This window comes from Perognathus longimembris, chromosome 2, assembly GCF_023159225.1.
Source record: "Perognathus longimembris pacificus isolate PPM17 chromosome 2, ASM2315922v1, whole genome shotgun sequence".
Lineage (NCBI taxonomy): Eukaryota > Metazoa > Chordata > Mammalia > Rodentia > Heteromyidae > Perognathus > Perognathus longimembris.
This window is the reverse complement of record NC_063162.1, coordinates 79,936,232-80,080,410: the sequence shown is the minus strand read 5'-3', so window position 1 is coordinate 80,080,410 and position 144,179 is coordinate 79,936,232.

The window sequence follows — 144,179 nt, the reverse complement described above, 5'->3', positions numbered from 1 at the left end:
TCTTTCTCTGACACACCATAGAATCAGGCACTGGCAGTCCAGGTCGTCTAAGGTCCTGTCAGCAGGCCAGGATACAGATGTGGTCTTTTATCTCCTAATTAGAGGAAGTAGGTAATGCTCCAATTAACTTGGTGAGGCAAGGTGCCAATTCAATGAGTTGTTCCTTCACCCACCAGCATCGGTGAGTTCAATGAAGATAGCTCTGTGTATTGGGGCAATTCAGTATTTGACTTTGTCTTTACTCTGTGTGTAGGTATTGGGAGAGGCTCAACCTCCCTTCCAAACTTGGGGAGCAGAGTGTGAACATGATGACAGAATCTGCATATGTGTAGCCTAGGCCATGTGGAAGATCTGGGCCTACTATTCTGGGTCCATGCACTAATGAGGCAAAATGAGAGGACCAGAGGGAAAACTAGATGTTTATCTGTCTCCTTCTTGCTCCTTTTGCCCAGGACATGTTAGAATCCAAGATTCAATCTAACCTTAAAACAACAAAATGACCCCTGAATAACATTTTTTTTGTGGAAACAAAGAACCTGAACTTACTCAATACATGCAGTGGAGTGTTAGAAGTAGGTTACCTCCTTTAAACATGACAGCATGAATCAGAAGAGAGCTAAACTTCCTCATACTCACCCACAATGCAACAGTGCATTGTTATAGAGAATGTGACAGTGTAAATTAGCATTTCCATAGCTAGGTGATAGAACCAGAAATTAGAAGGAAAGTAAATTATGAACGATGTCTCTTTATTATTACTATACCTGGATATGATTCTATTGTTACTACAAAATAAAAATATAAGAAAACATTTATATATTGTGTTTACTCCATTGAAAGTGATTCATTATGTAATGACAGGATTATGAAATTATCAAGACAATTAAGATAACATTTTTAATTAAATGTTGCTGCTAGTAGTAGAATCAGGACAGAACTTATTTTCATATATATTGTCTGTTGCACAAGTAACACATTTTTGCCTTAAGCTTAGGTAAATATTGTGCCTGAGTTTATTTTTCACCAGTACAGTATAATTGTTGTATTCTGTACAAAATTATTCAGGATATTTTTAAGTATCCCAAAATAAAGTGAATTGTCTAAGGAAAACACACAAAACCCACTGAAATCAAAGAGATCAGTAGAGGGTTGAGGTGAAATGAAAAGATTTCATATGAAGAACTTTTCAGGGGATCCAACTGACTCAACACATTCACTGGGCTGTTGTTGACTTAAATTGAAGAGATTTTAATGCCTCAACAAATTGTATGCAAAAATTATAAATACTTCTATGTAAAATACGGGGTTCTTTTAAAATATTTTAGTGAATATGTATCTTTATTATTTAGCAGTACTAAGGATTGAACTCAGGGCCTCATGCTTGTTAAACAAATACTCAACTACTTGAGTCACTACTTTTTTTTTAACCATCAGTTGCTTTTGCTTTCCAGATAAATTCTTCTAGTATTGCACACCTCAGAAGAGACAATGGTAACTGTGCAACCACTATGCCCAGCCCTTGAAGAAAAACATTTACAAACATTTTATAAAGAATATTGTGCAAAAATATATGGGAGAGAAATATCTTAAAGATCAACATAAGCTCAATGTAGGATGGATAAGGATTGGGTATAGGATTCAAAGCTAGTGCTACTTGGTACTTTAGAACTTTGCTGTCAAGACCAAGGCTAGACTGCCATCTACCATTGAAAGATTTCCAATTTCTTCCATGCTAAAATGTTCACATAATCCAATTAAGTTGTTAACTATGTAATTTTTTGGAACATATCTTAGGTCATACAGCCTGTGTGATGTGGTTTTCATATGACAGGGTAGGAGTGGGGGTTACCATGATTCTTTCCAACCCTGAAATCACTAAATACAATCAGAGCCAAAATATGATATGAGTGGACAGTTGGCTAATTCCAATGTGAAACTATTTGTTGATACACTGATATTTAAAGAATCATATACACTATGATAAATTTAGAATATACAAAGTATTTCCTGACCTGGTAATATCACCTTAAAAATCTATTATATTTTACCCTGTAAGTATATATCTTTATGAAATGAAGTACTGATAAGATTGCATAGATGATAGGTTAAAATCAGTTAGAATCACTCTACTAATCCAGGTTTATTTATTGACAAAATTAGTTACCATTTCTAAGCCTTATATTCTACATTGGAACAATAGATATAGGAATAGATATAAATCTTTAAAACAAATTTTCATTTTGAATAGTATAAATCTGGAATTTCATGGTGAATCATTATTCTTCACTATATCTATGTCTATATATTTATATATCTATATTTATGGATATTTTATTAGAAAAATGATTCATGTACACCTCATGTACAAAACATGACTCTGTCCTTTCATGTCTATCATCACAATCTTGCACAAAATCCAATAGACATAATTAGATACTCTGTCTTATTTTCACTGGAACCATATTTTTCTTTGGAAGACAATAGTCCTTCCATGCAATCCATAGAATAGTATTTAACCATAGATGTAGTATTAGAATGCACTGGCTTTATTTATTTTTTATTAATTTATTTATTGTCAAAGTGATATACAGAGAAATTGCAGTTACATATGTAGGCAGTGAGTACATTTCTTGTCAAACTTGTTACCTCCTCCCTCATTTTTTTCCCACCTTCACCTTTCCCTAATTATCACTCCCTAAGTTGTACTGTAGGTTTGCAGTATATTGTCTTGTAACTATTGCTGTTACATTGGTTTGCCTTTTCATTTTGCTTTTCCTCTTTGATATTCCCCTTCCCTTCTCTAATTCTTATAAATATATATACAATAGCCAGGGTACAAAAATCAGTTACAGTGACATCAGTGGTAAAAACCATGGGGAATAAAAACAAAAGAAAAAGGCATAATTTCATGTGGTATGTTGAAAATTATAACAATGATAAACCAGTTTTTTTCCATAACTTGGAGTTAATTTCGATTATCATTACCTTATGTGTTCATATGTACTAACTATTGAGCTATTGTGATCTTCTGATAAGACTATCCTAGCCATGTACTAATTATTACCAGTGAGAGAAACCATAGTGTGTTTCTTTGAGTCTGGATCACATCAATTAATATGATTTTGTCCATGTCTTTCCATTTCCATACTAATGGGGCGATGCCATTCTTTCTGACAGAGGCATGGAATTCCATTGTGTATATGTATCACATTTCCTTGATGCATTCATCTACTGAGGGGCATCTAGGTTAGTTCCATATTTTAGTGATGGCAAGTTGTACTGTGATGAACATAGTTGTGCTGGAAGCTTTAGTATGGTCTTGCTTGTAATCCTTTAGGTAAATGTCCAAAAGTGGGGTTGTTGGGTCATAAGAGAGCTGGATGTTTAGCCTTTTGAGCAACTTCTACCCTGCTTTCCAGGGTGGTTGAACAAATTTACACTCCCACCACAAATGTAGTAGGATCCCCTTTTGGCCCCATCTCTGACTGGTTTTATTTTGAAATATTAGTGTTGTTGCTATTTTTAGGAATATTCTTTTCCTTAGACAGCTCAGGACATTTCAGTTAAGTGGAATAGATGAGATTACATTATATATTAATACATGAAATATATGTATATATACATCTAATACATAATACATGATATATATATATATACTGTTATGTACTGTTGGTTTGCAGTATATTGTCTTGTAACTATTGCTGTCACATTGGCTTGCCTTTTCATTTTCCTTTTCCTCTTTGATGTTCCCTTTCCCTTCTCTAGTTCTTATAAATATATATACAATAGCCATGGTACAAAAATCAGCTACAGTAACATCAGTGGTAAAAACCATGGGGAAGAACAACAAAAGAAAAAGGCATATATATATATATATATATATATATATATATATATATATATACTGCAGAGATGTTGTCAAGACAAAACATATGATTTTTCTCAGTTTGGCACAAATTCAAAAGGAGGACATTCAGACATTTAAAAAAATAAATATATTAAGCTGGGTGCTGGTGGTGCATGTGTATAATACCAGCTACTCAGGAAGCTGCAATCAAAGGATCACAGTTCAAAGCCAGCACATCTCCAATTAACCACCAGAAAACTAGAAATCATAGAGCACTGTCCTTGAGAAAAAGAGCTGAGGGACAGTTTCAACACCAATTTCAAGTCCACAAACCAAAAAGAAAAAGAGTACGAAAGAGAAAAAGAAAGGAAAGAAAGAAAGAAAGAAAGAAAGAAGGAAAGAAAGAAAGAAAGAAAGAAAGAAAGAAAGAAAGAAAGAAAGAAAGAAAGAAAGAAAGAAAGAAAGAAAGAAAGAGGGCTGGGGATATAGCCTAGTGGCAAGAGTGCCTGCCTCGGATACACGAGGCCCTAGGTTCGATTCCCCAGCACCACATATACAGAAAAAACGGCCAGAAGCGGCTCTGTAGCTCACGTGGCAGAGTGCTAACCTTGAGTGGGAAGAAGCCAGGGACAGTGCTCAGGCCCTGAGTCCAAGGCCCAGGACTGGCCAAAAAAAAAAAAAAAAAAAAAAAGGAAGGAAGGAAGTTGAAGGAACGAGGGATGGAAGGGAGGAAGGAAGGAAGGAAGGAAGGAAGGAAGGAAGGAAGGAAGGAAGGAAGGAAGGAAGGAAGGAAGGAAGGAATTTGTTTAGACAGTTATTATAAAGATTCAGTTCTTATGATGATCAAATCTAGAAATTCCCAAGCACTTCTGGATGAGAAGCCAAGCTATGGAGCCAGGAGATCAACAGAAGAGGTCCATTTTGAATCCAGAGATCTCAAATCAGAGGAGTCAATTGTAGAATTCCAGGATGAGGGTCATGTGGGTTATTGTAAATTGGCCACTTATGTATTAGTTTTATCATGACAGTGACAGAATATTTGACATAAAAGACTTCATGGGAGGAGGGAATGGTTTGAGCTCACAGTTTCAAAGATTGTCAGGCCATCATGGCAGGAAACATGTGTCAGGGAAGAATAATTCATCTTTTGGCAGACTGGAAACAGAAAAGGAACAGGGCTGAATTCAGGGCATCATCATTACAGACACACTTGAAGACACATTTCATCCATATGGGCTTTATTTTTTGAAATACTCACCATCTCCCTAAACAGTGCCAAAGGTGAGGACCAGAAATTCAGTGCAGGTGCCTATGAGTTCTATTTCATATTCAGACCAAATAGGAACAATATTTCAGTTTAAATCAAAGGCAAAAATAAGCAGATACCCCAATCTAAAAACCTCCAGGTAGAAAATATTCATTCCTATTAGATAAGGGTCAGCTCAGCTTTTGCTCCAGTCATACATTCAAATGATTTAAAAAAAAAGCACACCCACACCTTGGTGTCAGAAAACTTTGTATTTCATATTTCTATTTAAATATTACTCTCATAAGAGTGCTCCTATAAAGAGACTCAGAAGGGGCTAGGAATGAGACTTAGTGGTAGAATGCTTGCCTAACATGTTTGAAGCCCTAGGTTCAATTCCTCAGCACCACATAAACAGAAAAGGCCACAAGTAGTGCTGTGGCTCAAGTGGTAGAGTGTAGAGTGCTATCCTTGAGCAAAAAGAAGTCAGGGACAGTGCTCAGGCCCTGAGTCCAAGCACCAGACCTGGCAATTTTTGTTTTAAAAGAGACCAATAATAATGCTTAAACAATGATCCAGATACCTTGTGACCCACTCAAATTTACACAAAAAAGTTCACCATCACAGACACTTATCCTCCAACTCAAAGTTCAAATGATGGATTTGTTGATTTCCTTCTTAAATTATTATCCTTTAATAATTGTACAAATTTTCATTTCAACACATCAGTTTGTAAGATGCATCTTGACCAGTGTCACCCCATTTGTCATTCTCTCCCTTCTCTCCTAATCCCACCCACCCTCTCAAGTAAACTAATTGCATTTTTACATATACATATTGAATATTACGACCATATTCACCCATTTAAATAGTTTCTTCCCTGCAGATAAATAGCAATTTATTACTTATCCACAATTTCTTCAGGTTCATTTTGATTGCTATAGGCAGTCCTTCTCAAAGTTTAGGTTGTTTGCTTTAAAATCCTGACATGCTGCTCTCTTCAGAGGCAAGTCTGAGGTTTACTATAATTCAGAAGAGCAGGAATTTAAAAGGTCTTGGGAATGCATCACTTCTTTTTGTACCTCCTCCTTACCACAGTCATTCCTTAATGACAAACTTGGGTGAGAGAAATGAAATCCCAGCTCTCCTTTGGTGTCTTGTGCCACATTTAGAGTGGAACTGATGTTTCATTATTCTGCAGTGGCTACAGGTTCCAATAGAGCCTTTGATAGGAATTGCATGATGCTTGGCTTTTTTACCTTCACTGAATACTCTCTCCAGCTTTCCTGTGTGCACCACCTCCTCTTAATACCTAGGACATTACTTCTGGCATGAAGGACTAGTGGCCTGTTAATTTGATGATACCTTTAAAGAGAGCACAAAGTTAGGTTCTTCTGATGTGAATATTATAAAGATCCCTAAGCCTAAAATAAGTTCATGTATGTAGAGTTCTTCTTTTCCTTCCCTTCCTTCCCTTCCTTCCCTTCCTTCCTTCCTTCCTTCCTTCCTTCCTTCCTTCCTTTCTCTTTCTCTTTCTCTTTCTTCTTTCTTTCTTTCTTTCTTTCTTTCTTTCTTTCTTTCTTTCTTTCTTTCTTTCTTTCTTTCTTTCTTTCTTTCTTTCTTTCTTTCTTTCTTTCTTTCTTTCTTTCTGTGTAGCCCTGGAGCTCAAACTCTTTACCTGGGCATTGTCTCTGAGTTTTTGTACTTAAAGTTAGTACTTTACCTACTTGAGCCACAACATCACTTGCAGCTTTTTGTGGGCAATGGAATTAAGAGTCTCACAGACTTTCCTGTTCGAGCTGATTTAAAACTGTGTTCCTTAGGCGTGAGCAACTTGGTGCCCAGTTTAAGTAGATTTTTTTTCAGTCCATTGGGGCAGATACTTACACTGCTTGGAAAAATCTCTTATTACTTAAAATATTCCTGCAAGCCAATCGATACCTTAAACTCTTCATATTAAAATTAGTTTCTTTTTGTATTTTCCTTAGAGTCAGTTGAGGTAAAGAAGACATTATTTTTTGCAATTAATTACAATTTTCATTTTTCTCCTACTTAAGACAATTCTTCAGCCTTTGGATACTTGAATACTTACTCTTTTCAAAAGTGCATGGGTACCAGCTACCCTAGAGTACTTAGCAGATGCAGGAGACACCTGATACTCCCCAAACAGACCAAAGCACTGACTGCCAAACTGAGTTCACTTCTCTGACTCCATTCTTTCCTGGAGCATTGAGTGCACACAGCGAATGGTATGCTGAGTCCTATTTAAAATGACTGTGTCCTAAATGTCACAGAGTTCTTTCTGCTTCACTCCACCCCAATTGCTACACTGACAGACACCTAAATTGACTCAGTGACCATGTGAAAAAGTAGCTGAGAACGTAGAAAGGCTTAAGAGGTAAAAAGGACATTAAAATTAACAGTTTTATACCTCATTTTACAATTTGTATTAGGCCACAGAAATAAGTCATTGATGGAATTAGATGTCTTACATTATTCGTTCCTAGAAAATCACAGAAAAGACTATTTTGTTTTTTTAAAGTGCTTAGCCACAGGTTGCATATAAACTAGGAGATGTGTTTTCATGTGAGCCTTTATTGACTTCCAGTTCTCTAGGATTATATATAAGATTATTTTAGGCAGGCTATTCCTCGAAGGATAACATATACAAGCAAGACTCTATGATAAATCTGACATCTGTGGCTCTTGCCTCTAATCTTACCTTCTCAGGAAACTGGGATCTGGAGGATCACAGTTCAAAACCATGCCAGACAGTATAGTATATTAAAGTGTATCTCCAAAGTAACCAGAAAGATGTCAACCTAAAGGTATAGCTAACATGGTAGAGTATCAGCCAAGCAAGCTTGTAGTTTTGCAATCAAGCAATGGTATCAGAAAAAAATGTATACACAAACTAAAAAGCATGAAGGAATAAAAATATATCAACCATACTGTGCGCTTAAATAGATTGCATTAGTTTGATTCAAATTGAATGCATGTATGTAGAGGAAAATGAGCTCTTTATTCTCTGACATACTAAATGGAATTTTAAAGGTAGAGATCAGAGAATTGTTATCAAGGAAAACAACATTGAGTCAAACTGAAATTTCCTTTAACAAAATTCCCTGGAATGTACAGTGGTCTAAATGAAAATCTCCTGAAAGTAACAACAAAACTAAAAACAAACAAAAAAAACAAACAAAACAAAAATGACCCAAGATAGTCTTTAGGAAGGCTTTAAGGGCTTTACTATTAGCAGAATGCAAATCATAGGATGACTATGGCTGTCTCCAACTGTAATAGTAGCTACTCAGGAGAGAGATATAGGAAGAGTCTCTGATTCATGCCTGGCAAGTGTCACATCAGACCCTACCTAAAAAAAAAAAAAAAAAAAAAAAAAAAGCTCTGAGGAACACACATGGTGCACTTTCCTAGCAAGGATGAATTTAATCTTTGGTACTTCCAAAGAGGAAGGAAAATGAAGAGGAAAAACAAAAAAGAAGGTAAGTTGTGAGTGAACATGTGTTGGGCTCTGGCTATACCTTTAAGAGGCAGTCCCGAGAGGCCTGCCGCTTGTTCCTGCCCTGGGGCTGCTTGGCTGTTAGCCACTTCTACCTGCTTCCGGGTCCAGAACCAAAAGAGATAGCAAACCAGCCCGCCTTCCACCTCGGCACCTGTGGATATCATAATGTGCACAGTGGGCCACACTCCAGCTTTCCGCCGTTGGGACAGGGCGGGATATGCACGAGGGTGAAAGGGGTCCCAACAAACATGGTTCTCATTATTGCTTTTGTGGATTGCCAGCTCAGACTACGAAATGAGATGCATGCAGGAAGGAAACAGCATGGTCACATTGGGACTCAGGTGTGCACACACATGCTCTGAGAACCTAAAGTGTGTTTAATATAACATATTTGGTTTTGAACATAATGTCCCAGGAAATCTCAAAGGCATAAAATACTTTTAGACTAGAAATTTCTTCTGCTTAGCCCTGAAGATGTAGGAACAATGGAAACTCATGCTTCTCATGAGTAGTGGGAAGGAGGAGGTCCACTCTGGCCGGGATATAGGGAGTAAGAGCAGTGAATGAGAGGAGCTCCCTACAGCAAGAGGATGGCTTCTCTCAAAATGGCTGCCTAAAGAAAACAGAGCAAAAAAAAAAAAAAAATGCAGTACATCAATGATTTCTGTAGAAACGCTTCACAGTGTATTGCTAAAATAAATACAAGCAATGGTGGGTAGATTTTTATAAATATTTAAGTTAAAACCCTCTCTTTCCCTCACATATATAATTAGCAAATTGTATACAAAGGCCAATCTTATAGTTCCTTCTGAAAAATAATCTAAATACTGATTATATTATTAAATTTTCTTTCTCAAAAGATTTCGCCATTCAGTCACAACTCAACCCTCCTACAAGCCCTTCTGGTATGTAAAGGTGAGGTGATTTTATCACAAAAATCAGGTCAGTGGAAAGAGAGTGCTTAGAAGTGCCTTATGGTCATTGTATGATTATTGAAGGAGTAATATTCTTCCATCTTCTCCTTGGAGAAAAAAACAGGACCAAAACGTTGATTACTGCTTTGTTTTTGAGCACAGACAGCACCATATTTTTTAGTAACTCACCCCCTACTGTGTGTCCATAATAAGTAAATTAAATCCAATCTTCAGTAAATATTATATTTTTAAGTATGAGGGAGAGATATGACATTAGCTCATTAAAGGAAAAGGTAAGTCATTGTTTACTATGGTTTGATTTTGTCTATTGCTGAGTGTGAGAATTTCCTGGATCTTGGTTGTACTTCCCATCATTTAAGAGTCTTTCAAATTTAGCTACTATATTTTACTCTATTTTCTTCTCTTCTCACTTATTCTTTTAGTTCAAATTATTCTGTATCAGTTACTTCTGTGGTGTGCCAATTCCTCTTCCTGAATTCCTTCCTATATCTAATTCTTACATAAAGAGGAGATTTTTAACCAGTTTAAATATATAAGTGAGGTATGTAATATTGATAATTATCTAATGTATTTTACTTCCTGTCATAGTGTTATAAAAACACATTGTTAATCTGATCATCAATTTTCTACATAATTTTATCCTGACCACTGTAAGCTTCCCCTGGTTTTTGTCTCAATATGAAACTGCAGGTTGTAACCAACACTGATCATTACTCAGCTTCAATATTAAGCCATACTAGCATATCACAAATATCAGCTCATAAAGTTTTGAAAGTGGCTTTTCTATTTGATTGACATATGATGAGAAATATTACGAAGGATAATGAAGTGATTCACTTCATACACATATTATATTGATACCTACTTTCCTCTATAAGAATTAAAGATCCACAAAGAGAAGCATTCCAGGGCTGGGGATATAGCCTAGTGGCAAGAGTGCCTGCCTCGGATACACGAGGCCCTAGGTTCGATTCCCCAGCACCACATATACAGAAAACGGCCAGAAGCGGCGCTGTGGCTCAAGTGGCGGAGTGCTAGCCTTGAGCCGGGAAGAAGCCAGGGACAGTGCTCAGGCCCTGAGTCCAAGGACCAGGACTGGCCAAAAAAAAAAAAAAAAAAAGAGAGAGAAGCATTCTAGTTATTCTGCTCAAAATTTTATTTATAACATCTTGTTGGTGAAAATGGAGCTCTGAGGTAGAGGATTGCCCTGAACCTGTTGTATTTGAGTATTAGCACTGATTTTAAAAAATAAGCAAATATAATATCTTCTAGTATTTTAAAACATTTCTAAATTAACCAACACATGACTAAAAGTTAAATGGAAAGCTTGCATTGAAAAAGATAACCCTTAGATTATGCTAAGCACAGCTTCAAAAAAGTTGGATAATGAAATGGAGTTGTTCATAGATGTGATCAATTGCCTTTATGGTTAACTGAAGGTATTTTGCATGATAGAAATATGATGGCACGTTCAGAATTTTTTGAGAGTACTAAAGTGATCAGAGTTTCGTTTAGACTATTAAAATTGTTTCTTCTTACTGTTTTATTTTATTTTTCAGCAAAGCCAAAGTATAGTATTGAAATACTATACGTATCTCAACATGTATTGGTACATACCAAATTGGAAAGGGTAAAATGTTAATTCAGTTTCCAATAAGACCTCATTACTCAAAAATGGCTATAAAGTTATCATTCTGTATATATAAATCTTGTAAAAAGAAACCAAGTAAAAATACATAATTATGTATCCTACTAGTAGTTAGATTAGGAAAAGCAATTTGAGTTTGCAGCTGATAGAATTTTCTATAAGGAATTTTCTTGTAATAAGGAGAGTAAAATCCTGTACATGGATGGGGTTAGAATAGATGAAGAAGGAGAGGATGATGATAATTGGATTAAAAAGCAATGTGAGCAAAAATGGACCTACTGAATTGAAACATCTTTGTACAACTACTCAATGATAATATTAAAAGAAAATTATAGACAGCTGCACCACAAATACACACGTGCACATGTGCATGCGCACCCACCCCCCCTCCTCAATCATTACCAATCATTACCAATCACATGCAGATAAAGTTCAATTTTTCCTAGTGGAAAGTTTGCAAGTTAATAATTGTCTCTATTTTATGAGAAAAAGTAATTATTATTTATTTGGGGGCTTCAAAATCTGTGACCAGGCAATCGTTCAACTTTGGAGACATAAAAAAAAAAGTACAACGCAGTTCTTACTGTAGTCAAGGCTCTGAGATTCCATGATGTGATGTCACTCCTTTTCCTTTTCCCCCATATTTTAATCAGGATTTTTTAGTTGTACCAGGGGATTTCATTTTGTTAGGCCCATTTATGCATATATTTATACCTTGATCAGACTCAACTCCTGTCACACTCCCTGATCACCATTCCCCTTTCCCAAAGTAGTTTCATCATCTTCATTACAATTCTTTAAATATTATTGAAATTTATTTACCAGAGATAGAAATCAAGCCATAAGATTTCAAATGAACTGGTTTTCTAAGAAAAAATTAAACATGAGCCATTAGATTCGATTAGTCCCAGATGAGGGCTTAGTTATGCAATCATATGTCTTCATCTCACTGAACATGTCATATTATAATATACCACTAGAACCCTATATAAAATATAGGACTCTAGATAGAAGAGTTAAAATTCCAGAAGAGAAACAAAGTGAGAAAATTGAAGGCTTTTATTTAGAAAACAATGAAACAACAAGTGGGGATGAAAGAATCTTTCACTTCAGAAAGGTGAACAAACTCATGTTGATCAGCAGGTCTTTGAAGTGCTCCCTGCTTGGTGGAATCTGGGAGCCAGAACCAGCTTTGCCACCTGACAGCATCTCCCAGCTCCTGTGTAGAAGGGCTGCCAGCAGCCATCCAAATTCCATCTCACAGCTATTAGCAAGCAATCAGGAACATGATTAGATCTCCACAGAGAGCCAAGTTGGGACTTTAGATGTTTGTCAAATACTGACTCCTGTGAAATAGAACTGTTCTCTGGATACTTTTATCAGGCCAGTTCCATACCCTTGACATTGTCCTCAACTAGGTCCTCTTACATTACAGATAATGGTTCCAAAAGATTATGGACAGATTGATTTTAAAAATTAAAACAATGGATGAGGAAGTAATTGGCTGTGTTTACATGTATTAGTTGTTTGTTTTGTTTTGTTTCTCACTATAATGAATATATCTGGAAAAATAACAAGAGGAAGATTTATTTTGGCTCGTGATTACAAAAAGACCATGTTTGCTTGGCCCCTCACATTTGGACAGAATATCAGGGTGGCAGAGCTTGTGGTGGAGGAGGTTCTGCACCAAATGGAGAACAGGAATCTGAGGCAAAGGAAGGAATCAGGGACCAGGCATAATCTTCGACATTATGTCCCCATTATGTTCATTTCTTCCAGGTAAGTCTCACCATCTAAAGTTTCATCTAATTTCCAGACAAGCACTATGGACTGGCAACCAAGTAATACATGAACCCATACAGGAACCATCTCATATTCAAACCATAACAATATTTGTAGAAAAAAAGCATAGTAGAAACTTTTCATTTGTAAAAACAATTGGCCACAGAATTTCCAATGTACTTAATATATGTATATAATATTAACAAGAATAATAATGACTTATTTATTAAGAGTTTGTGGTGATAAGAATGCAGTGTATCCTCTGGCCATGAGAAATTAGCTCACTGATTTTACACTGGTCAAGAAGGAAATCTAATTTCTCTTAATCAAATAAGTATAATGTTAGGGATGTTAATTTCATGGATTTTACACAGGAGGATGTTTTAGTTTTAGAAACCAAGTGTGAAAGGTAACTCGTATCTTATTCCTGACTTTCATTTATAGTATTTCATTGAAATTCATCCCTCCTGCTTCAAGTTTTCCCATGCCAAGAGAAACCTCCCTTGGTGCTTTCTTCATAATTTGAACCAGAAGTGATATGGTCAGAGTAGGGTCAAGATGGTCATTCCTGACATTTGTTTTTACAATTCTAGAACACAAAGCACAAATTTCTATGCTTCATTTATGACATAGCTAGGGAGTACACTCCCTGAGGAATTTTAAGGAATTTATTAAACATATATGGAATCTCAGAAGACTGTAAGGAAAGTTATAAAATCTATATTTATCTGCCAGGTGCCAATGGCCCATGCCTGTAATTCTACCTATTCAAGAGGCTGAGATCTGAGGATCACAGTTCATAGTAGCCCAGACAGGAAAGTTTGTGAGACTCTTATCTCCAATGACTACTCAGAAAAAGCTCGAAGTGGTGCTGTGTCTCAAATGGTAGAGTGCTAGCCTTCAGCTAAGAAGCTCAGGACAGCACTCAGACCCAGATTTCAAGCCTCAGGACAGGGAAAAACAAAAACCAACCAACAAACAAAATAAAACTATTATCAACTGCTTTCAATTCCTCTTTGTGTGATGAATCCACCTTGCCATCTTTGTAATTATTTTAGATCTATGTGATAAATCTTACTGGGTTGTATAAGTCTTCATTCTTTTTCAACTGTAGGAGCAGAAACTATCCTATTATCTCTAAACAAGACTTTGCTACTCTTCTGGATGTTTGTAACTGGTAGAATCTTCTAGCTCAATCCTGGTAAGAAATGGAAATATAACAATTGGAGATGTGAGAAAAAATGTCATTTTTGCCTCCTCAATTTTATCTTTGGAAACCGGACAACTCACCTAGTAGGGCTATTTCTATGCCCTTTCTTTATTTTTTCTTTTTTAAAAAGTTTTTATTATAAAACTGATGTACAGAGAGGTTACAGTTTCATATGTTAGGCATTGGATACATTTCTTGTACTGTTTGTTACCATGTCCCTCATACCCCCCTCCCCCTCCCCCCCCCGAGGTGATCAGTTGACTTACACCATATAGTTTTGCAAGTATTGATTTGTTGTTTCTCTTATTTTACCCTTTGTCTCTCAATTTTGGTATTCCCTTTCAATTTCCTAATTCTAATACCAGTATACACGGTTTCCAATATACTCAGATAAGATTACAGAGATAGTGTAGATACAATCACAAGAAGGTGATACAAGAACATCATCAACAGTATAAACTACAGATACACATGGGATGTTGAAAGTAGTTACAACTGTGATATAACAATCATTTCCATAAAATGGAGTTCATTTCACTTAGCATCATCTTATGTGATCATAAGGGTATAGCTATTGGTCTATGCCCTCTTTATTCACATCATGTTTTATTCACAACATGAACTTTCATTCACATCAGGTAAAATACACTATGTTGTATAGACTTACCCCAGCATAAAATACCTGCTTCTACCTTCCCATATATTTGTGCTTTTCACAAGCCTAACTACTCATTTTCCCTGTAGACAAGATCTGAAGGGTATGAGAGGCAAAGAAAGTGTTGATGTATATGTTTTAGAAAATAGGAAATTTCCGGGTTTTTTTTTCATTTTTGTTATTACTATCACTTTTAACCCATATCAACTTAGAAATTCCTAAAATAATTAGGATATCTTTTTCCCTTCCTTCCTTTGTTTTTCCCTTCCTTTCTTTCTTAATAAGGTAACATAATTGAATGAGAACTTATTGTATCCTTGGCTTGGATCTAATATTACTTCATAGTTATGATTGAAATTTTGAAAGTAGCCCATAAGGTATTTACTTTTATTATTGAAAGACCAAGAGTTTAAACAATTTGCCCAAGGTTATGTACTTAGTATTATATTTTTAACTCTCAAATACAGTAAGAACTTCAAAGTGCAGTTTTAACTCACCACCTTTAGGCTATTTTAATATTAAAAGAGTGCTTTGAACTCCTTTTATCTAGAAAAACATAGATGTTTTTAATAAGCCTCCTCAACATATAATTTTTAACTTATTTATCTCTCCATTAGAAGAAAAAGTTCATAGGTATTCAGTGTATGCACTGGATCCATCTTATGCATGCTTAATTCTTAGTATTAAAATAGTGCCTCTTTTATAGTAGGGCCTTTATATTGCATAGAGAAGGAAAAAAATGAGAAAAAAGAATTCTCCTTCAAGCAGATGTCTATGTGGCAGATTATCATTGATCATGTTCAAGTCTGTATTGGAACCTGACTCATTAGAGATTGGAAAAATACTAAAATATATATAAACATCCATTCAATTATATGTATATATACATATATATATACCTAGATAAATGCACAAATATAATTTATTGTATTTCTTTTTCCTCCAAAATACATAACATTTCAATGTTTGCTTGTGAATACTGGTACTGTTTTCTAGTTTCTAAAGATATATTTAAGTTTCTTCTAAAACTATTTTTTGGTTTGATGCTTTTTTTTTTTTTTTTTTTTTTTTTTTTGGCCAGTCATGGGGCTTGGACTCTGGGCCTGAGCAATGTCCCTGGCTTCTTTTTGCTCAAGGCTAGCACTCTGCCACTTGAGCCACAGCGCCGTTTCTGGCCGTTTTCTGTATATGTGGTGCTGGGGAATCGAACCCAGGGCCTCATGTATATGAGGCAGGCACTCTTGCCACTAGGCCATATCCCCAGTCCCTGGTTTGATGCTTTTTTGGTTATTTTCATTTTACCTTACATAAAGCTTCTCTCTGGTCAAATATTTAATTCAAAACAATCAAAATCACCTTAAAATAGACTCAGAACATCAGGATTTCAGATTGTTTTTGAAGTGGATTAAGACAGGATGCACTGTGGCTAGCTGATGAGAGGGAGAGAGGAAGCACTCCTAAGGATGGATAGTCCATACGAGCAGGTTATGTTGACCTACAGAATAAAATCAAAGAGAAGAAAGTGGAACCAAGCCTCATAAATCTAGGGTGAGTATAGTCTAGATAAAAGAGAAAACAAAAGAAAGAAGAAATGAAAAAATAAAAGTAAAGAAGGAGGAAGAAAAGAATAAAGAAAGAAAAGGAGAGAAAGGAGGGAAGGAAGGAAGGAAGGAAGAAAGGAAGAAAGGAAGGAAGGAAGGAAGGAGCTAGAGAAGGAAGCTAGGAAGGAAGAAAGAAGCTAGAGAAGGAAGCTAGGAAGGAAGGAAGAATGGAAGGAAGGAAGGAAGGAAGGAAGGAAAGAAGGAAGGAAGGAAGAAGGGAAGGAAGGAGGGAGGGAGGGAGGGAGGGAAGGAAGGAAGGAATGGACAGTAACTTGGAAAGAAAAAAGTTTCACAAGTGATCTATTCAAAGTGAACAAAATTGGATGGCAGAGGGAGGAGGCAACAATAATTAAAGAAACAAAAAACAGACTCAGAAAACACAATTAACACTGTGGCCAACATAGAGTAGATTTGCAGGTTTTTTGTTGTTGTTGTTTTTGCTAAGTATCAAGTAGTTTATCAATTCCCCGATATAATTACATTAACAGGATACAGCTGTTCTCAATCACCCTCAGAATATTCCCTTATAAAACTATTTGCCATGTTCTCGGGTATACTTTCTTTTTTTAAAAAAAATAAAAATTTATTGCCAAACTGAGAGAATACAGTTTCATACATTACCGGCATTGGATACATTTCTTGTACTGTTTGTTACCTCCTCCCTCATTCCCTCCTCCCCCCACACCATTTCCCTTTCCCCGCATGAGTTCTTCAGTTGATTTACACCAAACACTTTTTCAAGTATTGCTTTTATAGTCATTTGTCTTTTTACCCTGTTTCTCTCGATTTTGGTATTCCCTTTCAGTTTCCTAGTTCTAATACCAGTATGCACGGTTTCCAAAGTACTCAGATAAGATACAGACATAGTGCAAGTACAACCACAAGAAGGGGATACAAGATGATCATCAATAATAGAAGCTACGGTTTCACATTGCATGTTGAAAGTAATTACAACAGTGATATAACAGTCATTTCTATAACATGGAGTTCATTTTATTTAGCATCATTTTATGTGTTCATAAGGGTATAGCTATTGGGCCCTTGTGATCCTCTGCTGTGACTAGCCTAAACCTGTGCTAATTATTCCCTATGAGGGAGACCATAGAGTCCATGTTTCTTTGGGTCTGGCTCACTTCATTTAGTATAATTTTTTCCAAGTCCTTCCATTTCCTTACGAATGGGGCAATGCCATTCTTTCTGATGGAGACTTAAAAAGCGACTTCTCTGATGAGGAAATGAGAATGGCCAAGAGACATATGAAAAAGTGCTCTACATCACTGGCTATAAAAGAAATGCAAGTCAAAACAACATTGAGATTCCATCTCACCCCAGTAAGAATGTTCTATATCAAGAAAACTAACAATAACAAATGTTTGGATGGATGTGGCCAAAAGGGAACCCTACTTCATTGTTGGTGGGAATGTAAACTGGTTCAGCCACTCTGGCAAGCAGTGTGGAGATTCCTCATAAGGCTAAACATAGAGCTTCCCTATGAGCCAGCAGCCCCACTTTTGGGCATCTACCCAAGAAACCACAAACAAGAACATGCTAAAGATACCAGCACAACAATGTTCATCACAGCACAATATGGCATATCTAGAATATGGAACCAACCCAATGCCCCTCAGTAGACGAATGGATCAGGAAAATGTGGTACATATACACAATGGGATTTTATGCCTCTATTAGATTTGCAGTTTTACCAGACTAGAATCCTGGAGACCTTAGAGAATAAGGCAAATTCTATTTACTCCTTAGCTCAGTGATAGAAAAGACTGGCCCTTAGTTGAAGTAGTGCTAGAACTGATCCTAAAGAACAAAATCCTTTATGAGTTTTTGTCTCTGGAAAAATAGAGCAAGATTTATTTACTTACCCTTGGAATGTTCACCAAGGCAGCTCTCCTAGCTGTCAAAGAAGGTCTGAGTCAGAGACATGGAGGGTAGAACCATCTCATGGAGGAGATTTGAAGCCATTTCCTATGTAAACAAAGATCTAAGAGCATTTTTAAGAGGGAGGATCTCCTGGAGTGACATGGTATGCCACCCAGTACAACACACTTGAAGGACCCATAATTTACGTCCGATCAGTACAAGGCTTAGGTCTGCCCTCTCCAATCGTGGACATAATAACCACAGCCTACAGAACACATTGTGGTCACTAGTTAGGCTGCGTGAAGGAAAACAGAAGAGGCCAAATGCAACCAACAAATTATTGCTCTTAGGACAATGATTATAAAAGTGGGCTGAGGAAGCAAAGCCCATCAGCTCGACTGTGCTGTGCCCATGATATCACCACACTTCCAAGAACTAAAAATTTGTCCTTTATGTGTTATTTTGTTTTCTCTTTATTTTAGTTTTATCTCATTTTTTAAATTCTTAACTTTGATAGGATATTCTCATGCAATCTTTAAAACATACTGGTACATTTAAATATTTGCATACAAAAAAAATTCCTATGTTTATATAATTTCTATCTGTACTTTTCATATTTTGTAACTCTACATGACACCTGATTTTTTTTAAAATCTCTTTTGCATTTTTTCCATTGTTTTGGTTTTTTTAACTATATGCTTATTTAATTAATTTTATTATTTATTATACTATTTTTGTTTGTATTTTTATTTTATTTATTTGTTTATTTTATTTTATTTTTTTGCCATTCCTGGGGCTTGGACTCAGGGCATGAGCACTGTCCTTTGCTTTTTCATGCTCAAGGCTAGCATTCTAGTTCTTGAGCCACAATGCCACTTCTGGCTTTGTCTGTTTATGTGCTGCTGAGGATTTGAACCCAGGGCTTCATGCATGCTAGGTAAGCGCTCTACCACTAAGCCACATTCCCAGCCTTGTTTGTCTTTGAGAAAAGCTATCCCCATAGGATCTAGTTTGGGCTAATATGTGTGAGTTCCTGGCTTCAGTATCCTTAGTACACAGGCATTACCAACTATGCCCAAATTACAAAAATTAACTTTCAATCATCTTTTTTTTCTTCCCCAACTGTTTTGTCCTTCTTTTAATTTTTATTCATTGTCTATAGCTTTGATCAGTCTTCATAATCTCTCTTAACTTTCTTCTTTCTTTCTTCTCTCCTCAAAATTCTTTTTAATTTTGCCTTGGCTAGTTATTTCTGGGGTTTCGTTTATTTATTTTTTCTTCTTCACCCTTTCCTACTTCAAATTTAGCTGGGTCGTAGCTATTACCTTTGTCATTAAACTTTAAATTTTTCCATCATTCCTTCTATTTTTGTCTCTATGTTTCTTTTACTATTTCCTGCTATTATTTCTTCCATTTGCATTCCACTTCAGTCTCTATTATTAAATATTTTATAGGTTTGTGTAATTGTATTTCTGGTCCCTTATTCTACTATGTTTATTCAGTATAACTTATTGATTTTTTTTAATCAGTTATACCATACAGGTATATATCTAATGGAATTATTTCTTTAGCTTGTATACTCTTCTGTGAGTAGTTCTGTGGAAGTCCTAAGCATACCAATTGAACATGAATCTACTGAAATACACATCCAATCTAATGGTGAAAAAATGCTCATCAACCTTGTTCCTACCCTCCTCTCTGATTGTGGTGAATACCACATAGACTCAAATCCACTGACAAGAAACATGGCCTTAGATGAGTAAATTTCAATAAAATACACAGGAATTATGGAGTGAAGGGGGGCAAAGCAGCATAGCCCCTGGGTTTCCTATCTACACAAAGAACTTTAGCCTACATAACCAGGGTTGTGGACACACACATTATTTTCACTTGGTGAAGCCCCGAATTATCATTCATTGTCATTCATTGACTCATTGATTCATTCATTGATTCATTGTCAGTGATTAATTGTCATTGATTCCCTTCATGAATCAAAAAATTGGTCCTCTTTCATATCTACAGGTCGATTCAGGCTCCATGGAAGGACAAGATCCTCTAACAGTGAGAAAAAGCCAACCAGAAAGAGGGAAAATTTTGTCTGTACTTGATATTTCATTGTCTTTCACAATGAGGGGAGAAAAAAACAGTAGTCTCAGTTTGTAAAATGCTGGGATTGCTTAGCCAGTTCCCAACTGGTATAAGCTATTTCCTGACAATAAATACTTTGAGATACAAAAATAAAAAAATCAAATGCTGGGATTACAAGTGTTTACTATCACACAGGGCTTTAATTTGGAGGTATTTGTATTTATTATTGTTGTCATTATGAAAAGTGCTCAGGTGAAACTAAGAATCTAAATAATCTAGGAGTATGAAACAATTGTCATAGAAGCAGTGCAATATATTTTTGTCTTACTGACTAGGGTATAAATCCTCAAAGCCTAGAATATTATAAATGGTTAGACTTTTCCTTTCTTGTCTAGAAGCAATGTCCTTAACTGAGTTGACCCCAAACACTAACAAACATGCACACTTGAAACAAGTTATACCACTCTTATGATGATACTTGGTTTCAATTGCTATCCTGTACCCTGATTTTATCTTCTTCCTGAATTCATTTTTCCTCTTTCTTCAAATTCTTTCAGTGAACAGTCATTTAATTTTAATACTATAAAATGAATACACCATTTATTTCTGTTACAAATGTTTCTGGTATCCTATTCATGATTATATTTTTCCTGGTTCTTTATGTTCTTGGTGATTGAGAAAGACTATAAAGTAATATATTCTAGCTCTTCTTTTAATGTTACAAAGTTTATTTCTATAATTTCCAGTCTCACTCACATATACACATGCATATACACATCACACAAACACAAACTATATTCAAGCATTTATCATTTTGTGAATTTTTGTTTCAATTTTGAAAAGATGATTTTTTTCTCATAATTCCCTATTTACTTAACTGCACCCACTAAATACTATAAAGGTATATATTCAGGTAGAAAATTAAAAGAATATCTCAAATTTTCTCTTGCAATTTCCTGTGGAGGTCTAAACATTGTGTGACATTGAAGGTCACACAAGCATAAAATATAGCCAGACTTCACCAAGTATCTCTTCCTTTTATTAATGTAAAATTGTTCATAAAGTTAACCCTGCAATTATTTCCATATCTTGAGTTTATGAAGGGTAAGGTCTTATAATAAAAATAATTGTCACAACAGAAAAGGTAGTCCATGCTATTCTTAGTAAGATGTCCCAAGTTTTCCTTAATGAAATGACCTTTACAATATGACAATCAATACATGTATTTTTAGCTTTCTGAAAACTTCAAATGAACTGAGAATAGTCATCTCATCTTTCACAGAAGCAAGCTCCATAAAATAAATTAATGATGTTCAAAGACTACAACCTACTATTTTCATAAAAATTTTTTTGTGGTAACATTTATCAGAGTTTTTATTAAACATCACTGGTTGGACTACATATTCTTAATTGAGAAAAACATATTTTTACTGAAATTAAATTTGCTCTTGGGACTGGTTCTTGTGGAAATCAACCTTATCTAGGACATTATAAAAAAGTGTGACTTTTCTATTCTTACCTGAAGCAAAGCCTTTAAATGAGTTAAGTGCATTAGTCTTATTTTTAGTATGTGGGGTGGATTTGCAGTGAGGTTTAGAATCCCCAAATTTGCATGAAAAACAACCTGTTTTGCACCTGCATGTTTCCCAAGAGTAATTTAATGTTACAATTTCTGACAAGATAATTCCATCTTCACTGCAGTTGGCTGACTTTGCAGTAGGCTGCTGGGGGGAAAATAAACATGAACATACATTGGTGTAGAAAATATATTTAAGAAAAGTAACCACATAAACCAGTAAAATCCTAAATTGTAAAAGAATGGCGAAAGTATACAGGCTTTATATCATAGTACATTCTACATGTATACAGATGGCTTAACAGTTTTGGTAATGAAAAAAAGGTGACTTACTATAGAAGGAATATTTGAGGGAGTTAGGTATCCTTGGTTCTGTAAACAGAATGATAAATGATGGATCTAATGCACGGCTGAAATCATATGGACCTTCAGGGCATTTCTTCTTCCCACCATGCCGTAGGTTCATTGTTGTACGAGAATTCCATCAGGAGATATGGAGCAGCAACATTTTGAATCAGAAGTCTTTATTAGAAAACCAGTAATTGTGAGTGGACACATTCCCCCCCCCCCCCAAAAAAAAATGCACTTACTCCCACTAGGATACTGAGGCATGAGGGTAGTAAAAAAAAAAAAAAAGAGCAGAAAAACAATATCAACAAACCAAATCAACTCTAATTGAGAGTTGAAGAGGGATGCCATGGAGAGATGAGAGTCGGGAAACAGGAGGCCCAGCACAATGGTGGCAGGGCAGTAGGGCCTAAATAAGGTGGTCAAGGGGCAGGGCCACAGGAAGTCGGAGAGTTCATGGTAGAGGTCCAGCAGGTCCAATAACCTATCCCCCAGGTCCGAGAACCATCGGTGTCTAGGAGTTTAGGTCTATGCGCTGGGGGTCATGGTGAGAAAGTGTCATTTCACCTCTACAGTGTTTGTAAAGTTGTCATCAATCACCAAGATGCCAAGACAGCACTACTTAAAGCCAGTATCCATACTTCACCTTCTCAAATATTTTTTCTATATAATTCCTTGGGCTTCTGCTCAACCAATGAAAAGAGCCTACCAGTATATATACATGCCATTATCTCAAAGAAAACTCCATTGGATTCTGACCTTTGGGGCCCTTCTCCAAGAAGTCCTTGTCATTGTTTTCCTTTCTCTGCTTTCCTTTCACTTTTAAGTCGTCTTTCTCTGTCTGTGTTAAACACTTACCTCCCCTTTAATTTTTTAATGGGTGGAGAAAATGATTCTGTACCCCTATGGCATTCTGTTCTGTAGCTTGCACCTGCTTTTAGGACAAACGTAAAGTGTGACATTATTTGTCCTGGGAACACCAAGGAAAAGTGAGATACATGAGGAATTTCTTGTCTCAACCAAGCTGAAGAATAATTGAGTTTAAATATCAGCCATCAAGTCACAGATTTACAGAGAAATATGCTGACTAACTTTCCCTTTCCTCATATTCTTTTTCACAATTTGTAAGTGCATTTTATTTTTCTCTTGTGTACTTTTACAAGAAAGAAGGAAAGAAAGAAGAAAGGAAGAGAAAGAAAGAGAAAGAAAGAAAGAAAGAAAGAAAGAAAGAAAGAAAGAAAGAAAGAAAGAAAGAAAGAAAGAGAAAAAAAAGAGAAAGAAAAGGAAAGAATTTCTAGACTATGTAGGAAAGCCTAGAAAGCTCTCAAACACTTTTCTCAAAATTGAATTCACATTTTGTTTCTTCAAAGGAGATGGCCATAGTTAGCCTAAATGAGCACTACAGTGATTTTGCAATGGCTCAGAATTCACTTTTATTTTCCACTTTCACAGAATGAGGTGTGACTCATTGCATCTCAGTATCTTCTTTGTGAGTGCTTCACAATATCCTTCAGTATGGTAAGTGTCATAAAATAAATGGCCAATTAGTGAACAATTTCAAAATGTCTTTAACTATCAAAATTGTTTATACTATGCCATAACTTGCAGGACTAAAATGGACACAAATCAACTAAGCTTCACAAGATGAAAAAAAAATAGCATCTTCAAATGAATAAATCATATTCTATAAATTTTTAATAAGCATGTCAACTCGCTCTGTTTCATTGTCTTCAATTCAGTGTCACTTAAAGATTCATATGTGTGAAAATTAAAAATTAATTCAATAACCTAGGGGCAGCCTTAGAGAATAATTTTCTAAGATTAGAGAAGCTGAATATATTTTTGTCCCTCCAAAATACAAAATTACATGACATTTCATCTCTTAAAAAGTGGGCTATTTGTTTAGAAATAGGTAATTTCTTTTTTTTTCTTTTTTTTAAAAATTTTTATTATCAAACTGAAGTACAGAGAGGTTACAGTTTCATACGTTAGGCATTGGATACATTTCTTGTACTGTTTGTTACCTTGTCCCTCATATCCCCCTCCCCTCTCCCGCTTTCCCTTACCCCCCCTGATGTGTTCAGTTCACTTACACCAAACAGTTTTGCAAGTATTACTTTTGTAATTGTTTGTCTTTTTTTACCCTGTGTCTCTCAATTTTAGTATTCCCTTTCAATTTCCTAGTTACAATACCAGTATACACGGTTTCCAATATACTCAGATAAGATTACAGAGATAGTGTAGGTACAACCACAAGAAGGTGATACAAGAACACCATCAATAATAGAAGCTACAGATACACATGGGAATTTGAAAGTAGTTACAACTGTGATATAACAACTGTCTCCATAACATGGAGTTCATTTCACTTAGCATCATCTTATGTGTTCATAAGGGTATAGCTATTGGGCCTTGTGATGCTCTGCTATGACTTGCCTAAACCTGTACTAGTTATTCCCAATAAGGGAGACCAAAGAGTCCATGTTTCTTTGGGTCTGACTCACTTCACTTAGTATAATTTGGGTAAATATTTCAAAATATCAACCATGCTAGAAATTACAGGAATACAAACTTTGATATGACTCTTTTTTTTGCATCAAACTCAATCATAACTTATGTCCTCTTTTCAGCTTAACTACCAGGTGCAATATTTCACATTACTCTACACATCTAATTATTATTATTATTATTACTATATTAATCCCTAAGACCTAAAAGCCTTCAGAAGGACGACTTTAAAGAAAAATGGATATACAGAAATTCATATGGAATAATAAAAGACCTAGAATAGCAAAAAACAATCCTAAGCAGAAAGAACAGTGCTGGAGGAATTACAATACCAAAGTTCAAGCTGTATTATAAAGCTATAGTAATAAAAACAGCTTGGTATTGGCACCGGAACAGGCCTGAAGACCAATGGAACAGAATTGATGACCCAGAAATGAACCCACAGAACTACGCCTACTTAATCTTTGATAAAGGGGCTAAAACAATAGTTTGGAAGAAAGATAGCCTCTTTAACAAATTGTACTGCAAAAACTGGCTCAACACATGCAACAAACTAAAACTAGATCCTAATATATCACCCTGCACCAAAATCGATTCCAAATGGATTAAAGACCTTGAAATCAAAACAGACACCCTGAAAACACTAAAGGAAGAAGTAGGAGAAACACTTGGGCTCCTTGGCACAGGACGGAACTTCCTTAACAAAGACCCAGAAAAGCTACAAATCAAAGAAAGGTTGGACAAATGGGACTGCATCAAACTGCAGAGCTTCTGCATGGCAAAGGACATAGCTTGCAAGATAAACAGAAAGCCCACAGACTGGGAGAAGATCTTTACTGGCCATTCAACGGACAAAGGCCTCATATCTAAAATATATGCAGAACTAAAAAAATTACCTTCCTCCAAAACAAAACCGCAAAGAACTAATAGCCTGTTAATCAAGTGGGCTAAAGACCTACAAAAAGACTTCTCTGATGAGGAAATGAGAATGGCCAAGAGACATATGAAAAAGTGCTCTACATCACTGGCCATAAAAGAAATGCAAATCAAAACAACATTGAGATTCCATCTCACCCCAGTAAGAATGTCATATATCAAGAAAACTAACAATAACAGTTGTTGGAGGTGATGTGGCCAAAAGGGAACCCTACTTCATTGTTGGTGGGAATGTAAACTGATTCAGCCACTCTGGAAAGCAGTATGGAGATTCCTCAGAAGGCTAAATGTAGAACTCCCCTATGACCCAGCAACCCCACTTTTGGGTATTTATCCAAAAAACCACAAACAAAATCACAGTAAAGCCCCCAGCACAACAATGTTCATTGCAGCACAATTTGTCATAGTGAGAATCTGGAACCAACCCAGATGCCCCTCCGTAAACGAATGGATCAGGAAAATGTGGTACATATACACAATGGAATTTTATGCCTCTATCAGAAAGAATGACATTGCCCCATTTGTAAGGAAATGGAAGGACTTGGAAAAAATTATACTAAGTCAAGTGAGCCAGACCCAAAGACACATGGACTCTATGGTCTCCCTTATTGGGATTAATTAGTACAGGTTTAGGCAAGTCACAGCAGAGCATCACAAGGCCCAATAGCTATACCCTTATGATCACATAAGATGATGCTAAGTGAAATGAACTCCATTTTATGGAAATGATTGTTATATCACAGTTGTAACTACTTTCAACATCCCATGTGTATCTGTAGTTTCTACTATTGATGATGTTCTTGTATCACCTTCTTGTGATTGTATCTACACTATCTATGTAATCTTATCTGAGTATACTGGAAACCGTGTATACTGGTATTAGAATTAGGAAATTGAAAGAGAATACCAAAATTGAGAGACAAAGGGTAAAATAAGAGAAACAACAACAAAAGCAATACTTGCAAAACTGGTGTAAGTGAACTGAACACCTCAGGGGGGGAAAGGGGGAGGGGGGGTATGAGGGACAAGGTAACAAACAGTACAAGAAATGTATCCAATGCCTAACATATGAAACTGTAACCTCTCTGTACATCAGTTTTATAATATATAAAAAAGAAAAATGGATATAAAATAAGACTAAATGGATTAGAATTAGAAATTCTAGTTTACTTCATAGAATATTATTTTATATGATCATACACAGCTCTTTAGCCTTTGTCAACCACTCCTATATGTCCTCCTTTTTCCTCTGTGTGTAAATGTCTAGAGTACTATATAACTTACGATGTCCAAGTGTGTGTACATATGCTTGTATGTATATTCAGTGTGTTCACTCATAGGTGCATTCTAGTTATTACAAATGAGTGAAATCATGAAGCCTATGTTTCATTGGCTTACTTCACTTAACATAATTTTTTTCCAAGTCTTTCCCTTTCCTTGCAAACAGTACCATTTCATTTTTTTCTGATGGATTTAAGTTACATGAAAAATATGAACTATGGTGAGATTGATTGGAATGTAGTGTAAACACCTGTGGAGATGTAGCAATGAAATCGCCCCTATAAAATTAATGTAAGCTAATAAAATTTAGAAGGAGGAATTACGAAACAGATTCATTACAAAAAGGATGATCATAAATCAGCCAAACCTCAACCCAACAATTATCTAGTTGGCCCTAATATAAGACTCTTCAGAAGTGAAAGGGAGAGGTAGAAGATAAATGACAGATGTGAAGACAGAATAATCTCAGAGACAGTCTGTGTGGGAGAAAGTCCCAGACAGTGCTGACTGGTAAGAATGGCAAAAAAGATATCACCTAGGAAGTGCTGCTGAACTTCAGAAGCTGAAATTGATAACTTGTACCCTGGATTCTTCAGAGAGAAATGCATCCCACTTTGACTTCAGTCCAGAGAGATCCATGTCAGACTTTAGACCTCAAAACCTTATTCTTTTTTTTCAAATAGAGCAAGTTTTCAAAAAAATGTTGATGCTCCGTGTAGTAGAAGCAAATCAACTTCTTGTTGATTAAGACATCCTGTATAATTCCCCAAAGGAAAGAATGCATGACTTCTCTATGCCGTCCTATGTGAGTGCTGTGTTAGAATTCACACTGCTGAGGAATGGTGATACATTGCTAAAAATGGGGAATGAGACTGTTCCATAATGATCTGTCATGGATTGAACATAGACAGATGTTAGATGTATATTGATGATAGATATAGTCATGGAAAAAATGTCTTGCTTAATGAAAGGTGTGCATTACTTTGAAGTGTACGCTAAATTTGTGAATAAACTTAAAGAAATGGAAAAAAAAAGTCACTTTTATTCCAGTGTAACAGACCATTCATAATAACCAAACATTAAACAAATTATTAGTGCTAATGAACCCAATATACGATTTCACATTAACATTGTGACAATATAAACTTTCCATCAAAACATTCACATTTATATTTACACATTAAGATATACTAGCCCATGTCCCAATGTGTTGACACTAGATAAGATTGTGACTAATAAATTGGGAATTCTAAAAATGGGTGTTTATGACTGAGAAGATAGTTCATCAAACACCACACACCTCCTTGCTGTTATTTGAGGTGTATTTGTTTTTGAGAAATTAATTCAGAAAACAAGGCAGAGATTTTGAGAATACTGTTATATGTGTGAATCCATCAGTACCCACTTCTTTTCCCAATTGAACCTCTTCTTTTCAAGAAATATCATTTGCATGATAAGTAAACGAGTCACTTCATCTACATAGTGAGCATCTAGATGATTTCCTGTTCAAATAATACTGGGTCAGGATATGTGTGACCCCACATAAAGAATTCTTCAGCTTAGATCCTCATCACTGATAGCAATATGTAAACAAAATAGTACTTTTGAGATTATTTCATGTGACTAACAATATACTGAAAATATTTAGGACATGTATAAACTCAGAAGCTCATTTATTTATTTTTCATGACACACTTGAAAGAAGCTAAAGAAATTCTAGGCAAGTGCTGATAATCACATTTTGGAGTATATTGTTGACTTCTAAAAATACTGTTTCCACATACTGCTTTGGTTTAATCTAGATTCATTTCATTACCTTGAATAGGGAGTTTGCATTATAAGAAAGTGGAACAGAACAAAGAAAACCACTTGACAACAAGTCCAGCATGTCAAGTTAAGATGAGAAGTTATACAAGTTTCTTAATATTTGTAATTTACAATATGTTCACCAGAGACACAGCAAATTCAGTACAATTAGAGAGATGGGGTGCATTCATATTTATTTATTTATTAAATATTTATTTATTCATGTTTTAGACAATCATTCATTGATGTATATGTTAGAACCTATCTTAACTTCTCTGATGTAGAGTTTTTTAATTCATTGATTATTTAGTTAGTTAGTGTCAATACAGCGGTTTGAATTCAGGGCCTTATGATCTCCCTTGGATTTTTCACTAAAATCTTGGTTCTCTACTGCATCAGCAATATCTCCACTTCCAGATTTTATTGAATAGATATAAAAGCCTTGTGGACATTTTTCTACCCTGGCTGGCTTTGAGCCTCAATACTCAGATTTCATCCTCCTAAGTAGCTATAATTTCAGACCTAAGGCCCCCGTGCTTGGGAAGCCCCTCTCTCCCAAGTTGCTATCAATTCAACAACTGCAGTTCTAACCACAGAGATGATCCTACTTGCCTTTTGCCTCCCCAGTAATATGCCAGGAAGTAGGCCATGCATATGAAGCCCAGGGGTTCATTTCTAAAGAACTTAAAGCATTCACAAAAAGATTGCTTTTCCAATACAATGTTTCAAAAAGCCAGGTACTTGCAAAATATTAGTATTCAGAACAGAAATCCATTCACATGTGCATCTAGGTTTTTAAAAATTTTATTGTCAAATTGATGTATAGAGAGGTTACAGTTTCATACATTAGGCCTTGGGTACATTTCTTGTACTGTTTGTTACCTCCTCCCTCATTTCCCCCTCCCTCTCACCCTTTCCCTTTTCCCCCATGAGTAGTTCAGTTGGTTTACACCTAATGGTTTTTCAAGTATTGCTTTGGAGTCATTTATCTTTTTATCCTCTGTCTCTTGATTTTGATATTTCCTTTCACTTCCCTAGTTCTAATACCAGTATATACAGTATCCAGTGTATTCAGATGAGATACAGTGATAGCGTGAGTACAACCACAGGAAGGGATACAAGAGTATCATCAACAATAGAAGCTATGGTTTCACATGGCATGTTGAAAGTAATTACAACAGTGATATAACAGTCATTTCTATAACATGGAGTTCATTTCACTTAGCATCATCTTATGCATTCATAGGGGCTCTTGTGATCCTCTGCTGTGACTAGCCTAAACCTGTGCTAATTATTCTCTATGAGGGAAACCATAGAGTCCATGTTTCTTTGGGTCTGGCTCACTTTGTATAATTTTTTCCAAGTTCTTCCATTTCCTTACGAATGAGGCAATGTCATTCTTTCTGATAGAGGCATAAAATTCCATTGTGTATATGTAGCACATTTTCCTGATCCATTTGTCTACTGAGGGGCATCTGGGTTGGTTCCATCAAACTGCAGAGCTGCTGCAGGGCAAAGAACACAGCTCACAAGATAAACAGAAAGCCCACCAATTGGGAAAAGATCTTTACCGGCCATACAATGGACAAAGGCCTCATATCTAAAATATATGTAGAGCTAAAAAAATAATAAATTCCTCCAAAACAAAACCGCAAAGAACCAACAGCTCCCTCAACAAGTGGGCTAAAGACTAACAAAGAGACTCTCTGATGAGGAAATGAGAATGGCCAAGAGACATATGAAAAAGTGCTCTAAGTCACTGGCCATAAAAGAAATGCCAATCAAAACAACTTTGAGATTCCACCTTATCCCAGTAAGAATGTCCTATATCAAGAAAACTAAGAATAATAAGTGTTTGGAGGGATGTGGCCAAAAGGGAACCCTACTTCATTGTTGGTGGGAATGTAAACTGGTTTAGCCCCTCTGGCAAGAGGTATGGAGATTCCTCAGAAGGCTAAACATAGAGCTCCCCAATGACCCAGCAGCCCCACTTTTGGGCATCTACCCAAAAGACCACAAACAAGAACACACTAAAGCCACCAGCACAACAATGATCATCGCAGCACAATTTGTCATAGCAACAATATGGAACCAACCCAGATGCATCTAGCTTTTAAAATATCTTACCATTAATAAGAAGCACTCACCAGGAAGGAAACACTGACTCTTTTCTTAGAAACAGGTTGTTTAAGCTCCTCCTGGAAAATGAAAGAGTAAAGGGTTTTTCACAGTGGACAGAAGTTTTAAAGTTTAAATCACCTCATAAAAGGAGATCAACTTCTTCAAGAAAAAAAACAAAAAACACTTCGGTAAATGCAATAGAACAAATTTCCACCCGAAATTTTATGATGCAAGAAAATTATTCTTGATCATCAATGGAATCATAATGTGGGATCATCTAGCAAGCAGTCCATATACTGCATGGTTAGAATGAAATTGAGAAATTCACTCATCTGACTTGAAACTGTGTGACCTTTAGTTAAGAATTAAGTTAGTACTTGAATTAATATACATTTGTCTAAGCTTACTTTGCACCTATTATATTCAAAATGGCAAGAATCAGCAATCAGATTTTCTAGAGGAGCATAATTTATTCATGTATCAAAAGCCAGTTCAGAGTGCAATTCCCTGGTAAGCTCTTTTTACCTAGGCAAAAAAAAAGGAAATTTAACCAATTAAATTTATAATACTTTGGGTAATAATTTTAATGTAATTTTTATATCTTACAACAGTTTATTTTATAATCCTCATAAATATTCAGACACCCTTGCTCCTAAATGCAGATTTTTCTGTCTGCTCTTTTAAAGTGTAAACTCTGTAATGCAGCCATTCCATTTTCTCACAAATTCCCCAGTAAATATTATATTAAGCTTATCTTATCTATAATTTTCAACATGAAAAATTCAACAAATGAATACAATTTATTTAATAAAGCACACATTGTCTTGAACAATATTGTGATCAAACCCAGGCCAGAAGACAAACACACAGAGAATGGGAAGAAGCCATACAGGATGAAGAGGACCACATCCACAGGGAAATAATATAGGTAGAAAATATATGACAGATAGACAGATAGATAGATGATAATTGGATAAATAGATGATAGACTGATAGATAGATGAAAGTTAAAATATATGCAATTTATTCATAGTTATTTCATAATTAGTTAAATTTTTTGGTTAACCATGATCACTCATCACATTTTTCATATATATGTATATATAAATACACATACAAATACAGACATACACATGTACACATATATAGATACATATGTATATATAGATATATATGTACATACAGATATATGTATAAATAGATATAGATAGATAGATATAGATGTAGGCAGATAATCTTTAAGTACTTGTATAGTCAAATTGCCTTTAAGCAAAGCACTGTATGAATAAAATGCAACTTGATCAATGTCACTTCTTTCAACATTCTTGCTCATCTCACCAGACTTACACCTTCCCTCACTTTTCTGTATGTTATGTATTGATTTTTTTAATTTAAATTTATTGTCAAGGAGACATACAGAGAGGTTATAGTTACAAACATAAGGCAGTGAGTTGGTTTCTTGTCAAACTTGTTACCTCCTCCCTCATTTTTCTCCCACTTTCCCCCTTCCCCAATTCTCTCACCCTCGCCCTGAGTTGTACAGTTGGTTTACAGTTTATTGTCTTGTGAGTATCACTGTCTCATTGGTTCACATTTTATCCTTTGTCTCACCATTTTAATGTTTCCCCTTCCCTTCCCTAATTCATATAAATGTATATACAATACCCAGGCTACCAAAATTAATTACAGTTATGCTCCTCCTTAAGCTTGAACTCCTGGAAGAAAAACTGCTCTTTTTTGTGCTCCAGACTAATGATCTACTACTTAAACCACAGTACCACTTCCGGTTTTATATTTTTAGTGCTTAATTGGAAGTCAGAGTCTCATGGACTTACCTGCCTAGGCTGGATTCTACCCAAGATCCTTACATCTTATCCTCCTAAATACCTCCACACCACTAGTGTAAAAAATGAAATGTTAATTACATGTGAGTAGACCACAATGAGAGAAGCAAAGACAAATCCTATTACCTTTGACAATAAATGTCAAGGGCTTCTCTAAGAGTTTGTAAACAAATTAGTTACTCTTACAGAATACACAACAAAAAATAAATGCCAATATATGAAAAGACGCTGCAAATATATACAATTTATAACTTTAAGAAAAAATAGCATTTGAACATATTTTAAACATACTCAGATGTTGTCAACAGAAAAAACAAGAAATTTTAAAAATGATTATGAAGAAATAGGAAGCATTTCTCGATAAATGTGTATAGAAAAAGCAACAGGCAGTGCTGGGGATATAGCCTAGTGGCAAGAGTGCCTGCCTCGGATACACGAGGCCCTAGGTTCGATTCCCCAGCACCACATATACAGAAAACGGCCAGAAGCGGCGCTGTGGCTCAAGTGGCAGAGTGCTAGCCTTGAGCAGGAAGAAGCCAGGGGCAGTGCTCAGGCCCTGAGTCCAAGGCCCAAGACTGGCCAAAAAAAAAAAAAAAGAAAAAGCAACAGGCAGAGAAAGCTGGGAATACCAGTGTAATGACTTTTACATTTCTTGCATTGTTCAAATTTCTAGTTGGCAATTTAACACATGTAGAACATGAACAAATTATCTAATTTCTTTGCTTTCTATCAAATAGAGGGAAAAAAGTTGTCAAATCACCCATTTATTTTGAGAAATGCATGAAATAACTCATAAAATAAGAAAAAATGTATATATAATTCATGTATGACACATTTACATACATATGCATATATACATATATACACACATATATCCAAGGCTATGTATGCACACACACACACACACACACACACACATATATATACATTTCTCTACATGTTGGTGTGTGTATGTGATATAGGGGTATTTGTATATGTATGTATGTGTAAATGTCCATTTGTGTGTGTGTGTTTGCGTGTGTGTGCAACAGCAATATAGTCAAGTCATTACAATGCTTATAGCTTGATGTTGGGATTTGAATATTTTCCTAGCCAAATATTTCAAACTTTCCATTTACTGTTTCTACATAATTACTGTTTTTTAAGCTTTTTCAGAAAATGCTCAAACATCAAAGATCTATTCTTTTCATTTTTTAATTGTTTTCCTTATGGTGATTATTATAAGAATTAAAGGAAGTTAGCATTAAACACAAACTCTGCAGAAAAGAGTATTTAAAATTTTACTTTAATTTATTCCATGGTTGAGGAAAATCAGTAGACTTAAACAGAACTTGTACCTTACTTGAGTTTTCAGAAGAGAGTATTTTTTTCTCTCCTTTGCTTTTAGAGTTTGTAAAGGATGTGGCAGCCCACCCCTCTCCATTGTTCCCTGTTACATTTCAGAACTATTCATTCTTTGCATACTCTTGAATGCTCAAATGTCTGCAAAGCAAGCACATAATTTTTCCATTAACTTCTTTTTAAGAGACCTCCAAGCTCTGTATGGGCTCTGCCTGCCTTTGTCTACTTTCTGTATCCCACCACATGTGAGTAGAAACAAAGAATCTGACCCAATTTCAACACCAACCAAACCCATGGGACTAAAGCAATACATTCATTGGAAGCAGTGGGAACAATGTGATTCCATTGCCAAAAAATGTAGAGCATTTCAGACAAGAACTTGTGCTTAAGCAAGAACATGTATTCGTGGCTTATGTGACAGATCTCTCAAACACACAAAGTTGGGTGTATGGCTTTTCAAAGGGAAAAATGATAGATTTAATGATATTTAAAAATTAAAACCATGCTGTTGATTTTTTTGTGTCAGTAGTGAGACTTGAACTCTGGGCCTGGATGCTGTCCCTGAGCTCTTCAGCTCATGGATAGCACTCTACCACTTGAGCCACAGTGCCACTTTCGGTCTTCTGGTGGTTAACTGCAGATAAGAGTCTCACATATTTTCCTGCCTGTACTGGCTTTGAACCGAGATTCTCAGATCTCAGCTTCCTGAGTAGCTACGATTACAGGCATGAGCCATCAGAACCCAGCTTGCTGTTCACTTTTGATTGCATTAAATGCCAGCAAATGTTAAAGCAGATTAAAAACAAAGGTTATACAATGTGTTTTGCTTAAAATAATGTGCAGATGGGCACTAAGATATAACACCTGTATTTATAGTAACTCAGAAAACTGGAATCTGAGAATCCCTCTTTGAAGCCAGCCTAGTCAGACCCCCAAGTCCCTGCCAGTTGTTTCCAATTAACCAGCAAAAGCCTGAAGTGGAGCTGTGGCTCAACTGATCAGAGCTCCATCCTTGAGTGAAAAAGCCAAACAAAATTGAGATTTCCTATGTTCAAGCTCCAATACTGACACATTGAGGATACATGCATGTGCAAGCACACACACACAAACACACACACAAATACAATTCCATTTACACAAAAGCTACACAGATAATGTATTAGAGAAGCCAGGAACTGTACCATGGCCATATAAAACAAAAGTAAGAGGATGTCTCATTATGACTAAACTCTCCACCTATCTCTAGAAAATGGGGTTTACTCTAAACAGGTATGCATCTACCACCATAGAATAACTTGAAATACTAATGAATAGTTGGACAATTAAAGCACAATTTAAAGCCTTTGCAGCCATATGAGCTGACAGAATATGAAAAAAATCCATATGAATTTTAAACATCTGAACCATTTTGAACATGACAACTTGATTTTATTGGTAAATGTATACAACAAGATGCACACAGTGAATTAGGGAAATTGGACACTTTCCATATTTTAGATAAAAAGTCAGATTTGTACTAAATGGTAAGCATTAAAGTCATGCACCATGTATTTCTAACTACCATAGAATTAAAATATAAATCATTGTCAAAAAGCAGATAATAGTTTTTCAAATGTATGCAAAATAATCCACACACTTCTCAACAACTCTGTCAATTGGGATATTACAAATGATAGGTTAGAACTTCGCTGAATAGCAATGAAAAATAACAAATTAAGTTTTGTGAAATTCATTTGTTGTATTGCTTTGAGGAAAATATTGTGTTAAGGGTAAATATTAAATCAAAAATGGGCTGAAAATCAATAATTTAGATTCTGTCTTGAAAAGTTAATAAAAGAACAACAAATTAAGCTTGAAGGATATAGAAACACATGAAAAATAAAACTTCCGCCTCAAAAAAATTAAATCAATAAATAGGAGAGGTTAAATAATGGAAAAGAATCTACAAAATATTTCTCTTTGAGATGATGAATCAAAGTCAAAACTAGCAATGGCAAAGGGTATGAAAAATAAGATACTAAAAACTAATCTCTGGAAAGATGAGATCACTGCTATTATTAAATAATGGATGATGGCATGACACTGTGAATAAATGTATGCTAATTTAAATCAAAATCTACAAATAAGTTGAAAAACATAACATACCAAAATTGGACAATTACAAAAGCCCAAAGAATTTGAATAACTAGTGGATAGACATCAACACAACTTAAGTCCCGAAATATATCTTTGGTGAGTACTTCTACACATATATGAAAGTACTAATAATAATCATATTCAGTTTTTCCAGAGGTTAGAAGCAATATGGAAAAGAAATACATTCTAATGCCCTCACGCAATTCTGACATATAAGGAAAGATGAAAGAGACATCATAAGAAAGGAAAATTGCAAAACAAAGCAAAACAAAGGGTTAGCATATTTAGTTAATCAACTTATAAAAGTAAAATTCACTATGAGTTCATTATTGAATGAATGGATTCACCAATGAATATTAAGATGCCATAGGGAATTCAAGAACACAATAACATATAAAATTCCACATGATTCAACATTTTTAACAAATAGGAGAATCACTCATTTCAATCAATATGTATACTAAATATTTGAATTTTTATTGTGAAAATAATTCTCAGCAAACTATTAATAAAAGAAAGCTGCTTAAATCTGTTAAGTGCCATTTATATAATTTTCTATAGCTAAAATGGCATTAAATATTGAAATAATAAACATTTTTACCTCTGAATTTATGAATAGCAAAGGCTGTCTACCACCTACATATTTGCGACTACTCATGAACATAGAGGCAATCCATTAGAGCAGGGAAAAAGTACAAAATTCAATGCATTGTATTAACATAGGGGATTTTTTAAAAACAAGCAATACTATTGTGCACGTAGAAATTCACATTTTGATATGAAAATTCGTAACCAGTATATGTAACAAGGGAATTTTATAATTTTTTATATTGAGTTATCATCCTAAAAAATAGTTTAACATTATACTAGCATCAAATAATTGAAAAGTAATATACTAAAAATATTTATAAAATACAAAAAGACAAGTAATAGAGAATTAATTTGATTTACAGTATCTCTACAATGCAAAATACAAAACACCAAAATATTAAAGAAGAAAACTCATGAAAAATTATGCAATAAAAACTTAATAGTGAAATGAAATATGCCCTCAATTGTATCTATGGGTTCAAAGTCATTCCTAGTTAATCCCACTGTATAATGTATGAAAATCAATGAACTGATTTATTTAATAATAAAAAAATAGAAATAGCCTATATTAATAAACACAATTTCAAAGCAAAAACTATAGCCTAAAGTCTAATTCCCAGGCATTAACACCTATGGTAAAAATAAATAACTAATGAAGTTTGATATTAGCACAAAAATCAACACAATGACCTGTGAAATATAATAAAGACTAAAGAAATATACTCACCATCCTTTACCCACTCAGTTCATGCAAAATATCTGTCCTATATTTCAGTTAATAGTTTTTCCAACAAATGGTGCTAAATCATCTAAACTCCATTATAAAAAGAATATACCGTGACCTTATTTTAAACATACCAAATAATTAATTTGAGACAAAACTCTAACTTCTAAAAGAAACTAAAGAAAATAAAAGACTTTGATTTTCAATAGGATATACTCCTAAAAAAGATAAAATTAACAAAAATTTCTGAGCTATATGTTGGGGATGGCTATGCCTGTAAGAGGGGACGGCTCACTCTAGCCTGTCCCACCTCCTTCCAGCTTCAACTGGAAGAGAAGCCCGGCCAGCCCCCGCCTCTCAGAGGCTAGCATGTGTGTCAGGATGGCACCTGCTGAGCCAGAGGGGGAGCCTTTTGGTCTCCGCCTCTGCGGGAAGTTCAATGATATCACCATGATCGACAGCTCATTAGCCAATCGCTGGTGCCTAGCTAGGCACTCCAAGTCCCTCCCCTTCCCATCGTCACTGCTGGTATAAATGTATTTGCACTTCCCCTTATTAAACGGAAATCCAAGGAGCTTTCCCTGAAGCAGCCCACGTGTCTCGCGCTTTTGTTCTTAGTGAGTCAAAAGGGTTTGTGGCTTTCACATAACCCTCGTTCTGGCCTTGCTACCTGCTGGTCAGGCAGCTCGTGCTTGAGGGCAAAAGGGGTTACACTGGAGATAGAGACAGCCTGACAGCTATGGACTCTGTACAATTAAAATTAAGAACTTCTTCAATAAAATAACATTAAGAAGAAAATATGCAATTGATATATTGATTTAATGCTTATAACATATACCTGACAATAGATGATACATATACCTCATAATGCAGAGAACTTCGACAAATAAAAAATGTAAATATACACGGACCAGTTTATAAGAGAAAACAGTTAAAAAAAAACTGAATAGCAAATTTACAATGAGGATACAAAATGACAAATTAACCAATGATAATTTGCTCATCATCAGTTGGTATTTGAAAGATGCAAATTAAGAAAAGTGAAATACCATGACTTGTCTGCTGAGGTAACCAAAATTAAAAACAGCAAGCACATCAAACGCTTAGTGTGGATGTAGACTCTTTCTGCATTAAAGACATGTTCATAGGATCTTTACTTACCATAACCCCAAAAGGGAAACAACTAAAGCATCTATAAACTACAAATGGGTATGTAAATCACAGGATATTCATTCATAGAAAGTAAATAAAACTTGGTGAAACAAAATGTGCTAATTTATTCAGTAGCTCTTAGTTAGAATACTATGTATGCACCATCTGTATCTATTTACCTATTATCTCTTGTCTATCATCTTTCCATGATATGTACTTAAAAGTTTATATTAAAATGCATACAAATTAATGTATGTACATCTCTATATACATAATCCTTCATCTGAAGTGATCCGAAAGATAAAAAGGAGAAAATTGTGTCTTAGATACAGTATTAATTTTATGATGTGAAGGTCATTATGGTTTAGAATACAAATCCAGTACAAATTATTTCTGTTAATTTGTTTCCACTATCCAATCATCAACAGTTACTTTGAGAAAAATCAATATTTAACACAAAATTGATTTTGAAGCACAACAGTCTTACAGAATTATTTACTTACTTCCACCTGTAATTTTCATTATCGATATTTAAGAATCAACCCCTTGAGGAAAACAAAACCTAATTATTAGATGTAGGCTTTTTTTTAAACCCAAGGCTTGTATTCAATCATGTAAGCCACCACTCTGTTTCTGACATTTTGGTGATGATTGAGGATCATAGTTTCATGAACATTTCTTCCAGCCTTGGCTCCAAACTGCGTTTCTCATATCTAAGCCTTCTGAGTAGCTAGGAACACATGCATGGACCACAAGTACTCGCCTAAGCAATTTCTTTTAGGAAGGGATTTTATGCACTATGTCAACAATTGCAAACATTACAAAACTACTAGTAGTCAAATATCCACCACAGAAAAATTGAAGGTTAAAATATAATGAAACATTCATAACAATCACAGGCCTTCTATATGTCGAACAGATTGTGGTGCAATGCAGATGTTTTCTTGACATGCCTTATTTGTGATGAAATGTCATTAAAGCAGAAAACACTGAAGCTCTCTAATTACCTTTAAATATTACTCTTAAATGAATCATCCAAATGAGTGATGAAATTAATAGACAGATTCTACTGAATTTCAAGAGCTATAGCTATACTAATTCAGTTTGTGTCTAAGTCTCCACTTGTTGGTGATAAACCAGAGAACTTACTAAATCTGTCTTATGCTCATCTTTTAATCTCTAATTTTACAAAAGAGCAGATGAACCCAGAAATATTGCAGCATATTTCCTGAGACAAACGTGTGTATCTGTGTCTGTGTGTATCAGTGTGTATCTGTCTCCCTATAGAAACTAGATTAAAATGATTAGATTTTTAGAACGTAATCTGTAGACAATATATGGCTCCCATCCACTTCAAGTGCATTCACGATTCAGGGTGGTTTTCTATAGTTTCTACAATCCTTCAGGTCATACATTATAGCAAATAATTGATTCCTTCACATTTGTAATTTAGCAAAAACATATTTTCCTTCTAATGAATATCCCTGTTTTTCTTAAAGCAGATAGCAAGAGAGGGAAAGAACAACTCTAAGATTTCTTAAGGCATATCACAAAAGAAGGAAGGAAACTTTTTGTGAAAACAGAATACACAGAATCAGTCACAAACATGCTATCTATGTATTCAGTGCTATATGAGATGAGCATGGGGAATCCTACCCAGAGATCACAAAAGTGTACATATACATTGCTTTTCTATATCTATCTTTAATTGCAATCACAAAAAAGCAAGGAAATAAATGTATTTATGTTGGAAATTTCATTGCAATTGACCTTCAATTGGTTTAATTAATAAAACTCAAATATTAACTTTTCTTTTTTTTAAAACAATTTTCATTAAGGAATATATGTATATGTAAATCACTGCATCCTCCTTCTGAAGGAAGATGTACACAGGAAGCCTAATTTAACCAGAAACAGTTGCTTGATTTATTTTTTGGAAAAGAGGCAACACTTCTGAAACACTCTCAGTATTCCCTTAAGTTAGCTGAGCCCCAAATAAGTTCTCCTTGTAAATGCACAAAAGAAGAGCATCAATATCTTTAGATTGCCAAAGAAAAATATCTGCGTCAAATGATTTAAAAACCAAGTAGCCTGTGGAGATGTGACCTAAGAGATGAAGTATTGGCATTTTTTTTTTCCTGGGGCTTGGACTCAGGGCCTGAGCACTGTCCCTGGCTTCTTTTTGCTCAAGGCTAGCACTCTGCCACTTGAGCCACAGCGCCACTTCTGGCCATTTTCTGTATATGTGGTGCTGGGGAATTGAACCCAGGGCCTCATGTATATGAGGCAAGCAGCCACTAGGCCATATCCCCAGCCCTGGTATTGGCATTTTTAAAAGCTGGTTAATGCAAGGATAAATCCAAACTCTTCCACAGCTTTTCTCTTTTCCTACATGACAGAATGAATGCTGTCCTGTGATGCTGTTTGGGAATACATAATAAAATTCCTATCACAATACATAAAGCAGGTTTAGAATTCAAAATATGTTCAAAATAGCTATCCCCTTATCCTGGAAAGATTAAGTTCATTGTTCTAATAAATGTCAGGTATTGGTTAAAACGGTTACAATTCAAGGCTTTTGCTTTAAAGCACAGATACACTGTTCCATGAGCTTGAAGACCTGCATAAAATGAAATGTATTGTGGCTTCACAGTGAAAACTTGCAATTCAAGTTAAGGGATACTCTGAAAGTTACATTTTTGAGGTCCCAATATAATTAGCAGGCTTGTGATGTATCATTCAATCTAAATTATCCCACAATGAGAACATCCTTGAAGTGTTTTCATTAACTTTGTTAATGACGCTGACCCTAGATTTCTACAGAAAATGCAGTACTAATGAACAGCAACTTCAACCTCACCTCGCAAACATAGTTGCAGAAATTGTTAGAGTCTAATTTCAGAGGAAGACTCTAAATAACCTCTTTGACTACAAATATTTTAGAACCTATACCATTCCCTCCATACAATCTATTAGGATCTTTCTGAACTATCTTGAAATCATGATCAATCCAATGTAACAAATATTATGCTCACATTGGTTTAGATTTATGTAGAGCTTCTATCTTCATAAATACATAGAAGATACTACTTCAATACAATAGTACATAGATAATGAAGGTTATCAATGTTTCTTTTCTTCGTTGTTTCTTTAAACATAGCTTGGGAAAATAATAAAATTTCATTAGCCTGAAAAATATGTTCCTTAGTGATTTAATGAGAAAAAATTCTCATCTTTCCTGAACACAGTATAAATAATAAATTTGATATTTTTATGAAGAAAGCTTTCAGACTATAGTATTCTAAATAAAAGTTGGTAATTAGTTGGTAGATATTTAAAAAACTTCATTTGATGTCCATAGAATCCAAAACCAGGTTTAATTAATGAGATTTGTCATTCAGAAAATTGAAACAATTTCATCACATTGCACTATTTAAAACTCAGACCCCATCTCTACTGCACATATCAAATATAAACTTCCACATGATATTCTTGGTGTATAAATACATGAATTTATCAATTATTTTACCAATTACTCCTTACTAGGCCTAAAAAATAATCCATTTGGGAGCATTTCTCCTATAGCTCATAAGATTTTAATTTTAATTTTCTTAAGAGGAGTGGTTGACAATTTAATGTAGCAAATGCAAATAAACAAACATAACTTTTCTCCTTTTGGAAAACATGTTTATTATTCCAATTTCTGAGTTCATCAATTAGCTACTGTATTCCTAAAGAAAGTTCTGCTAAAATTCCAGGGTCTGAAGAAGTCTTTGAATCTGAACTGAAAAGAAACTCTCCACAAGCCATTGATCTGTAAATATAAAGGCAAAAGAGGCAGAGAGGGAACGCAGAGAGATCTCTATGCGATGGAGGCCCAGAGTGATGACAAAGACCTCCATGAAGCTGACCATGCAGAGCTGAAGGCTTCTGGAGAGAAATGCTTATACAGTTGCTTAGGACAGAGAGGATTATATCACTCACCCCCAGCTATTCCCAAACTAATCTCTCAAGCACCAAGTTTGAGTAACAGGCTTTCACTTTGCTCCATAGTATAGGGTAGGGAGAGAGGGCCCAATCCAGCAGTTACATCATTCAACACCAAGATAAAGGTGCTGGGAACCAATAGCTCACACTTGAAATCCTAGCTACTAGGGGTGGTGGGGGGTCAGATCAGAGAATCATGGTGTGAAGCCAAGGTGAACAGAAAAGTCTGTGGAAGTCCAGCACCAATTAGCCATGAAAAGTGGGTCAAGAAGCCTGGATCAAGTGGCAGAGTATCAGCTATAAGAAAAACAGCCCAGCAAGAAACCAGTGTTGGTAGCTTATCACTGTAATTCATAGGAGGCTGAGGATCATGTTTACAAACCAGGAGACTTATCTCTAATTAATTAGGAAAAAAAAGGCAGAAATGGAGCAGTGGCTTGAGTGTTAGAGCACTAGTATCCAGTAAAAGTTCAGTGCGAGTGCCCAAGCCCCAGGACCTGCACAAAAAGGAAAAGAAGAAAAAAATGAAAGGCAGGAAGGAAAGAAAGGAGGCAGGTAGGCAGGCAAGCAGGCAGGAAGGCAGGAGTCAAGCAAGCAGGCATTAAATCTCTGGGACTCAGGTAGGAAACTTCCTCCCTCACCCAGAAATAGAATTCCTGTGCAATCTGACTGAAAGGCCTGCAATTCTTACATTTTCATTTTGCTTGACTTTTAAAAACAAATATTTGTGTCATTTCTTAAACATATATGTCAATGAACAATGTGTATCATCTTCTTATTCTAAGAAATTTTAATAAAGGAAACACAGTTATAGATCCCCTTTTCCCTACACATCCCATTTAATTTTATGCTATCAGGAAGCTTTATCTTTGAGACCCACACAAAATAAAGGAAAAGATAACACAATGAAGAACCAAAATCCATTTTCACCTAACACCACTGTATTTTCAAAGAACTGCAATTGAAAGAGCTGTCCTACAATTTGATGTCTGGAAGAGTTCTAAAACAATTGAAAGTACACTTTGATTTCCACGATTGAACTTTATATTTCTTGCTTTTGTTTCCAACTGCCAGTTTCCTCTGAAAAGTGTATGCATACTGATATAATGTCAATCTAATTGCACCCTGACACAACTGGTAAGCTGAGTACTCCCCTTTCTTGCTCCAAACTTAAGTTGTTATTTATCCACATAATTATTCTGAAATAGTACTTGGGAACTAATAAGTAATAGTCTTTAGCTTTTCAGATGAAGTAGTCAGAGATTCTATTTAGAATTTTTGCAAATATGCATCTATTTAATTTGAGAATGGTTTGCAAAGTACTTGCCTTGAGTTTTGATGAGAGTCAAGGTCTCCTCAAAAATATCCTCCAACCTTTAAAAAGCTTTGTATACTTACAACTGCTGAGTGTTATGTGACAGATTTTAGTTAGTGGCCATTTCTTCCTTGAACAAACATTGAGAAATGTTATGGGTTGGATACAATTTGCCAAGGAAAATACCTTTGGTCTATTCAAATGGCCCACCTCTCTGGGGTAAAATTGGGTGAGAACCATTTGGTTCAAAATTTGAAGTTTCTTTCTATGTTTTAAATGTGACTTTGTTTAGTAAAGAATATTTAATTCAGCAGGTTGAAATGAGAAAACTCTGTCCTCAGGAGAAGAGTCGTGCTATTATTTCAATAGAGGATTATTGTCTGATAAGTGAGTTGCAGATAAAAAGGAGTTTGCCCCCCCCCTACACACACACACACACACACACACACACACACACACACACACACAAAATCATGTCTTTAGGATGTTATCTACCATGTTATAATGATGAAGTAAGAAAGCCTTCACCAGACTTCAGTATTAAGTTATAGACTCGCATAGGGACTAACAAAAGTTGTTCATATTTTACTGGAATTTTAAAAATGGACTTCTTAGTCATGGGTCTTTCCCATTTCTAACTTTTTCATAATTTTGATTTCTCAGCTGATACTTAGAATTTAGCTTCAAAATATTTTGTGCTTATTCTTTAAGTTTGGATATGCAATTTTATATAGTTATTCCAAGTAAGTGGTAAATGATATGCAAATGTATATAACAATGTAAACTGTCTATCTTTTTCTCTGTGTGCTGAGGATTGAATAAGGCCTGAAGAATTCTAAGCCTGATATGTTTCATTCAACCATACCCATCAACTTAAAGGTAATTCCAAGCAGTGAAGTCCAGAAAACTCCATCTCCACAGAGCTCTGACCTGGTGGCAGACACCTAATTTCCTTGTTCTGATTCTGAAAGCTTCCAATATGTAGATGATACTTCAGGCTCCTTTCCTAGGCAGGAAGCAAGCTTCTATCTCTAAAACATAAGCAGCAGAAAACAGTGTTACAGGTGTGGCTCAATGATAAGAGCACCTCCCTACAAGAGGAAGGCCCATATTTGAAACCCACCAAAACTACAAACTATATATATTATTGTATCTACTTTAATATGTAGTATAAATAGATACATTAACTTTTATATTTAATGTAAATAGAAACATTAAATTTGGAAATAACACTGAACAGTTTTTGCTAGAAACAATTGAACTGTCAGGGGAAAAATAAATGTTATTTTGACTGAAAGGCAATTATGCATGGCCATCTGATTGAACCTTAGTTGAAGCTCAGTATATAGTCTGTCTCCACATTCATGCCCAGGATTGATTTTGCTGATACATCCAATATATCAACCAATGATACATCCAATGATTATTTTCTCAGAAATTATGGACAAAAGAAAATAATTTTTGAGGAAAAAACAGAAGAATTAAGCACTTTAAAGAGCATGCCTATTTTGAATATAAGGAGACTGTGGACTCTATGGTCTCCCTCATAGGGAATAATTAGCATAAGTTTAGGCTAGTCACAGCAGAGGATCACAAGAGCCTAATAGCTATGCCCCCATGAACACATAAGATGTTGCTAAGTGAAATGAACTCCATGTTATGGAAATGACTGTTATATCACTGTTGTAATTACTTTTAACATGCCATATGAAACTGAAGCTTCTATTGTTGATGATCCTCTTGTATCCCCTTCCTGTGGTTGTAACTGCACTATCACTGTATCTCATCTGAATACACTGGATACTGTATATACTGGTATTAGAACTAGAGAAGTGAAAGGGAATATCAAAATCGAGAGACAAAGGATAAAAAGACAAACAACTCCAAAAGCAATTCTTGCAAAACCATTTGGTGTAAATCAACTGAACAACTCATGGAGGGAGAGGAAAAGGGGAGGGGGGAATGAGGGAGGAGGTACCAAACAGTACAAGAAATGTACCCAAGGCCTAATGTATGATACTGTAACCTCTCTGTACATCACTTTGACAATAAATAAGAAAAAAAGATTTTTAAAAAGGCGACTGTGGGAAGGATGATTGCACTGCGTAGGTGCTGTATGGTTGGTTGTTGACTGTGTGTTCATTGCTGTAGTCCTTCAGTTACTGAGTGGCCTGCTAAGAGATTGAGCTTTCACACAAATATAGATGAGAACTATATTGAATTTAAAAGATTACAATACTCCAAAGCACTGAATAAGCCACAAATATCTAAGAGTGAGAATAAAAAATAGAAACACATAATTAAATGTACCTGATAAATGTGAGTAGGAAAACTGTATATGAGAAAATAATGGGTCAGAATAAATAGAAATCTCAATTGCATGATTTCTGATGTAGACAATAAAGTATCTCAACTCCAACTCACCAAGGGAATATTTAAATGAATAATTATTACATTCACATTTCTTTCTATGTGAATTGACTAATAACCAACTTTTTCTTTTTGAGTTTCCAAAAGTAAACAAAGTCATTATAAAACCACACCTCACCATGAGCAGGGGGATGCCCTGGGGAGTCAGAAAGTAAGAAAGTGCAGTTTCATTTCTGCAGTTCACTTATGCCAAAGGTAAGTCCAATTTCAACCTGAAAAATGATTAAAACTTTGACTGTCATTCATTTTACATATTCCAATATATTTCTCATTACAGAATAAACCAAAAGTATGTCCAGCATGATACAAATCAAGCACATCAATATGGAGAAGATAAAATTGTCCCTTCAATCATCTCAACAATAGTAATGAATTACTGATCTGCTAGCCTGGGATTACATTGAAATATACTAAGCCAGTACTTACAAAGTTCGTTTTTTTTTCTTTTGAGATAAAGGTCTTGACATATATGTATATATATATATATATATATATATACTTGATATATATATATATATATATATATATATATATATATATATCCCAGGCTGGTCTTCAATTCATGATCTTTCCAACATCCTGAGTGTCACCATGCCCAGCTTATAAAATAAATGAATTTAAAAAGGTATTCATTGTGGAGAATTCAGTTCTGTGCACACTTATCTATATCTTCCTATCATAAAACTCTACCAGGGTTGATCAGCCTTAAATTTAATCTGTTTCACTACATTTACTACATTTTCAGCATATTCTAATTTCATATCAACATATGTTTTTCTCTTTCAAATGATTCAAAATGAATAAAAATGCCGAACACAGGCAGTAGTTATCTTTTATCTGCACTGGAAAAACATTATTTGTAATAAAAGTCAGTATTTTTCTTTTTTTATTAATTAAATTTTGTTGACAAGGTGTTGTGCAAACGGGATGCAGTTACATAATAAGGCAGTGAGTACATTTCTTGTGATATCTTATACCCTCGTTTTTCTTTTCCTTCCCTAGATCAGGCATATATACAATAAGTATATATACATTACCCAGTGTACCAAAATCATATATAATAACAACATAGCATACACCAAAGGAAATTCACCTAGAACTTTAAATGTAAAGTCAACAATAGAATCCTCCCATGTCCTTCTCTAGGAGTTGTTTATGCTTATACATAATGTAAGGTTGCTGACCCAAACCTCTGGAAATACCATTTGAAAAGAAGTATTTTGTTTCACAGACCTGGTCTCTACTGTCCCCCCAACACCGTAACAGTCATATATCAAGGAGATCATGCCCTTTTGTCCTCTGTGTTCTAGACTTTTCTTGCTCAACATTATTTGTTCAAGTTCTGACCATTTTCCTGTGAATACTAATATTTTATCATTTCTAATCACTATGTAATATTCCATTGTGTATAGGTACCACATTTTTTGGATCCATTCATCTGTAGTGGGGTATCTGGGTTGTTTCCATATTTTGGCTATTGTGAATTGTGAAGTGATAAACATGGATGTGCAGATACCTTTATGATATCCTGAGACCTGTTGTTCAGGATAGATGCCTATCCTCAATGGTATGGCTAGGTCATAGGGTATGTCTATGCTCAGTTTTTTGAGGAACCTCCATACTGTTCTCCAAAGTGGTTGAACTAATTTGCACTGCCACCAACAGTGGAGAAGGGTTCCTTCCCCCCCCCCCCCCCCCGCATCCCCTCCAGCATTTGTTGTTGCCTGAGTTCAGAGTATAGGCCATTCTAACTTGAGTGAGGTATTATCTCAGGGTTGTTTTTATTTGCATTCCCTTTATTGCCAGGGATGTTGAACAATTCCTCATATGTTTCCTTGCCATTTTTATCTCTTCTCCTGTGAAGTCTCTCTTTAGTTCCTTTGCCCATTTAATAATTGGTTTACTGGGCTTGGAGGGGGTTAGTTTTTTGAGTTCTTTGTAGATGATGGATACTAGGCCTTTGTCTGTTGCTGTGCTGGTGAAGATCCTTTCCCTTATGGTTGGCTGTCTTTCTAGTTTGGTGGCTATGTCTTTAGCTATGCAGAAACATTTTATTTTGTAGTAGTCCCATTTGTTGAGAGTCTCCCCTATCTGTATTTTTCACAATGAGATGCTTAATATAACAAAATAGAGTAGATAACCACTTAAATAGAAAGTCATGCAGTACTGAGAATAAAGGGATTTCTACTTCATTCAGTAATTTAAGTGGATTTCATAAACATAACATTGAAAGAAGCCAAACAAAAGAGAATGAATAAGAACATTAGTTTTCATGATAAAGTAATAATTAGACATAAGAAAAACACAACTTCTGTACTTGTTCAATTTACATAACTGACTATAAAATACTTCAAGAATATTCAGCCTCCTTTGCCCTGTCTATAATTAGTAAATTAAGTGCCACTATTTCTTACATCTTCAAAATTATGGAATAAAATGGAAAGTTATATTGGACAACATCTGCAGGTTAACTTTTTAAGTGTGTTTTTATTGACATTTGGAAGTATGTTAAAAATTCAATAATATATTTTGATATCATCTGATTTGCTTTTCATTTCTCTTTAAACATCTTCCATGTTTCTATGAAATTATACAAAATAACTTCAACATATGTTACACACACAAAGGAAAATATAGAAAGGAAAATTATTTTTTTTCTTTATTGTCAAAGTGAAGTACAGAGGGGTTACAGATTCATATGTAAGGCAGTGAGTACATTTCTTACCCAACTTGTTACCTCCTCTCTCATTTCCCCCCATCCCCTTCCTCATGACCCTCTCCCCGCCAAGAGTTGTCCAGTTGGTGTACAACAAATGGTTTTGTAAGTATTGCTTTTGAAATGCTTTGTCTTTTTATCCCTTGTCTCTTGATTTTGCTATTTCCTTTCCCTTACCTAGTTCCAATACATGTATATACAGTATCCAGGATACTAAGATCACATACAGCAATGTGTGTGTGTGTGGGGGGGGGGGTGGAACCACAGGAAGGGAATACAAGAATAAAAAAGGTTTCACATGGCATGTTGAAAATAATTATAACAATAATATATCACTTGTTTCCATAACTTGGAGTTAATTTTAGTTAGCATCATCTTATGTGTTCATATGGGCATAGCTATTGGGCTATTGTGGTCTTCTGCTAGGATTATCCTAAACATTTACTAACTATTCCCTATATGGGAAACCATAGAGTCTGGCTCACTTCACTTGGTATTATTTTTTTTCAAATCCTTCCATTTCCTCACAAATGGGGCAATGTCATTCTTTCTGATAGAGGTATAGAATTCCATTGTGTATATGTACCAAATTTTCCTGATCCACTCATCTACTGAGGGACATCTGGGTTGGATCCATATTTTAGATTCTTTATAAAATATAAAATCAGTTCAAATTATTTAAAATTTTAACGTAAACAGAATTCTAAATTCCTACCACTGTGCTTTAAATCAAATATGCAACCGTTCTACATTTTTACAAAGGGCAGAGGAGTTGTTTCTAAATTTTAATAAATTTTTCTCTTCAAAGAAAATATTTGAAATATATTTCCTTAGTTACAGATTATTTATATTTGTGATATTTTTTCACTAAATATATAACACCAGATTCTGCTTTGCAGGAGTGTTTGCTGTGCTATTACTTATTCTAAGAGCCTATTTTGATTCTTCTATAATTTGCTATCTGTGAAACTCCAGAACATAAAGTATCTGTTCCAATAACTCTTTTTACACTCTAAGTTGTCTGCCAGCTAGTGATAGATTGTGTTACTTACCAAGGTCAAGTTGTTGCCTATAGAGAAAAATAATTCATAACAATCATCTCAAGTCCAATATCTCATTTCAGTTACTCTTTAGCCCCACACTAGATCGGCACTGTACACGAGTGGCACTTAAGAATGTGGGATTCAATGTGACAATATTTCTAATATGCCAATAAATGAGATAATAGAATAGTAAACATATGGTGGCAAATATGCTCATGCGACTTATAAATCTATAATAAAATTGAAATTGATTGTAAGTTCTGATTTCTGATACCAACCATGGCATCTATCATTATTTTGTAAAAGTGAAATTCCTATATGTAGTAGATAACAAGCAGGAATTTTTCTGTCAGTCACAGAAATCTTCAGCTGTCTTTGAAAATGAGGTACTTAGGGAATCAACTCCATAAGGAACTGGAGAACAAACGTCACCTGAACTTCAGACACGGGCCTCTTACCTGTGGCTTGGATGAATTCCGTGATTTGCCTCTGGATTTCCATCCTCCAGGTCAACTGAAATTATGGAAGCTTGATTTAGATTTGGTATGTTCTTTTCTGGTCTGATTTGCATATAATTCACCAAACTTTTTTTTATTATTTTCAAACTGATGTATACGGTGGGCAGGGGGTTGCAGTTTCATGCATAAGGCAGTGAGTACAATTCTCATCAAACTTGTTAACTCCTCCCTCATTCCCCCCAACCTTCCCTCCTCCCAATCCTCCACCCCCCCCATCCCTGTGAGTTGTATAGTTGGTTTACAGCATATTGCCTTGGTATTGCTGGTTCATCTTTTACCCTTCGGCTCACCATTTAGATGTTCCCCTTTACTTCCCTACTTCAATAAACATATATACAATACTCAGGAACCAAAATCAGTTACAGTGACATCAAGGATAAAACCATAGGGAAGAACAAATACAGAAAAAGGGCATAATTACACATAGTACATTGAAAATAACAACAACAATGATGCATAACTTGTTTCCATAATTTGGAGTTCATTTTGCTTAGCATCATCTTATGTGTTCACATGTACATAGCTATTGAGCTATTGTGATCTTCTGCTAGGAATATTCTAGACATTGTTAATTATTACCAATGAGGTAAACCATAGAATTTGTGTTTCTTTGGGTATGGCTCACTTCACTTGGTATGAGTTTTTCCAAGTCCTTCCATTTCCTTAATAATGGGGCAATGTCATTCTGACAGAGGCATAGAATTCCATTGTGTATATGTGCAACATTTTCTTGATCCATTCATCTACTAAGGAGCATCTGTGTTGGTTCTGTATTTTAGTGATGGTACATTGTGTTACAATAAACATGGTTGTACTTGTAGATTTAGTGTGGTCTTCCTTGTGATCCTTTGGGTAAATGCCCAAAATTTACCACACTAGTTTTAATTCAATGCATGTAAATGGGAAGTGAATACAACGGTTTACTAATGAACATTTTTCAATTTTCTATAATGATAGTTTTCACATTTCTATGTACATGAACAGTAAAATATACATTTTATAGCACTGTTCTATATGGGCCCATGGAGTCATCCTACCAATCCATATATGCTAAAGACCAATTTATTCATCCTCAGTCTATTCATCCATCATCTACCCTTTTATTTCTTGAATTATCTGTCATAAACTTATCTTAAGAAATAAGCACTTTTAAATTATACTTTATTATCTTTAATAAGTCGTACAAATGTCTTATGATTCAACATGTTAGTTTTGAGTACAATAAATCTTCATCACTTCTTTAGAAATCAACTCTTAATATGCATGCAAAGTCCTGACATGTCATGTTACAATTTTATTGTAATTAAGAATAACTGTGGTTGCAACCATCAAAACTGATTCCAGTACCTTCAGTTGATGGCAAATTCAGTTTGAAGAATGTTTCCCTAAACATTAATATTCACTCATATTTGCATGGATTTACATTGTTTAATGGAATGATATTTCTTATTTTGTCAGCTTTATTCACGATCTCTTTAATATCATATGATTCTCTAACATGTATGTGCAAACACACATGCATATATAAACGCAGGCACATATGCATGATACTACATAGTTTTCTGGGTTTGTACATGAATTTTGTCTTACCTGTGATTTCCTTTCTTTTTCTGACCACTTTGCACAATGAATATTTTTTAAGGTTTTCTTATTTATAACATAAATGTAAAAGAGTTGGGGTATACAAAGAAAGCTGGATTAAAAAATGATTAAGGAGGACTGGGAATATGGCCTAGTGGCAAGAGTGCTTGCCTCCTACACATTAAGCTCTTGGTTCGATTCCATAGCACCACATATATGGAAAACCGCCAGAAGGGTCGCTGTGGCTCAGGTGGCAGAGTGCTAGCCTTGAGCGGGAAGAAGCCAGGGATGGTGCTCAGGCCCTGAGTCCAAGGCCCAGGAATGGTCAAAAACAAAAAATGATTATGGAAATCTTCATATGTAGATTATTTTTCTTTAAACTTTGATGTTAAAACCCCACTAAAATTTAGTGACTATGATTGAATTAAAATAATCAAACAGTAATTTTATACTGTCCCATCATCCTCTCTGAGGAATATTCACTCATTAAATCATTTGCCTACAAAAAGCAAAGTGTTTGAAACATCCGCATGAGACTTAGGGAACACTACAGCAGTAAATAACTCCACCTCAGTTTACTAATGTTTAAGGAGCACTAATGCAGAGAACAAGCTGTCCTCAACTTATTGAGGTTGTAGTTCTCAGAAAGAGAGGGCCTGAAGTTACTGGGTTTTTATTGTTGTTGTTGTTGTTGGGCAGAAAGTAGATAGCACTATTGAGTATTCTAATTAGATTGATAGTCCTCAGTGTAAATCCATCAGGCACATTCAATGCTGCCCTTGGGTCTAACACTAGTCAGGTCACCGAGATAAAATTCAGTGCTAAACTTCTGCAAGAATCAAGCTTGAAAGAACAGTGGCTGCTCTGTTACAGGTGGTGTAGGGCTAGTATTCAAAGCCATTTCCACTGGCTTCTGTTTCTCCTCTTGCCTCATGAAGGTGTCATTAAAAGAGTTCAGTGTATTAAAGAGAACATTTAATGGAATGAGTTTACTTAATTACCCAAGAACATTAACACTGGAGAACTTTTGGGGAAAATATAAGATTCATATACTACCATCCTATGTAGGAAATATTTTATCTTCTGTAGAATTTCCTATTTTAATGAAAATTTTATAGCCCACAATAATGTGTTCTTTCTCTTTGCTCCTTCTGTGCCATATGCATGTTTCAAATTCTACTCTCACCTCGGTGAAGCCATTGACAGGAGTAAGGATCAGAATTTGAAACAAAATCTGCTGCATTATGGATAAAGTAGTCATGAATGATAAAATATGATTATGATGATAGGTTTCATGTGTATTTATGAAAAACAGTGACATCTCCCTATAAGAGGATCTACCTGCCACCTCTCATGGTTAAAGTTTTCTCCTTATCCATCTCATTTGAGATGTATTGGAGAAAATACTTTTTCTATTTAGAAGCAAAGATCTGATCAGGCCTTTAACTGGACCTTTACTATGAAGGTACAACCCAAGAATAACACATTCTCCTTTACTTTTCCTATGGAGGCCAACAGGTCACTGCTGGCATGGACACCTGCAGAACACAACCCAGGTAAGATCCCATGTAGCAAGCCAGCTTTCTCCTCCACTCTCTCTCTCTGCAGCCTGTAACTGGAACTTTTACATTTGGTGGAGATACTCAGTGCTCTGCCACTGTGTAAGGACACATGTTACTGCTCCACTAAGACTTCTGTTTTGGCTTAAAGTAGAGAAGCTTGCCATTTGGATTATGTGCTGCAAAATCATGTGCTTTCACTAGTGAAATCCTCTGTTTCCATTAAGCCACTGAAAATTTAGACATGTCATTCCATCACACATTTAACAAGAACATATACCAAGTTGATACAAGAACTTGGGCAATTGCTTGGGTTTGTTTGGTTATTTTATTTTTATTAATATCTTTAGGCAGTTGTACAAAGAAGTTGCTATTCCACAGAGCACTTTATGAACCCAGTGTATCTTAGTCAATATCTCCCCTTTGTATGTTCTCACCCATACTTTCTAATGGCTCTTCAGTCAATTTTCTAAATATTGTAGGATATGCATTGAAATAAAAAATTATTTTTTATTATAAAAGTGATGCACAGCGGAGTTACAGCTTCATATGTAAGGCAATGTACATTTTTTACCCAACTTGTTACCCTCTCCCTCATTTTGCCCTCCCGCCTGACCCCAATATCCATCTCTTGCCCCCCATGAGTTGTACAGTTATTTTTCACCATATAGTTTTGTAAGTGTTGTTGGATTGATTTGTCTTTTTATCCTTTGTCTCTAGATTTTTTTTTGCCCTTGCTTAGTTCCAATACATGTATATAAATTATCCAGGATACCAAAATCAGTTACAGTGATATCAGGGGTAAAACACAGGAAAGAAGACAAAAGAGAAGGGGCATAATTTCACATGGAATGTTGAAAAAAAATGATAAACCACTTGTTTCAATAATTTGGAGTTCATTTTGCTTAGTATCATCTTATATTTTCATATGGACATAACTATTGAGCTACTGTGATCTTATGCTAGCATTACCTTACACATGTACTATCTATTCCCAATGAGGGAAACCAGAGAATCTGTTTCTTAGGGTCTGGCTCACTTCACTTAGAATTTTTTTCCCCAAGTCCGTCCATCTCCTTATGAATGGGACAATGTCATTATTTCTGATAGAGGCATATAATTCCATTGGGTATATGTACCACATTTTCTTGATCCACTCATCTAATTAGGGGCATATGGGTTGGTTCCATATTTTAACAATGACAAACTACAATGCGATGAACATAGTTGTGCTAGTGGCTTTGGTGTGGTCTTGCTTGTAATCTTTTGGGTAGATGCCTAAAAGTGGGGCTTCTGGGTCATAGGAGAGCTTTATGTTTGGCTTTCTGAGGAAACTCCATACCATTTTCCATAGCAGATGAACCATTTTATACTCCCACCAACACTGTAGTAGGATTCCCTTTTGGCCACATTCCCTGCAGCATCTGATATTATTAGTTTTCTTGATAATAGACATTCTTACTGGAGTGGAATCTCAGTGTTGTTTTTATTTGCTTTTCTTTTGTGGCCAGTGATGTAAAGCACTTCTTCATGTGTCTCTTTGCCATTCTCATTTCCTCTTCAGAGAAGTCTCTTTTTAGGTCTTTAGCCCATTTGTTGAGAGGGCATTTGGTTTTTTTGAGGATTTGTTTTGGAAGAATTCAATTTTTTGAGTTCTATGTATGTTTTAGATATGAGGCCTTTGTCTGTTGTTTGGCCGGCAAAGATCTTCTCCCAATCCAAGGGCTTTCTCTTTATCTTGCAAACTATGTCCTTTGCCTATGCAGAAGCCCTGAAATTTGGTGCAATCCCATTTGTCCAACCTTTCCTTTATCTTTTTTTGTGTTTCTGGACCTTTATTAAGAAAGTTTCTTTCTGTGCCAAGGAGCCCAAGTGTTTCTCCTATTCCTTCTTTCAGTGTTTTCAGGGTATCTGATTTTTACCTCGAGATCTTTGATCCATTTGGAATTGATTCTGGTGTGTGGTGATATATAAGGATCTAGTTTTAATTTGTTACAAGTGTTGAACCAATTTTGCCAGCTGAACAGCCTGTCTTTCTTCCACCCTATTTTTTAGCGCCTTTATCAAATATTAAGGAGCCATTTTTATATGTTGATTTCTGGGTCTTCAGTTCTATTCCTTTGGTCCTCAGGCCTTTTCTTGTGCCAATACCAAACTATTTTTGTTACTATAGCTTTGTAGTAGAATTTAAAGTTTGGTATTGAAATTTTTCTAGCATTGTTCTTCCTGCTTAGGATTGTTTTTGCTATTTGGGGTCTTTTCTTGTTCCATAAGAATTTTTGCATTGCTTCCTCTATTTTATTAAAGAATTGATGGGTATTGAATTGAATTTTTAGATAGCCTTTGGCAATATTGCCATTCTCATGATGTTAAACCTCCCAATCCAGGAACCCGGGAGGTCTTTCTATTTCCTTACTTCTGGTTTAATTTCCTTTCTCAGGTATTTAAAGTTCTCATCATAGAGATCTTTCACTTCTTTGGTTAAGGTTATTCCTAAGTATTTTATGTTTTTGAGGCTGCTGCGAAAGGAGTTGCTTTCCTGATTTCAAAGGGAGGAGGTTACAAGTTGAATAAGAAATGAGCGCACTGCCTTATGTATGGAAATGTAACCCTTCTGGAAATCACTTTAACAATAAAGAAATGAAGAAAAAAAAGAGGCACCAGGTCCAGATGGATTCACTGCAGAATTCTACAAGACCTTCAAAACAGAACTCACACCAATATTTCTCAAACTCTTCAATGGAATTGAAAGAGAACTTTCACTTCCAGACTCATTCTATGAAGCCAGTATAACCCTCATCCCAAAACCAGGCAGGGACTCATCACGGAAAGAGGACTATAGACTGATCTCCCTGATGAACATAGACGCAAAAATTCTCAACAAAATTCTGGTCAATCGACTTCAACAGGTCATCAAAAAAATCATACAACACGATCAAATGGGATTCATCCCAGGGATGCAAAGTTGGTTTAATATACATAAGTCAATTAATGTAATCCACCACATCAACCGGAGCAAGCTAAAGAACCACATGGTTTTATCTCTGGATGCAGAAAAAGCGTTTGATAAAATCCAGCACCCATTTATTCTAAAACTCCTGGAAAAACTGGGATTCCAGGGAACATTCCTGAATATAATCAAGGCAGTTTATGACAAACCAACAGCAAGCATAACTCTAAATGGTGAAAAACTAAAGCCATTCACTTTAAAATCAGGAACAAGGCAGGGATGTCCACTCTCTCCCCTGCTCTTCAACATAGTACTAGAATTCCTAGCCAGAGCAATCAGGCAAGAAGAAAATATAAAGTGGATCCAAGTAGGTAAAGATGAAGTTAAACTCTCTCTCTTCGCAGATGACATGATCCTATACCTAAAGAATCCCATAGACTCTACCCCAAGCTACTAAAGCTGATCAAAAATTTTGGCAAAGTTGCAGGATATAAAATAAACCTTCAAAAATCAACAGCCTTTCTCTATGCTAATGACCCAAAGACCAAGGCTGATATCAGGAAAGCATCGCCCTTTGCAATAGCCCCCCAAAACATAAAATACCTAGGAATAACCTTAACCAAAGAAGTGAAAGACCTCTTTGAGGAGAACTTTAAAACCTTGAAAAACGAAATTAAGTCAGAATTAAGGAAATGGCAAAACTCCCATACTCCTGGATTGGGAGGATTAATATAATCAAAATGGCAATATTGCCAAAGGCTATCTACAAATTCAATGCAATACCCATTAATACCCCAACACCATTTTTTGATGAAATAGAGGAAGCAATCCAGAAATTCATATGGAATAATAAAAGACCAAGAATAGCAAAAACAATCCTAAGCAGAAAGAACAGTGCTGGAGGAATTACAATACCCAACTTCAAGTTGTATTGCAAAGCTATAGTAATAAAAACAGCTTGGTATTGGCACCGGAACAGGCCTGAAGACCAATGGAACAGAATTGATGACCCAGAAATGAACCCACAGAACTACGCCTACTTAATCTTTGATAAAGGGGCTAAAACAATAGTTTGGAAGAAAGATAGCCTCTTTAACAAATTGTACTGCAAAAACTGGCTCAACACATGCAACAAACTAAAACTAGATCCTAATACATCACCCTGCACCAAAATCAATTCCAAATGGATTAAAGACCTTGAAATCAAAACAGACACCCTGAAAACACTAAAGGAAGAAGTAGGAGAAACACTTGGGCTCCTTGGCACAGGACGGAACTTCCTTAACAAAGACCCAGAAAAGCTACAAATCAAAGAAAGGTTGGACAAATGGGACTGCATCAAACTGCAGAGCTTCTGCACGGCAAATGACATAGCTTGCAAGATAAACAGAAAGTCCACAGACTGGGAGAAGATCTTTACTGGCCATTCAACGGACAAAGGCGTCATATCTAAAATATATGCAGAACTAAAAAAATTACCTTCCTCCAAAACAAAACCGCAAAGAACTAATAGCCCGCTCATCAAGTGGGCTAAAGACCTACAAAGAGACTTGTCTGATGAGGAAATGAGAATGGCCAAGAGACATATGAAAAAGTGCTCTACATCACTGGCCATAAAAGAAATGCAAATCAAAGCAACATTGAGATTCCATCTCACCCCAGTAAGAATGTCATATATCAAGAAAACTAACAATAACAGTTGTTGGAGGTGATGTGGCCAAAAGGGAACCTTACTTCATTGTTGGTGGGAATGTAAACTAATTCAGCCACTCTGGAAAGCAGTATGGAGATTCCTCAGAAGGCTAAATGTAGAACTCCCCTATGACCCAGCAACCCCACTTTTGGGTATTTATCCAAAAAACCACAAACAAAATCACAGTAAAGCCACCAGCACAAATTGCAGCGCAATTTGTCATAGCAAGAATCTGGAACCAACCCAGATGCCCCTCCGTAGTCGAATGGATCAGGAAAATGTGGTACATATACACAATGGAATTTTATGCCTCTATCAGAAAGAATGACATTACCCCATTTGTAAGGAAATGGAAGGACTTGGAAAAAATTATACTAAGTGAAGTGAGCCAGACCCAAAGAAACATGGACTCTATGGTCTCTCTTATTGGGAATAATTAGCACAGGTTTAGGCAAGTCACAGCAGAGGATCACAAGAGCCCAATAGCTATACCCTTATGATCACATAAGATGATGCTAAGTGAAATGAACTCCATTTTATGGAAATGATTTTTATATCGCAGTTGTAACTACTTTCAACATCCCATGTGTATCTGTAGTTTCTACTATTGATGATGTTGGTGTATCACCTTCTTGTGATTGCATCTACACTATCTCTGTAATCTTATCTGAGTCTATGGGAAACAGTGTGTACTGGTATTAGAATTAGGAAATTGAAAGGGAATACCAAAATTGAGAGACAAAGGGTAAAATAAGAGAAACAACAACAAAAGCAATACTTGCAAAACTGTTTGGTGTAAGTGAACTAAACACCTCAGGGGGGGAAAGGGGGAGGAGGAAGGGGGTTATGAGGGACAAGGTAACAAACAGTACAAGAAATGTAAGCAATGCCTAATGTATGAAACTGTAACCTCTCTGTACATCAGTTTTATAATAAAAACTTAAAAAAAAAAAAGAGGCACACAGAATAGACACCTCAAAGTGCTGCAGAGCAGGACATGATGCACACATTGGCCAAGAATATTAAAGGAGATCAGAAGCCCACAGAGGCACTGCAGCCCCCAGAGATATGCAAGGTTACCGAACAACTTTATATTGCCATTCTGATCCCTGAAATTGGTAGAAAATAAAATTTCCCCATTTTCCATTACATAGTTTGAATGCTTGGAAACTACGACAACATCTACAGAACATAGTATTGAGGACATATTTACATGTTGATTTGTAACTGCCTTCACTGCTTCATTTCTCTTTAAATACTTGCTTCTTTGTTTCATATAGTTCATTCTACAAAATACTGAAAATATCAACCCTTTTAAGAATTACTTCCATATTTTGAATAGAGATTTTGTTTTCCTGTTCTAGAGTTTGAATTCAAGGCCTCCTATTTTTTTTTTTTTTTTTGCAAATACTTTTTTTTTTCTTGAAACATATATCTTACACCATTTTTGCTTATTTTTTTAGGGAGGTCTTTTTTATTATTATTATTTTTTGGCATGGTACTCAAACTGCAATCCTTCCCCTATATCTTTAGAGAAGTGGAGATTGTGTAGGTGAACCAACATGCTGAGCAGGTTTGTTGAGCTGGTGGGGACTTTACTCACTAAAACTTTGCTCAGGCTGGCCTCTAATGTGATACACACAAAGTATTCACTACCATGCCTAGTGTTTGTGTATTAATTTTCATATTGATATATAATTTATATATTTACTGTAAGAGCTATGTGTTTTCACTCATACATTTGCAGTTTAGGATAGCATTATGGATTTAGGATTACAAGTAGAGATTATACCTATAAAGTAAAGGATTATCTGCTGCAAGTGCTATGTTATAAATATTATTCTTGTGAGATGCTGGTGGCTCATGCCTGTAAATCCTAGCTCCTCAAGGGGCAGAGATCTAAGGATTGCAGTTCAAAGCCAGCTTGAGCAGGAAAGTCCATGAGACAGATATCTCCTATTAACAACTAGGAAATGAGAAGTGGAGCTATAATTCAAAGTGGCAGAGTTCTAGCCTTGAACAAAAGAGCACAGGGACAGTGCCTAAGCCCTGAGTTCAAGGCCCACAACAGCAAAACGTATTTTTAAAAAAGGTTATTCTTGGATTTTTAGAAGAATAAGGTACATACAAAGGATCTTAATATTTCTATAAGTGTATATTTCAAAATGTCTTAATAGTTTATATACACTTGTGAGTAATTTTAGTACAAAGAGGATAATTTATATATATGAACTGCTTTAATACCATGATTTTGTATAAATCTCATGGATAAATTTAACTCTCACTTTTCTTAAGAAGGAATTTCTTCTCTTAAAATAGAAATTTAACTTTATTATCTTATAGTAACAGCAATGACAGCAATAAATACAGTGATTGCTAACACTAATTGAGCTCTTTATCAATTTAGTATTCTACTAATATCAAACATGCCCTTCACAAAAGCATTTGCAATATCCTCCCACTTTCACAGTCAGAGCACAAGTTGGAGTCTCCAGTAATCACATTTTCCTCAGTTTCACCATCAAATATACCCACAAGCAGAAACTGAAATCCTGCTGTGTGTGATGGCAAGATTTTTACCTGTAGCATCTCTAAGTCTGCCTCTGATGATTTTTTTTTCTTCTGCTGGAAAAACTTGTTATCTCACATTGACATAACATATGCTTGTGATGGGTATTTGCAAAAAAATGCCAAGCAAAGTTGAGGTTTTCACTCACAGGAAATGGAGTATTTGTAAAATCCCATGGAAGCAAGGGTGGGGCAGTATGCCCTTGTGTGGCTGGGAGGCTGGCTGACAAGGTGGAGACTTCACAGGCACCTGACTGTCCCAGGCATGACATTATTTATTCAATGTCAGTTGGTTTTGATATGGGCTTTCCCCTAACTTGAAAGGTAACATGGAATATACACACTGGACACAAATGAGATAGCTTCTTTTTTATTTTTTTGAAAAAAAGCAATACAATTTTACTGCAACAGTGAAACTGACAAGACACTGTTGGAAATGAATTTTACCACTTGAGGGAAAGGGGATTCCGGGGCAGGAGGAGAAAACAAGGGAGAAGTAACAATGTTTGAAAAGGAATGTTCTCATTACCATATTTATGTAACTGCAACCCCTCTGACATCACCTTTACAGTAAAATTAAACAAAATTTAATAAATTTTTTAAGAAGTTGAAATGAACCTATCTTTTCTTACTTAGAGCATAGCTTTAAGAAATGAATGATCTCCTAGGCAAACTTAAGAAGATATAATCTACTTCTTTTGTTTATTATTTATTTATTTATTTTCTATTCGTTTGTTGGGATGAAGAAATGGATGCAGGGCCGCATTTCCACTAGGCAAGTGCTCTACCAGAGCACTCCTCCTTCCACTCCACCCCCACCTTCCACTCCAAAATATCCAGGAACATGGAAGGAGAGAAATCCTTTTCCTGTACATCTACACAGATCTTTCTTATGGGTACAAAATTCTGACTAAATTCTGCAATTAGTCAGATAGGTTTCTTAGGATTTGTTTATCATGGGATAAAGAAAAGAATAATTTCTAGAATGTTTGATTGTTTCAACAGGGGAATAAATAAGAGATGCAAAGTGGACTACTACTTTACCAAAAGCTAGTAGCAACACAAGCACCATGCCTCTTTTTCCAGGATCAGCAGAACAATGTTTCTAGCATGCATTGTAATAACACTGCCTTCTTCTCCTTTCTGCAGGACTAAGCTAGGCATCCTACTTCCATGGCTTACAGATTTATCTACCCAGGGCCACCTTATTTGACAGAGTGCTATGATGAAAGGCTGTGGAATTGTCCTCCTACGTTTTTGTGTACTCTATTACACACTAGACCTTAAACTCTTGGGAAGTCTGCCCCTCTCCATCCCAACTCCCAAAGATGACATGCCTCAACTCTCCTCTCCTGCACTCCCTAACTGGGTGGTTATACCATATTAGTGCCTGTGTCCATTCATCTTTCATTATTAGGGTGAACTAGTTTGCTATCCTCATTAGAGAAGATGAAGCAGGACTATTTCACATGTATATTTGCTTTTCTCAATCAGCACAAACATGTTTTCAAAATCATGCTCATGATAATCCACCAACTATGTCAGCTCTGCTCACTATTCCAAAACTCCTTATTTTTCCTGTATTAGTAAACAGCACCGCTAGGCATCAAATTTGAAAAAGTTGTCTATAGCAAGAACTGTACAACTCATCAGGCGGAGAGGGAAATGGGGAGGAGGGAGACAGGGGAAAAATGAGAGAGGAGGTAACAAGTTGAACAAGAAATATGCTCACTGCCTTATGTATTAAATTGTAACCCCTCTGTACATTACTTTGACAATAAATAAGTAATTATTTTTTTAAAATAAAGTCTAAATAATGGCTCACTCCTTTTCCATCACACAACCTCTTTTCTAAGTTACTCAAGGAATTGGCTACTTCCATTTGCTTTAAAAATACCTTGTCAGTGTTGCCACTTTTCTCTTTCCCTTGCTCCCCCTGCAGAAACCACCACATCATGTCAGTGTTCTGTATAAAAACTTTTTAAAAGAACTCTGAGCAGCCATTGTTCCTGTCATTGCTCTTTCTTTATAGCATTTTAAAAGGAAAAATCCCTCTTCTTTCCATTTCCAGCAGTTCATTTATATTCATAAATATTATTAAACGATCAGAGGCATATAGGTATTGCACCTTTCTATTCCTCCATAAGCGTATTCACTGGGTGTGAAGGCTTATAATCTTATATAATTTATAATGTTGAAATGATCTTTTAAGATAAAGTATGCATATATGACAACATAAATATAAATATATAAATATATAAATATAAATATATAAAAGTCTTTTATTGTATGTGTGCTATTAATGGGATCTGAACTCAAGACCCTTAAAAGCTGGTGCTTTCCTAGTTCTAATACCAGTATACCGGTTTCCAATATACTCACATAAGATACAGAGAAAGTGTAGGTACAACCACAGGAAGGTGATACAAGAAGATCATCAATAATAGAGGCTACAATTACATATGGCACATTGAAAGTAGTTGCAACAATCGTTTCCATAACATGGAGTTCATTTCATTTAGTATTATCTTATGTGTTCATAAGGGTATAGCTATTGGGCTCCTGTGATCCTCTGCTGTGACTTGCCTAAACCTGTGCTAATTATTCCCTATAAGGGAGACCATAGAGTCCATGTTTCTTTAAGTCTGGCTCACTTCATTTAGTATAACTTTTTCCAGGTCCTTCCATTTCCCTAGAAATGGGGCAATGTCATTCTTTCTGACAGAGGCATAAAATTCCATTGTGTATATGTACCACATTTTCCTGATCCATTCTTCTACTGAGAGGCATTTGGGTTGGTTCCAGATTCTAGCTATGACAAATTGTGCTGCCATGAACATTGTTGTGCTGGTGGCTTTAGTGTGATTATGTGTGTGGTCTTTTGGATAGATATCCAAAAGTGGGGCTGCTGGTGCAAAGAACCAATAGCCCCCTCATCAAGTGGGCTAGAGACTTAAAAAGAGACTTCTCTGATGAGGAAATGAGAATGGCCAAGAGACATATGAAAAAGTGCTCTACATCACTGGCCATAAAAGAAATGCAAATCAAAACAACATTGAGATTCCATCTCACCCCAGTAAGAATGTCATATATCAACAAAACTAACTAACAATAACAATTGTTTGAGGGGATGTGGCCAAAAGGGAACCCTACTTCATTGTTGGTGGGAATGTAAACTGGTTCAGCCACTCTGGCAAGCAGTATGGAGATTCCTCAGAAGGCTAAACATAGAACTCCCCTATGACCCAGCAGCCCCACTTTTGTGGGTTTTTGTTGTTGTTGTTGTTGTTTTGTATTTTATTGGAGGTAAGAGTCCCATGGACTTTTATTCCCTGTCTGGTTTCATACTATGATACTCAGATCTCATACTCCCAATAAGTAAGGATTACAGATGTGAAACTCAAGCACCCAATTTTCACAACTACTTAATAAACCTTGGCACAAAGCACAGTGTGGGCTCTGCTGTAATCCTTTCTTCATAGTTCATCTTCAATCTACGCTTGTTGTGAATCACTTGCTTTTCCATTCACTTATGTAGTATTTCTCATCAATCACTTTCCAGTTTGGTCCCGACTTTGAAAAGGAGCCACTTTGGAATTTTAGTGTGAGTCAGTAACCCTACCACATAATCTCTGAATACCTGTTTCAATTACATGGCTCTTAAAATAGTTTCTTGTTCTGTATGCATGTTTTCTGGAGCAGGGCTATTTTCTACTGCTTATGGAAATTCCACAAATGCAGCTTAAATATTTCCTTTTGGTCTATGTTGTTTGCTCAGAGTCTGAGGCAATTGAAGTACACATTCAATAATGTTTGCTGAGGGAATAAAAAAATACCATCAAATAATGATAATACCTCCATGTGAACTCCTCCCCTGACTATATCCTCCAATCAATATCCAATTCAAAGGCCATCTTACTCATAATGATTTGGAGATGATACTTCCTTCATTCTGTGAAGAATTAATCACTTTGTTCCTCAAGTTCCTGGTAATGTTTATTGGCATGACTCTTTGGTAAGACATTGGGCTATGATCTTTGTCAAGTACTAGACAATAGAGAATCATTAATTTCTGAGAGCCAAAACTAGAAATGCTTTCATTACTGCATTCATAATGTTTCTATTGTTAATTTTAGCCATGCTTATCTCTCCTTCACTTTCTTCTTTCTCTCTCTACACACACACACACACACACACTCATTCACACATATCACACATGTTTAGAAAAATAAGTATCAAGTGAAAGAAAAGGAAAATTGATTAAAGTTATTCTGAAAAAGCAGAAAATAATTTTAAAAATTACTTTGAAAGACAGAAGTAGAATACAGTCTAGACAATGCAGTTCTGGGTCCAAGTTTGGATTAGTAGGCTAGATGAATTAGAAACATTTTCTCAGCTTAATAATTTAATATTTAATTTTTTAAATTTCTTCTTTATGTTATTATTGTTTTCTATTACTGCCTCAGATTCAGAGGTATTGTCCAATGTCTTCATATTCAATCTTGGGATTACTAGAAGGATGTAAATTATTTTTGGAAAGCAAAACATGTAAGCATCTGTGTAGAATCTGTTTAGTGTGGATGTGTTTCATTATTTGTTAGCGGTGAATATGTGATTTAGCACATGATTTAATAATCTCTACCAAAGTTTCACCTGAGGAAAAATAAGGAGGCTAATAGTCTGATTCATTAGGTAAACACTCCTAACAGCCCTCATCATGCATTTGTAAGCAATAAGACTTCAACCACTGCTAGTTAGTATAAAATTTTTGTTTAAAAAGACAAGATAAAAAACAACCTAGGAAGAACAGAGGGTTTTGTGAAAGTAGCTACAGAATTTCACAAAACTATCATAAATAAAACATTTAGTAAAAGAAAGATTTCTGCAACTCAATGTACAGAAGAGTTGAAGGCATACCACAAAGGAAAAGACTTCACATGCTTTAGTTTAACAACAGGTGACTGGGAATGGTGCACATTTATATGTCCAACATTTGAGAAGCTAAGGCATGAGAGTCACAAGTTCAGGGCCAGAAGAAGAATAGATATGATTGTGAGATAGAGACACAGTCTGGAAAGAAACTATGAAACGAGGCTTAATGGAGATATGGATTTCATGGCAACCCTGAAAGACCAGGATGGGAGGACGGCCCATACCCTAGGACAAAAACATTCTGACAAAACCAAAACTAAGGGGCTGGGAATATGGCCTAGTGGCAAGAGTGCTTGCCTCATATACATGAAGCCCTGGGTTTGATTCCCCAGCACCACAAATATAAAAAAATGGCCCGAAGTGGCGCTGTGGCTTAAGTGGCAGAGTGCTAGCCTTGAGCGAAAAAGAAGACAGGGACATTGCTCAGGCCCTGAGTTCAAGGCCAGGACTGGCAGAAAACAACAACAAAGACAAAACAAAACAAAACAAAAAAACTAAGTTTGTATCAGAACTCAGAAGAAAACACTTAGAAAACACTTGAAATTTCTACAGCTCTTCACAAACTTAGGCTAGAACCATGTTTATTAAAGTCAAGGTGACCGGCAATAACTGATCTGACTTTTAAAACAAGGTTCACCATAATTTTAAGATTAGTAACATAATCCAGGCTCTTTTAATGTATTCCAGTACCATTCTCATGACTTGAATAATAAATAAGAGAAAAATGCTAGTCAGCAACCGAAAACACGTGTAATGCAAAGCAAACCCTAATGATTCAGAAGTACAGACACAACAAAGCAGCTGTTACAAAGGTAATGAAGAATTATAAAGAGATGCTGTTTTAATAAGTAAAGACATAGAAGGGTCATGAAGAAATATAAAACTGTAACAAGAATGAAACTGAAACTCTGAAAATGTAATAAAAAAAAACCTGAAATGAAGCTTCTTGAGTAGTCCTAGTAATAGAACAGGGGAGAGATTTATGTAAGAAAGAAGTTGAGATACAGGCTGGGTGTCTTGGGAAGGATTCCGTGGGGATTAGCTGGCAAGAAAATAATTTATGAAGAACTCTTGGGTTGATACCATTAGGAATGGTGAGAAGGAATTAGCACTGGATAGAGGGAGAGGCAGAATGGTATTCAAACCCAGTGAACCCATCTGTCATTCAGATAGAGTTGTAATGTGGAGGATGTAATATGTATTATTAAGGAGCCTTGGAGTTACATGAAAGGATGGAGTGAAACTACTCCTTTGTTTACTACTCAATGAGTGCTAACTGTGTTCTGAAAAATTAGTATTGGGTGAGGCATCTGTTAATTTGTAGAGCCTCAAGCAAATACCTACTTCTTGACAACATTCCAATAACTTGGATGAATAAATCATGAAGGTGAATTTGGTCGGCCAACAATACTAAATAGCATTGTCTAAAATGTGTATTACATTATACTCTCTTTTGTATAAGACAGACTTTTCAGTATATTGAGGAGCTTAGGTGGGTCACATAGCAGAAGGAAATCTCAAGAATGAGCTACATGTTCTGACATGGCATTTGGTGTTTGCACTTCCTTGGATTATCTCTTGTCTTTTTCTTTATTTTCAGGTCAAATTTCTGCTGATCATGATGACTAATTTGTTGAAATTATTTAGATTTCTACCTCTTTGTAATTTCAGTTACAGGACACCAAATTAACTTCAAACTGGCACGAGGAGGAACCAAGAAAAGTAGAAGCAAATATGCTAAGTCCTTACTCAGCAGCACATCTGAGGACACCCAGAACAAAGTCAATAATGATTGACAACCATGATGACTCTTTCCCTCATCGGTTCTTTGTAATGGCTGGACTGTAACTTCATCTTGCCACTTCAATGATTTCCCTAATGCAGGCATAGACAATTTAGTAACAACAACATGAACAACAACAACAAAAACCCCTCTAAACCTGAAGAACACAGAGGAAAAGAGCTCGGAAGTACAAATCTCCAAATGAATTAATAAGATTGATGAAAATTTGGAAAATACTTCTTCCTCCCATTCCTCTGATCTCCTTACTTTTAACTTTGTCATGAAATAGCATCATATAACTTCCATTCATTGAAAAAATTACAGAATACCTTCTGCATCATGGCGCTTGATCTAGTCAAGCATTGTCTCCAACCTAGAGCATCACTTGTGCCTTTAAACAAATATTCCATCATTTTATCTGATGGCAGCTGCTGTTATTTTTTATAGAAGATGGTACATTTTCCTGTAAATTGAACTTTTTTGATCTGGTTTCCAGGAGAAAAGGAACAGACAGAACATATGATATATGCATGTTGTCCTTGAAGATAGAAGTCTCTCTGTCATTCAAAGGTAAAATTCTGGTTTCACTTAGTATTATTCTAGTAGGGAGGAGCTGGTCACTTTTGCAAGGTGAGAGCTTTCAGAATAATATAGAGATTAAAATTACTTGGGACATTCACCCAGGTATTCTCATTGTTTTTGGCAGAATCATTCTCTATCAACCAGGGTATAGCATTGCCCAGCAGACTTATTTGGGAATTCTGGCTTCTTCCAAACCTTTGTTACTCTTACTGTTCCCTAGATTACACTACTTTCCAGATTCAGGAAATAAATGTCCTATGCAATAATGACACCATCTGGTTTCTATATTTAGTTTCTAATTGTTAATCAATCACTGTCAAGCTCATCAATGGCCACTTCCTTTACCATCCTTATGTCAACTAGTTACTGCATATTTCTAAATGGCCAGATTGTACCAGCTAATGTGACCCATGCCAGTGATATAGTCTTATGTTCCCAAACTGGCAAGTTTAGCAACTGAAAGGTAATTTTTCCCCACTTGTCACAGGTGGGGTATTCTTCATCACTGAATGACAACTTGCCCAGCACCAAAATTCCATTTAACATTTTACAGATTTGGATCATTCTCAGACATCATTTGTCAGGGTGTTGATCCTCCAGGTAGAAAAATAATGGCATTGCAATTAAGAGGCAGGTGAATCATAAGTGTGCATGATATAATCAGGATCATGAATAATGTTGGAAGATTTTGCATTTACAAAAAAAAAATCATGAGCCATGGTAGAGTGTGTAAGCCATGCTCCTGGCAGTGCCCACAGCTGTCACTTATTTGGCTTTGGGGAACTCCTTTTACCTTTATCTTACACCAACACTGAGTGTCAGATGTCCAAGAAAGAATTACTAACACAGAAGTGTGAGTATGCAAATAAATCTCCTCCTGATAGCTATCAGCTGGTAGCACAACACAGAAATATGGGGATGATCTGGGTGCCACATGACAGCTGTCACAGTCATGTCTCCAAATACCTCATGTCGAACAAGAGTTATCTCCAACAGGATAGTTACGTAGACACAAGCTATGTTCATCATGCACCATTTTCACTTAGTGTTTCCTGAAAGAGAAGATATAAAATGTAGTCTGATTTCACTTTGGTCTTCTTTCCCCCTTATGAGAATATTACTCATTTGACAGATTATATTAATATGGAGACACAGATTGGTGGTTATCCATCACCTTCTGTACTTGTGTATTCCTAAATTTATTTTGAATAGACAAAAATGCTATCCAATCCATCTTTACAATTTACATACCATCATGTTATAAAAGCATATTTAGTAGATCAAAATGATTAAGTTACATTTCAGTGAGAAAATTTACTTTTTTATTTTATTCATGAGTTATTTTTCTATTAGATACAATGGCTAAATCTTTGTTCACAGTCAAAAATCATTTTCATAAAACTGTCCCTCTACTATCTCTCAAAATCATTAAATATAACTAATTTGTGTTTTGTACCTCATAATAATTTTTTAAATAAATGTTTAAAACAATATATTTAAGATGATTTTGGATGTTCTTTATGTATCACTTTCTCACATATAAAGTCACTTCGGTCCAGCTCACTCTCTGGTTTACTAAAACCTTTCTTTGCCCATAGCTATATTAAAAGGTGGGAGATTATCCATCTAATATCTATCAACAGTAAAGATAATAGTTCACAAGCGATAACAGGTCAGCAAGAGAATAATATTCTAACTACATGAGTTATATTTAACCCTCATATAGGAGGATCTAACATTCTAGTTTCTCATAAAAATCAGACATAAGAATAAACAAATTGTGTGAAGTGCTGCTCCATAGGTGTGTACAAGAATAAAACTCATACATAGATCTCTCAACTTTGCATTCCTGCAGACTCTATATTTTCTCTCTTGCTCTCATCTCTTTCCATGCTAAGTGTGAAGTATGGTGATATTCAGCAAAACAGTGAAAAATATTAGCAACAATCATATATCCACCAGGCTGAAAGGTGTAATTAATTCATCTAGTACAAAGCATTGATGGCAAATCAACGATATGGAACTGTTACAAGGCTAAAGTTCACAACTAGCTTTCCTTTATTTTAATAACTGTAATTGTAATAAAGAAAACGATCCAAGTTTATTGATCATAGAAAAAAATAATAGTGCAAGAGATACCATGGCAGGAGAAGAAAAAATTTAGGACAGTAGCCAAAGATTGGAGAATTGGGAGCTTTTACTTATAAATAAGTCTTTCAACTTTAGGAAATTAATGTTATTGATATAGAAAAGGAGACAGGGAGGGAAAGCAAGTAATAAAAAGAGAAAAAAAATCATATAATATTTTGAAGCTGGAGGTATTTCATAAGTATAGGTACTAGCTCTTTCTATAACTTCTTTCAGGTATGGTTACTCAAAGTTGTCTTTGGTATCAAGGTTGAGGTGACAAGGGAGACAGACAAATTATGAAGATGAAGATGCCAACCTTTTTCATTTGATTCTACTTCTCATATCAGACATGACATGTCCAGGTAAACTGTGAGTGTTCACTGCCAAAGTGGTCTTCAAGTTCCCGAAAAGAAACATGGTCACTGAACACTAATGGCTCATGTCTGTAATCTTAGCTATTCAGAAGGCTGAGATCTCAGGATCATGGTTCAAAGTCAGCCTGGCAGGGAAGTCTGAGAATCTCTTACATCCAGTGAAGTTTCAAAAAGTCCAAATTGCTGTATGTCAATGTCTCACTCCTGTGACTATAGCTACTCAGGAGGCTGAGACCTGAGAATCACAGTTTGAAGCCAGCCAAAGCAAGGAAGACCACGAGACTCTTGTCTCCAATAACTTACCACCATCACACCCAAAAAAGCCGGAAGGGAAGCTGTGGCTCAAGTGATAGAGCACTAATATTCAGCAAAAGAAGTTCAGGGACAGCACACTGTTCTGAGTTCAAGCCCCAGCATGGGAAATTAAAAGTCAAAATGGAATGGCTCAAGTAGTAAAGTGGTCCCCTTGAAAACAACACTCAGAGAAAGTACCCAGGCCCTGGATTTAGGCCCAGGACATGGACATGTACAAAAGAAGAAAGAAAGAAGAGACACCTGAGTCACTGTTACCAATGCAAAGATAACAGCTCAGAGCTGAGGTGCTGTGCACAGAAAAGCTAAGTGAGACTAACACTGTCAGACATCCAAAATCATGATTTTTAATTCTCATTAAAGCCAATGGAGAGTATCCTTTTCATTTTCATTTCTTCATGTTAATAGTAACAGTAGTACCTAACTTAGTCTGAAAATTTTGTTCTGTGATTATAAATCTCAAAGAAGTCAGCTTTAAAGTATTGCTTTATAATTGAATAATTTTTACTCTCATTCCTTGATCTCTCTCCTTCTGTCTCTCTATGTCTCTGTCTCTGTCTCTATCTCTGTCTCTCTGTGTGTGTGTGTGTGTGTGTGTGTGTGTGTGTGTGTGTGTATACCTGTCTTTTGAGTTTGAACTCAGGGATTAGGCATTCATTCTCCCTGAGCCTTTGTGCTCAAGGCTAGCATTCTACTACTTGAGACACAGCTCCACTTAAAAGTTTTTGAGATTGGAATCTCATGGATTTTTCTGCCCAGCTGGTTTTGAATATATTAAGCCAACATAAATCTTAAGAATCAGGAGCTGGGCACTGGTTACCCATGCCTGTAGTCTTAGCTACTCAGGAGACTGAGATCTGAAGATCAGACTTAAATGCCAGCTGGTATGTGAGACTGATCTTCCATCAATCAGCAAAAAGCCAGAAGTATAATTTTTGCCCAAATGGTAAAGTGCCTGCCTTGGACAAAATAATCAAGTGATAGTGCAAGTCACTGAGTTCAAGCTCCAGTACCGTAAAAATAAATAAATAAATAAATAAATAAATAAATAAATAAATAAGAGAATTTAGTATTCAGATACTGCAGGAGGATTGCAAATTTTAGGCCTATCACGTCAACTTAAATATAGTCTGAACAATGTAGTGACAAGTCACAAAGTAAACATTTAAAATTTAACTAATATTGTGAAAGTAGTAAAGTGCTATTTCTTGCCTACCATGTGCACTACCTTATGTTTCCTCTCTAATATCAGGGAATAAAGGACTTTTTATAACTTAAAATTGCTTTGAAATGTCATTTTGGTAACCATTTTTTTTCTATTTACTACTTAACCTTATCTCTAAAAAGGGAAAACAAATGATCTTGTTGTAATTAATATTATGTAGTCATAATGTATAGAGGAAATGTGATGAATGTTTGTGGTGAAATGTGGTGATTCAAACCTGTAATCATTACTGCTTAGGACGCAGGCATCAGGGGATAATGATTAGAGGCCAGTCTGGAAAATTTTTTTACAAGAGATCAACTACCCAATGTCTTAGTGTAACATAAAAGTAAAATCTCAGCAACTTGAGGAAGCACAAATACGAGGTTCATAGTTAGACTGAGTTAAACATGAAGTTGAATTCTATATCAAAATAAACTCAGCTCAAAATGTCTAGTAGATAGAGCTGATACAAAACTTTGGCAAAGTTGCAGGATATAAAATAAACCTTCAAAAATCAACGGCCTTTCTCTATGCTAACAACCCGAAGACCGAGGCTGAAATCAGGAAAGCAACTCCTTTTGCAATAGCCCCCAAAAACATAAAATACCTAGGAATAACCTTAACCAAAGAAGTGAAAGACCTCTTTGAAGAGAACTTTAAAAGCTTGAAAAATGAAATTAAGTCAGAACTAAGAAAATGGAAAAACCTCCCATGCTCCTGGATTGGGAGGATTAATATAATCAAAATGGCAATATTGCCAAAGGCTATCTACAAATTCAATGCAATACCCATTAATATCCCAACACCATTCTTTAATGAAATAGAGGAAGCAATCCAGAAATTCATATGGAACAATAAAAGACCTAGAATAGCAAAAACACTCCTAAGCAGAAAGAACAGTGCTGGAGGAATTACAATACCCAACTTCAAGCTGTATTATAAAGCTATAGTAATAAAAACAGCTTGGTATTGGCACCGGAACAGGCCTGAAGACCAATGGAACAGAATTGAAGACCCAGAATTAAACCCACAGAACTATGCCTACTTAATCTTTGATAAAGGAGCTAAAACAATAGTATGGAAGAAAAATAGCCTCTTTAACAAGTGGTGCTGGCAAAACTGGCTCAACACATGCAACAAACTAAAACTAGATTCTTATATATCACCCTGCACCAAAATCAATTCCAAATGGATTAAAGACCTTGAAATCAAAACAGGCACCCTGAAGACACTAAAGGAAGGAGTAGGAGAAACACTTGGGCTCCTTGGCACAGGACAGAACTTCCTTAACAAAGACCCTGAAAGGCTACAAATCAAAGAAAGGTTGGACAAATGGGATTGCATCAAACTCCAGAGCTTCTGCACGGCAAAGGACATAGCTCTCAAGATAAACAGAAAGCCCACAGACTGGGAGAAAATCTTTACCGGACATTCAACAGACAAAGGCCTCATCTCTAAAATATATGCAGAACTAAAAAAATTACCTTCTTCCAAAACAAAACTGCAAAGAACCAACAGCCCCCTCATCAAGTGGGCTAAAGACTTACAAAGAAACTTCTCTGATGAGGAAATGAGAATGGCCAATAGACATATGAAAAAATGCTCTACATCACTGGCCATAAAGGAAATGCAAATCAAAACAACATTGAGATTCCATCTCACCCCAGCAAGAATGTCATATATCAAGAAAACTAATAATAACAATTGTTGGAGGGGATGTGGCCAAAAGGGAACCCTACTTCATTGTTGGTGGGAATGTAAACTGGTTCAGCCACTCTGGCAAGCAGTATGGAGATTCCTCAGAAGGCTCAATATAGAACTCCCCTATGACCCAGCAGCCCCACTGTTGGGTATCTATCCAAAAGCCCACAAACAAAATCACAGTAATGCCACCAGCACAACAATGTTCATCGCAGCACAATTTGTCATAGCGAGAAGCTGGAACCAACCCAGATGCCCCTCCATAGATGAATGGATCAGGAAAATGTGGTACATTTACACAATGGAATTTTATGCCTCTATCAGAAAGAATGACATTGTTCCATTTGTAAGGAAATGGAAGGACTTGGAAAAAGTTATACTAAGTGAAGTGAGCCAGACCCAAAGAAACATGGACTCTATGGCCTCCCTTATTGGGAATAATTAGTACAGGTTTAGGCAAGCCATAGCAGAGCATCACAAGGCCCAATAGCTATACCTTAAGGAACACATAAGATGATGCTAAGTGAAATGAATTCCATGATATGGAAACAAGTGATATATCACAGTTATAACTACTTTCAACGTCCTATGTATATGTGTAGTTTCTATTATTGATGATGTTTTGTATCACCCTCCTATGTTTGTACCTACACTATCTCTGTAATCTTATCTGAGTATATTGGAAACCGTGGTTACTGGTATTGGAAGTAGGAAATTCAAAGGGAATACCAAATTCGAGAGACACAGGATAACAAAAGAGAAATAACTACAAAAGCAATACTTGCAAAACTGTTTGGTGTAAGTGAACTGAACAACTGGGCGGGGGGGGAGGGAAAGGGGGGGAGGGAGGGGGGCATGAGGGACAAGGCAACAAACAGTACAAGAAATGTATCCAATGCCCAACGTATGATACTGTAAACTCTCTGTACGTCAGTTTGAAAATAAAAATTTGAGAAAAAAAAAATAAAAAAAAATAAAAAAATAAAAAATAAAAAAAAAATGTCTAGTAGATGGTTCAAGTGGTAAAGCATACAGCCCCTCCAAAAAGTACAAAATGAACTAAACATGAATACAATGTAGACTTTTGCTTCTATGGAACAATATTTAACTTTTACTTATTAACTCCAGCACAAATGCATATATTAATATGATTTTGAACAACAGTTCCATTAATTTAGGGGATATATTAAATTTAAATATTTAATTTCTTTAGATGTGTACAGCTGGAGCTAGAACCATTACCTTTTGATCTCCTTTTATGAATGCTAAAACTATATATCATCTCTAAGTAACTGGTTAGCCATTGACATAATAGGAGCTAATACTTCAAATGCATTATAAAATGAATGAAATAAATGACTACTCATAAAAATCAATGAGCATGAAAGAGCAACCCTTGATGGATATAACATGTCTTTGGAAGTACTTTATGTTTTCCTACATCCCTGGAGATATGCAAAGTGTCCCAGTGGTTCCACTTTCAACAGTGATAATAACAAGCCAGAAATTATCTCTGGTTAAGCACAAGAAAAAAAAAAAGACAGGTGAAAACTCTCCTTGATTCCTAAATTGTCTGGGAAAACTCAAGAAGGCTCTGCAACCCCCAGTTACCACCAAAGATAAGCCACAGGAAGGACAGTACACAAAAATAAACACACTGTATCCATTGATGAGATAGTTCCTGTGTGTGCTTTTGTATGTCCTGTCTCTTCAAAAATGCTCTCAAGGGCTGCAGGCCCTTGTCAGAAATGGTTTAGGGAATCTTTCTGAATTTGGTTCAACTGGTGGTCCCCATGGGACTGCCTGAATGATAAGGTTCTGTGATCCTAAATCTTGTCAAGGTCATGTAGTGATTAAAGGCAGATTATATGTGTGAAAAGTACAAGTAGAAAAGAAGAGCTTTGCTGTAAAGGATATGGGATGTTTGAAGCGTCCTCAGAGGGGAAAATGTTTCACAGCATATCTCCTGATATAAGACAAAAGGAAAAAAAAAGTCAGTCAAGAAGAAAATCAAATGTGTCCAGGTACTGCTGAAGACCAGCAATGAGAGAGGTAGTTGGTATTCTGGGCCATATATGCCTTTTTTTCCCCCAAATGCTACCAGGAAGGAGTTTTGGAGAAGGAAGGAAAATCCTGAATGATGTAGGAATCTTTGCAGATACCAAAAGTCAATCAACTTAATTCAGATCATTGCTTATGTATAGTTGATACATTATCCCCATAATTCACATGATAAAATTTACACACAAAAAAGCTTCAGTGTGCTGTCCGAATTTACTATCAAATACAAGCTATTCATATCAGCTTTAATGTATCACTATGGTATCAGTCAGCTAAAAATAGATGTGATGACTATATAGTCAAGAGTTACAGCAAGGATAATAATTCTGTATTTATAGGATGCCAGCGAAGTGTTTAAAAGACATTAATTACTCTCCCAAGAGCTGAATGAACTATCTGTCCTTACTATACCCACTTTCAGGTGGTGCTGAGTTATAGCAGAGAGACATTGGAATTTGTCATTATTCCTACTGAAATAGCCCAAAGTCAATGCTTTATGAGGAACAAGGATCACCTTGATAGCAGTAAATGGCTAAAGAACCGGAGCCTGTAATACTTTTCCCTATTAAATTAAACTCAGGCTATTTTAACAACGTTGTTTCCAGTTCTGGAAAAGACTGTACAATTAGATCTTGATACATCTTGTGCCACAAAATAAAATACTTTTAAAGATAGTAGCAAATGGTGTAGAAGAAAGTAGAAGAAACTCCCATAAGCAATATCTGGGATAATGAGTGCTGTAAACAAATTCAGTACACCAAAGCACATCTAATCACTGAAAATCCACCATTAAGAGGGAGACAGGTAATTCCATCAGAAATGCAACCCAATTAATGTCAGTTGGATTAGAAGGGTCCTTGAGGATATAAAAATGCCCTTAAATCCTCCACGACAGTTGTCCAAAGTGATTATTCTTGCTTTAAAATAATACACAATTTTAGTCCAACAAGATAACCAGGGATGGTAAGGTGTGTGTCATTTGTGTATTTTCTACATGCCTTCGATTTATTGGAATATGTACACAGGTTAGCTTGGATTTTAGGCTTCAAATGGAATTTTCTTTCTCCTGGTTTTCAGGGATAATTAGCCAGATTCTTTTGGTTTACCTATGAGAAGGTCATTTACCATAAATATATTTTATTGACTGATATCATTTAAACCATTTGAGCATTCTACACTATAAAATAGACTTATCACAAAATTCTAGTCTGTGACTTGCATACATATGTTCTTAAGAAGTGGCCATACATTTCCTTTATAGGATTTCAAGGGAAAATTATTCTAAGAAAACAACTGCTTATAGAATTTCTCATGCATTTATGGAATGAATTTTAAGACATAAATAACTAATCAAACAAAACTTACTATGACTTACTAAGATTGACATGTTATTACAGAATGTTCAAGTCTACCTACCTAATGAGATACATGGTAAAAGGAAAAAAAACTAACAGAAAAGAGTATATGTGTGCTCCCTACTAGCATTCATGCATGATCCATCCACCTGAGTAAATAGAAGGAATAAGGGATCTCTATCTTCTATTCTATCTTCTCTATCTACTCTACCTTCTCTCTATTCTTCCTGATGGATGAATAAAATTCCATTTTGTGTGTGTGTGTGTGTGTGTGTGTGTGTGTGTGTGTGTGTGTGTCTTAGAATTGTTGGCACATTGGTCCATTTGTCCAATGTAATTTATGTAGAATGTTTTCTGAAGATATTGTGTTAGGTTACTGAATAACTCAACATGTTTTTGTCTCATGTTGTTTGAATGAAGTCCGTAAGAAACATTAGGCTTGACTATATACTCAAGTTTTGCAAGTTTTTTTTTTTTTACTTTCCAGATAAAAAATGAGAAAAATGAGTAAAATAACAACATTGGATTGAATGCAATGTTGGTACTGCTCTGTGATCCTTGAAGCTGCTGGTTTCCCAGGTGGAACTTCTGTCCCACAATGGGACCATGCACCATGACCCTGTCAGTCTCACAATCTGAGTTTACAGTTCAAGCCAGAGTCAGAGAAACTATAGCCACAATAGAAAATCTCAGAATAAGGGTGTAGAAAGCCCAGACATTTTCTCCTGGGACATAATAAAGAAGATGTGCTTATTCTCCTTTGGGAATGAACACTAACAGAAAATAACTACTGCACTTATTAAGGAAGTGCACTTCCAAATCTCATAGAGGACCATCGTCCCCACAGCCCAGAGATGGACAAACATCTGAAATTACCTTCAGCACAAACTGTACAAGGTTACTGGATATATACTGGATATGTGTGTGTGTGTGTGTGTGTGTGTGTGTGTGTGTGTGTGTGTGTGTGTGATTTGAATGGATATAGCTTAGCAATCCAATCTCTAGGAATCCTACAGTAAACAAACCACTAGAATGTACTAGAATGTCACAAGGTATATTTGGGGAACCGTAACACACAGGTATTCTTAAAATCAGTCCTATGTCATTTCTCTTTATATGCAATAAGAAACTTCTCCTCTGCTTCTTCTGTTCTGGGTCTCTTACTGGTATAAATATTCAGAAGAGGTTGCTGGTCGGACATCAGATGCTAAGGATGGGATAGTTCAGAGGAGGAGGCTAAAGCAGAAGGAACACCTGCGGGCTTGGGCAATGACTTTTACTGGCATAGAAGCATTTGTAAATTAGAACAACAGGTCCCACACAAGTGGAAATGGTATACATCAAACTGGCTGCCCAACCCCTCAACAGAAACAATAAGACAATTTCATTCTAGAGTTGAAAAAAAATGAGGACACTAAACTGTACTCTTAGTAAATGATTGAAAAATCAATGTAAAAATAAATTATTTTTTCTTAGGATGCTTATAAAAATATATGATACTGTGCAAGGTTACTGGATATTTTCTTTGCTAATCTATAAATCTAAATAATAAGTTGGCAATTCTAGCTTTCTGATTATTTCTAAGAATTTACAATTCTCACATACCCACACATATATACATAAGATTTGAATAGAGGATAGATTCCCACGGCAAGCAAATAGTATGTATTGCTATATTGCAGGTGACAGTGTGGAACTGTAGTACTAAAACTCCAAAGGTGAAGTACCCACACATCTGTTGGAAAAAGTTCAGTCTTTTGCTTAGACAAACTAACCTACCATCCAATAAATGAACACCAGGGAAGATTTATTTGAAGGGTGTGTGGAGGAAGTCAAGGGGAGAATGATACACAAACACAGAGGGAAAGTGGGTGAGAATGCACTCATCATATTCAATGCATATCCTATGATACAAAAAAGATTGACTGGAGGGAGTGGGTTGGGAAGGATGAGTGATGAAAAGGGTGACATTAAGAGCTGATTCTTTCATATGAGTTTACTTTTAATTTCATATTATCAGAGAAAACATATTTAATAATGAAATTGATTTGTAAAAACAAACATGACATTCAGTACAACTATAAAACCACAATTCAAATAAAAATGAAACTATTGTACAACACTGTTTCATGCTAAAAGATATCCACTGAGTTAAATTAGTTATAGTTACTCAATCTTAAAATTAATTCTAGGAAACCAATATTCTGCAAAATATCAGATGATTACCCAATGCTCTCTTTAAATAACAGTCACTTAGCATCATCTTATGTGTTCATATGGACATAGCTATTGAGAATTGTTGTTTTCAACATTCCATGTGAAATTATGCACTTTTTCTTTTGTGTTTCTTTCTCGTGGCTTTACCCCTGATATTACTAACTGATTTCTATTTCCCTGGATATTGTATATATGTGTATTAGAACTAGGGAAGGGAAAGGGAATACCAAAATCGAGAGACAAAGGATAAAAAGACAAACCAATGCAACAGCAATAATTACAACCATATGGTGTAAACCAAGTACACAACCCAATGGAGGGAGAGGAAAATGGGGTGGGGAGGCTGGAGAAAAGTGAGGGAGGAAGTAACAAGTTGGATAAGAAATGTACTCACTGCCTTATGTATGAAACTGTAACCCCTCTGTCCATCACTTTGACAATAAAGAAATTAAAAAAATAAAAAAACAGTCACACTGATCTCTCCTACAAGTTCAGCCTGTTCATTCCACCTAGAAGGTGGGTTTGAAATGTTGCAGGGCTCAGGGAAAATAATCTTCTGCCAATTGTGATGTTAACGACAAATTTGAAAAAGTTTCAATCCTGAAGTTTTCAGGTGATTCTTGTATCCCCTGTGGCTCTCAGTTGGGGGGTTACCCAGTGACTTTCATTCCCCACTCCCAACAGACTTTGGCTGTAAGCAACTGATGAGATCCCTGCCTTTCACGTGCTGTTGACTTCTATGGAACAAACCCCAGAAGAATGGCAGCCAGCTAGCATTTGAGAGTAAAGAGCCCTTGCTTTTTCTTCCTAACACCAAGCAGTCCTTTCTAAACACAGTAAAAACTATGTTTTCTTTCAAGAAAATAAACACAGAATGATATTAGACTTACCTACTAGATTACATTAGGCCATGAGCAGGTCTGACAGACTTGAGAGTAAATTTTCCACCAATTTGCAATAGTATTGTCAAGATGATGTGACATTGTATTTGTATTACAAATCTTTTAGTCCTCGATTATTTTTACATAAGTACACACATATTTATATATACATATTTGTTCATAGATAAATATATGCATATTGTGTATATATTAGTATGCGAAATGTCACTATGTTTGATGCAGTAAATCACAAAGATTTTATCTTTCAATTTAGGAGAGCATTCGGGTGCTTGTGATTAACATGTTTTAAGTCTTATATAATAAGTTTGAGAAGGAAGTTGAGATCATGAAGAAGTGTTATCTTACACATAATTGGCTACCTCAAAAATGAAAATCTCAGGCTATATAGAACCAACAAATTAGGTGTTGTCCATATTGCTAATGAACAAGAACCCTTCCCTATGCTTAAAGTTTGTTTTTGTTGATTTTGGTATTTTATCTGTCACTTTTATCAATTTTGCTGTGTGTGTGTATGTGTGTGTGTGTGTGCGTGTATGTGTGTGTGTGTGTGTGTACATGACTCAGAGTCTTGGCCCTGTACCTTAGCTTTATTTTTTAAGAATGGTACTGTACCACTTTAGCCACAGATAAATTTACAAAGTTTTTGATGGTTAATTGAAAATATAATTCTTATGGACTTTATGGCCTGGTCTGGCTTTATAGCAATCCTCAGTTCTCAGCCATCAGAATAGCTAGGATTACAGATGTCAGACACCAGTACTTGCCTTGATAAGTGTTTTTATTATGTTGTAATTGCTCCTAAAATGAATGAGGCACAAAACTTTGCTTCTGTCAGTAGCTATCAACTTTTCATATCATTCAGAAAAGTTAGCAGATTTTTAAATCCTGTAAAATACAATTTTTCAGAAATTTTGATTTTGCTTCGGGGCTGGGGATATGGCCTAGTGGCAAGAGTGCCTGCCTCATATACATGAGGCCCTGGGTTCGATTCCCCAGCACCACATATACAGAAAATGGCCAGAAGTGGTGCTGTGGCTCAAGAGGCAGTGTGCTAGCCTTGAGCAAAAAGAAGCCAGGGACAGTGCTCAGGCCCTGATTCCAAGGCCCAGGACTGGCAAAAAAAAAAGAAAAAACCTGTTATTTTCAATGTACAAGTTGCAATGGTTTTCACAAGCAATATGCAGTAGAGATGCCTATATTATAACCATCCCACATTTTACATAAGACAGCATAAATCAATTAAATTACAATGATTTATTTATTTTTAAATGTTTTGTTATCTTCAAGTAGTTGTACAAAGGAGTGTCATTTAACCAACAAATGCATTAATACATCTTAGTCAGTGTCACCCCTTCAAAATTCTCACTCCTCTATGACCCAACACTTTCATTATTTTTCTTAATTTTGTAGTATATATAAGTAATTCTTGACTGAATTCCAAACCCCTTCATTCCCATCCTACCCCTCTTGCAAGTATATGTTTCCTGGTACTTATTTGATTGAGCCTTGACTTTATTTTTCTAAAAAATTACACGTCTTGAACTCTCCTTAGAGTCCATTATACTTCATTTAACTGATTTATAACTACTGAATACTACCTAGTGTGTTAACTTACAGATTTTTACACTTGAAGTACCACAAATGAGAGGAAATCATGCACATGTGTTTCTCTGGATCTGATTTACTTCACTTCATATGTTTTTCCCAAGTCTTTCCCTTTCTTTACAAATGGTACAATATCATTCTTTCTAATGTATGAGTATATTTCCACTGTGTATATGTACCTCATTTTCTTGAGCCATCTTGAGGGGCATCTGGGCTGATTCCTTATCTTTGCTATGGTGAATAGTGCTGCACTTAAAGTTTTAAAACTGCTTATTTATAAAGTCTATTCTGGGTTTTGTTGTGGCTGATTTTTTTCAGCACAAAATGACATTCTTCCTTATTGAAGAAGTAATGCAGCCAAGCCACATAAAACCTTGTTAACAATTTAAAAGATGTTAGTGAAATATTTGACATGAACTACTATGATTCTCGGTAGATATATCAGTTGAATAACAAACTGTATGCTGTTATTTATTTAGAGAAACTATAAGGAATTTGGGATGATCTCTTGCTTGCCATTTTCTTCTCAGTGCTGGAAATATTCTACTTGAGCCCCACTTCCAACTCTACCCTTTTGCTTGTTAATTGGAGATAGGAATCTTACAAATTTTTCTGCAAAGGCTGGCTTCAAACTATGATCCAAAGATTTTAGCCTCCTGAGAAGCTAGAATGATAGGAATGAGCTAACAGTACCTGGATGTCATTAGAAATTCAAACTATTATTCTCTCTTTCTCCCTTTGCCTTTTTCTCTCCAATACACACACACAAACACGCATATATATATATATATATATGTATATATATACACATACACAAAGCTACCATATACACACATATATATAGCAACTGTTTTATACAACTATGAAAGATATATATGTATAATTCATACATATTTTTCTGACTGAATCATAGTGACACATTACATACTCAAAATTCATTTACCCAAGGCTATCCAATAAAAAGAAAATCAAAAATATGAAAAACAATATCAAAAGCCTAGTAAAAAGTTCACAATTAGGTCATTTTGTAAGCTGAATGTTTAAAATTCTGGTGAAATTTTCTCATTGATTCTACTTAAGTCATTCAAATAAACTATATTTGAAATTTTTATATGTTTAGCAACTTTATAGTTTATGGTATCAGAGCAAATTTATACACTGGTTATCTATAATCCTTATTGTGGAATGAAAATTCTTCTGGAACTATAATAAAAGAATCTAACTTTGAAGACTTATGTTTTATGTATATGCAGAAATGTTTCTAAAATCTCAAATGTATATTAAAGCTGGTAGTAGAAGCTAAATGATTGTTGTATGTTATAAACACACATTTTTAACATATGTTAAATATATTTGCAAATATATTCTATTTATGAATTTGTCTTCGTGGAAACATTACAATATTTCTACCCAACTATATTTGAAATAAAAGATATATCTTTCATCCTAATTCAGATTTTCATGAGCTCCTTTCATTGTCATCTAATTTAGATATTTTAGTCCAGAAGCGTCGATGGTCATGGATAAAATATTATGACCTGTTTTATTAGACATTTATAATCATTTACCTTCCACTTAAGCAATAAAAGATTAATCATATGCCCTTAGGATGATGTTTTATATTTCATTGCAAACATAAATAATGTGCTGAAATTTCCTAATGCTACTAAGTGTCAGACCTAATGATAAAAACATAGGATTCTAAATGGAGTTTACTACATTTCTTGACTGAAGACCAGGATATATATAAAGTAAAAATAGTTTTCCACCCAGAATCCTCACTAGCCAAGTTTGACATCAATAATGTAATTAGAAAGAGTAGACCAGGTACTAGGAATGTGACTTGGTTGTAGAGTGCTTATCTAGCATGCATGAGGCCTTGGGTTTGATTCCTCAGTACCATATAAACAAAAAATAAAGAGTGGACTATGGTTGTACTTTTCGTAACCACACGCATACAAAACATAAAGGCAGCTTGTACAGTTCTCAATTGACCATCTGCTTCCTAAACATGCAATGGTACTCACTTTCCCTTTCATCAGACTGGGAACATGTGTAGTATATTGAAATTAGGGGCTCTGCTGCTACTTAGATTTCTCATGCCCTTTTAAAGTCAAAACTATGCTGATAACTGATAGGAGAAACTAACCTGATACTAACTCCACCTTTCTGTTCTCATTTATACTGAATTTAAATAGATGCTTGATTTATTAACATGGAGTTCATCATAGTAAGCAAATGTGCCTCAAAAACTTCACAGCAACATACTATAGAAATGATCCCTGAAACTGTAACCTCTCTGTCCATCACTTTGACAATAAATAAGTATTAAAAAAAAAAAAAAAAGAAATCTTCACAGCAGGGGCTGAGAATGTGGCCTAGTGATAGAGTGCTTGCCTAGCATGCATGAAGCCCTCAGCACCACATACATAGAAAAGGCTGGAAGTGGAACTGTGGCTCAAGTGGGAAAGTGCTAGTCTTGAACAAAAATAAGCCAGGAACAGTGCTCAGGCCCTGAGTTCAAGCCCCAGGACTGGCAAAAAAACAACACAACAACAACAACAACAACAAAAAACCTTCAAAGCAGAATGCCTGAAAAGAAAAGAGTTAGGAGAAAAATCACAAAAATCTTCTTGTCAGAAAATAAACAGGTTAAAAAACAGCAAACTATTAAATAATGTAAGCAAGTAATGTGGGAAATAGTAAGGATAATTCAACTAACTTAACAGAGAAAGAAAAAGTCAATTTTTATCTAGTCACAATGAAGAATAACATACAACCATGAAAAATTATAATCTATACATATAGCCACAAAAATATCCAGTGCCCATATAGACACAGTAATGAGCAAACAATGTTAGATTACCTCAAAATACATGGTGTATGATTCCACTTACATGGTTTGGGACCAAGAAAAGCTGATCTATTTGTGGCTGTCTCTGTGAGTGCACAGAGAGGCAGCAAGTTAAGGGTGGATCAGGGTAAACTTTAGGGACAGGGGTGACTAAACTCTGTGGCTGCCTGTCATCATTTTGCTGCATGAATAGTATGAAAATACATTGCCTTGTACATATAAAACAGGTGTATTTTATGCATAAAAGTTTTTATGCATAAATCTTTTTATTCATTGCACTGTCCATTTATTATATGCACATTTTATATATGAAATCTTTTTTCATAAAAATTTTGTGTGTGTGTGTGTGTGTGTGTGTGTGTGTGCCCGCGCACACGCCATTACTGGAACTTGAAATTAAGGCCTCATATTTTTGCTTAACTTTTATGCTTTAGCTTGAAATCTACCACTTGAGCCATACCTCCACTTCTAGATTTTTACTGGTAAATTGGAGATAAGATTCTTGGGAAATTTTATGCCCAGGCTTGCCTTGAACTGCTAACTTCAGTTTTCAGCCTCCTATAATTTAGGATTAGATATTGAAGCCCTTAGCAACCAGCTATAGCATCTTAGGATGAATACATTTTAATTTAGTGATTCAGTGCATTATTGTTTTACTTGTTTCAGAGTATTAACTAAAGATATGAGAAAGGGAAAATGTTTAAAGCAATATCTTAATGCCATATATTAAGACTGAAATTGGGAAAATCTATTATTTTTCCTTTTCTGCTCTCTTCCCCTCCATCTGATTCTACCGATATTTTTCTTTCACACACACACAAAAACTGATTCTAACCTCATCTCAGAAAAATATGCCTAATGACATGTAATGAAATGTAGAAAAAAATGAACACCTCCCCCTTAAGCATCTGGGAAAAAGTAGAGACACATATAATTGTATTGCAATTCTAAATAGCTTTAGAAATAAACAGCCCATACATTGAGAAGAGTGACCAGTAGAAAAGATGTGAACACATGCTTATCTCTGACCTGATAACTGAAAAACCAAGAGAATCAATGCTAACTTAAATGGAAGAATGTTTAAGGCCTTAAAAGGGCAAATATCATTTGTCAATAAAAGATATTAGTGGCTTATACCTAGGCAAAAACATTTACTAGACTTCGTGTCCAAAATGATAGCAAAATGCAGAGCTAGATTTGTGGTTCAAATAGTAGAGTCCTATTAAAAATCTTGAGACCCTGGGGCTGGGGATACAGCCTAGTGGCAAGAGTGCCTGCCTCGGATATACGAGGCCCTAGGTTCGATTCCCCAGCACCACATATACAGAAAACGGCCAGAAGCGGTGCTGAGGCTCAAGTGGCAGAGTGCTAGCCTTGAGCGGGAAGAAGCCAGGGACAGTGCTCAGGCCCTGAGTCCAAGGCCCAGGACTGGCCAAAAAAAAAAAAAAAAAAAAAAAAAAAAAAAAAAAAATCTTGAGACCCTAAGTTCAAAGCTCAGTATCAACAAAAGAGAAATTAAGAAAATTTTCAAGTAGACTAAATAAGGCCTGAAGCTTCCATACTCAGTACAAAAAAAATGCTAAACATAATAAATAAAAGCCAACTAGGAGCCAAGCAGCAGTGGCTTATGTTAAAAATTTGACTACTTAAAAGGCTGAGATGAGAAGGCTTATAGTTTGAAGTCAGCCTGTATACAAATTTGAGTCCCCTTCTGAGTTAAAAGTGACATAGAGGTACACATCTGTTATCCTAGTTAGAACTGGAAAACTACCTACTCCAAGCATGTATATTATGGCAGAAAGTAAGATATTATCCCAAAAAGAGCCAGAGAAAATATGTGTTGGTTGTGTCCATAATAAGATTTCCTGCCTGCCAAGCATGGGGCCAAGAGTTTAAACCTCAATGTGGTAAATGGTTTTGTTTTGTTTTTTATCTTAAAAATAATTCTTAAACCAAAATGGTAAATATCAACAAGTTAAAAAAAATCCCTCCTTTAAAAAAATAAAATAACAAAATACCATGTAGAAGTCAATGTTCCTTAAGTCAGAATAAATATTTAATAAGATGCAAATAAGATTCCAAGAAGATTATTTGGGAGAGATATAAGAGATGATTTCAAAGCTTACATCTAAGAAGATACAATAAATGTGACTCAGTTTTAGCACCCAAAACGGAAGGAGAATAATGTATTTAAATAGATTATGTTGAGCACAAACATGAGCACATCTTTGTAAGGAGAATATCAGAATAAATAAATCATCATGAGTCCAGCTTTCAGCACCAGTGATGATAAGTTCTGCCAAACTGCTTTCATCTGTTTCCTTTAATGCTTCCTAATTCCCTGCCTTCCATATCAGGCAATGCTTATTTTTCAGAGAAATTAGGACGCATGGGATTGGATTATTTTCTCACTTGCCATACGACCTATTTGTAACAAGCAACACACCATGGAAAGGTTGAAGGGCCTTGGAGTGAACATGTGTGGTGGGGAGGGTGGTGATATCTCTGAGTCCACAAAAATGTCTTCACAGATCACTAATGGGTCACAAAAGAACCTGATGACTTTAGTAGCACTCACAGTATAGTAGATTGATAACCGTGCCTCTATGCAGGAGCAAAGGTCCACAGCTTTCATGGTGAAATTGCTTGCCAGGAATAAATGCTTAACAAAAACTTGAAGTTTAGATGTAATTGAAGACATCCAAACCATGAGGCATTTTATTTAAAAAAATTCCAGAATGAGAGAATAATGTTAACATCATTAGCCCCTATTTGATTCCTACAACCACACAAGGTAACCTGGGATGATGTCTAAGTGCATCTTGGAAAGTAGACATCTGAATGGAGATTCAATGGTGCCGCAGATTTGGTACTGTTTTCTTGGTTAGGACTGTGGTCTTCTTCTTGCATAGGAGTAAGTCTTTTAGAACAAGAAGCATTTGAAGAAATAAGGTGACTACTATCTGAGATTTAAAGTATTTCAGCAAAAACAATGTGTTTGTGATGTGTGTGTGCATACATGCATGTGAAAAAGAGAAGTAGTAAGAATAAAGCAGAGGATAGTTCAAAGTCTCCTTATTGATCTTGTCTGTGCCAATTAAAATTTAAGAATAGAAAGAAAAGGATAAATGAACAATTAAACAACTGTATGCCCTTTCATGTACATATGTGAACATGTGTTTGTGGAGGGTAGGAAAGGGTTAGGGAGGGGAGAAGGAAAGATAAATAAAGGAAAGAATGAAGGGAGAGAAGAAAGAAGCACAAGAATAGAGAAAACAAAAGGAAAATGGATATTTACAGGAGCAATTAAGTAAGTAAAACTGAAATTAATTAAAACAGAAACACTCCATTTAAATATATAAGGGAGAAATTTTAAAGAATTTAAAAAAAATTAAAAAATCAAGAAAAAGATTTAAATGACTCAGAAAGGAAAAAGTAAACAAAACATGTTACAACTTGTAAAGAAAGCATGGTACAACATCCTAAGCCAAAAACAAAACAAAACAAAAAAACCATGGAAGGAAAACTTACAGAATGAAATTTCTCCCAAGTAGAATTTCTACAGATTACACCCACTTTAAAAGGAGCCAAATTTAATTTCAAGCATAAAATAACTGAATGAAATGACTGATGACACTGGAGACTATAGCAATGATGAAGAAATGTGTAGCACAACCTCAAAACTTGAGAATTAGAAGAGAGACACACTAAGAAAAGGCTCACATCTTCCCCAAATAGAATAATGTAGACTTGAGGGAAGATAATTCTTTTTTTTTTTTTTTTTTTTTTTTTTTGCCAGTCCTAGGCCGTGAACTCAGGGCCTGAGCACTGACTGTCCCTGGCTTCTTTTTGCTGAAGGCTAGCACTCTGCCACTTGAGCCACAGCGCCACTTCTGGCCATTTTCTGTATATGTGGTGCTGAGGAATTGAACCCAGGGCCTCATGTATACGAGGCAAGCACTCTTGCCACTAGGCCATATTCCCAGCCTGAGGGAAAATAATTCTGAAGAAAAAAAAACAAACATGTACACTAAATTTCAGTACAGTCTGTTCAGAAAAATAAATGGAAAATATGTTTCCAACATATGCTGCTCTGATGATTGGAGCACTTGAAAGGATAAGGAAGAGATTAGACAGGTGGCTGCTGAAGCATATACTGGTAGCTATGTGATACAAAAAGTAGACATTGTGTATTTGTCCACAGTAAACCAGAAAACATGATGGGCCCACAAGGAAAGTCTTATGTGGAACCTGAGATTGAGAATCACAGAAGAAAGAGCAAGAACTAGCCACTTTCAGTATTATCATGGATTCAAAGGCAACCTTGGTGGTGGATTTTTAGCTTTCAGGACTATGCAAGAAACAATACTTATCTTGGTCTTTGTTAAGGAAGTTCCGTCCTGTGCCAAGGAGCCCAGGTATTCCTCCTATCCATTCTTTTAGTGTTTTCAGGGTATCTGTTTTAATGTCGAGGTCTTTGATCCATTTGGAATTGATTTTGATGCAGAGTGATATACAAGGATCTAGTTTTAGTTTGTGGCAGGTGTTGAACCAGTTTTGCCAGCACCATTGGTTAAAGAGGCTATCTTTCTTCCATCCTATTTTTTTTAGCTCCTTTATCAAAGATTAAGTGGGCATAGTTCTGTGGGTTCATTTCTGCGTCTTCAATTCCGCTCCATTGGTCTCCCTCATAGGGAATTAATTAGCACAGGTTTAGGCTAGTCACAGCAGAGGATCACAAGAGCCTAATAGCTATGCCCATATGAATGCATAAGATAATGCTAAGTGAAATGAACTCCATGTTATGAAAATGACTGTTATATCACTGTTGTAATTAATATCAACATGCCATGTGAAACCATAGCTTCTGTTGTTGATGATCCTCTTGTATCCCCTTCCTGTGGTTGTAACTGCACTACTACTGTTTCTTATCTGAGTACATTGGAAACTGTATATACTGGTATTAGAACTAGGAAAGTGAAAGGGAATACCAAAATCGAGCCACAGAGGACAAAAAGATGAATGACCACAAAAGCAATACTTGCAAAACTCTTTGGTGTAAACCAACTGAACAAGCCATGGGGGGAGAAGGAAAGGGAGAGGGGGAGGGGAGGATAAGGGAGGAGGTAATAAACAGTACAAGAAATGTACCGAATGCCTAACGTGTGAAACTGTAGCATCTCTGTACATCACTTTGTAAATAAATAAGAAAAAAAAGAAAAAGAAAAAATATTAATCTTAAACAACGTTACTATGTGTAATGCAGTTAGTGTAGTCCATGGAAAAAAATTGAACAATCATCATGGAAGCTCATATTACCTTACTTAGGGAAAAAATTGAAACAAATCTTACAACTGTAGTAGTAATGAAATTTGGTTGAAACTAGACACAATGGCTTGCACCCATAGTGGTAGCTACTCAGGAAACTGAAATCTGGAACATCTAGTTTTCAAGCCAGCCCATGCAGAAAAAGTCCAAAGACTCCATCCCCAAAATAACTAGCAAAACATCAGGCTGGAGAGCTAGATCAAGTTGTAGTGTACCAGCTGAGCAAGTAAGCCGAATAGGCTCTAGTTCCTTACTTCAGACTCTAATGCCTGCAAAAATAAATACACATACATACATGCACACATAACATGTAAATACATAAATACACCACAGGAAAATTAAGAAGAATTCCATTAGTCTATTGGAAGTTAAAATTGCCATGGCACTGAAATTCCAGAATTAACAGAAAAATTCTAGTTATTTGAACATTTATTGAACATTATGAAAGTCAATATTCTAAATGAAAGTGCTGTTCATCCACTATTAGACTTGCAAAGAATAAACTGATAAATTAAAATTTAAAAACATGCTACTATCCAGCAATTTAAAAGCCCTGGATTATATGTGCTTGAACTGCCATGCATCTAAATTTACTATAATAAAGAGTAAATTATGGGGCTGGGGATATAGCTAGTGGCAAGAGTGCCTGCCTCGGATACACGAGGCCCTAGGTTCGATTCCCCAGCACCACATATACAGAAAACGGCCAGAAGCGGCACTGTGGCTCAAGTGGCAGAGTGCTAGCCTTGAGTGGGAAGAAGCCAGGGACAGTGCTCAGGCCCTGAGTCCAAGGCCCAGGACTGGCCAAAAAAAAAGAGTAAATTATGAATTCCACATAACACAAAAGAATTTTCACAAATGTAATAAAGTTGAAACCAGAAATACCTTGCAATGTGGAGGTTCAATATAGAATTGACTGCAATGTTGCTTCTCAGAGTGAGAAGGAGACAGAAGGGAATTTGAGTTCATAAACAACAATATTTATTTGTGATATATATTTTACAAAGAATAATAATCTACTATTGACAATTTTTACTTAAAAGTGTTGATTAAGCAGAGAGCTATTAAAAGTGAACCAGAAAAAATTGTGCTATGATTTTTATTTCCTGATATAAAGTATAGATTTACAGGTGAAAATGAAAATGCTTCTTTATTATGTACATAGTGAGTAGGAGTGAGAAGTATTGATATATTGATCATTTCAGTATTACAGAAATGAATCTTCAGGATGAGAAAGAAAGAGTGAGAGTCAGAAAGAGCCCAGTCTATAGGCAGCATCAGATATTTTTCTTCTTTTTATTGTCTAGTTGATGTACAGAAGGGACAGTTTCACACGTAATATAGGGAATACATTTCTTATCAAACTTGTTACCCGTTTTTCTCCTGCCTTCTCCCCTTCCCAACAACCCCCCAAGTTGTACAGTTGGTTTACAGCATATATTGTCTTGTAAGTATTGCTGTTGCATTGGTTCACCTTTTACCATTTGTCTCACCATTTTGATGTTCCCCTTCCCTTCCCAAATTCAGATAAATCTATATACAATTCCCAGGGTACCAAAATCAAATAGAGTGTCATCAGGGAAAAAAAAAACATGGAGAAGGGCTGGGGATATAGCCTAGTGGCAAGAGTGCCTGCCTCGGATACACGAGGCCCTAGGTTCGATTCCCCAGCACCACATATACAGAAAACAGCCAGAAGCGGCGCTGTGGCTCAAGTGGCAGAGTGCTAGCCTTGAGAGGGAAGAAGCCAGGGACAGTGCTCAGGCACTGAGTTCAAGGCCCAGGACTGGCAAAAAAAAACAAAAGAAAAAGGCAAAATTTGACATAGTATATTGAAAACAACAACAATGATAAACTGCTTGTTCCCATATCTTGGAGGTCATTTCATTTGTCATCATCTTATGTGATCATATATATTGAGCTATTATGATCTTTTACTAGGACTATCCTATACATATACTAATTATTACAAATGAGGGAAACCATAGAGTCTATGTTTCTTTGGGTCTGGCTCATTTCACTCAGCATGATTTTTTTCCTAGCCTTTCCATTTCCTTACAAATGAGGCAGTGTCATTCTTTCTGATAGAAGCATAGAATTCCTTTGTGTATACGTACCAAGATTTCTTGATTCATTCATCTACAGAGGGGCATCTGGATTGGTTCCATATTTTAGCTATGGAAAATAGTGCTGCAACGAACATGGTTGTGCTGGTATATTTAGTATGGTCTTGTTTGCAATGCTTTGGATAAATGTCCAAAAGTGGGGTTGCTGGTTCATAAGGGAGCTCTATATTTAGCCTACTGAGGAACCTTCATAGTGCAGAATTTTTATATATGAAATTCCTACTGAGTTGTCATAAACAAGGGAAAAATAGGTTTCTACATGGCACTTCTGTTTTGATAAATTGGATAGTGACACAAACCAATGAGTAACAAAAAGAGTTTTGGACGGAATCAAGTAAAAATGAGACTTTTACATTCCTGTAAATGTACAGGGGAATTTTTAAAAGCCAGAAACTGAAAAATTAGAATTCATTTTCATACCTAATCTTTGAGAAGGACCAGGAAGGAACAGAATGGCTAATGATCAGAAGCATGTAATTCTATTTTACACTGCAATGTGTGTGTGCCAGTAACTTGAGGAGATGAATGTGGTTGAGATTGACCTAGTGGGAGAAGGATAGAAGAGGTGACATTGATCAAGATGCATTGTATTTCTAAATTGGCAGATTGAATTGAACCTCTTTGCACATCTACCTAAAAATAAAAGAAATAAAACCTCCAAAATTAATTCAAAAACATATAGTGGACCTCTTCACATCTTCAGCACATGTATCCAATAGATTTTTTTTGTTTTTGTTTTTGTTTTTTACTTTCACTTTATCTTAGGATATAAATATTCAGGGTGGAATCTCATGGATATTTCCTTTATTTAATAATTTTTGATTGAAGGATTGGATGACTTTTTAACCCATCAGGCACAGGATCTCCCAACAAGGTGTCTGCTCAGTACTATTGGATAACTTGTGCCTACCTACAAATATTAATGAATAGCCTTAAGAAGTATAAGATCTCAGGCTTTATTCTTTATCTTTGGTATGCAAAGGGTACAAGATGTTTATTCATTGAGGAAAACTCATTTATTTTATGATGAATTCTACAATAGAGGTCTTTTCCTCCCTGACAATTTTTGATGATTAGAATATGGTTTTGTTTTCTTTTTGAAGTCTTATTCCATCTGCAAAAATAGAGAAGCCCATAGAGAAGAGTTCTTGACCTTCAGTGTCTCTTCCTGGCAATGATGCATTGAATATGTAATTTCATCTTCTCTCAGAGCTCTTTGTCTCTGCAATGAATTTGACAATGTTTATAAAAAATAAGACCAGTATACTTTTTTTCTAATGACATCACTGCTAATTAATATGTTTATATAACAACCATCTGTAACAAAGTAATAGTATTAGCTAAATAGTAGTGATTCCTTTTAACATATATATGTATGTATGTATGAGACAGAGAGAGAGAGAGAGAGGGAGAGAGAGAGAGAGAGAGAGAAGAGAGACAGTTTCATCTAAATATAAATCCTCTATAGATGCATAGAAAAACTGCCACTGGAAAATACATCATAATGTTGAAATGAAGTTAAGTCTCTCTGGATTACTTGGAAGAGTTTAAATTACCTTTTTTCATTTATATCCTCTTGTATCAATGTTAATAATTTACTTGATTTTTTTTCACTATGAAGATATCAAAGTTACCATACAAACAGAATAGTGTGTAGTTAGAATGCAGTTGTGTTAAAAAATATATATACCACTTCACCAACAATATAGTCTTTTGAACATCTCCACTCCAGCATTTGTTATTAGTTTTCCAGATAATGGACATTCTTGCAGGGGTAAGGTGGAATCTCAATGTAGTTTAGATTTGCATTTCTTTTATGGCCAGTGATGTACAGTACCTCTTCATGTGTCTCTTGGCCATTTTCATTTCCTCTTCAGATAAGTCTCTTTTTAGGTCTTTAGCCCATTTGTTGAGGGGGCATTGGTTCTTTGAGGATTTGTTTTTGTGGAATTTAATTTTTTGAGTTCGATGTATATTTTAGATATGAGGCCTTTGTCTGTTATATGGCTCATAAAGATCTTCTTCCAATCTGTGGGCTTTCTCTTTATCTTGCAAGCTATGTCCTTTGCCATGCAGAAACTCTGTAGTTTGATGCAATAGTATTTGTCCAACCTTTCTTTGATTTGTTTCATTTCTGGGCCTTTATTAAGAAAGATATTATTATTTTTTAAATGTTTATTTTAAAAGTGATGTACAGAGGGGTTACAGTTATATAAGTAAGGTAATGAGTACATTTCTTTTCAAGTAGTGTTACCACTTCCCTCATTTTTTTCCACTTACCCTCCCCTTGACACCCTTTCATCCCAAGTTGTAAAGTTCATTTCCAACATAATTCTGTTCCATTTGTTCACGCTTTGTCCCACCATATCTATGATTCTTCTTCCCAGATCTGATAAACTTACATACAAGATAAGGCTACCAAAATCAGAAACAATGACCACAGAGAACAAACCAGAAGATTAAAAAAAAAAGAAAGAAAGAAGAAATAACTGCAATACTACACTTTAAAAAAAGAAAGAAAAGAAAACAACAAACACACACACACACACACACACACACACACACACACACACACACCCCACCTCATTTCCATTAGCATCAGTTTATATGATCATATATACATAGCTACTGAGCTATGGGTAATCCTCTCACAGGACTATCCTAGACAGATACTAATTATTATCAACAAGGGAACCCATGGAGACTATGTTTGTTTGAGTCCAGTCATTCAATACTACATGCTAACATATTTTACATATTTATTTGTTAAAAAAAAGTGAAAATTGACTTTCTATTAAGAGAAAGAATGCTACCTATGTCTTAAAGGATTAGCAATTACATAGTGAGGCCAAACAAATAAGGGTAATTCCATAAGAAAAATATGAGTTTAGAAGCACAAGATTATGTAGAAACAGAGTTATTTGAAGATCCGTGAGCAATTAAGTATAGCTGAAAGTCAGGAAAGAAGAGATAAAGTGAGGGATTTAGGACATAGATGTCTTCCAAAATGTGTTTTAGTTATTTAAGGCTAATAGAAAAACAACAATGAAAAGCAAACAGTAAACACCACAAAGTGGATGCCTAAATAAGAAATTTTATTTCTTTCATCTCTTAAAGCTAAATATCCCTGATAACAGTCCATCAGAACTATTTCCCTCAAAGGTCCTTTGCCATGCAGAAGCTCTGTAATTTGAGGCAATCCTATTTATTTGTCCAATCTTTCTCTGATATGTTGTGTTTCTGGGCCTTTATTAAGGAAGTTTTATCCTGTGCCAAGGAACCCAAGTGTTTCTCCTATCCCTTTCTCTAGTGTTTTCAGGTTATATGATTTTTGCCTTTAAGTCTTTGTTCAACCACTCTGGAAAGTAGTATGGAGGTTCCTCAGAAAGCTAAAATCTCCCATACAACCCAGCAGCCTCACTTTTGGGCATCTACCCAAAATATTACAAGCAAGACCACACTAAAGCCACCAGCACAACTATGTCCATTACAGAATAACTTGCCATTGCTAAAATATGGAACCAACTCAGATGTCCCTCAGTAGATGAGTGAATCGAGAAAATGTGGTACATATACACAATGGAATTCTATGCCTCTATCAGAAAGAATGACACTGCCCCATTTGTAAGGAGGACTTGGAAAAAATCATACTGAGTGAAGTGAGTCAGACCCCAAGAAACATGAACACTATGGTCTCCCTCATAGAGAATAATTAGTACATTTCTAGGATAGTCCTAGCAGAAAATCACAATAACTCAAGAGGTATCCCCAAGGGAACACATAAGATGATGCTGAGGAAAATGTACTTCAAGTTATGGAAACAAGTGGTATATCACTGTTGTAGTAATTTTCAACATGCCATGTGAAACCATGCCCTTCTGTATTTTTTCATATTCCCTTCCCATGGTTTAACCCCGATATCACTGTAACTGGTTTTAGTGCCCTAGTTATTGTATATATGTGTATTGGAACTGGGGAAGGGAAAAGGAATATCAAAATCCAGAGACAAAGAATAAAAAACAAACCAATGCAACAAGACTTACAATACCGTATGGTGTAAACCAACTGTACAACTCATAGGGGGAAGAGGGAAATGGGGAGGGGAGAGATGGGAAGAAAGTGAGGGAGGAGGTAACAAGTTGGATAAGAAATGTACTCACTGCCTTACATATGAAACTGTAACACCCTCTGTATTTCATTTTTACAATAAAGAAAAAAATACCAATTCAAATTAACAAAGGCTGATCTGAAAAATCCCAATCTGTGCTAATTTAGGAATTTATAAAATACACTACTCCACTAAGGCCTTACTTAACTGAAATCAAAGTCACCACTACACACAAGATTTTTGAGCAGTAATGCTATTTTAGATACCTCTCTAATGCTCTTTCCCTAGAAACTTGTAAAGTTAACATAGACTGCAAGGCACTGTGAACCTACATTTTCAAAGTGCAGAGATTACCATGAACATCAGGAATGCATAATTCTGTATAACCTGTAATTGTATGTGACACATGGGCATTCATTACCATTTCTACCTCAACATGATCAAACAAATGTTTCCCTTCAAAAGCCTAATCCAATAAAGATGTCTCTTTTAAATCTAGGTCATACTGAGCCTTCTCTATGCTGTTATAAAATAACTATTGATTGCTTTTGAGTTTTCTGTGTTTCTGTCCCTCTACCAAGCCCATCCTGTAATTAAATTAGTATCCACAGCAAAGCTAGAAGGAAACTACACTCTGTATTCACCACAAAAATAATATTGTATTCATTTAAGATTACAAAGATTATAAGATTATAAAGCCAATACAAAAAGAATTTAGCCTTTGTACTTATTATTGCTAAAGTAGAAGAGAGAAATAGTGGAGAAAACTTCTTGGCAAGAGAACAATGTCCCTCTGGGAGACTCTTTTAAATAGGAAAATAAGCATTAAACCTTGTAAGAAGCATCTTACTGCCTTATAATTGTAAAAATAGTAAAAAAAAAATTTGTAAAAACACATGACTTAAAAAACACTACACTTAATTAAAACTAAGCTTTGTAATGTATTAATCTAAAATTATGAAAACATTAAGAAGGCAGTTATTGTTCAGAGGAATAAACAAGTTAAAAATAAGCACATATCAGAAATTGGGGTTTGATTTGTTAAACAACGTTCTGTTAGGAAGTTTGATCTCAAGTTCCTAAGATGTAAGGTACACAGATAAAGATAAAGGTTATTAAATGGCAATCTCTAGGCTCTCAATTCAAATCCCAGTCTTGTCAAAAAAATTGAAATTTAAAAAAATGAACTCTGGTTCACTAAATCTTTAAAGAGTTTGAGTAAATAGCTTGACAAACAATGTGACTGGTTGAAGTCATAGCTCATTTAAATGGAACATCTTAGTGTCTTCTAATTGGTGTAGCTTAAGGTCTATTTGCATAAGGACATCAAGACATACGGACTTTCTTAATTTAATGGCCTCAATATTAATTATTTTAACATGTGCTAAATGCCCTCTTGCCCTAAAATAGAAAAGATTAATAACAAAGTATTAATTTATCCTGACAATTGGGGAGATATATTAGTCTTACATTATTCTCATATAAAAGACACAATTACAATGTAAAATAAATTTGAAGAAAACAAAAAACTATTGTCGATGAAGAAATGTGTAGGCCCTTGATCTCTGTTAGTATGGTTCAAAGAAGTGCTACATTAAAGGAATCTTTAAATTCTTAAAGAAATTCAATACTGCAAGTATGTAGTGGCATTTTTTTCTATAATGCTGCCTAACTTCTGCTAATGATATGCCACCTTTCAGCCAATCTAAAATGTTTAATTTACCATTCCTTATTGTTCTTGGGACATCATTTGTTTTGGGGGAGCAAGTTTGATAAAACTAAAGTTAGGGATATATTTAGATCACACAATGGTTTAAACACAAATGACAAAAACATTAACTGAGAGATTTTTCTGTATCAACTGAGCTGTGTGATGCACCTGTGGGAATTTAAATTTTTATCAATTTGTTTGAATTAATTGACGTATTCATTTTCTGGTGCTAGTTCTGATGTTTTAAATCTTGCTTGGGTTTTTCAAGGCTGACACTCTTATAGTTGGCCACAGGTCAAATCTTAGAATATTGCTTGGTAAACAAAAATAAGTATCTCACAGTTTTCTGAACAGGCTAGCTTTGAAGCACAAACCCTCATATCTCAGCCTCCTGAGTAGTTAGGATTACAGGCCCCCATCACTCAGCTTGATACGTTCATTTTGAAGAAATAATTTGTTCATTATTTGTGTGGATTTGATATAGTCAAAATGAGTGCAATAAATCCACCAATAAAATGATCTTTATGCATAAAAACTTGCTTCTGACTAAAATAGCTCTGAGCTTGAATCCTGAGGTTTTAAGGAACGATATTGCTGGATTTGAGATTTACATTTGGAGTGAAGCGCATCTCAGTTATTTTGATAAGGTTTAGATTTTAGCAATTTGATATATTTGGAAACACAATTATGACCTTTGGTTTACTCCAATTTATGATTCTTTCAAAGCATCATTTGGAAATAGTCAAGTGACCCACCAAAGGCAGCATGTCATCACTGGCCTGAAGGACTTTCTTCAGCTGCATGCATCTGTTCATATTTTCTTAACATTTTAAATAGGGTATTTTCTTACTTTATTGCTAATAAATTTGAAACTTGGGACTTAATGTAGGATATAGAATGATGATTCTTCTCAGTGCTGCACTGGAAATATTCTACAGATTGAAGAGATCTGTTAAAATTGATAATATATATCAATTGGGAGGTAACTTTATGTAATGGGAAGAGGGGAACTACCAATAGCAGTCTGAGACACCACCAAACTTTCCTATACTATAACCTGAGAATTAAAAAAATAACACAAAAACTCTGTAACTCAAACCAAGTAATGACTACTAAAGTCCCTCCTAATCCAGGAGACATTTCTTCCCCAATAGGAAATGGTCAAATGCTAAGAGACTTTCAATTTAACTACTCCAGTGGAAGAAACTGAAATGCAACTTGTGACAATCTCTTACCAAAACAGTCCTGTGTCAGAAGGGAGCAAAGCTGACATGATAGGAATAATACAAAGCACACAGATACTGTCAGAAACCAGGAAGGGAACTGTTTAGTGGGACCAATCAATCGCAAGTGTCCTCCTTAGCCTCTGATGGCCCTTACAAATCCAGTGAGCTTCTAGCTGGTCCTCGAATGCCATGCTGATGAAATGTCAAGTGTCCTCATTCTCGCAGAAGAGAGGACAGGATTAGCACAGCAGCTGCCTGGTCCCAAGGCAAATGCTGCAGGAAGGGGTCTATCTAAATGCCAAGCATTGCAAATGAAGTCTCCAAGATGGATTTACAAAAAAAAAAAGTGACAATATTCAATAAATTTGTGAAACCTAAGGGCAGTAATAATTCAAAAATGATAAATAATTCATGGATTTTGCAATGAGTTTCACTGTTTGTTGAATTCACAACATTACATTTTGTGGTCTTTACATGTTCCTAGCTTATACTCTGTGTTTGCCACATAGTTATGTTGCTGTGTACTCTGCCCGTGAGGAATATGTACTTCAGAAACCATTATTAAACACTGGGAGACAGGCTATGTGTTGATTTCTATTTGTGTTATAACAAAACTTTTATTGTGATGAGCCATCTACTTCTTAAATAACTTATACTTTTGAGAAACTATAATCAAAGACATGTTTTTGTGGTGTGCAGCTTGGCTGCACAGCATGGTTTCACAGCTGCAATCCTCTTTACTCAGTAGGCAGAGCCTGGAGGTTCATGGTTCAAAGCCATCTGGCAAAAATATTAATTTATTTCAAATAACTAGCAAAAAGCCAGGCTATAGGCATTGCTCAATTGTTACAGCACCAGCTATAAGCAAGCAAAGCAAACAAGAGCGGAAGGCCTTGAGTTAATGATTGTACAAACACACACACAAACAATTTTATAGAATGTTGAATCTTAACAAAATTTCATAGATTTCATTTTTATTATAATCATTCATAAAAGTGACATAATTCCCTGCTTCTGGTGTATATGTATATCAGATTCTGATAATAAATGTATTTATAATATAAATACCTTAATAACTCTATAATGCAGTTTTCAATTATATTAGAAAGTTTATAGTTGCTTTTTATTGTCAAAGTGAAGTACAGAGGGATTACAGTTTCATATGTAAGGCACTGAGTATATTTCTTGTTCAACTTGTTACCTCCTCCTTCATTTCCTCCCTCCCTTCTCCCCCAATTCCTCTCCCCCCATAAGTTGTTTTGTAAGTATTTGCAAGTAAATGGTTTTGTAAGTATTGCTTTTGGAATCCTTTGTCTTTTTATCCTTTGTCTCTCAGTTTTGATATTCCCTTTCTTATAGTAGTTTTTAAGATCAATTATTCCTTTTGTTCTTTTCCACTTGCCTTTGTTGAAATAAACATTCAATGCAAAAGATGTTTATTATGTCTCATGATGGAAATTACTTATTTCACACCATGAAAAATATCTGCAGACAAGGCAAAAACAAACATCACACACATATACCTATGCCTTCCATTCCTATTTCAAATGAAAATCACACTAGCTTGGGGGTCCAGGATCCTGCACTTGAGGTGCTCAGGTGATTATACTGCATACAACATGATCCTATTCTGAGTACTGCACCCAGCCATTGTCACATAATCTTCAAATTACCACAGTAAACACATAATGAGCAGTTTTCCCAGTTTCACACAAGTATTGATATGGGAAACCTAAATTTGGTATTTGTTATTCCAATCAAATTTGGTAAGATAAAGCACTGAGCAGGCTTGGGAAATTTACTATTTAGAGAGGAAATTTCCTATCTAAAAGATATAAGTACTCCTACTATTCAGAAAATGGATCTGGGAACAATAGAGGGAAGTTAGCCCAGGACAGGACAAACCATGGAATTCTTATCTGCAATTAAATAGAAAAAAGCCCCAAATGGAGGTGTGTATGAAGTGATAGAGGGTGAACCTTGATTGATAAAGCACTCAAACCTGAGTTCAAGTGTTAGTAGCAGGGCTGGGGATATGGCCTAGTGGCAATAGTGCCTGCCTCATATACATGAAGCCCTGGGTTCAATTCCCCAGCACCACAACAGCACTCCTTTTCTCCTTTTGTTAGTTGTCTTGAGAACAGAGATCCAGTTATGGAAAAATAACACACTAACCTCAAAAAGATTTCTAGGCCCTCCTTATTGTGAATGTACCTACAAAGGACTTCTGTATCCCTTACCCCATCCATATTATGCACATATTTATCTGAGGATAGTTCTCAAAATGGATTCTTTATTATTGAGCTATACCACAACCAAATATTTGTTATACGCCTTTTTATGTTTTCCTCTTTGGTCCCAAATGGCTTTCAATTTTGTCTTTGGCTCAATTTAAACACCATTATTATGACAATTCTGTCAAAATAATTTACTCCTATCATTTTCCTGAGAACCATCAATAATTTCTTTTCCTCATTTATTGTTCTTGCTTTTTAATCCTTTAGCATTCTCTTTTTTTCATTTTCTTTCTTTTTATTTTTTTTTTAAAATGCCAGTACTGAGATTTGAACTCATGGTCTGGGTGCTGTCCCTTTACTGTTTTTCTCAAACTGATGTTCGACTCCTTGAACTAAATTTCCACTTCCACTTATTGCCAGTTAACTATATATAAAAATCTTATGGATTTTCCTTACTCGGGCTGTCTTTAGATCTCAGCTTCCTGATTAGCGAGGCTCACAGATGAAAGCACCCAGCTCATTATTCTTTATCTTAAGTTAAAAAAATCATAATTCAAATCACAGCCTCTCAAGTGAAATAAGTCTTTACAAGTTGATAAGCTCTTATCATCAAATTCAAAATCTACCGAGATATTTATTTCTCAAGTCCTCAAATACCTCTCAAATGTATCCATGTTTCTCTACACTCCTCACCCCAATTATCTCCATGTTCTTCTTGACTACCGGTGAGGTACACGTAAGTGACATTCTTATAAGCTTTTTGCCCTAAATTTTATTTATATCATTGCATCAAAATTTATTTTGCAAAACTTGAAAAATGTTTGCACTTTTCTGGATTAATTTCTACAAGTATTAATTATCATTACATGTTGAAAATTCAGAATACCTCATGTCACAAAGAGATAAAATATTCCCTACCATACGTCCATAGTATTTAGATGGCTAGACATGGCTGAATGGACTCTGCTGACCTGGCTAGAGTTGCTCCACACAAAGAAGGTTTGGGTTACTGAGTCAGGAAATAGCTGAGGAATCTTTTCTAGTTGAACTGGCCCAGGACACTTAGTTGAGCATGACAGAAACATATACTGCCTCTATGACAAAATACCTACATTGGATTAGGCACAGGAGTAAAAGAAGAAATACCTACGACCTTTGGAGACTGTATTTAGAAAGTGTTACAGAGGGGGGCTGGGGATATGGCCTAGTAGCAAGAGTGCCTGCCTCATATACATGAGGCCCTGGGTTCGATTCCCCAGCACCACATATACAGAAAATGGCCAGAAGTGGCACTGTGGCTCAAGTGGCAGAGTGCTAGCCTTGAGCAAAAAGAAGCCAGGGACAGTGCTCAGGCCCTGAGTCCAAGCCCCAGGACTGGCAAAAAAAAAAAAAAGGAAGAAAGAAAGAAAGTGTTACAGATTTATTCTACTTCAGTCCATTAGCTAAATTCAGACACAGTGGTAGGGTGAGTGCATGCTAGAAGTCATAGGCAAATGGTGAGGCTAAAGGGAATGAAGCATTCAGGGCCAAGCGTTATCTTTACCTCAGTGTGACTTACTTTGTCCTTACAGATTGTGGTACATGTCCAAGACCACTGTTTCATGGTATGAATTGAGACTGTCCCTGACATAACCTCCAGCCATATCACTTTGCATTCTTATCATCTTCTTTTCTCTCACCAAATCCAAGAAAACTTTGAGGTATTTTTTCCCAGCTAAACATTATCTATTCTGAGACTTGTACCATCACTTTCCTAGCATCAGAAGGTCAGATCCCTCCTTCACCTTTAATTCTTCAGTTTGCATACCATTAGTTTAAGAGCACCAATGCAAATTCTTAATTTGCTTAAAGTTTCCTTAACTATGATTGTTATTCCTCCATGAAATGCTCATGTACTTACTTGTAAAATTATTTTGCTAACACTTGTAACAGATTATGGTAGGGAATTAGCAATCATGATCATGTTTTTTTTTATCTATTTTCTATTATGATTGACAGAGCTTATAATCAAACTGATGAATTTCATTAAAATCATCTACAAATTTTAATGTTTTAATGTGTTCTTGCTTTGTGGTCTGGTTTTTTTTTTCCTGTTGGAAAGTTGTCTTTAGGAAAGACCAAGAGAAATAAAGGAAATTCATTAAATACCTATGCAGTGTACCATATATATTACAGATTATTCAGATTTGTGTGATTGGTTTGCAATCATGTGCCATCACTGAAGCAAATAATTCCAAATACACTACAAGATATGAAAATCAATCCAGACCTAAGGCGGTCTTTTCTCTAATTTCCACTATTATCTGAACAGCTGAGGTTTCTTACCTGTAAAGCCAGCTGCTCAGGAAGCAGAGGCCAGGAAGGTGGTATACTGCAGCCAGCTCAAGACCTTATCTTAACAAGAAGATGTGGTTGTATTGCTATTGCTTTCAGCTACTCTGGAGGCAAAGGTAGGAGGATTACAGTTTGAGGCTAGCTTTGGCACAAAGCAGAACTCTGAAAATAACTTAAAAGCAAGCAAGACCGGAGGCATAACTTAAGTGGTAGAAAGTTCAAGAGCTCCGAATTCAAACCCTCACATCACCAAAAAAAAAAAAAACAGCTTAGAACTGGTGGCTCATGCCTATAATCCTAGCTACTCAGGCTGAGATAGGAGGATCGTTGTTCAAAGCCAGCCTAGGCAGGAAAGTCTGCAAGACTCTTATCTCCAATTAACCATCATAAAACCAGAAGTGTCACTGTGGTTCAAGTGGTAGAACACTAGTCTCAAGATGAAGAGCTAAGGGACAGCACCCAGGCCCAGAGTTCAAGCCCCATAACTGACAAAATAAATATATATAAAATAAAAAATAATAGAGCACCTATCACCTCTTCTTCATTGCCTCTAAGTATAAAAACACAATTTTCCTTTAACTCCTTTACATCTAATTCTGTATTGTTCTCACACAATTTATTGATTAGTCACCTTTTTACTCTAAGATGAGTAGGTAACGAGTATACAATATTATGTTTCTAAACTATATGCTTATAAAATAAATAGAAAGCTAACTTCCATTAAATTAATAAAATTCTCTCAAAATCATTGTAGTAACAGAAAAGAGAATCTGCATGCACTCAAATAACATTTAGGCAATCATATTCATCAGTCAGCTCATAATAAAGTCTTAAATTAATTTTGCAGCTCAATGGTATTTGCTTAATTGAAGAAAAAAAAACTTCCCAATTCTCCAAGGGAATAGAAAATGTATATTAGTCTTGAGACACCAATTACTGTTTTAAAAAGAACTGCATAAGTGTAAAAGGTTAACACAATTCTTTATTACTTAAGACTAATGGGTACTGTTAGAATTAGCAGCCATCCTGGTATCATCAATTTACACTCTAATGGGAACATCAAGTGTTGAATTGGAGGACTGAACTCCTCTTGTGACCCTATCAGTTCTTATTCTTTGATCTTTTGCCTCCTCAATGGAAAGATAAGAAGCCCAGCGTAGCTGGGTGCCATGGCTCACACCTGTAATCTTGGCTACTTAGAAGGCTGAGATCTGAGGATCCCAGTTCAAAGCCAAGGCAGGAAAGTCAGGGAGACTTATCTCCAATAAACTACACAGAAAAATCCAGAAGTGGTGCTGCATTTCAAATGGCAGGGTACTAGCCTTGAGCACAAAGGTCTCAGGTGTAGCTCCTGATCCTGAGTTCAAGCCCCAAGACTAATAAAAAAGAAAAAGAAAAGAAGTCCAGTTTGACCATTTGAGGCCCAAGTGCATTCACCATTCATCAGTACATTCAAGTCCTTACTAGAAGCCTATTGAATACATGGAACATAGAATCCATTTGTAAGTCAGGTGACTATGTTTTGAAACCCCCCAAATTTGTGGAAGGCAAAGTATGTCCTCAGAATTTCATTTGAGGAATGAATTTTACCTGACTTCACAGGTACACCAGAATCTCTTTCACTACGTTTTTCTATCAGCTAAACTTATTTTATATTTGATTAATTATTCTTGCCAACCTATGTTTAATCTTTGAAGTAAAAATTTTACTCAGATGAACCTTAGTATTTAACTTTATTGTACACGTATACATAGATTTCATAGTAGAAATTGTGATTCAGTTAAGTTCTTTATCTGACATGAATTTAAAACTGCTTTCCAACTAAGTTCATGTACAATCGCAACAACAAAAAAATGTCAGAGACTCACATTAGTTCACTGTGCAGTTAAGGGAAATGGAACTCAAAAGAAATGAATCTGCAAGCTGATGGGCCCTTTGTTGTTAATGATGGGTCACAGGTCCAAGCCCTGCTTCAGGTGTGAATCAAGAGCTGTCACCTCTCACATAAGAATGTCCTTATTGGAAGTCCTGAATGCTAGACTCCAGAAGCTGCTTGACTTCAAAGACATGTACTTTCAGCAATTCATATAATACTAAAGTACCACATCTTCCTAAACTAATTGTTTCTGCCACCCCTACTTTTTTTTTTTTCTTGTTGTGAGGCTTGAAATCAGAGCCTGGGCACTGTCCCTGTGATTTTTTTTCCTCAAGGCTAGCACTCTACCACTTTGAGCCACAGCAACACCTCTGGGTTTTCTAGTGGTTAATTGCAGATAAGAGTCCTGTAGACTTTCCTGCCTGGGCTGGCTTTGAACTTCAATCCTCAGATTTCAGCCTCCTGAGTACCTAGGATTACAGGTGTGAGTGGACAGCACCCAGCCGCACCTCTCCAAATTTTTGCAAAGATAGTATAATTTATATCAGTCTCTATTAATTTCCTACTACTCATACTCCCTACCCAAACAAAGGACTATTTCCTATTCCCTCCTAAACATGTATCTGTCAATTATACTTGTTTACATTCTATAAATTATTATTGTTGTGATTGTTAGTAAATGAGTGTGAACACAGGACTAGAGGTCAGAGTAAACATAGATAGAGAAGAGTTCTAACCAAAAGCAGCTAACAAGTGACTACAGGTTGGCTTTGCTGAATACAATTATGTCATATTGATTAAATTAAGCATGACAAAACTTGGGCCAGCAAGGGATGAATGAGCTCACTGTCCCATGGAAACAATCATGATCATCTTTACTACCCAGAAAACATCATTCAGTCTTGATACAGGAACCCTTTCTCAGGAAAACAAGAATTCTTCCTCTCTTTCTCTGTCTCTTTCTCTCTGTGTGTCTCTCTCTACCTCTGTCTCTCTTCCTGTAGGTATCTCTCTGTCTTAGCAAAATTTCTTTCAGCCTTCAGTAAACACCAAATTCATTTTTAAGAATTCTTTTGTTTGTTTTAGGATTTCTACATTACACAGGTTTGTTTTCATCTATTTTTCCTTAATAAAGTTTTTGAAATATTATATATATGTATATATATATATATATGGATGGATGGATATATATATATATCCATTTAACTCTCTCATAAAGTAAAAGTTCCACACACCCTTGGGCCTTCTGAAACATTAACATTAAATTTAAAAAGATTTGTTCTTTCTTTCACATACAATTCTCTAAAGTATCCATCATCTTTGTGCAAGGAACATACTGTATATCAAATGAATAGGATCATTAATTTTGTTTCACTGTAGATTATATAAGCCCATATGTAAAATAATTTTATTTTAAATCAATAGTAGAATGCTATGTGCTCTGTTTTATGCCTCTGCTATACTATTTGGTAGATATTTGACCATTAAGAAAAAGGTAAATATCAAAACAAATCATCACCAAATGGTCACCAAATGACCATGGACTTAACCAGGCTTGATGGTATATGCCTATAAACCCAGCATGTAGGAAGAAGAGGCAGAGAATCACAAGTTCGAGGTTACCCTAAGCAGCTTCACAAGACTCTATAAGTATCAGATTTTCAAAATAGAAAAAGGGCCAAGGGTGAAGCTGATTGGTAGAATGATGGCCTAGTATACCCCAAACCCTGGGTTTCACATATAGTACTGGGGGGAAATGACATCTGCTGAAATAATCTTTATAATTTTATTGAGAATCAAAGTTTAAGATGTTTTACCTTCATCAAACAAGTTCTAATGTTTCTTCCCAAGACCAACACAAGGCCAAAAAGTTTGACATTATATTGTGAGAGATGTTAGCACTCTCTGTAGGGACAACAACAGGAAATTGGATTGTTTCTTTTTCTAAAATGAGATCAAAGTATTCATCAGTATCCAAATGCTATAATGTTTTGTTGTTCTAGCAGATTGAAGATCCCAGAAAATTAGAATGCTTTGTCATTGGTCAACTATTTATAATTTATATCATGAATTGGGCATGAATTTTCTCACTTATATTTTTGAATATTTTTGTTATCTTTACTTATACAAAGGAGTTGCCATTCCAAAGTCAGTACACAAATACAGTGTTTCTTGATCAAGGTCATCCCTTTCAACATTCTTCACACTGTCCCTCACTTTAAAAATTTTAGTGTAAGTATTGATTTTGTTGCCATTAACAAAGCAGTTCATGTATACAATGCATCTTGATCTGTCTCCCTTCAACCCACCCCCTTACCTTGTTTTATTCAGTTTTGTAATATATACAATGAATTATTGACTCCCTTTTCCTTTCTTCATTTGTCTACCTCCCTCTCCTTGCCTGCCCCCCCACTCTCTTGCAAGTACCCACTGCTATGTACTCATTTGTTGGGTTTTGATTTAGTCTTTCTAAAGAATTATCCTATTTGAGCTCTATTAGACTGCAGTTAATTCAACACCTACATTTCCTACACCTACATTTCCAGTTGTGAATAATTGTATAGTTCCTGATAGTTTAAAATGTTCGGAGCTACAATTTATTAACCAGTAGTCTGTGGATCCCCATGAGAGGAGAAAGATGTGGGTGGACAGAAAGTAATCCAACGATGTCTTACATGGTAGAAAAGCAATTGTTTCACCATTGTATTATGATGAAAATGTTCTTGAAAGCACACATGCTCATGAACAGAATGTCAGTGCAAATATGAACGTTAAAGGCTATTCTGACTGCTGTCAAGTAGTAATGAGGAGATGGATATCAGAACTAGAGCCAAGAGTGAATGCTGTGGTCTCTGCCTAAGGGATGTGGCTGCAGTTGCTTGGCTGAATGGTGTTGTTTTTATATTAGGTTTGGGTATTCATAATTAGTCCGGGAGGTTTATAATAGATACTCAGGATGCTGAGCACTAAAGGGATGTTATTTTGAGGCCAGCCCATTCAGAAAAGGCCACAAGACTCTACATCCAAAACTAACCAGCAAAAACTAGGCTGCAGTTATTGAACTCCAGCTTAGGATTCAAACCTAGAAATAAGAGACCCTGAGTTCAGACCCTGGTTAGGGAAAAGAAATAATCCTTTAAGTTAGTAGAAAAACAAAAGTTAATATGAAGGTTTCTAGAGATAAGAAAATTTTATGATTATATAACGATACCTTAATATGCCAAATCTCATAATTTATTTGCTGTGTATGTTTGCTTGCAAACATTTGCTCTTTCAGGCTACATATTTCTCATTGTACTAAGTTTCTCTGTCACTTTCTGTCAGCCTTATTTCTCATTTGTGTTTGGCACTTCTTACCTCACTCTGTTACTTGCTCTAATACATAGTTGGTGGGTCTGTTGTAAACCATTCCTAGCAAGCAAGGCGGCAAAATGGTCACACAACATGGACCACATAGTGAGCACCTCAATATCTGCTGCTTAATATTCTTTTCTTATTGGTTTGTTGATATTACCTCTCCTCCTGTGATGAACATGCCATTGGAAGTGTATTTATTAGCACAATGCTTGTTGTTCCACCTCCCTCATACTCTGATTAATGTAGAAACAATTCTGTAGCAGTTTACAGCAACCAACAGGGACAGTGACTTCCCAGAACTAATTATTTATTCTCATGATTTTGGTTGCTCAAGAAACTCACATGACAAGGAATGAAGTAGAATGGTTATGATCTCAGAATTTGGGAGGTTGAGGCAGGAGAATCAGAGTAAAATGGGTATGTTTAAAAACCATTAGTGACAGGCACTGGTGGTTCATACCTGTAATCATAGCTACTCAGGAGGCTGATATCTGAGGACTACAAAGCCAGCTGGAGCAGACAAACCAAAGAGATTATTATCTCCAAATAAGCCAGAAGTGGATTTGTGACTCAAGTGGTAGAACTATAGGCTAGAGAAAAAGCAAAACAAACAAACAAACAAAAATCCAGTATTTAAGATGAAGTATATAAAGGACTGGGGATGTGCCTTAGTTGAAGAGTGCTTGCCTAGCATGCAGGAAGCCTTGGGTTCACTTCCTCAGTACCATATAAACAGAAAGTCAGAAGTGATGCTGTGACTCAAGTGATAATTCCTAAGTTTTGTTTTTTGTTTTTTTGTTTTGTTTGGCCAGTCCTGCGGCTTTAACTCAGGGTCTGAACACTGTCCTGCCTTTTTTTTTTTTTTTTTTTTTTTTTTTTGCTCAAGGCTAGCACTCTGCCACTTGAGTCACAGTGGCACTTCTGGCCTTTTCTATATATGTGGTGTTGAGAAATCGAACCCAGAGTTTTATGTATATGAGGCAAGCACTCTTGCCACTAGGCCATATTCCCATCCCTTCCTAAGTATTTTTTTTGAGGCTATTGAAAAAGGAGTTGCTTCCCTGATTTCAGCCTCGCTATTCACATTGTTTGCATACAGAAAAATCGTTGATTTTTGAGGACGCAATGTTTTGGTAGCTCAAGTGATTTGGGAGTTGAGACTATGGGGTTCTTCAAGTACAGAATCATGTCATCTTTCTTTCATAAGTGGCTTTTCATTGTTGTTATGTTCAGTGTACCACGAGAAATTCTGCCTTTTTCTTTTGTCTTTCATGCCCATGGTTTTACCCCTGATGTCACTGTAACTGATTTTGTTACCCTGGCTATTGCATTGATCAGAACTAGAGAAAGGAAGGGGAACATCGAAGTGGAGAGACAAAGGGTAAAAGGCAAACTGATACAACAGCAATACTTACAAGACAATATGATGTAAACCAACTGTACAACTAGATGGGGGAGGGGAGGGAACTGGGGAGGAGGTAACAAGCTTGATAAGAAATGTACTCACTGCCTTATATATGAAACTGTAACATCTCTGTATATTACTTTGACAATAAAAAATAATCAATTTAGAAGAAGAAGGAGGAGGAGGAGGAGAAGTAGGAACAAGAGGAGGAGGAGGAGGAGGTGAAGGAAGGAAGGAAGGAAGGAAGGAAGGAAGGAAGGAAGGAATTTTAATGCTGTGAATAAATTTGTTTAGAGGTTATAATAGGAGACCAATACATACTGAAAAGATATCAAATTACTTCTTTTGTTTTCTTAAGTTTTAGAAAAGACTTATCTTAGTATAACAGGAATAAAATACAAAGAAATTAAAAAGAGACAGGAACATGGCTTGTTCTCAGACAGGAAATGAAACGTAAACACTATCTTGTGATTTTTTTTAACATTGTTTCTGCTCTAGAATTTTATCATGGATTTGTGTGGTAGTGTAAATTCTGGCCTGTCTGTCTTCATCCTTTTTTGTAGATATATAGTATTTCCCTCATACCTACACAAAATGTGGGTTATATATCACTTCATCATACTGAGGTTGGCCTTGTCTCTCCAGATATTAAGTCATATACTTTAATATCTCAAAAGGGGATCTTGAGAGCAAATGCATAAAACATATGTTTCTGACATAAAAATAGATAAGTTGATTTGAAAAAGTAGCAAATGTTTTATGCATCAATTTCTTGGGCAGTGAGAAAACTGATTAAAATAAAAATAAGTAATTTTGCAGAAAATTCCAGATAATGAAAACTGCTCCATTAATAAACTTTTACTCTGTGAAATAACTGCATAACTGACTTGTTTAATTCTGTGGAAGGTAAAATAACAACAAAAAAGCATGTAATTAATTTTATGTGTAAAATCAGCATGAGTTTTTGTCTGTTGCCTTATGTTGTTTGAGGAGCATTGATGCAAGCTTATCTTTAATGATTTGATGGATTTCTACTGTGAATCCATCCAGAACTTTCTTTGCTTACTATAGATGTGTTTAGGTTGCTCAGATTCTTTTGGTTCCACTTTACAGGTCTCATATGTCTATAAATGCATTCATTTCTTTTATATTTTCAACTTAATAATATACAAATTTTCAAAACATTCCCTAATGGTCCTCTAATATTTAGTAGCATGGATTTTAACATCTCTTTTTTCATTGCTAATTTTATTAACTTTGTATTTATCTCTTTCAGTTATCTTCATTAAGGGATTATCAGTCTTATTGATTGATCTTTTCTTATTAATCTTTTTCTTTCATTTAGTCTACCTATATGTCTATTTTGTAGTGTCTGTTTCACTGATTTCTTTCCTGATATTTATTGTTATTTTACCAATTTGGCATTTAGATTGTTCTTGCTTCTTTAAGACTTCAAGGTAAACCTTTAGGTTATTTATTTAAGATGTATCTGTTTATTTAATATAAGTGCTCATAGTTATAAGCTTTCCTTTTTGCACTGCCCTTTTCTATATCTTAGATGTTTTGGTAAGTGATACTTTAATTTTCCTTTGGTTCTAGAAAAATTTTAAGTTTCCTACTTGGCATTTTCAATGGCCCATATATCATTTTAAAATGTCTTATATATCCTTCAAATCTTTGTGTCATTTCTGTAGTTTTTCTTTCTTTTGACATCTGGATTTATTTTACTATGATTTCATATATATAATAAATTGCTTTTGGCTGGACACTGGTGGCTCATACCTTTAATCCTAGCTGCTCAAGAGGCTGATATCTGAGGATTATGGTCAAAGCCACCATTCCAGCATAGTCCCTGAGACTATTATCTTTAATTGACCACCAAAAAGCTAGAAGTGAGACTGTGCTACAAGTGGCAGAGTGCTAAACACCAGCAAAATTGCTCAGAGACCGTTCTCCCCAGGTCCTGAGTTCAATACTTAATACTGACACCTATACACAGAAAAAGAGAAAGAAAGAAAGAAAGAAGGAAGGAAGGAAGGAAGGAAGGAAGGAAGGAGATAAAGAAAGGAAGGAAAAAAGAAAGAAACAAACAAACAAAGAAGGAGACAAAGAAAGAAACAAAGAAGTTATATTATTTTTTTATTCTTTAAGAACTGCTTTGCGGCCTAAAAATGTTAGAAAATTTTGCATGGACTACAGTGAAGCAATGTTTATTCTATGGCACTTGTATGGAGTTCTCTACAAATATCTGTTAAGATCATTTAATTTATGGTGTACTCATCTGGACTTTTTCTTGCTAATTTTAAATCTAGATGAGCTATTGATGAATTACCAACGGTAAATGTTTCAGGATCTATCTGTTCTTTTATTTCCAGTGTTTGTAGATTTATTAAAATAGATTCACCAGTGTTTACAGCACACATATATTTATAATTCTCCAGTCTTCTTGATTGATTGTTCCCTTTATTTGCATGAAATGACCTTCTTAATCTCTTCTGACTAATTTTGGTTTGGTATGTTCATCAGATGTGAATAATTTTACATTTTATTTTCTTGCTATTATTTTCACACCATCACTTTCAACTCATCATTTTTTAAATTTTATTGTAAAGGTGACATGCAGAGGCATTACAGTTACATACATTAAGTAATGAGTACATAGCTTTTTGGACAATGTCAACTATTCTGTTCTTTCCTCCCATTTTTTCCATCACAATTTCCCTCCCCAACAAATTGTATAGTTCATTTTCAACATAGTGTCTAGTGACTATCACTGCTATATTATGTTACCTTTTGTCCCACCATGTCTGCACTCCCAGTTATCCTCCCTTGTAAGGCTTGCAGTCCTTTGAGGGGGAAGGAGATGATGACGAAGGAGACAGAGATGGCTGAGAGCACAATTTTGTTTATTCTGGCAAAAGCCTTAGCCTTGTATAATGCTTGCATAAAATTGTTTTAGGACCCAGTATACCAAAAAGTAGAGATAGCATGCATTCTTTTTTATTTTGTTTTAATTAATATTGTCCACCATCCTTTTCTATTTAATCCCCCAGGTCCAGAAGCTCAAAGGAATACCCTTTTAAACCAGAAAAATGCAAGAACTTGGAGCCCTGAGAGTTGCAGCTAAGCAAAGCCCAGCTTCTTGCACCCCAGGATTTATAATACTCCCTAAATCAGGTAAACTTACATACAAGACAAAAGGTACAGAAATAAAAAAATGACAAAGGTAAAAAGAAAACATAGAGCAAAATAATAAGAAAGCTCTTGCTTCAATTCCTTGGAGTTCATTTTGATAAACATCATTTTGTATAAGTATATGCATATAGCTATTGAGCCTTTGTGATCCTCTCCTAAAAATATCCTCTTTTGGTCTCACAATGTGAATGTCTAGAGTCCCCTATAAATCATCATGGCCAAGAGTACATTTTTGTCTTTTACCATCCAGTATGTTTACTTGTGGATTTATAGGTACATTCTAGTTACATCAAATGAAGGGAACCATGCAACATAAAGACAATGCTACTAAATTGTCAGTAGGAATGTAAACTTGTTCAACTATGCTGGGAAGCAGTATGGAGGTTCCTCAAAAGACACAACATAGTCCCTATAACCCAGCAATTGCTTTCCTAGGCATTTATCCAATTGTACTTGCAATTATTACTGAGAGGCATTTGCTGTTTCCAGTCACATGATTTTTCATAGTTGATTCAAGTGTGGCTTGTTCTTTTTTTTTCTCCCTTATTCACATTAGGACTTTCCTGGTTCACTGAGTTGAATGTATTTGACTCTTTCATAATTATCACTTCTCTAACTATTCCTCTCATGAAAACTTATTGTTTCCTGATTGCTATGTTTATGCCAAATTTCTCTAAATAAATTATGCATTGCTCTCCCAGTGGTCACAATTTCTGCAGAAATTTTTGTTTGTTTATCTTGGTCTTTAAATCTCCATCAATTTTAAAGGATAACTTTGCTTAGTATAATCACCTTTGTTGGCATGTGTTTATTCTGGCTGCTTGAAATACATGAATTTATACTTTATTTGCTTTGGGGGCTTCTGATGAAAAATCTGATGTAATTCTGGTCAATTTGCTTTTGTAAGTCAGTTGTAAGTTTGTAATTATTTCCTTTATAGTTTGTGATCTTCTTGTTGCGGTTCTGTATTCCTTGCTCTTTGAACATTCTGTGAAGAAGGTCCTTTCTGGTCATGCTTATTTGTGGCTCTAAGTACTTCCTGTACTTGAACAGCCATATATTTACAAAGATATGAGTACATTTATGTTGGAACTTCATGCAATAGGTTTTCTATCATTCAGAGTGTATCTTAACTACTAATTCTATTCCAAAGATTCATGCTTTTCAGCTTGAGATCATCTATGCCTCAGAGTTCTAGAAAACTGAAGCTGTAATTTCTATTTTCTTCAATAGCTAATACTCTTTCTTTTGTTTCTCTAGTCTACTGGTGAATTCTAGCACTCTCTTTTATTTTATTACTTTATGTCATTATAGTATTTTTGAAATATTTTATTTATTGGCAAAGGATGAGGGTTTTATTCAGTTCCTCACACTCTTGCTTGGCTTTTTTAGCTCAATGTTTATATTATTTGTCTTGTACTTCAACCATTTAATTATCTTTAGATTTAGGTCATGGAGCATTATGAATATTTGGGGGATACTACTGCCTTGTTCTATCATAACCTTGTGCTTGTATTGCAATTTGTGTATATTTTCTGACAGAAATTTCACTCGATTCTTTAATGTAATGTTTTCAGTGGGTAGTCTTCTTTGGGGGTTATAATCCTCACTTCCACTCAAAGAATAGAAACCAAACAGCAGTAATTCACACAGTAATTCAGAAGCAAACCACACATTTAAAATATGCTCAAACAATAAAGTTAATGCTCTCAAATATACCATCACAATAAGGATAGCGTATGGAGGATTTTTATAGGATAGGATAAAGATATTTATAGGATAAACAAGATCTTTAAAATTCATTAAAATTAAAGTTGTTTATAATTAACTGATAAGAACCCTAGGGAGAAGGAAAAACTGTGAGAGGAAAAGCAAGAGAGGGAGAGAGAAATTGTGTGGAATGAATACATGAGATTTATTATTGAAGGAAAACTCAGTAAAATAAATGGGAGAAATACTTCAAGATAATGAAAAAAATGAGCAAGAGGTTGGAGATTGTTTTTTCCTCAGACTTGTCATTAGCAGTTTGCTTGATGTGAGTGACAGCCATTTTTCTCTTGGAAGTACAAACAGATTAAACTAAAAGGGTTGTTGGCAGGTTAAAATCTTTCCTATAACTCTTAAGGGGAAAGTAACAGAATTCCTGTCAGTTTTTTCTTTTCCATAGGCTAGTCTGTAAACATGGTATACATGAGCTGCCCTTTCCCCAATTGCGTTCAAGAACCTCTCCAATTTAATATCCCTTTGCTCCAAAATAACTTTGCCTGTGCAGGTTTTACACTAAGATTTCCCAAGTAGTTGGTCGCTTTCCTTTAAATCTGCCCACTCCACTAGGACTGCATAAAAGAGACTAAAAAAAATTTTTTTGAGTCCAAATCATACCAGTTTCTGAGATATTCGGTGATTCTGTTGGCAGTTACTCACTCAAAGTTTTTGGGAAATCACTGGCATTGAGAAATACAAAAGGGAAGCCTTTCCCTTCACTTTAGCACAATGGTCAGTCTGGAAGACTGCTCTTAAGGGGATTCCTCTAAACACTAAAGGTGAGCCAACTAAGAAGCACAAGGAACTACTGCTCTATCCTCTGCTTGTTGCATGGCATGCAGAGCTTTCTTCTCAAACTGTTCTTTCCCAGAGTGCCATTTTTGTGCCTGTGGAATTTGAGAATTTTCCTTTCTTGTTTTTCTTATAGCCCCTTTGGGGTGGGACAGTTTCTTTCTTTTCTACATCATTTTGCATATGTCAAGGTCTACACTTGTCTTTTACAAATTTAAAGTTCAACCTTGGTAGACTCCCTCTGGTCTCTTAAATATGTATTGTTTCTCTTCCTTGTCTGTCTATAACATCCTTCTCTCCCTGTCATCAAGCAAAAATGGTGCTTTGTTTCAGATTCATGTACATACAGAAGATGGGACAGTAGCCCATCATCTTCTCTCCAATATTGTTGAAAAATCTTGATGTTATCAAACTTAATTCAATTATTCTAAACTCTGTTGCCTATAGTATATTGGCTACATTCTTTATTGCCCTCCAGCTAACTCCAACACTTCCTATATAGTACAAATTATATTAAACTATAATCGTATTCAAAATTATTTTTACTATCATTTTCAGGAAAGCACATTGCAAATTAGTAGCATATAAAAATTCTTGGCTACAGCTTTGGAGATTCTGGTATTTTAGGACCTAGCTGGACTGATGAATCTGTACATTGAATCTGCCCTTTCTCACAAAGTGTTTCTTAAAAAGTTGCTTATTGAGGACATGCATAGAAGCACAAACTGAAGGTAAACATGATCTTATTGTTTGTTCTGTTCTTAGGTTTTGGTGTTGAGACAGGTTTTCTCAATGGCACTCAAGCGAGTCTGGAGCTTGTTATACAATTGACCAGCTTAGAATTCATTATCACCCTGGTCCAGTAGAATATTCTTCTTATTGTTTCAGAGAAAAAGAGTGACCTTAAACTATTCTCAAACTTATTAGGATATACGTGTGCTTGTGCTTGGCATAGTTAAGAGAGAGAGAAATATTTAGGACAGACAGAAGTTATTCTCAAGTATTTTAGAATGTGTGTGTGTGTGTATGTATGTTGCACATTTGAGAGAGAAGAACAAAGTCAGAGACACACAGAGAACAAAGATATAAAATCTAAATGGTTAGCATTATTATTATTTTTTTTTTTTGGCCAGTCCTGGGCCTTGAACTCAGGGCCTGAGCACTGTCCCTGGCTTCTTCCCGCTCAAGGCTAGCACTCTGCCACTTGAGCCACAGCACCGCTTCTGGCCGTTTTCTGTATATGTGGTGCTGGGGAATTGAACCTAGGGCCTCGTGTATCCGAGGCAGGCACTCTTGCCAATAGGCTATATCCCCAGCCCAAGCATTATTTTAATATATTGCAAGCATATTTTAAGATTATTTAAAATAAATTATGTCTGTTGGGATGATGTTTGTAACCACGAAAGAAAAGCAGAAAAGAGTAGTGGAACTTACAGGTATTTTAGTACTATAAAATAAAATTGTAATTCAAGGGAATACTTAAATAATGTAATTTTTTTACAAAGGCAAAGTTAAAGTTCAACAAAATAAATACCAGGAAGCATGTATTGAAAGTGATGGAGTGGGGTCAAGGGGAAAGCAATAGATGAATGAAGAAGAGAAGGGGGAAGAATGCAAGCAAGAATGTAATGTATATCATACAAAATTTAAAAAGTGGGTGAAGGGGTAAGTTTGGAGAGATGGGTAGGAATGTTGAAACGGATGACATTTAACAAGATGCACTCTATTCATAAACTGGTTTGTTAAATTTTGATTATTTAATACTTACAGATTTTTTTTAAAAAAAAGAATGTTAGGGGAGAAAAAGAAACCTGAAAGTGGTTACTCCATATGAACAACTAATAGGAAACTTTACACTAAATATTTGGAGTCTGTGTATGTACATGCTTAAAATGGGATGGATAAATATATTTCCTAAAGAGAATTGTCTCAAAGACTTACCAATCTGTGGTGTTATTGGAAGAGGGTATAACTTTAGCTGTGTTCACATTCATTCACTCTCTACACTGTTATTTCCCTATGATACATGTCTCCTTAATATAGTCTGTTTCATTTCCTATGGTTCCTTTCCTTTAATTTTAAGCATATATCAATTGATTAAATGAATTTCACCATGGTAATTCAAATGTGTATACATTAATTGTTCAGATATACTTCAATTACTACTCTTCCTATTTCCTGAAGCCCATATTGCTGCTGCTAACCATTGATTTCAATGGGAGGGACAAAAGCCTACAGCTTCCTAGAAAAATGACTTCTTTTTTTAGGGATTACTATCCTGAATCTATGATATTCTTGAAGACAAGCTTACTTCCATATTATGATTCTCAGTTTCCTTTTATGAGATTTTTGAAGTCCTGTTCCATTGTCTTCTAGCATTAAATATTGTTCTAGATGTACTGGAAATAGTTTTCTTCATATATCATTTATAAGTTTTATATCTCTCTTTAATATTACCCTTAAATTTATTCTATGTAATTTGATTAACATATATATTAATGCCTATTTAAAAAGATATGTGCATCCTAATATGTGTTTCTAGTAAAAAAAAAGGACATATTCATTCTAAATATCAGGAAACTTGACTTGATGAATTGCCTCTTCAGTTTTCATCTTTCTACATGTTTGTACACCTTGTATACTTGTGTGCTAATGATTTCTTTGGGGCTGAACACAGAAATCACAGGACCATGAGTGAACAAATGAATTTTGGTATTGAGAAAAGATAGTAAGGTATTTATAAATAAGCAGTTTGTCCTACTTGGCATTCATGGCTTAGTTTCATTGGGACCTCTCAAGAGAACTGCAAAGAACAGAAGGATGGATATGCTGGGTACATTGAGGGTTGCTCTTATAGTTGTAAATTATCTAGAATTTTAGGAATGTACAAGGAAATGGCTAATAAAAAATGTAAATAATGCTCTCAAAAATCTTATAAGGGAACAAAGCAAATATTAAGTTTAGTCTATTAACAACTAAAATACAGGCTATTGTCTATTGTGGTTGCATAATACTCAGAAGTGGGACACAGTGATGTATGGTAACACATAAAACATTTTGCTCTGTTAGTCTCACTCTCCACTATGTAGCCATTGTAGCTTCAGATTCATTGGAACAATTTTTTTCCCTAAAATGTGCATAGGATACATAGCAACAATTCTTTACCTGTATCTCTGAGAAGTGTATTTGGAGATGCAAATCACCTTTCTGTTAGGCTTGTCAAAGCAAAGTGATCCATAAAGACCCAATAAAATGATGGACCTATTTTCAATATATAAGACATTTCCTAAAAGAAAACACTCTCACTCCTGAGAAGGTAGTAGGCTCAGGAACAAAACTTCATTGAGCTCTTAACTTTTCTCTAAGTGAAGCAACTGTGGAGGGTTAAAGTACACACAGTCTACTGTAACCTTAAAATGAATCTGCCATCAAAGATGCTGTATGCAATTTCATGTCAAGAAAAAGGAATGCCTGTAAGGTAGTAGAGGCAATGTAGATAATGAAAGAAAAATAAAGCCCACACTCAAATTGTGAATTGTTGTAACATAAAATTCTGTCTTCACTGGTTGAACTATTCAATACCTCAAACCGAGTGTTGATTTTTTTCTTTTTTTTTTCTTTTTTTTTCTTGTTTTGTTTGCTTGAGACATACCACATGTTCAGCTCAGCATTTATCTGGATGATAGTGTTATAAAATAATATATCAAAAAAGCCATATTTTGAAGGTTCAAATCTTGGAGTCTTTATTAGAATGTTAGTAGCCAATTATTACAAAGGTCTGCAGCCCACAAATACACTTAACACTACTAGGAAACAGATCAGAGAGGAAAAAAAGAAAAAACAATACCAACAAACCAATTCAGCTCCAATGGAGAGCTGAATTGGGACACCACAGTTACTAGAAATGAGCCAGGAGAGAGGACACAGGACACAAACAAGGCATAGAATAATTGGGCCTGAGCTGATCTGCACCAAAATAAGGTCAGGTCAGGGAGCAGGGTTACAGGAAGCTCCTAGTCCCAGGCACTGGACTGTTGGGTTCAGTAACCTATAGACCAAGAGTACACCCCTGTGTCCAGATATTCAGGCACACCCATTACCTCTGGGTAGGACTTCCCTTCTTGTAGGAATTCAGGCACACCCACCACCTTGAGGACTAGATGCCAGACCATACAACTCATCATGTGGCCAAGATGACACTGGCCAGACCTGACCTCCTCACTTCATTAGCAAGAACAATCATATGAATATAAACCTGTTTACTGAGAAAATGAAAGGAAGAAGGAAGGAAGGAAGGAAGGAAGGAAGGAAGGAAGGAAGGAAGGAAGGAAGAAGGAAAGGCAGAGAAAGAAAGGCAGAGAATTTGTTCATGTATACTCCAGTGTAACAGAGCAAGAAAGCATGAACTCAATATATGGATTCATCAGCCCAGCTAGATCCTAAAATATCAGAATATCCAAAGCTATTGTCAGAGAATTTTGTAGCCTCTTCCCTGAGGGATGATTTTGATGGGTGTTGGTGTGAGATACAGGGATCCTAAGGCATGTGGATCCCTCATCTTCCCGCAACTTTTTCTGCACTGCTGCCACATTCTCTTTCCAAGTAGTTTACTAACAAGCCAAATGATTCTCTACTACCAATTTATCTACTACTCAGACCACTTTGCCCTCATAAAGATTAAAAGGAGGATGTCACTCAAAATGAGACAATATATCCTTTCTGCCACTCTGTAAGGCTAAACATGACCTGTGGCAGAAATATTTTAATGGTGCAAGACAGTATCTTCAATATGGGTTCTTGTGAATTTCCAGATCTATGTTTTTTGGTGTTTGTTACATCTGATATGTTTGCTATATAAAGTATAGTTTCCAATAAATCTCTCATTTTAAAATTACATTCTTGGCTAGAATCAGCTGTATATTCTATTTAGTGTTTTTTTAATATGTTATTTCTCTGGTTTGTATGTTATCACTAGCAAAGCAACATTTTTTTCCTTCTATATCTGCCACATTTTACTGCAAAACTGTTATCAGTCTTGTTTGTACTCTCTACATTTTTCCATTCTTAAGCTTTCAAATGCTATCAGACTCAATCAGAATTGAAGTATGAATTAAGTTAAAGAACATTTACTCATTTGATATCATGATCTATTAATTCCTGTCTTCTCTAATCTCTGTACCTTACTTGGAGGATTAGAGAGTCGGTTTAAGCATGACAGTGCCTTTTTCATTGCTGGATTGTAAATCAGACTTATATTAAAGAGACTATTCTTTCATTTATGGAAAGGTTATACTGCAATTGATAATTGAAAATAAGGTACTTCTGACATCATTGGATTAGCAAAGAAGTAAACCAAAGGAAATTGAAGCAACATGCACTGGATTTTGTGGATGGGTGTGTGTCAGACATAACCCAAAATGTAGCTATGTAGAGACCTAGGATAAAAGTGACCTAGGGGAAATATATAAGTGAGATACATAGAAACAAACATGAAAAATGGGATTTTAGACTGCTTCATTGACATACACAGTCAGTTTTTTTGTGCCTTGACAAAGTATATCATTTCACATTCATGACACAACCATGGTTAGACAAAACTCAGCATCTATACTGATCATATGTACGTTTTTTGTTTTTGTTATTGCCAGTCTTGGGGCTTGGATGCAGGGCCTGAGCAATGTATGGCTTCTTTTTGCCCAAGGCTAGCACTCTACCACTTGAGCCACAGCTCCATTTCTGACCCTTTTCTATATATGTGGTGCTGGGCAATTGAACCCAGGGCTTCATGTATACGAAGCAAGCAATCTTGCCACTAGGCCATATTCCCAGCCCCTCATATTTCAGTTTTTATTCCTATTTTTCCCTAAATAATTGAGTACTGCAGCTCTATGTACCATGTACATTGTATTAGGTTTATAAATAATTATGAAATGAATTTTAAAACTCAAGCATATTCTAGGCAAAATATACATAGTATATAATATATGCTATACACTGTTTTAGGGAGGAGATAAGGCAATCACAGATTTTAGGATCTGGGTCCTAGAATCAGTCTTCTGTGGATAACAAAGAGTAACTATGCAAGTCAAATATTCTTAGGTTGGAACTGAACAGTACCTGCAAGAGTGAGTTTTCATAAATGAATAAAACCAGCCCTCCTCCAGTTTCTCTGGCTGCCTGTCTGCATGTCTGGTCTTGCACACCTAACACTAGGTGCTCTTATAAACATCTCTATACATGAACAACAAAAACGTTTGTAATCCAACTTTTAAAAACTAATTCCGAAACTAATTTAATTTTATCATTTTATTACTTTCCTGCAGGTGTCTCCAATTTTATTAACCTCCTCGAACCTGCTACAGTTTATTCTCTGCAACATTGCACAGATTACACATGGCTTTTTCTCTGCTGAAGCCATGGGGCTGACCTCAGCTTATCTTCCTAACATCAGTACAGCCACCTGACCTGCTCCTTGAGGCTCACTGAGATTTTCTATAATTTCTGATGGTGGGAGAAATAGTAAGTTTCATAGGCAACAACTTGTACCAATCAAATGGCTATTTTTTTTTCATATCATCGAAGAACAAGCTTCAAAATGGAATCTAAAGTAGTCTTTTTGATAAGGAATTGGGGGCAAGAAAGGGAGGGGGAAACTGAGAGAAAGCAAAGGAAGAGGTAACATTGTCCAAATAAAGTCATTACCCAACTTATGAAAGGTTAAGCCCACTGTACAACACCTTAATAATGACAAAACATTTTAATAACCAGTGATTCACAAGACTGGCCATGCATTAAATAGCCTGAAAAGTTTAAAACAAATATTCTTCACTCTTGACAGGAATGAGCATTTACACTGACATTCATGGATTCTTAGAATAAAGATTAGGGAACTTCAGAATGTGGAATTTATGTTATATTAATAGTTCCAGTAGAATCTATCAGAACTGAAAACAAGAGTTAGGCTAAAAAATAAAAAGGAAAAATATAGAGATTATGTAGACAATGCAAAATAGAGTCGAGGAATAGGTAACTTTGAAGAGAATGAAATGGGAATTAAAAATAAAAAAGGATATACTGAAGTCACAAAGAACAGTGGTGACAATTAAATCAGACTACTTTGGCAAAATCTGACTAATTAAGAATAAAGGATTTCAGCAGCTAGGTCTTCCTTTCCCCTCTCTCTTGATATGGATCTGAGAGACGAATGGGTCAATAAATTGTGGTATATATACACAATGGAATTCTTTGCTTATATCAGAAAGAATGACATTGCCACAGGTGTTGAAGCAGTTTTGACAGCACCATTTGTTGAAGAGGCTGTCTTTGTTCCATCCAATTTTTTTAGCTCCTTTATCAAAGATTAAGTAGCCATAGGTCTGTGGGTTCATTTCTGGGTCTATTCCATTTGTCCTCAGGCCAGTTCATGTGCCAATATCAAGCTGAAGTTTGGTATTGAAATTCCTCTAGCACTGTTCTTGTTATTAGGATTGTTTTTGCTATTTGGATTTTTTTTTATTGTTCCATGTGAATTTCTGGATTGTTTCCTCTATTTCATTAAAGAATGGTGTTGGGATATTGATGGGAATTGCATAGAATTTCTAGATAGCCTTTGGCAATATTGCCATTTTCACAATCTTAATCCTCTCAATCCAGGAGCATGGGAGGTTTTCCATTTCCTTAGTTCTTTAATTTCCCATTTCATGTTTTTAAAGTTCTCACCAGCCTAGATTCCCCTTAGTAGATGAGTCAATCAAGAAAGTGTGGTATATGTACACAATGGAAATCTATGCCTCTAAAAGAAAGAATGACATTGCCCCATTCATTAGGACTTGGAAAAAAATCATACTAAGTGAAGTGAGCCAGACCCAACGAAACATAGACTCTATGGTTTCCCTCATTGGGAATAATTAGTACACATCTAGGATAGTCCAAGTAGAAGATTACAATAGCTCAATAGCTATGTCCATATGAACACATAAGATGATGCTAAGTGAAATGAACTCCAACTTATAGAAACAAGTGGTTTATCATTGTTATTTTCAACATACTATGTGAAATTATGTCATTTTTCTTTTGTCATTCTTTCCCATGGTTTTACCCCTGATATCACTGTAACTGATTTTAGCAGCCTGGATATTGTATACACGTGCATTGGAACTAGGTAAGGAAAGGGAATACCAAAATCGAGAGACAAAGAAAAAAATACAAACCAATGCAACAGCAATACTTACACAACTATACAGTATAAACCAACTCATGTGGGCCGAAGGGAAACAGGGAGAGGGGAAGCGGATTTGGGGGAGGGGAGAGGGAAGAGGTAACAAGTTGATAAGAAATGTTCTCACTGATGGACATACGAAACTGTAACCCTTCTGTACATCACTTTGACCATAAAGAAATGAAAAAAAGAATGACATTTCCCCATTCATAATGAAATGAAAGGACTTGGAAAAAATCATGCTAAGTGAAGTGAGCCAGACCCAAGGAAACATAGACTCTATGGTTTCCTTCACTGGTAATAATTAGTATATGTCTAAGATAGTCCTAGCAGATGATCACAATAGCTCAATAGCTGTGATCACATAGGATGATACTAAGCAAATTGAACTGTATGTTATGGAAATAAGTGGTTTATCATTGTTGTTATTTTCAGTGTATGATGTGAAATTGATTTTGGTACCCTGGGTATTGTATATACATTTATTTGAACTAGGGAATGGAAGGGGGACATCAAAATGGCAAGACAAAGGCTAAAAGGTGAACCGGATTGGGGAGAAGGGAAGGTGTGAGGAAAATTAGGGAAGAGATAACAAGTTTTACAAGAACTGTACTCAGTGCCTCACGTATGTAATTGTTACCCCTCTGTACATCTCTTTGATAATAAAAATTAAAATAAAAAATGAGCTATTCAACATTTCCTCTTATGGATATGTCCTGCTGGTATGCAAAGGCAGATTGTCGAATGAGATTCATTATAGGGCCCATTCTCCTGACAGAAATCAGAACGCTAAGAGGGACTTGCCAGAAATGCCCTAGCATCTTTTCAGGATAATAAAGCATTTAGTCCACAGTCATGACTCATTTGGGATTCTCTAACTGCTTGGCCTCACAGGAGTAAGACTTTAAAAGAGTTTGATAGCTTGAAAGCCTATATCTTCATGACTAATATATAACATCTTGAGCAAACTGAAGCAAATTTTCCAAGTCTGGAAAGTGGTGAACATTTCAAGTATGTAAAATTCCGTGGTCAGAGCTCCAGGGAAAGCAAAACATTAACCTGTCTGTGGGATGCAAAGAGTCATGAATATTTTACAAAGTACTTTTGCTATATAAATAAATGTCCATTACGCTGAATTGAAAGAGTACAATAAATGTGAAGAAGATCATGTTTAGAGACTTATAAAACTTGGTCTTATAAATTAAACAAATCCTAAATATCTAAAATAATCATTCATATATATATATATATATATATACATACATACATACATATATATATATATATCCAGAAAAGAAAAAGTTAAATAAGTTCAACATAATGTTATGTTTTGCTCTTCAGATGCCCTTTTCTGTGGAAATTCTTAGGCTGCCTAAGAAGAATTTGTACTTTCCCATTATTTCATCAAACCTCATGGATCCAGTGAGAATAATAAAAATAAATGTATTTTTTTCAACTTGATACAACTGCTGGTCTTAACTCAATATTTGGGGGTGACCTATAAAGAAAGAGCATTTACAAAGATGTCTACCCTTGGGCCATGATGGCCAGATGCTGAAGCAGGAAGGAGACCAGCCTGTCTCAGGCAGGCATTGCTGATGGCATTCGATACTGCTGGAGAAGCCATGCAAACACTATGCTGGGATCATCAGATCCTGTCGTTTCTTATGTGGCTTTTGGATGTCCTCTCACATCTCAGGGAAAAGAAGTATAAGTATCATCCCATCAACACAAGAAGATAACAGTGACTACACTCACTTATGGGAGATTAAATCAATGGACACAGCAGCTTCACAGAGATCAACCAAAAACTCCCACCTGGCTGCCTCTTTAGCTCTCCAGGTATCCCCACTGAATGAAGGGGAAAGAAATCTCCAAGTTTTTGTTATTATTGTTTTGTGAGGAGTTTTCTTTATCATTTATAACATTTCACACCTTTCAAAGTGGGGTCATGCTCTCAAATCTGATGGATGCTGCTTTCAAGTATCTTATGATTGAAGTGGTTTGAACTCATGTTATCCTAATCCATTGAGAAGATTTCTGAAATTCAAAGCACAGGCTGGGTCAGGAGTGGTGACTGCACAGAACTTTCTGCGACCTGAGGTATGAGGTGTCAGAAGACATAGAATTGAGTTGATCTCAGTTGGTATTCTAATTCAGTGTCTCATTTCTTAGCTTTGTGATTATGTTCAAATTGGTTCATCTTACATCAATTTACTTGTGTATAAAGCATGTAGTTATTCCTATTATTAGAAACATAAAATTTTAAAAAGAAGAAAAATATCTATTGACTTTTCTTACTAAGTGATATTTCTCCGGAATGCAGCATTCACTCTCTTCCTTCTTCCCTAATGTCCCTTATGTTCTAACCTCCAATAGATCCAATATAAGACAGAAAATCTCCAGGCTAAAAGCAAAATGCCATATGAAATTATACCTTTTCTTTTTGTTTTTTTTCCCCCATGGTTTTACCGCTGACATTACTGTAACTGATTTTGGTACCCTGGATATTATATGTGTGTGTGTGTGTGTGTGTGTGTGTGTGTGTGTGTGTGTGTGTGTGTATTGGAACTAGAGAAGGGAAGGGGAATACCAAAATCGAGAGACAACGGATAAAAGACAAACCAATGCGACAGCAATATTTACAAAACTATATGTTGTAAACCAACTGTACAACTCATGGCGGTGGGGAGATAGAATGAGGGAGGATATATAACAAGTTGGTTAAGAAATGTACACACTGGCTTATGTATGAAACTATAATCCCTCTGTACATTACTTTGACAATAAGGAAGTAAATTAAAAAAATAAAATCAACTAAAAAGTGCCTGGTTAGAATATAGATTGCCAAGTGCCTGGATACAGTTTTCTGACTGTCGGACATGAAAAAGTTTAACATACTGAGAAAATTCAGATTCTTTCAACCTTTTCTTTATTTACCTTTCACTCATTCTTGCAATATATAATTCATCATGTTGAGTTACTAACTTTCCCTATTCTCAAACAGTATTTTTGAGTGATTATGCCTTATTTTTAGTCACAACATCCAACAGTGTGTTTTCTTTTCTCTATATAGGTTTCTCTATATAGGTCAGTTCTATGAAAAATATAGAAATAAAATGCCAGAACATTGATGCTGAAGAAGTGGAAGGAATAATTTATATTAGATCATATCATTCTCTCTAATAGTTCCCACCCAATACTTAGTACCTATTGCTTTGTTATCTTATATGGTTAAAGTGAATGAAATATGTGCATAAAACTAAGAACACTAAACAACTGACCTTAAAATGAAGCCAGGGGGCTGGGGATATGGCCTAGTGGCAAGAGTGCTTGCCTCATATACATGAAGCCCTGGGTTCAATTCCCCAGCACCACATATACAGAAAATGGCCAGAAGTGGCGCTGTGGCTCAAGTGGCAGAGTGCTAGCCCTGAGCAAAAGGAAGCCAGGGACAGTGCTCAGTCCCTGAGTCCAAGGCCCAGGACTGGCCAAAAAAAAAAAAAAAAAAAAAAAAAAAATGAAGCCAGGCATTGGTGGCTCATACCTGTAATCGTATCTTCTCAGGAGTGTGAAACCTAAAAGTTCTTGATTTGAAGTCAGCTCCAGCAATAAAGTCTAAACAACTTTTATCTCCAACTTACCAGCAAAAAGCCAAGAGTAGAAATGTGGATCAAGCAGTAGGACAACATCCTTAAGAATAAGCCAAGCGGGAACATGAGGCCTTGAGTTAGAATTCTGCCAGACTACTCATCCCCATATACACAATGAAGAGACTATTCTTGATTAGCAAGTATACCTACATATATTTCCAAATTTCCTTACAAGTGAAAGAATGAGAGGTCTCTAGAAGACTTGAAGAATATAATATAAGCCAAGGAAAGGAGAAAACATAGAACACAAAGAAGCAGATTGTCTGCTAGTCTTCTTCCTCTACCTTGAACATTTCCCAGCGAGTACCATGTCAGATGTCTGCCTCAAACAATTTTAAGAAAATACTTTTGTTTTCTTCCAAGCCCCTAGTTTGTAATAGTTAGCAGTGGAAAACTAATTTGAGACATAAGGTACAAACGACTTAAAGCTATTTTTACTTCAAAAAGTATTTCTACCAAATAAAAAAGTTCAGTACTTGAGGGAACTATTAATTCTGTTTAGTGATGCCAGACCACAAAGTGACTTCAAGATGACTGACAGAGCTTGTTTACTTCTTCCTTAATTAGTAAAAAACTTATGTTCTTTTTTATGACACATCTTCAACAAATAATAAAAGACACCATCCTATAGATACAACTGCAGTGCACATCAGTGATGATTAAGAAATTGCACTAACTGCTGTACATATGAAATTGTAACTCCTCTGTACATCACTTTAACAATAAAGAAATGAAAGAAAAAAAGAAATTGCATAGAATTAAATGGAATGATAATGTATTTATACTATTATTTCAGTACTTGTCATTACTTAAATTATATGTATGTAATATAAATTACATATGATATAAACATGCAGATAACATTAATATTTGGCATATAATATGAAAATATGTAATTATAATTATTTTATACACTATCCAAGAATTATAATCCATTATAAACACACAAGACCTAGTGTAACTGAAGAATTTATTCTTCTCAATATACTTGTAGGATATTTTTGGCTAAACAATACTGGCTTCATAATTAAAAGAATGTGGTGGCTGGGAATATGGCCTAGTGGCAAGAGTGCTTGCCTCGTATACATGAAGCCCTGGGGTTCAATTCCCCAACACCACATATATAGAAAACGGCCAGAAGTGGCATTGTGGCTCAAGTGACAGAGTGCTAGAGGAAAAAAAAAAAAAAAAAGAATGTGGTTAGGCGCTGGTGGCTCATGCCTATAATCCTAGCTATGCAGGAGGCTGAGATCTGAGGGTCGTGGTTCAAAGCCAGCCCAGGCATTAAAGTTCCTGTGAGACCATTACCGCCAATTAACCACTCAAAACCCAGAAGTGGTGCTATGGCTCAGGTGGTACAATGTTATCCCTGAGCACAAATAGGCTCAGGGACAGCATCCAGTCCCTGAGTTCAATCCCCACAATTGGCAAAAAAAAAAAAAAGAAAAAAAATGTGAAAGGGGAGGTTGTGAGAGGGTGCCAGTATTATTGCTTGAACTCAGAGCCTTGTGATTTCACTTGGATTTTCTTACTCTGGGCTGGCTTTCTACAATTTAAGCCACATCTCTGTTCTGTAACTAGCTTTATCCTAGTTACATTGGAGATAAGAGTCTCTAGGATTTATCTGCTCAGGCTCACTTTGAAGCAGGATTTGAACATTTCTGCCTCTTGAGAAGCTGCAACTTACAGGTATGAGCCATCAGCACCAGCTTAAGAATATTTTTAAGAGCACAGTTTTTAAAAATGACTTGTATTATTCTTTGTGGCAGTACAATGTCATGAACTTAAGACTATTAGGTCAATTGTTTTGTACTATTCTTTATAGACTACGACAATTGTCTATGCTGGCATATGTATGTGGGCAGAGTTCTAACTCAAGGCCTCATGTTCCCGCTAGGCTTATTCTCAAGGATGTTGTCCTACTGCTTGACCCACATTTCCACTTTTGGCTTTTTGCTGGTAAATTGGAGATAAAAGTTATTTAGACTTCACTGCTGGAGCTGACTTCAAATCAAGAACTTTCCTTTTTTGTTGCTGTGTGTTTTGATTTTGTGCCAGTCCTGGGGCTGGAACTCAAGGCCAGTGTGCTATCCCTGAGTTTTCAAGAGTGTTGTGAAAAGCTATGTAGTATTTATAGTTATTTCTTTTTACTTATCAATGACCTTTGGGTAATTTCTTTAGCTAATTGTTGTTCATTCTGTATTATGTATTAAATGTTTTGAGCATCAACCCTAATGAAAAAATGCATTATTGAAGCTATTGGTCTCTCTTTTCCTCCAGATATTGAGGAAGTAAAACAGCAAATATAAATTGTAAACTAGAAATTTGAAAATGAGTTCATGCAGCCCATTGCATATCTTTAGCAGATCAGGTCACCCCTAGGTATTTTAGAAATGATTATAGTTTTTTTAGCAGAAATATAAAAATAACAACACAAAGAGTCCTATCAAGACTAGAATTCTACCACTTGAGCCACAGCTCTACTTCTAGTTTTTTTGTACTTAATTTGACAAAAAATCTCATGAATTTTAATTGCTCAAGCTGGCATTGAGCACTGATCCTCAGATCTCAGCCTCCTTCATAGCTATTGTTACAGACAAACCTGTAATTCCCAACTGTTTACATTAACTTTCAATATAACAACTTGTATTAAGTAGACAAATCCATGTAAACAAAATGCATAAAAACGTTCAGTTCCCGGATACTATTTTACAACAATAAATCACACTAGTGTCTTCTAAGTATTAAGAGTAGAGGAAAAAAATCTCTATCTACTTGTGGAATTTGTTAGAATAGAATAAAAACAGTAAGAATAAGTCCTAGAAGAATGACAGCTGTAAATTTAGTTACTGAGTTATCTTCAAGTAATTTAAACAATTTTAATTTTTGATTGACATTCAGATAAACAAAATATGTACTTTTTGGTAATTAATTTATAATTTGAAACAAATAAACATATTATGATATATATATATATACATTGGAGAGAAAAAAATTGTATGACTATATGTCTTGTATACCTATTAGTGAATACTTTTAAAGAAATTTGTTATTTTCTACTACTTATCACGCTATGTATTGAATGTTCAAAAACTTTAACAAAATGGAGATCACCATAACTTCTACTTAAAGGTAATAAAACTACATTTTGGTGTTTATGTTGTACATTTGAGTCTTTGCTGATACTAACATTATATATTAGTTTCAAAATAATCATGAATGCTTCTTAAAATTTGGATTATTTTTAAAACAGCCCAATTATTGTAATAACACATAGAAAGCTTCGTGTAGACAAACCTGAATCAGACAGTATTCAGAGGCCCACTTACAAGTGCTTTCCAAAATGAAACTACTTGAGTCAGAAGAAATAACATTTTAACAATTTGACAGTTAATTTCAATAGTAATAGATATGACAACTTTATAAACACATTCATTCTGTAGCTTTTAAATTCTGAGATGTGTTGTACACGTGAATGAATGTATTAAATTATAGCACACTTATACAACCATTTAAAGATACTAAATGCATTTCTTTTCTGAATATATAATATATAAAATAAGTGTAAATAAATACACCTTATGTAGCATATATAGTATATATCTTATGTAAAACATACACAACATATGTGTTGTATACAATACTATATAAATAGTAAAGCTACATAAAGGTTATGGATGTCTGTCATTATTATTGTGCTGAGGTCTGCCTGGGATTTTAAGTCCAATAATGTTTATTTAATGACTGGGTACACTGATAAAACTTGGTGCATATATATATTAACAATTATTTTCTTTTGATAAGTTGTTCCACCTATTAGAATGAAGTGAATTTTGTTACTTCTGATTTTAATTTGAAGTCTCCTTGGTCAGCTATGAGAACAGTAATTCCTGATTGTTTGTTGTATCTCTGTTTAAATATTTTTTTCTAACCTTTCACTTTAAGCAATATTTGTTTTTATAAGTGAGATCTGTTTCTTGTAGGCAATAATGGTTAGTTCTTACCTTTTAATCTAGCTCACCATTCTTTGACATTTGAATATAGCAGAGAGAACACTAACATGCAGAGTTAATATTGTGAGATGAGTAGTAAAACCTATGCACTCATTGTAGTGTTTAATGTTGTCCTGCACTTCATTCCTTTCTCTACTGTCATAATCCTTTCTTCCCCATATGTCATGTGTGTCTTCATTGATATTTGTCCATCTGAATCCAATACAAGTTTTGGAGATTTGGGTCACTTAAGGGTTTTAATTGAAATTCTTCATAGTCTATGAAGACTGAGTAGTGGCAGAGTTTCTGAGTCATTTTTCACTTTTGATATGGGGGTGTAACTCAGAAATAACAAATGCATCAATTCAATACCAAACCAAATATTTAGATAAATAAGAGAACATTATCAGTATCTTGTGTACCACAAATCATGTGATATATGAATGAAATTATTGTTCTTGTAGGGTACAGTAATGTGAAGGAAGTTAAAAATAGGTAGGAAAAGAAAAAGTGTTGAAGGAAGAAAAAAGTAATAAAGGAGGAAGATGTGGGAGCAAGGGGAGAAGTGTGAGGGCTATAAGTAACAATAGTGATATGCGTAGTTATATAGACAGGAATATACATAGTTATTATGGAGAGGATACCATAGACAAAAATTGCCATGGGGATAGTGAATTGATAATAATAAACACATGAATAGAATATCTGTTTTTGGGCGAATAAGGGGGCGGGACATAAAAGTGGGACGGACATAAAAGTGGGACAAAGGGTGAACAAATGCATCAGTGGTACTAGACACAGTGTTGAAAATAAACTATATAACATGTGGGTGGGGATGGGAGGGAAAACCTTGGAGAGAGCTAAGGAAGGGGGTGACACTATTCAAAATAAAATATGTTCTTTATCTGACTTATATAACTGTAAACCCTCTGTACCTCAACTTTACAAAAACAATATATATGCATATGTATGTATATATTTATATAGTTTAAAAAATGCATTATGCTTAATGAAACAACCGGAAAGCATTCAGGGTATCACAGAAAAGACTTGAGTGAGTGAGTGACCAATAGCGTTTTTCTAAATGAGAAAAGCCACCATTTAAAAATTTTGCTTCTAGGGCTGGGGATATAGCCTAGTGGCAAGAGTGCCTGCCTCGGATACACGAGGCCCTAGGTTCGATTCCCCAGCACCACATACACAGAAAACGGCCAGAAGCGGCGCTGTGGCTCAAGTGGCAGAGTGCTAGCCTTGAGCGGGAAGAAGCCAAGGACAGTGCTCAGGCCCTGAGTCCAAGGCCCAGGACTGGACAAAAAAAAAAAAAAAATTTTGCTTCTAACCAACTTAGCCTATAAATTCAATCATAATTCTAAAAATGCCTCAATCAACTGGAAAAAATAGTTATAAAATATGTCTGGCAAGTTTTTTGCCCATGAACAGCTCAAATTCCTGGAAACAGGCACAAATGAATGGACAGAAGATCTAGGCCAATAGAGCAGAACTTTCTTGAATATACAAATTCAGTCCACAATAATTGTGCCATTTCCAATCAATGGGTAAATTTTCTAAAACTGTTGTTCTGGGACAAGTGTATGTAAGAAAACTGCCTATCCTCAGAAGAGTTATAAAGATAAACCCAGCATGGAACAAAATGCCAATATAAAAACAGGTATACAGGATTAATATTAATAATAAAAATTAAGGTATAAAAGATAAATCTAACTTCTAGTGTGGCTTCTTTGCTACAGGGAAGATTTCATGTTGGCTGGGCACTATCAATGCAGCAGAAGCTTTCTCTTAGTCTCTGGCCCTCTGCTTTCTCTCTGTAGTTCTCCTGCTCTGTGTGTGTGTGTGTGTGTGTGTGTGTGTGTGTGTGTGTGTGTGTGTATGTGTGTGTTTTCTGCCAGTCCTGGGCCTTGAACTCAGGGACTGAGCACTGTGCCTGGATTCTTTTTGCTCAAGGCTAGCACTCTACCACTTGAGCCACAGCGCCACTTCCAGTTTTTTCTGTATGTGTGGTGCTGAGGAATTGAACCCAGGGCATCATGCATACTAGGCAAGCACTCTACCACTAGGCCACATTCCCAGCCTCTTGTGTATGCTTCTTTTTCCATTTTAACACAGACTTTATTTTCTGCTTCAAAACAAAATTTCCGGGAAACAAAATACTTAACAACAGTTGGGTACAAATGAAATAAAAATCACAGTTTCAAAAAATCAAAATGAGACATTTGGTGAAAGGCAGATCACTTGGTTTCCCAAAAATTAAAATTAAAAAAAAAAGAAAACATTAATGTCAGAAAGGATTAAACTTAAGTTTATCAACATTCTCTATAATGCTATATTCCTCATTTAAGAAAGGAGAGGGGCTGGGGATATAGCCTAGTGGCAAGAGTGCCTGCCTCGGATACACGAGGCCCTAGGTTCGATTCCCCAGCACCACATATACAGAAAACGGCCAGAAGCGGCGCTGTGGCTCAAGTGGCAGAGTGCTAGCCTTGAGCGGGAAGAAGCCAGGGACAGTGCTCAGGCCCTGAGTCCAAGGCCCAGGACTGGCCAAAAAAAAAAAAAAGAAAGGAGAGTTTACATATACAACTAAATGTTAAGTGTAGAGAAGTGGCTGAAATTCTGCATACCTCATAGTAAATTATGTATGAACGTTTATTAATTGCAAAAACTTCCTGAGTGGCTCCCATGCTGCATGAGGTCTACATGCTTAATATTCATATCAAACAAATTACAGCTTTAAGTGATTGAGCATGACAGACCTTGAACAACTGCACTTTCCGATTAGTCACTTTATCTGCTGAGGGTATGAATGAACTTGAAGTAGTAACTAGGTTACCCTAAAGTTATTTTCAACCGAGTAGTAAAAGAGTATACAAATTAATTCTGGAAGATTTTCTTCTCATTTATAAAAGGGCTAAAAGTCAAGTAAGAAGGGAAGAGAGAAATTAGGCTCTGAGGAAAAAAAGTGCAGTGTCAACTAAACTCTTAAATGTGTTTGTCACACTTTAGTCTTATTTGAAGTTTCACTTTGATTTGCACTGCATTTTTTTAATTTTTATTATCAAATTGATGTACATAGAGGTTACAGTTTTATACATTAGGCATTGGATACATTTCTTGTATTGTTTGTTACCTCCTCCATCATTACCCCCTCTCCCTCCCCCATTCCATTCCCCCCCCCCAAGAATTGTCCAGTTCATTTACACCAAACAGTTTTGCAAGTATTGCTTTTGTAGTTGTTTGTCGTTTTTTACTTGTGTCTCTCGATTTTGGTATTCCCTTTCAGTTTCCTAGTTCTAATACCAGTATACAGGGTTTCCAATGTACTCAGATAAGATACAAAGTAGTGTAGGTAGAACCACAGGAAGGGGATACAAGAAGATCATCAATAATAGAAGCTACAGTTACACATAGCACATTGAAAGTAGTTACAACAGTGATATAACAAAGCTACAGTTACACATAGCACATTGAAAGTAGTTACAACAGTGATATAACAATCTTTCCATAACATGGAGTTCATTTCACTTAGCATCATCTTATGTGTTCATAAGGGTATAGCTATTGGGCTCTTGTGATCCTCTGCTGTGACTTGCCTAAACCTGTGCTAATTATTCCCTATAAGGGAGACCATAGAGTCCATGTTTCTTTGGGTCTGGCTCACTTCACTTAGTATAATGTGTATACTTTTATAAGCACTCTGGGCTCTTGGTTGCCTGGCTGCACCATGGGATGTGGTTTTCCTTTGTCAGTTAAGCTCTGGGCCAGAGAATGCTGCTACATTGATGTACAGGAGGCCATGCTCTAGCAAAAGCCCAAGTGGACAGTTGTGTGCTTTTCTATCTACCAGGATGAAGGATATTTATAGAGTTTTGAAGGTTACAGGAAAGTGTGTCCAACTATCTCTCTCCCATAGTACACCAGAGTTACAGCTTCCAAGTAGTTTTGACCAACCATAGATGAATCCCAGTTGTGTGAGGCTTTGTTCGTTGCATTCTGCTAACATCCCTTCTAGGCAGCTGCTTTTACCACATACCTACTCATTTAGGCACTATTCCTAGGAATCCCATGGCCAATAGGAAGTATATCAAGCCTCTCCCATGGCATTCCATATGCATACTCACTGAGAGTGGATTTTTCTCCAAGCCCTCAACAAGCCTAGGTATGTGGGTGTTTGATTACTTATATTTGCCAATAGATTCTCATGGGTATCTCTTTCCTTGTACCCACTGGATGGGGAATAGTTTAGGGTTCTGGCATTTACATGAAGTACACTCAGTTCCCTGTTTCCTGTAACAAACTAGGGACCGTGGTCAAGAAGCGTGTTTTTGTTGTTGTTGTTGTTGTTGTTTTTAAAATAGATCTACAAAGTTCTTTTTGGTTTCTTTCTGCTTTTGCTTTTTGTTCCCCAGGTCCCACCCCTGGCCACTGTCTTGACTTCGGCTGATACCTTCCCCTAGTTCAATAATTTGTCTAATTTCTTTGCAGTCTTTGTACTTAAGATTTTACTACTGATTATGGAGACACAAACATGTGATGGGGGTCTGAAATTTACTCTTTCACACAGCTATAATTTTTGATCACTGGTTAAAACAAGATCATAGTACAATTTCCACTGACTTAGTTATGAAGATCAAGTCTTCTATCAGAAATAAGTGACACCAAGAAGAGAGCACATGTTTTCACATGCTCCAGAGCATCCAGAAAACAGTTGGACCATATGGTTTTCATTCATCTGTGAAATATGGTAAACATTTTGTAAATTGTTTTACATGATAACATCCTTTTTATGATTTATTTTGTTATTTCAGGTATAGCATTTGCTAGTTTTATTTTGATAGAAAACTGACCTATTCAAACAACTTTTGAATTATATTCCAGAAATGTTTTAATTCCAATACCAAAGCAGCTAACCCTTGTCTTTACCTTTTCACTACTTTATTTATTTTGAATGTTTTGATGATTTGTACATTTAAAACAAATTGCACTATTTTATCTAAAATATTGTTGTCCAAGGAACCAGCTCATATTTCAGTTCAGGTTTAGACATATATCTTTGAGATAAAGAAATGGAAAAGTAAAAATGCTTCAACCAGAATAAAACATAGCTAGAGTAAGTATTGTATTGCAAAAAAAATAACTTGGCATACTAACTTTGTAATATCATATTTGGAGTGTACTCATTTTTCTTATTCTCAAGATTAATTTGTGTCCTGAAATTATCAAATTATTATAGATTGTAATCATTAATTCTATAAAGTGTATTTTCAAGTCAAATGCTGGTGGAACATAACTATAATCCTGTGTGAGCCAGGCTGAGTAGAAAAATCCACATGTTTATCTATGAAGTAACCTACAAAAGGTCAGCCTGAAAGTATGGCTCAAGAGGACTATCTGAGCAAAGCAAGCTGAACAAAATTGAGGCCTTGTGTTTAAATCCTGGTATGAAATAAACTGCTTTGTCAATTTTCTTAAAGCTATTTTGTCAAAATGTATATCTACATCTTTTGTATGTGTACCTTATTTTTCATAGTTTGCTGAGGCAAGTCTTTAGAATTTGTATTTTAATGGTATTTTTTAAAGGAATGTGTGGGATATTTTACGTTTTCAAAACATTAAATAATTTCCATTCTGTCTCTTTAAAATAATAATAAGCTGACTATAAAAAGGAGCTTAGTGGTAGATTGCTAGGCTAGTATGTAATAGTTCACCTGTTCCAAAGCCAGCACTACAAAGCAAAAAGTAATTGTCTAGGTGGGTGGGGAATTTTTACAAGATTGCAAAGGACAGAAAGCAAAGAAAGAAATAGTCAGTTACAAAGCAAGGAGAGACAAGCATCCTGGAGGCCACACAGCAGAGCAGTCATCTGCAGTTTAGAAGAGAGAGAAGAAAGCTTTCAACTGCAGGCAAGAGATGGAGGTTGAGGTGTGGGTATGAACAAACCTCAGGAGAATTAAAAGACCAGTTGATAGGAACTCAATACAGCACAGGCAAAGGTCAGCTCTGGCTCCAACTCTAGTGTCTCCAAAACAGAACAGATTATCAGGGAAGTGCTTTAGTGCTTACACAAAATAATAAAATATGTTTTGTAAAGAAATCAAATCAATTCTTACCAAGAGCACTATGACAGATATACTAGTATACCAAGTAAGATATTCACTTTCAAAGATAGCAGAAGCCACACACTGGTTATAGATAGTAAAGTAAGAGCTCATTCTATAATAAATATTTCCATAGAGGCAAAAACTCACTCAATGGAATATCATAGAACATGCTCTTAATATAAATGTTCCTGAGGAGCATTAGGGTCAGTTTGGTCTGGGGGACTAAGCCTTTACATTTTCTAACTGGTGCTTTTACAGAGGAGAAACTAATTTCTATCTTCATGACAAGTAGTAGTTTTGCTGCACACAGGACATATCACCCATGGAGTTAATGTTTATCTTGCCAGAGGGACAGAAACAGATCATTGTCTCTTCAGTATTTGTTGTTGAGAGAGGTAATTCCAGGGCACTAAGGAGACAGTTCCTAAGGATAAGAGATTTACCTCTTAGAGGGGCAAATGAAGGGCTAATAACTGAAAGTTTTCAAAAAATAACTTCTCTTTGAGGGGATTGAAAGTTTGGCTGAAATACAAAACAAATTCTCTTGGTATTAAGCTTCCTTGTTGAGTAATATCGGGCTCAATTAAAGAATGGCTAGAATTTGGTCAAGTCTATTTTTATATCTATTTTAAAATATTTTAAGTAATTGTACACAGGAAATAAATAGCATATGTTGTATCTAAAATAGGGGAATTGGATCAAATTATAAAACTACATCAAACATATATGGGCTCATATGCATATGTACACAATAACTAAGTTATCTCATACACGGGAGAGGGTTTCAATGGTTATTCACCTCTGAACAAGTAGCTTACAGCTTAATCAAATGAATAGCAAGAAACTGAAACATGTCTGGTCATATTTCTTAGTTCAGAAGTTTGGATGAGTTTACTATATGTTAAATATAAATCATGACTGATATTGTTTTGAGAAAAGCCAGCAACTTGAAAATAAGACTTTTAAATAATGATAAAAGTTGAAGAAAATAAAAAATAATGACTCAAAATCAGGGCACAAAGAAGAAATAAGAAAAAACTGGATGAAACCAGAGAAAATCAGCTTAATACTTTTTGGATTTATTTGCTGACAGAGAAACCTTGGACATTTATATATTTATATGTATGTGTGTATCAATTTGATTCAATAAAAGAGTTTGAAAATTAAGTTTAGGAACTGAGCAAAATAAAGCAAAGAGAATGGGAAATAAATAACACAAATAGAACAGAGAGTTGATACAAAAGTTGATGATAGTACTGTCCAATGTGATCCACAACTACATCCACAAGTCCTAATTATAATACACCATAAAAAAATTCAGAGGATGAAAAAATACTATCTCCTAGGCAAGAGCAGTGAACATGAAAACTGCAAATCAGGCTTGCATTGGCTTATACTTCACGAGAGGTTGATTAAAGAAGGTCTTTAAATAGCAGGTTAAAATAGCATCTCCAAATAGAAAATAAATGTGAAGGCAAAATGAATATACTTTAAACTCGTCCATCAATTCCAATTATAGCATGTGAATAGCAAGGTCCAAATAGACTCTGGGGAAAGAGGGAAGTCAAGTGATTCAAATAAACCAGTCTTAAATCCAGATGGTATAGCTGAAGCAGTTAAACACAATCAGGAAGCTCTTCAAACATGATTCAAGAACAGCTTCTCCTGCAGGTCACAAGGGGCCATACTTTGGAGCCTAGAAAAAGGAAATCAGAATCCTAAGATGTTTTGTGTTTGTGCAGGCAACCATATTATATGTCAGTAATAATATTCCTGGTGTTTGCTTTTACAATCCATTTATAAGATTTTGTTTAGGATTATACCTTTGAGATTATATTCAGTCTCTAGGATTATGTTCAAAAATGTGATTAATACTAAAGCAGAGACCCAAAATGTGGTGATGTAGGCAGAATAAGATACACTAATAAGAAATGGAAACCAATACTAGCTCTTCTGATGGGTTTTGCCGAAAAAGTGGGGATCTTGACAGCAGTGGAAGTATAATCACGGTGGTAGGTAGGGTAGAGGTGGTGCTGTGAATGGAGAACTCCTCCATCTACGTCTAGGGCATAGAAAGTCTATTCTGGGTATTGGACTTTTCCCCTCTTTATATAGCATGTTATATAACTCCTGAAAGCACTTGTATAAAAATTCACATCAAGTTGCCAAAGATCATACGATTTCTCTCTCTCTCTCTTTCTCTCTCTCTCTCTCTCTCTCTCTCTCTCTCTCTCTCTCTCTCTCTATATATATATATATATATATATATATGTATATATCGTGGATTTTTGTTGCATTCTGAGGGATGGTAAAATGATTGTCATTATTTTGTATAGTCACAGAATGGACTCTGATTTCTTGTTTGTGGTGGGTCTCCTCTTACAAAGATATTAGGACAAAATTGAATCAGGATCTACAAGGGACTGGGGTGTCGAAATAGCAACAACAGACTTTGACCACAGCCCTCACTAGAAAATCCTCCATCTTTCAGATCCACGTGGGTTGAGGACCTAATGAGCTTCAATAACAAGTTTTCAGACCTCCTGTCATTAAGTGACACTTTGAGGGTATGGAGAGTGGGAACTGAGACCATCTCTAGGGGTCTCAAGTGGCCATGAAGTGGAGTGGTCAGGTCAGTAACCAATCCAGTTACCACTATATAGAACCTAATGGTTGATAATTGCTGCTGACCATCCTCCTGCTGCTTCAAACTAAAAAGGAAAAGTAGGAAAAGAGGCTGACACTGCTGAGGGAGAAACTAGCCCCACTGGGATGAATAAACGGATGGCTTTTTCATTCATTTTGTTCCATAACTCAAAAAGTGAAAATCAGGTTAGGTATTGTATCATTTGATTGGCTCGCAAGTTTATTGATTAATGTTTCATTTTACAAATCTTTTCTCTTGATTAGCTTGTCATACTTGGAATTTAAGAAAGGTTTTGTAAGTGGTTGCTAGCTAGGTGATGTAAAATTCTGTGATGGCTCCAAATTAGTTGAAAGTACTGGCCTATTTTTCTTATGTGAAAAAATCAAGGATGGTGTACACAACAGGATAGGATAGAGGTTTTTTTTTTTTTCAGAATTCCTCTTAACTTTCTTAGCTTTGTTTATGCTTTTGCTTGTCAGACTACTAATTTTCCCTGTTTACAGATATTTTGTCAATGTGCAAGTATTTAAGCATGACACTTTCCTGTCTCTCAATTTAAAAAGTTCTAATGAATTTCTGTAAGATTTTTATATATGATGCATGTAATTTTCCAAAAGCTTTACAGTTGCATTTGAATAGCTTCTTTGGCCCAGAGAGCTCTTCCGGAGTACATGTTTAGCTATTCAGGAGGCTGAGATCTGAGGGTCACAGTTCACAGCCAGCCTGCAAAGTTTCCTTGAGACTCTTCTCTCCAATTGAGCACTCAAAAGCCAGAAGTGGTGCTGTGGCTCAAAGTGGTAGAGCACTAGCCTTGAGCAGAAAAGCTCAGGGACAGCATCCAGGCCCTGAGTTTAAGCCCTACAACTAACTTCCAAAAAAAAAGAATATATAGCAATGGGTAAGTTTAACTTCCACTTACAACTTCTCCTGAATACTTGGTTACCTTAGTGGCATTTGGGATAAGATGTAGCTAGAGAACAATTCTACCTTTCACTACATCTCTACCAACCTGTCTTCCTCCAATCTTATCTGAGCAGCATTGTCACTAGAAGCCCCTCATTTAGTCTGAATGCTCTTGTCACCATTAAGCATCACCTTTGATTTTCACATCAGTCATATATCAAATCTGCCATCCAAGTCCTTCTTGCCTATGGATATTGCTTTCTTCCCACTTCCTTCCTCTCTACTTCCCAAATTTTTATCCTTTGAATCATGATTGCCTGTCATCTGTGCCACTGCACAGAGCTCCTTTCCATTTTTGCTTGTTTCTCTGTAGTCAATTTACACAACAGCCAAACAGATCTTATAATAGAAAGTGGATCTTGTTAACTCATCCATGGATTTCAGTACAAAATGTTGACTTTTTACTATGATGACAAATCTGTACACTGAATAGAACCTAGGTCCAAGGCTCATGGTGAACTTCTTGGCCATGCCCATCCTTACCTCATGCAGTTCTCTACAGCTTAGAAATATTCCACTTTATTTGTCTCTGGTTGAACTTAGTGTTTTTTCCATTTATGTCATTAGTTATCTCTCTCTTGTTCCTTAGGTCTGTGTTCAAATGTCATTCCTGGAAGTGAAGTCTCATTATCATGAAAGTCCCTAATTTCTCACTTCGTTGCTTTCTGTTACAATACCTTACTTTTTTCATTATTATGCTATTTTATTACTTTTCCAACAAAACAACGTCCATATTTTTAAGACTGTAAACCAATTTGGATTATGTTATGAGTTATCTCTTAATATTTAGCAAACAAAAAGCAACAGAAAAATCTAAAGGTAGAGTTTTAATAACACAGTATCTAAAGTAATATGCATTGTCAATTTTGGTCATTTATTAAGTAACAAAATTAGCCTTATTAATAAAAAGTATATCTATATCCTCTTTATATTTACATTTAAATCTATCTGTATATCTATATCTGTACTCTATCTCTCATCTATTGCCTATTTATACCTGTCTACCTCTCATCTATCTATCTACCCACAGATATATGAATATTTATGCAGATGTTCCTCATGTACCTAATGGCAGGTGGTTTCTTCATCTATGTTTATATGTCAAATTTGTTTGAAAAACATATTTTAGGAAAGTTAGTATTCTTGAACCCTAAATATAACATACAACCACCCATATCCAAATAAATCCTTTTCCCAAAATTCTTATTTATGGCTTAGAAGTCGACCACAAGTCTTTTATTCTCCAAGCCATCTATATGTAAACTATGTTAGCTAAGAACATCCAACCTGGAAATGAATGAGATAGCTCAGTATTTTCATCACCACAGTGGCAGTAGATGCACTGGCATCTCATCGAACTTTTAGGCCTACTCTAGAAGCTCTATCTGATTGAACTTAATATTTTATGGCAGTAATGTTAAATTCTCCATTCAACTTTGGGTTTTATTTGTTAACAGGTGCACTGATGGTCTTGACTCTTCATTCCTTACGATACAATTTTCCCTTTAGCACCTCTGGCAAACAATACCATGTATGGTTACAGCCCTTGGAATCAGGTAATAAAATGACCCATGGGTCAGTGCAGTTAAAGACTTTTTGACATTGACCGATACCTTAATAGCTCCTGAAGACCTCCTGAGAATAGCATCACCTGGAATTGGTTCACACTGGCCATTGTCCTTTTCTGGCTTGAGAAGCACAAAGTGAAGGCTTTCTGCCTCACTTTGACAGTTCTCATTTTAACTTGGATTAGAGCATGCTTAGAATCAAATTGCTTAAGTCATTTAAAGTTAGTATGTGCATCATTACATATCATTAGTTCAATACTTACTTAATTTTGTCATTAAGTGACGAAACTCATTAGAGTAATTTGCATTCCATACACAGACACATATGCGCATGTATATATTTGATGTAACTAGAATTGTGTATTAAAGGTGTTTTATATTGATTCGTGTATTTACTTCAACATACTTATTATACCAATA